Below are 144,179 nucleotides of genomic sequence, written 5' to 3'. Positions count from 1 at the left end.
GAGTGACTTCACTTTCACTTTTCACTTTCATGCACTGGAGAAGGAATTGGCAACCCACTCCAGTGTTGTTGCCTGGAGAACCCCAGGGATGTGGGAGCCTGATGGGCTGCTGTCTATGGGGTCGCACAGAGTGGGACATGATTGAGGTGACTTAGCAGCTGCAGCAGCTCCTGCATCTCCTGCATTGGCAGGCAGATTCTTTACTATTGAGCCCCCTGGGAAGCCATAACATTATACAAATAGGAAACAGTTATGCAATCAAAAATATCCAGGCATTGTCAGGAGTAGTCTTGATTGTTCCTCTGATCAAAATCCTTCAGTTGCTTCCAAACAGATTTTGAGATCATGTCACTTTATTTCAGTATATATAGGCCCTTCATCTAGCTTCTACTCCTCACTAGCTTACCTGCCCTCCTTATACCACACAGCTCCTTGACTCTAGGTTCATTAAAATGTTTGTAGTTAAACAAAGGTGTGGTAGTAATTTCCAGTCATCACTGCCTTTCTGCGTGCTGTTTATGTAAAACACCATTATCCAGTCCTGCATTTTCTCTGTTTAATTGCTTCCCAGAAACTCAACTCCAGGCTTGGCTTTCAAGATGCTGCAATCTATTCTATTTCCCCACTACCCCATGCACATATCTCTAATGTAGTATTTGTCTTGCTGTCCTGGAATTACAGGTGTATTTATCTTTTTATTCCATTCATTCAAGAATGAATTCCATTCATTCATCCTCCTTGAGGATGTGGACTATGTCTTGATCTTGGACTCTCATTTCTATCACAGTACCCAATGTATAGCAGATGTTATAAAATATTGATTGAAGCAAGTGATGTAAATCAGTAGATAAAGCGGTTGATGAGTTTTATTAGTGATCTTCAGGAAACATTTAGGAATTGTAGCAGATGCTATTAGTTGCTATTGAACAGCCATCCCTTCTTTTTTTGTTGTTGTTATCAATACTCAAGTTTTTGTGTGCCAGTGTACTGCAGGGTATGTATCTTGATAGCTGTAAGGCAGTCATGGCATCCTCTTGTCCCCTGTGCCAGTGATCCATCTGGGTTGGACGTGCTGGGAAATAGGGGGAAGCTGTGGAAGTTTCAGGGAGAAGCTTTCTTCCCTTATAGGAAACACATTTTTTCCCCCTCTTCTCTCTTCCTGCAGTGTTTACAGTTCTCTAAGGGATGTAAAGCCTGGAGCTGTCCTGTAACTATTAATGTAAGGTGGCAAAGTTCTAAATAATATGCTGAGAATTGTGGAAGGGGAAAGATGGAGAGTCAAGGTCTTTGAAGAGGTCATTGAGCCACATCAATCCTAAATTGGTTGTTATAAGCAAACTTCTTTTTATATAGCATGATTTAAGTGCCTTTGTTGATTGAGCCACTGTGTAGTTGAATGTTAGCCCTAATAAAAAGATAAATCTATGTCAGAACCCCCAGAATGTGTGCATGTGACCTTCCTTGGAAAAAAGGATCTTTGCGGATGTATTTAGTTAAGGAACTTAAGCTGAGATCATCCTGGATTATGTGGGTAGGCCCTAAATCCCATGACACGTATCCTGTAAGAGGTACTTATGCAGAGGAGAAGCGAAATGGACACTGAGAAGACAATGTGAATCAGATACAGGATTAGAATTCTGCAGTGACAATCCAAGGAACATCTGGAGCAACCTGAAGCTGGAAGAGGCAAGGAGGGGTTCTCTGTCGCCTCCAGAGGGAGAACGGCCCTGCTGACACCTTGCTTCTGACATCTAGAACTATGAGAAAATTTCCATTAGTTTAAACCATGTAGTTTGTGGTAATTAGTTAACAGCAATTTCAGGAAGTAATACAAACCATAAGTCAATTCTTCTGTTGGTTGCAGGCAAAAATATCTTACTATAAGGATTTTAAGAAAAAATTTCAAACTAAACATATGAAATGTTTGATAATAATTGGTAATAATTCAGGAAGAGATCCTAGAGTCCCTGAAAATTCTTTCTGTAAGACTTAAAAACTAAGATTGATACAACATTCAGGTATCCTGGGGGTGGGGTAATAAGACACTGTCGGCACCTTTACATAAAATCTGGGGCATACCTATTGAAACCAACTAAAACAGGGCAATTCCTCTAGGATTCCATTCCAAAAAAATAACCAAGTGCCCAAGGATAGACATAGATAGATGTAGATACAGTTGTAGTAAACATCTGTATAACAAAAATTTAGTGACTGCACTCGTTATTTATAGTAGATGTTCTCTTTTCTAATTTATATTAGTAGGAGACTGGATAAACAGTGATACTCTGTACCACAAAGTACTATGTGATCTTTTGTTTTCCAGCTTCATTCAGATATTATTGACATAATAACATATAAACTTAAGGTGTACAACATGATGATTTGATCATGTATGTATTGTGAAATGATTATCACAGTAAGGTTAGTTAACACTTCTGGCCTCATGTAATTAACTTTGTGTGTGTGTGTGTGTGTGTGTGTGTGTGTGTGAAGATAACTTTTAAGATCTACTTTCTTAACTTCCAAGTGTATGATGCAGTATTGTTAATTATAATCACCATGCTATACATTATTAGACTCCAGAACTTACTTATCTTGTGCTGGAAGATTATACCCTTTGACCAGCATCTATTTTCTCCCACCCCTAGTCCCAGGCAACCATCGTTCTACATGCTGTTTCTCTGAGTTCCCCTTTTTTAGGTTTCACATATAGGTGAGAACATACGGCACCCGTCTTCCTCAGCCTGGTTTACTTCACTAGTGTAACTCCCTCAAAGTCTGTCCATGTTACTGCAGAAGGCAAGATTTCTTTCTTTTTTACGGCTGAATAATATTCCTGTATGTATCTTGCATTTTTGAATCCCTTTATCCATCAATGGACACTTAGCTTGTTTCCATGTTTAGTTCTATGTGATCTTTTAAAAGTGGAAAATCAGTGTGGAATTATCTATAATTTATTTTTGAGAGAAAAAGCAAGATGCAGAATAGAACATGTACCATGACCTTTATGTATAAAAACAAACCTAACATTTGTATATGCACAGGATGAAAAGTCAAGAAGGCCTAAAAATGTTAACATTTCTAGAAAGTGGGAGTGCAAAGGAAGACACTTGGCTTTCTACACTTTCGTATTTGCACTTTGCTTTTTTTTTAAAAAACATTGCCTTTAAGTAAAACCATTGAGTATCAACACCTAGAACAGTGTGAGTGATCTCCAATTTAGGAGGGACTCCAGGGAATAACTAGAATTAAGGCTTGGAGAAAAATAATTAGAAGAACAATAAGGCAAGAAAAGCAGCTTCACAATGAACAGCCTGAGGGCCTTCAGCCAGGACAGATGTGAACCCAGTCTCAAAATTATGAACACTATGATAGTAAATATCAAACTTACTAAATGCCAAAATACTGGAATAAAAGGAATGTGTTTTGAGGGAAAATACAATATGGGTTCTGTTTGGGAAGTACTACTTGGCCCAATGAAAAATTACCTTATATAATTAATTTAGATCTGGTTGACAACAAAGAGACTCAACCAAGATTTTAGCAAATTGACAGATGACAGGTCCTTCAATAGCAACCAAGAAAGAATGCCATATGTGTAATATATGCTGATGATTGTAAGTAACTATCTGCTGGATACTTACTTATTTGAACATTTTATATGTTACTTATGTAGTCTTCATAATTCCCTGTAAAGTAGATGTTGTCACCACTAAGAGGAAAGTGGTTAAGCTCGTTAAGTAACTTGTCCCAGGTCATACTGGTAGGAAGTGGCACATCTGGAATTTAAGGCTATCTCTACCTAACTTCACTTTCCCAACAGCATCTTCAGGGAGTAATGGCCGATAGCAAAATTATGCCTTCCTTTAAGACCACTTTTGATAATGATATCCAAGGTCAAGCTCATTATGGGAATTTTTTGTTCCTGTTTTAAAATATAGTCAAAAGTGATTGGGATTTGAGATAGCTTCAGAAATACATATACTTAGAAAAATATATATAAAAATTTAAATATCTGAAAAAGAATGATAAAACCAAGAGCAGTAAGAATTTCAGAATGAAGATATGGAAGTTATCAGATCTTAAATAATTAAAGTTGCAAATTTGAAATTATTAGGGACCAAACAAAAGATGGATCACAACAAACTAGAAAATTCTTAAAGAGATGGGAATATCAGACCACCTTACCTGCCTTCTCAGAAACCCTTATGTAGCGCAAGAAGCAACAGTTAGAACCGGACATGAAACAACAGACTGGTTCAAAATTGGGAAAGAAGTACATCAAAGCTGTATATTGTCACCCTGCTTATTTAACTTATATGCAGAGTACATCATGCAAAATGCTGGGCTGGATGAAGCACACGCTAGAATCAAGATTGCCGGGAGAAATATCAATAACCTCAGATATGCAGATGACATCAGCCTTACGGCAGAAAGCAAAGAGAAAAGAGGAACTAAAGAGCTTCTTGTTGAAGGTGAAAGAGGAGAGTAAAAAGACTGGCTTAAAACTCAACTTTCAAAAAACTAAGATCATGGCATCCAGTCCCATCACTTCATGGCAAATAGATGGGAAAACAGTGGAAACAGTGACTAGACTTTATTTTCTTGGGCTCCAAAATCACTGCAGATGGTGACTGCAGCCATGAAATTAAAAGATGCTTGCTCCTTGGAAGAAAAGCTATGACCCACCTAGACAGCATATTAAAAAGCAGAGACATCACTGAGCGACCAAACAACAACAAATAGGCATTGGTTGTGTTTCCAAGCAATTAGACAATTAAAAAAATCTTTAAAAGATGTTATTTTTAGGTTTTCCTATTTTAAAATATCTTGCCTTTTTTTCAGTTGAAGACAAGCTGTTTCCTGTTTATCTATTTTGTCTATTTCTGAGTTAATCAGAAGAGACTAGATTTTGCTTCAGTAGTATCCTCAAAATTAGTGGCTTAGAACAGTAGTGTACTCCTCACTCATGCTATTGTCCGTGGGCTCTGCTCCATGTTGTTCTCACTGAAAGATGCCGGTTGGCAGAGGCTTCACTCTCTGAAACATCACAGAACTACAGCCAGGGGAGGGAGAAGGTCAGACTATGCAACAACTCTTATAAGGCTTCCTCCTGGAAGTGACACGCTTCAATTCTATTCAGTTTTATTGACCAAAACAAATCACATGGCCACTACTAGCTTCGAGCAGGCAAGCAAGTGTAGTCGCACTGTGTGCCTGGAAGGAAGAAAATCAGAAATACTAGGGAATAGCAATATTTGCTTCCACTCTTCTTCTAATCTCCCTTCTTGCTTGCAAAATACATCTATCTCCTTCCCAGGGTAGACACACCAAACACATCATCTAGTCAGGACATCTAGTTCAAAACCCAGAATCTGAGAGTTACATGTAGTGATACATTAGGTACAGATGTGCCTCCTTTTCTGCGTAGATCAAACAATCAATACCTATTGTTTGATCACTCAGTGATGTCTCTGCTTTTTAATATGCTGTCTAGGTGGGTCATAGCTTTTCTTCCAAGGAGCAAGCATCTTTTAATTTCATGGCTGCAGTCACCATCTGCAGCCAGAAGACAAGTTATCTGTCCCTATGGATGAAATAGTCACAGCAAAGATTCCTGTTTGAAAGGAATAACGGAAGTAGAGGCTCATCTGTGGTAGTTGTGAAATCCTGTGGGCGGCTGTGTTGAGGACCCTTTATCACTGGGGAATGGGGAATGTTCCTTTATTAAGCCCTAGCTCTGCTCCTTGTAAGTGGCTCCTTTGTTCACTGTTCTCCACTACTCATGATTGTTTCTGTGACTGATTCTTCCTTTTCTGTTATCCTTTGTGGCTACTTCTGGAATAGGTTTTTGGGGGAAGTATGTCCTCCTTAGGGGCTGAGCAGCTTTCTTAGTCTGCTTTGGGCACATAGATGGAGTTCTAAAGGTGAAAAGACATTTAGGTTAGTGGTTATTTTGGAAGTACAACTCTCTCAGAGACATAACCAGGAGGGGGGAAAAGTCCAAACTAGTCATTTTCATCAGCTCCATACTCCCTTCAAGATGTAATTCTCATTTGGTATGTAATTTGTTTTCTAGCCCCGGTTCATCCTCCTGTCTCTCCCTCTCCCTCTTCTTCCCATCTCCCTCTCTCTCACAGTGATTACATAGGTTTACCAAACTTTGATGAAAGAGTTACTTTCCCTTAGTCTCTTTTCCCTAAGCCATTGTGTCCAAACGACTTTTATTGGTTGGATCTTTGATCTGGGACCTATTAGTCCACTCGTTAAAAGTTTTTTAAAAATGGGTGAAAAAGCCATTCTTTTAATTTGATGCATTGCCTCCAGGCCGAGCTTTAGGCGTCCTTTATCATTCCGAACATTTCTCAATTGTATCTTGAACTATTTAGGGTTGAGAAGTAGTTACCTATTTCAACTCTACAAGTTACAAACTGGTCAGCTCTCTTCCCACTTTATCTCTTTTTTGTAATATCTTGCCACATGTAGCCAACAGCGATGAACACACAACATTTTGTTTTCCAATCTTCCCCTTAAGCTATAGATTTATTACATGACCTGTCTTCCAAGTTAGCTGTGAACAACAGTTTTATGAAATGTTTCGCCACTGTAGATCCTAGATTACTCTCTCTCCATCCTCTGAAAATGGTTTCCTTCCTGCTTGCCATCTCTCTTAATTATTTTAGGTTCTTGTTATGGTAGCACCTCACTTCAGATAACAGTTTCTACCTTAAATGAAGATGATGTAGATTTTGCTGCAGTAACAACCTGAAATTCTCAGTGGCTCAAAACAATAAAAATTTATTTATCACTAATGCTACTTGTCTTCACAATATGGAGCAGAGCTCTTCAACTACCCCAAATAGACAGGGAACCTCCCTACCAATGTTCCCAAAGACAGAATGCTTACCCTGGGGGACACTCCAGACTCTTAGGGTTCACAGGAAGGATAATTCTTAAGGACTCAATATCTGGGTCCTCAATTAACATATACACTTAAAAAAATTGATCTGGCTTATTTTTAAAATCAATTTTTAAATCTCTTTGGCTGAAATAGAACTTTCTGATTCATATAGAAGTCTAATAGTTGGTAGGGAGATAGGTGCTTAGTTACTCAACATCTACCTGGTGGAAGAGGGAGGAAAGAGAGCAGCTTGCAGATCATGCATTGGTAATTGTTACAGACCAGACTGGGAAGCAACATAAATCGCTTCCATTCATATTCTGTTGTCCAGAATTCAGTTTACATGGCCATGTCTAACTTCAAGAGGTGCTTTGTGCCTATGAAGGAGAGGAGGTAGGTAGGTTGGGTAAACAGCTAATCAGTCTTTGATATAATGGTGGATATCAAATTATTAAACTATTCAGTTTCATTTTTTGCACACGTAAAAGAGAAAAGTCACAGTCTGTTTTTAAAGGCAGTATTTAAAATGCCATGGAAAATGTCCTTTACAACTATTTTAACTTATGATGAAAAAGTTTATATTTCCTTCAAAAGGAGCAAGGACCAGTAGCAGTAAGAACTGCCAATACCCAATCTTCATTTCTAAATACTGTTCTCTGGATCCTTGTATATGTATGGCTGAGTCCCTTCACTGTTCACCAGAAACTAGCACAATATTGTTAATTGGCTATACCTCTATACAAAATGTTTTTGGTGTTAAATAAGCAAATACCATTCTCTAACACACATTCTCTACTGAAACGAATCAGGACTCCTAGGAGAAATGGCTGATTCTCGGTTGGGGCAGGGAAACGCAAGATGAGCTTATAGCATCTTGTAGTACCAGGAAGTCTGAAAGTGCTAAAAAATTAATAATTGAGCATGTCAAAGAGACACAAGCATCAAACTGAAGGAAGTCTCAATGGCCAAAGCTGGAACAATTTGAGCAACAAAATAATGTGGTGTTAGGTTATAACCCAAAGTATAAAGTACTTGTCCGCAAGGCCATGGTGGTATAGATAAATGATTGAAATAAATGGGAGAGAAGAGAAAACATTCCTTACAGAAGAATTCCACATAATTTATGTAGATATTGCCCCCTCCTAAAGTAGACCTTAGTAACCACCTCTCTTGCTTTGGAATTAAGCTGGTCTTAGTGACTCTTTTCTAAAGAACAGAGTGTAGAATGGGGAAAAAATGGTAACTTCACAGAGGAGAAACCTGCAGGTACCATCTTAACCAAGTGACTAAGGTTAACATTACTGGTGGTGTCATGTAGATATCATGTATACCCTAATATGGTGTAATAAGAAAGGAATTTCAGTTCTGTGGCATTCTTCCCCCAAACCCATAATCCTAGTTTAATCATGAGAAAAATCTCAGACAAGTATAAATTGAGAGACATTCTACAGAAATATCTGAGCTCAGAATTGCCAAGGTCATTAAAAACAAGGAACATCTGAAAAACTAGAGAAGACTAAGAAGAAATGGCAGCTAAATGCAATGTGGTATTCTGGATTGGATGATGGAATAGAAAAATGTTTAAAAAAGCTAATGAAATCTGAATAAAACATGTAGTACAGTTAATAGTGATGTCCCAGTGTTGGATTCTTAGTTTTGACAAATGAGCCCAATGATGTAATATTAAGGGAAACTGCAACTGAGTATAAGAGGACTCTCTGTACTGTCCTTGCACTTTTCTTGAAATCTAAAATAGCATCAAACAACTGTTTAGTCTTCAAGATTTGTTTGGAAAGCATCTCCTCATTCTGTCCACCAATCTTAACCTATTATGTCATGAACTTGTCCACTCTGAACAATGTCCACTTGTCCACTCATGAACTTCGCACTCCTGCAATCAAAAGACCAACCTTAAACATGACTTCCCCAAACCCCCTATATATCCTGTCTTTGCCTTCCCTCCTCTGAAATGCACTTAAAACTTGATATTGGAAATGGTGATTTTTTTTTTTCCTTTACCACAGTATATAATAACCTCTGCTTTGCTTTCTCCATAGGTTCTTTTGATAGCTCTTCAGTAGGAGCCATTGTTTTAAAAGAGCAAACGTTAAAGACATCTTTTCTGGAAATTGTATGAATCAGGAATTAGATGATATCATAAATTTCTTAATTTTCTTTGGTGTGGTAGGGAGGTTATATATATAAATATCCTTTCTCCTAGAACATGCTTGCTGAATTATTTAGGGGTAAAATGTCTATTTAGCAGTAAACTAGGGATAAAGTGTCATGGCACCTGCAATTTATTTTTAAGTGGTTTAGGAAAAAAAATACACAAAAAATATGACAAAGTGTTGACAAATATTAAGTCTATTCTAGGGAGAAGGTAATGGAGGGTTTCAATTTTTTTTTTTTCATTTTTCTATACATGTGGAATTTTTCCTAGTAAAATGTTAATAAAAATGATTAATACTTATAAATTTCAAATTAAAGGCCATGTAGATCTGTATAATAGTTGTCTGCAGATTAAACAACACAATAGTTATGACAGTGGCAATTGCATGCCATTTGAATGGTAGGTAGTTCCACTATACATATTAAAATATTAATACTGGGATGCACATGTCTGGAATACAGAAATCCCAATCTTTGTTGAGCTGGTACAGTAATGGAAAGAATGCTAGGCTGGGAATAGGGAGCATAGAGTTTTCTAATCTTGGGTCTGTTCCTATTTAGCAATGAGACCTTAAAGAAATCACTTATCTTTTCTTGATCCTAGTTTCCCTATTATGAAAAGACAGAATTAGGTAAGTGCATAGTATTGGACGTTCTAGCTAGAGTCATTAGGCAAGAAGTAAAAAGCATCCAAATTGGAAAGGAAGAAGTAAAATGATCTCTTTTGAAGATGATGTGATCTATAGGTAGAAATCCCTAAAGATTCCACAAAAAAATACTGTTAGAACTAGTAAATTCAGCGAAGTAGCAGGATATAAGGTCTTTCCAGATGGTACAGTGGTAAAGAATCTGCCTGCCAATGCAGGAGATGCAAGAGACATGGGTTCAATCCCTATAGTTTTGTAGTGTTGTCTGAAGCCTGGTAGGGTTATATCTTCAGCTTTGTTCTTTTTTCTCAGGATTACTTTGGCAATTCTGGGTCCTTTATGATTCCATGTAAATTTTAGGATTGGCACTCTTGTAAAAAAAAAAAAAAGAAAACCACTTGAGCACATTCTTGAGGGCTTATTTCTTGATTTTCTATTCCATTGGTCTATATGTATGTCTTTATGCTGTTACTGTGCTGTTTTGATTATTGTAGCTTTGTAATAAGCTTAAAAAATCAGAAAACATGAGTCATCCATTTTTGTTCTTCTTTTTCAAGATTGTTTTGGCTATTTTGGTCCTCTTGTCATTCCATATGAATTTTAGGAGAGGTTTTCTATTTCTGCAAAAATGTCATTGAGATTTTGGTAGGGATTGCATTGAATCTGTAGATCACTTTGGGTAGTAGTAACAGCTTAACAACATTAAGTCTTCCAGTCCATTAAAAAGAGATGTGTTTTCATTTATGTATATCGTCTTTAAATTCCTTCAGCAATGATTTATAGTTTCCATTGTACAAGTCTTTAAACTCCTTGCTAAGTTAATTTGTATTTTGTTCTCATTGATGCTATTGTAAATGAAACTGTTTCCTTAATTTTCTCTTCAGATTGTTGTTAGTATACAGAGATTTACCTGATTTTTGTATATTAACTTTATATCCTGCCGTGTGCATGCTCAGTCACTCAGTCATGTGTGACTCTTTGTGACCCCATGGACTGTAGCCCACCAGGCTCCTCTGTCCATGGAATTTTCCAGGCAAGAGTACTGGAGCAGGTGGCCATTTCCTACTCCACCATCTTCCTGACTCAAGGATCAAACCCCCATCTTCTGGAGCTCCTGCACTATCAGGAAGATTCTTTACCACTAACGCCACCTGGGAAGCCCCAGTAGAAGATCACTCAGCCATAAAAAAGAATGCAAGAATGAAATAATGCCATCTGAAGCAACATGGATGGACCTAGATGTTATCATAGTAAGTGAAGTAAGTCAGACAAAGACAAATATCATATGCCATCACTTATATGTGGAATCTAAAAAAGATACAAATGAACTTATTTACAGAATAGAAACAGACTCACAGACATAGAAAACAAATTTATGGTTACCAAAGGGGAAACAAGGGGACGGATAAGTTAGGAGTTTGGGATTAACAGATACAAATGACTGTATCTAAAATAGATAAACAATGAGGTCCTACTGTATGGCACAAGGGATTATACTCAATATCTTATAATAAACTGTAATGGAAAAGAATCTGAAGAGAATATATATATATATATATATATATATATATATATATATATCTCCACAAAAAAATGGGTAAAAGACTTGAATAGACATTTCTCCAGAGAAGGTATTCAGTTCAGTTCAGTCACTCAGTCATGTCCAACTCTGACCGCATGGACTGCAGCACGCCAGGCTTCCCTGTCCATCACCAACTCCCAAAGTTTACCCAAACTCATATCCATTGAGTCGGTGATGCCATCCAACCATCTCATCCTCTATTTTCCCCTTCTCCTTCCGCCTTCAGTTTTTCCCAGCATCAGGGTCTTTTCCAACTAGTCGGTTCTTCACATCAGTTTGGCCAAAGTATTGGAGTTTCAGCTTCAGCATCAGTCCTTCCAATGAATATTCAGGACTGATTTCCTTTAGGATGGACTGGTTGGATCTCCTTGCAGTCCAAGGGACTCTCAAGAGTCTTCTCCAATACCACAGTTCAAAAGCATCAATTCTTCGGTGCTCAGCTTTCTTTGTAGTCCAACTCTCACATCCATACATGACCACTGGAAAAACCAATAGCTTTGACTAGACAGACGTTTGTTGGCAAAGTAACATCTCTTCTTTTTAATATGCTGTCTAGCTTGGTCATAGCTTTTCTTCCAAGGAGCAAGCATATTTTAATTTCATAGCTGCAGTCACCATCTGCAGTGATTTTGGAGCCCAAGAAAATAAAGTCTCTCACTGTTTCCATTGTTTCCCCATCTATTTGCCATGAAGTGTTGGGACCGGATGCCATGATCTTCATTTTCTGAATGTTGAGTTTTAAGCCAACATTTTCACTCTCCTCTTTCATCAAGAGGCTCTTTAGTTCATTGCTTTCTGCCATAAGGGTGGGTGTCATCTGCATATCCGAAGTTATTGATATTACTCCCAGCAACCTTGATTCCAGCTTATGTTTCATAAAGGCCAATAAGCACATGAAAAGACATTTAACATCAAGAATCATAATGGAAATGCAAATCAAAACTACCCTGAGATACCACTTCATATCGTTAGAATGGCAATCATCACAAAAACAGAAAATAACAAGGAGAGGATGTGGACGAATTAGAACATTTGATCACTGTTGATGGCTTGTAAAATGGTCCAACTGCTATGGAAAACAGTTATGGTGGTTCCTTAAGAAACTAAACATATACCCAAAATGACTAAAAGCAGGGATCATGATTAGCTATTTGTATACCCACAGTCATAGCAGCATTTTTCACAATAGCTAAAATGTAGGTGCAGTCCAAGTGCCAATATACAGATAAAGGGAAAGGTAAAATGTGGTGTATATATATACAATGGAATAGTCAGCTTTAGAAAGGAAGAGAATTCTAATTTCCTTCGTACCGTCAGGACATTATGCTAAGTGAAATAAGCCCATCACAAAAAGACATACTATATAATCCCCCTTATATAAGTTACTTGGAGTAATCAAAATCGTAGAGACAGAAAGCAGATTGAAACGGGAGTGGTTTAATGGGTATAGAATTTCAGTCTTTCAGGATAGAGTTATAGAAACAGATTATCATGGTTTCACAACATTATCAACATATTTTTTGATAATTCCCCATTTTCTCAATGTATTTAATACTACTTAACTGTACTCTTAAAATCGTTAAGATGGTAAATTTTTTAGGTTTATTTTACCAGAAGAAAAGAAAATTGTCCACAGGGAAACTCCAGACTAACAGAACATTTTCACATATTGACTCTACCTACTTATTTAGGGTGAGAGGAGGTAGTTCTTTCCTCCCAAGATGGGTAAAAGGTTGACTTGTGTAACTAAATTATGGGTCCAGGGAGAGAAAACCTCAACTCAGTAACCAATATAAATGTTTTAATTATTGTTCTTCCTGTTTGTCTCCTTTAAAGTCATCCCATAGATAAAACAAAAATGCTTACTTCCCTGCACCCCACACCCCCCGAATGTAACAAAAAAACTTCCGGGTCAGGAATGTTTTGACTACATGCTTGCTTTATACATTACAATTCTATTTGTTATATGTGTGCTTTAATACATAGTGAAGCTGAATATTCTGATAGTTTCATGCTCAGTTTTCTATTCTGGTTTTATATTTTTGGCTTCTCTTTGTTACCTTAGGGTTTTTCCTTATATACAAGTCCCTCAACACATTTCAATTTATCTGACCTTTGAGGAAGAGTTTTTACACATATTTAGTTTCTACCCGACTGGAATTGTTAGCTTGGATGGAAACAAAACAAAAAACAGAACTGACGGGGACTTTTGCTTCATGCCAAAAGTCACACTGTCACGTTAAACAAACAAAAATAGACAGAATGTATGAAAAAGAGGTGTATCCCTCTCCTTTGTATGCTGTAACAAATTACCACGAACTTTGTAGCTTAAAGTAACGCCAACTTATTTTGCATTTCTGACAGTCAGAGTCTGAAATGGATCTCACTGAGCTGAAACTGAAGTGTTTGCAGGAAGATTTAGGGGAGAATCTGTTTCCTTGATTTTTCTAGATTGTGAGGATGGAAAAGTGGCTTATGCATTCATTAACATAGCTCCCTTCCATCTTCAGACAGGTCTGCTGCTGTCTTCACATCTCCTTCTCTGACTCTTAACCCTCCTGCATCTTATTTCACTTATTAGGATGCTTGTTATGACCTTGTTAAATCAATATTTCCTAATTATAGCAAAAGGTGTGCAGTGATGAGCCACAGTTCAGCAACAGGCTACCAGAGAAGTTGAAATAGATCTATTACTTTTCTAGGAAGTACATGAAATCCCTTGAGAAGCTACATGTTGAAGTCGAAGTGAAGGTGGGGAAGGCTATAGGGCCCGGGGCACATGCCTCGATTTTAGGATCTGTGGATGGAATGCTTTGGGCTTTCTGGCTCAGACCAGAGTGGTCAATTCAAGCCAAAAAAAGCTGAGTTCTCATAATCTTTTTAGAGGTCTCATCTAAAGGGCATTCGAGACGGCCATGAGAGGTGGGGGAGAGGTTGGGGAAACTCATATCAAGGACTCATATTTGTTTGTGACTCTGCGGGGTCTTAAACTGATATTAGCCCCCCTCATGCAAGTGCATGCCCTGGATAACAGCCTGCAGCAGATTATTACATAGAGAAGAAGAAAGATGGAAAAACCCAAGAGATTTCTTTTTGGAAATTATACAAAGTAGAAGGTGGTGAAGTACTGTATGTGAAACACTAAAAGAAAAAAAAAATCCTGTCAACCTCGCCTTCTAATCTCATTGAAAATATCTTTCAAAAAGGAAGGCAAGATACTTTGCCATATATACAAAGCTGAAATAATTTAATGCCTGCAAAATTGTGCTGCAAGAAATACTAAAATAAATCCCCCAAGGAGAAGGAGACTGATAACAAGATGAAAACCTAAAACTACACAAAGGAATGAAGAGCACTGGAAATGGTGAAAATGTGGGTAAATATAAAATATTCTTTCCTTCTATTTAAGATATTAAAAAAATATATAATTGGCTGGCCAGTCTCAAGAGACTACTTATTATATGAGTCTGTTTATCTGAAATGGCCAGAAGAGGTATATCTGTAGAGAGAGAAAGATTAGTGGTTGTCAGGCACTGGCAGGGGGAGGGCAGGGGATAGGGAGATAATGGAGAGTGACTGCTAATGGGTATGGGGTTTCTTTTTGGGGTGATGAAAATGTTCTAAAGTCGACAGTGATAAAAACTGCACAACTCTATAAATATACTAAAGACCACATATATTGTGTTGCTACCTGATATTTGCTGTACTAAGTGGGCTGTAGTATGTAAGGACTCTAAAATATGGCCAAGAGAAAGAGTAAAAATTATATAGGGTGTTAACTTCTTACACAAAGAAATGGAAAATTCTGTTATATGTCAGACAACACTCCTAAATGAATGTCATATTTACCTCATGTCCTGATATATACATATCCTAATATTGCAGTTAATATTTACATCAAATGCAAACATTTATCTGATATTTGCTGATAAATTGTACAGAAGTAGCAGTCCTGAAAATTGTAGCCAAGATCAAGGTTCTTTTGCTCCCTGATTGTTCGGTTCTGTGTAGTGCAGCATTCTTGCCATTAGGTGGCAGTCGAAATCAAGACAATGATTAAACTGTTCCCTTGTGGCTCAGCTGGTAAAGAATCCGCCTGCAACGCAGGAGACCTGGGTTCGATGCCTGGGTTGGGAAGATCCCCTGGAGAAGGGAAAGGCTACCCACTCCGGTATTCTGGCCTGGAGAATTCCATGGACTATAGAGTCCATGGGATCACAAAGAGTCTGACATGACTGATTTGACTTTCACTTTCACATTAACGTATACTAATGACATTATTTATATTATTCAGTGGACATGTTTCTGAGAAGTCCTGTGAAAATTGAAAGACACTCTAAATAATACAACATTTTTGGGGACCAGAGTTATTTGACAAGGCAAATCAGCACCCATAAGAGATAAGTTCTCTTAAAGAAAGAAGCTTTCTAAAAACTGAAGTATCATATACACAAAATGCATAAAGCTAAGTACTGCCAATTGGAAGTAATCACTATAAAGTGAAAACACTTGTATAAGCATCACCCAGATAAAGTGAAAGAACACTACCAGCATCTCAGAGGACCCCCTTGAGTTCCCTCCCAATCATTACCCTCTTCTCCCTAGAGTTAAACATTATCTAGACCTCTAACATTATATTTAGTTCTCCTTGCTTTGAGAAAATATACAAATGTAATTGTGTATTATATATTCTTTGTGTCTGGCTTCTTTCATTCAATATTTTTGTTACTGTTACTTGATGTATTTCATTCTTTTTTTTGGTAATTTATTTCATTATGTTAATGTACTTCTATTTATCCATTCCATTACTGAAGGAAATTAGGGTTGTTTCTGGTTAGCTATTAGAAATAACTGCTGCTATGTACATACTTTGTAGATGCCTTTTGTTGCACATATGAATGAATTATTTTGAGCAGATATCTAGAAGTAGAATTATTGTGTCATATAGCGTGTGATAGCTCATTGTTCCACATTTTTACCCACATTTGGTATTATCAACCTTTTAAATTTTAACCATTCTGATATACGTGTAGCAATCTTTCATTGTGGGGTTTAATATGCATGTCTCTGGTGTCTAGTAAGGTTAAACACTTTTTAATGTATTTATAGACTATTTGAATATTTTCTTAAGTGAAGTGCTGATCCAGGTATTTTGCCATTTTTTTATTGTGTGGTCTATTTTTATTGTTTTATAGTTCCTTACATAGTCTAGATATGACTCTTTGGTTGGGCATATATATTGCTAATATATTCTTTCATTCTAGGCTTTTCATTGTCTTAGGAGAACTTTTTGATAAATTTTAATGTACTCTAATTTATCATTTTTTTCCTTTATGGTTAGTGCTTTTTGTATCCTATTTAAAAAATTTCCACCTATACTGTCATGAAGATGATCTTATATGGTATGTTCTAGAAGTTTCATTGTATTAATTTTCACAGATCAAAAGTCTACCTGGAATTGGATTTTGTATATATCATATGAAGTAGGGGTAAGATTTATTTTTTTTCCATGTGGCTATTTAGGTGATACAGCACCATTTGTGAAAGAGGCTATAGCTTTTCTACTCTGCAGTGCCAATTTGGATGTTTTATGTTCAGATTTTTTAAAGCTGTATCAAATTTGTGTAAAATAATGTTCATATTTTACAAAGTTCATCATTTGGTAGAGCTTTCTGGGGAAAAATGTCATTAAAATCCTTTAATATGTAGACAGGTGTACAACTTTGACAAAACGTGAGCACATTTGATTATAATAGGATATAGTTTCATCATTATCCAAAATGTATTGCATTTTCTGGGGAGTTTAAAACTCTCCTTTCTTGAGGAATTTAAAGTAAAGGATAAACAATTTTCCTGAAGTGAAGCAGATTATATAAACTTAGAGATGAACCTGTTGACACTCTAAAATCAATTAATTAACCTCAAAGCTTGCATTAAACTTTCTTGTTAACTGTTCTGATACAAACCTTTGAAGATTTTAATTACCATGAAGTTGGGGAAGTATGAACAGATTCAACCATTAGAAAACAAACATAATAACGTAAATAATATATATTAAAAGTAATATAGAATCAAATGTTTTCACTCCTACCTCTTCATAGTAGGCTTGGTAAAGAATGAAGAAAACAAACCATGAGTTTTGTCCCCAGATGTTTAAAAAACAAGATTGTGTGGTTTTAAACAAGAGGTATTATACTCTAAAATTATTTCTGTACTTTATATCTTTTATTATTTAATGTAGATTAACTCATTTACTATTTCTTGAAATTTATGATTATAAATTTTCATAGATGGCCATATCTGGCTGTCTTTCTATTTAAGCCTTGCCAAATTATCTCTTGTACTTAAATACATTTAAATATATATCTGCAAATATACTTCCTTAGAAAAGCAGCAATGGAAAAGATAACATGTTTAGATTAGAAATTTGGGATTCATAGTTGAATTGACTTTCTCTACACTTAAAAATAATCAACCTTAAGGTTGCTTCCTATTTTTTTTATTTTGTTTTGTTTTCTTCATGGTTAATAAGCACTTAACTCACCTCTGCTGAACTTTTGCCAGGAATGTGGAAGTCATTGTTGCTTTCATGGTCTTTCTGAATTCTTTTCATTAATTTTTAAACACTTTCTTTTAATCTGGATTTCTGAACAAGTTTTAAAATGGTAACAAACTGATGTCATTTTCACATGCTATTTAAAAAAACTTTCAAGTTTGACGGAATTTATTCATTTTTTAAAAATCTACAAACATTTCTGTGAATTTCACAAAGCTAAAATAATTAGCTCTTACCAATTCTTTTCCTGTACAGAAAAGTGCAATTAGGAACATTATGTCATAAATAACTTTCACTTTAAATTTTCTTTTAAATCATATTTTAATTTCAGTTTATTGGTAATTTGAAAGCAAACAAATTAAGAATGAGATAACAGTTGTTTGACATAAAATAATCTAAAAATCAATGCTGGAAATATGACTTACCTATATCTACAGGCAACTTTAAAGCTTATTTATTCTTTAATAATGGATTCTTATTTAATCCATTATTTAACTTAATCTTATTATTTAATCCATTATTATCTGGAACCTTTCATATCCATTTATTAATGTTAATTGAGTACCTATTCTGTGCCGAGAATAAATCTGTCCTCAAAGAAGACAGAGACGTAAGAAGACTGAGTTGTATTCTGCTTAAAGGACAGTAAGAACATACAAAGAAGCATCAAGTTCAAAGTCAGGAGAATAAAAGAAGAGGGCAAAGGAGATTCACGGAAGACTTCTCAGAGTCATCACACGTGAGATTTGCCCTTTAGATCTTGTAAGAGTTAACCAGATGGAGAGGGACACATGCACAGAGGCTTGATAGGGTACCCAGGCAGTTGTGCAATTACCCGCAGGTGGGATGGCTGGAGTTTAGGAATAAGGGCCAAGGAAAGAAGGAGATGGGCAGAGGGATAGTTAGAGGCCATATATATCATGAAATTTCTTGAATATTACCATTCTAGAGAAAATACAAAATTCACAGTTCTGTAAATTTTTTTTTCTTAAAAATGTGAACTTAAGGGTTTTAGTGTGACTATCCTTCCTGTGTCTTTTAACCAACAAAATATTTAGGATCCATCATGGGAAAGTTTGGATCACTGTCTTCCAAAGAATGAAGGAAATACTACCCATAATGACCTCAGAAAATTAAATATGAAGGCTGAAGGATAATTTGTAAGAATGCCCAGGACTACCGTCAATAGAAAAATACCAGACACTATTTTCTAGGGCACAGGTTCATAATAAGGTCCACAGTTGTTTTTGTAAATGAATCAAATGCATTGCATACACTGTGGTACAGTCATGTAATTTATGGCATTCCTTTCCTCTGGGCATAGAATGCTAAGAAAAGGGAATAAAAATTATTTTTTTTCCTGAGCATTTGTGTTTGCCAATTTTGCTGAAATGGAAAGAGCAGGGATAAAGAAGAGACACCATTTTTTAAGGCTGATTTCAGAAGAATGACCCAAGTAGCGCTCCAGCACACTCACCTGGGGGCAGTTTTCCCTTTGCAGATTTAATCCTGAAAACTGAAGTTGTTCCTTCAATATTGAAGAACATCTGCTATGTAGTGGGTAGGAGGAGGTTGTCAAAGGTTGAGAAATAACCAAAGAAAACCCATGAATCACTGAAGTAGTGATGAGTAAAAGGTTATTGTGCACATACCGAAAAGAACAGCCTGCAAAGTGGGAGCGCTCAAACCAAAACATGGAATGAGGCTCAGGGGTATGTTATCATAAAGTAGCTTACATAGTGAGAAAACAGGACCATTTATTCTTCGCAGTGGTTGGTTATCATATTAGAATTTTCAGTGGTTACATCATATCAACCTTGGATAACAGTACAAATTCTGCTTATGATTTCCAGAGGCATAAGCAAGAAATGACCCAGGTCAGGTAAGTCTCCCCCAAACAAGCTAAATTAAGCTTTATTTCTTTGTCAAAGGGATTTTGTCTGCTCGGAATTTTCAAGGCTGATCTCCCTTTTTTTAAACAAGATAAATTGTGAACAGGCGGGCTGTTGCTGATGCAGGTTCCTGATGTAGAGAATTCCTGTGATTCCAGAACACTAGCAAGGGTTTCAGGAATGGCAGATTTTGGTAATCCTGGCCACAGCCACTAGAACTGAAGAAAAGGCAAATTACTTAACAGAGGGGTAAGCAACTCCTCAGTTACTCCATGTACTCTAGTAGCCCAAAACATTAATTCAGAGTCTTAAATATTGAGCTGTTTCCTGTCTCACCATCCAGAGTGTGGACTGATTTGACTCACCTGTCAGTTCTACACAAGTACCCTTCAGCATAGCTAAAGTGAGTCATTCATTTTGGGGGTTTTTTCCTTGGAAATACAGGGGATGGTATGTGTGTGAGAGTGGAGTGTGTGTATTTGCATTTGTTATTTTTTAGCAAATGCCATAGAATAGTGTGTGTGTGTGCACGTGTGATTTCAATGTATGATCAAAATACATTGGGGAGTTAAAAAAAAGAACCACAGACAAACATTATGGCTCAACCGCTGGAAATTTAGAAATTCTGACAATAGGCCTAGTGTGAAGCCTTGGCACTGTTGTTATTTTTGCAGTTTTAGATAGATAACGTGGATAATACAGTAAAATTAAATAGTACAAAAAAGTAATAATGAAAAATAAAACATCTTTCACCAGAGTCTCCAAGTTCCCCTCTCCTTCAGTTTCTTGTGTGTCTTTCCAGAGGTATTCTCTGCATATAAATGCATATTTTAAAGTTCCTCCCTTTAAACAAAAATGATAGCATCCTTTTACCAATGCTCTCAACCTTGTCAGGCACAAAATTTTAAATAAAATCTCCAAGAGATTTTGAAACAAATTCTTCATTAAGAGCCACTGAAAAAAGCTATGCTTTTGTTCCTCAGAAAAAGCTATAGGCAGTTATTTAAAATCTTTTATGTCCCATTTCAAGTGTTTACCAACTCCCTCAAACCCATGGTCCAAATTCATCTGGTTGAGACTCCTCGACCTAGGTTGTTTAGGATCAGCCTGTGTACTTAGTATTGCCACCAGATAAAAAAGAGGATGTCCAGTTAACCTTGAATTTCAGATAGACAACAAATATTTTTTTGTTTTTTACTGTAAGTGTATCCCATGTAATAATTGCAATATCTGAAACAAATTTAACTGGGAGTCCTGTATTTTTGCTAAATATGGCAACTCTACAGAAAATTTTGATCTACTGGAAGCTATTTAAACTAATTCTCTGTAGATTTTCCTGTATTAGAGATGACCTAGATTATAACTACAGGACCAGCCTCTTCAGGCTAAAGCCAGTCCTCAGAATTTAACCAGAAATTGGATAGTTTTTGGTTTATTTTGAAATATGTGGCTTTAACTTGCTGTTTTTTCTAATGAGATAAAACTGTATTATACAACAAAGTGGTCACTAAAATAATTCTATAATTTATATATAGTAGATTATTTTTCTTTCAAAGAATTTAAAATATCTAAAGACTGAGATATTTTGGTATTTAAAATAAGCATTAAAATCTTAGCTAATTGGGTTTAGACAAGGATGAAGAGAACCAGCCTAGAGGTGTTTTTTTTTAAGTGTAACTGACAATGTTAGTTTCAGGTATACAGCCTAATGATTTGCATTTGTATACATCCTGAAATGATCACCACTGTAAGTCTACTGAGAAGTAACTTTTATTGATTAATTAAATAATCTTTATTATGAAAAAAAGTAATATTAAGTCAGTGCTTAATATTAAGCACTGACATAATATTATTTGATTAAGCATAAATTTGAGCATTCTTTGGCAATGCCTTTCTTCGGGACTGGAATGAAAACTGACATTTTCCAGTCCTGTGGCCACTGCTGAGTTTTCCAAATTTGCTGGTGTATTGAGTGCAGCACTTTCACAGCATCATCTTTCAGGATTTGAAACAGCTCAACTGGAATTCCATCCCCTCCACTAGCTTTGTTCATAGTGATGCTTTCTAAGGCCCACTTGACTTCACATTCCAGGATGTCTGGCTCTAGGTGAGTGATCATACCATTGTGATTATCTTGGTCGTGAAGATCTTTTTTGTACAGTTCTTCTCTGTATTCTTGCCACCTCTTCTTAATATCGTCTGCTTCTGTTGGGTCCACACCATTCTGTCCTTTATCGAGCCCATCTTTGCATGAAATGTTCCCTTGGTATCTCTAATTTCCATGAAAAGATCTCTAGTCTTTCCCATTCTGTTGTTTTCCTCTATTTCTTTGCATTGATCGCTGAGGAAGGCTTTCTTATCTCTTCTTGCTATTCTTTGGAACTCTGCATTCAGATGCTTATATCTTTCCTTTTCTCCATTGCTTTTCGCTTCTATTCTCTTCACAGCTATTTGTAAGGCCTCCCCAGACAGCCATTTTGCTTTTTTGCATTTCTTTTCCATGGGGATGGTCTTGATCCCTGTCTCCTCTACAATGCCATGAACCTCATTCCATAGTTCATCAGGCACTCTATCTATCAGACCTAGTCCCTTAAATCTATTTCTCACTTCCACTGTATAATCATAAGGGATTTGATTTAGGTCATTCCTGAATGGTCTAGTGGTTTTCCCCACTTTCTTCAATTTAAGTCTGAATTTGGCTATAAGGAGTTCATGATCTGAGCCACAGTCGGCTCCCGGTCTTGTTTTGGTTGACTGTATAGAGCTTCTCCATCTTTGGCTGCAAAGAATATAATCAGTCTGATTTCGGTGTTGACCATCTGGTGATGTCCATGTGTAGAGTCTTTTCTTGTGTTGTTGGAAGAGGGTGTTTGCTATGACCAGTGCGTTCTCTTGGCAAAACTCTATTAGCCTTTGCCCTGCTTCATTCCGCATTCCAAGGCCAAATTTGCCTGTTACCTCCAGGTGTTTTTAGAAAAGGCAGAGGAATCAGAGATCAAATTGCCAACATCCGCTGCAACATAGAAAAAGCAAGAGAGTTCCAGAAAAATATCTATTTCTGCTTTATTGACTATGCCAAAGCCTTTGACTGTGTGGATCACAATAAACTGTGGAAAATTCTTCAAGAGATGGGCATACCAGACCACCTGACCTGCCTCTTGAGAAACCTATATGCAGGTCAGAAAGCAACAGTTAGAACTGGACATAGAACAACAGACTGGTTCCAAATAGGAAAAGGAGTACGTCAAGGCTGTATATTGTCACCCTGCTTATTTAACTTATATGCAGAGTACATCATGAGAAATGCTGGGCTGGAAGAAGCACAAGCTGGATCAAGATTGCCGGGAGAAATATCAATAACCTCAGATAAGCAGATGACACCAGCCTTATGGCAAAAAGTGAAGGAAACTAAAAGGCCTCTTGATGAAATTGAAAGAGGAGAGTGAAAAAGTTGGCTTAAAGCTCAACATTCAGAAAACGAAGATCATGGCATCCAGTCCCATCACTTCATGGGAAATAGGTGGGGAAACAGTGGAAACAGTGTCAGACTTTTATTTTGGGGGCTCCAAAATCACTGCAGATGGTGACTGCAGCCATGAAATTAAAAGATGCTTACTCCTTGGAAGGAAAGTTATGACCAACCTAGATAGCATATTCAAAAGCAGAGACACTACTTTGGCAACAAAGGTCCGTCTAGTCAAGGCTATGGTTTTTTCAGTGGTCATGTATGGATGTGAGAGTTGGACTGTGAAGAAAGCTAAGCGCCGAAGAATTAGTGCTTTTGAACTGTGGTGTTGGAGAAGACTCTTGAGAGTCCCTTGGACTGCAAGGAGATCCAACCAGTCCATTCTAAAGGAGATCAGTCCTGGGTGTTCTTTGGAAGGAACGATGCTAAAGCTGAAACTCCAGTACTTTGGCCACCTCATGCGAAGAGTTGACTCATTGGAAAAGACTCTGATGCTGGGAGGGAATGGGGTCAGGAGGAGAAGGGGACGACAGAGGATGAGATGGCTGGCTGGTATCACCAACTCGATAGACGTGAGTCTGAGTGAACTCCGGGAGATGGTGATGGACAGGGAGGCCTGGCGTGCTGTAATTCATGGGGTTGCAAAGGGTCGGACACAACTGAATGACTGAACTGAACTGAACTGAAGCATAAGTAGTATAAAATCCTGAAATGGAAGGTGAAAAATTGTGATTTATAACTTCTAAAGTGAATCAATAACAAAATAATAATAAATATCAAATGAAAAAGACTTACAAATTTTAGAATCCTAATATGAGACAATAGAAACAAGGGTTACCATAGTGGGTATGATTCTGTTACATAGGAAATGAAGAAAAAATTATGATCTGGTTATATCCTGAGTATTCCAAATACGTTTGAATTGGACTCAGGAAAATTAACTTTTATTATTCCACTTAGTAGCTAATAGTTTATTTTCATTTCCTTCACTGTTAATCCACATTGGATTTAAACAGTGGTGTGCTGATGTTTAGTAATTAGTTCTCCAAGGGAAAAAAAACCCGTGATTTATAATATTTGCCAATTTCCGTGGCATAAAGACTCTTACCATGACAGATGCAAATCTAACATTTTAAACAACCTGTTTGCAAAATTCCTGAGAACTTAACAAGTGTCCCTTATGAGCATACAAAAGCTATTTCTATTAGTGCATATGATACATCTGATTGGATTTTATAAAAAGAAAATAGAGTTAACTGATGTGTATATCTTGTAATTTTGTCAACCAGCCCCCTCCCAAAAGAATCCTACAACAACAGCAAAAAGGGAATACTTTAAACATTTAATTAATGGAAATTTTGAATGGGCTTGCAAAGGTTTAATAAATGCCTGAAGAAATCTGTTACTTTTGTTCTATCAGGTTTCCCAACTCTAAGGAGAATTTAACTGAAATGAATACCTAAATGCTTTTTGTTCAGTTGCTAAGTGGTGTCTGACTCTGAGACCCCAGGGACTGCAGCACTCAGAGTTACACAGTTCTATAATGACCAGGAAGAAAGAACCAGTCACCACAGAAAACTGGAAATGAGTTACCTCTTTAAGCAAATCCATTCCATATGATTTATGTAGAAATTTCTTTTACTTTTTGCCAAGTTTCATTAAAGCAGTTCTATAAAATGATTTAACTGGATTCAATAATGGAGAGCAGAATACCCAAAGACAAAATAATTGGTGGTTTTCCCTCTTACTCTTCACCTTAAACTATGCTCTTGACATTTGAATTTCTTCCAATTTTTGTTTAGGAAAACTGTTAGTGTAGAAAAGTAGTGATTACTGTTAACTAGCCAGTACCATTATTCATTTGGCTGTGTGAATCAGTATTCTAATATGATCACATCTCTGGTGTGCTGCTACATTTGAAGCATTAAAACACAGGTGTCAAGTACATTGCCTTGATATTCTTCCTAATGGTAGTTTTAGCTTGATTGTTCTGGCCATCCTATGTAGGTAATAATTCTATTTCTGGACACTGCCTCTATATTTTTAGTTTTAAGACATAGTCTTAAGATATTTGAATGACAAGAAAGGAATTGCTACTGTTCATGCTAGAGATATATATGGATGTGAGAGTTGGACCATAAAGAAGGCTGAGTGCCAAATAATTGATGCTCTTGAACTGTGGTGTTGGAGAAGACTCTTGAGAGTCTTTTGGACAGCAAGGAGATCAAACCATCCAATCCTAAAGGAAATCAATCCTGAATATTCATTGGAAGAACTGTTGCTGAAGCTCCAATACTTTGGCCACCTGAGCAAAGAACTGACTCATTGGAAAGACCCTGATGCTGGGAAAGATTGAAGGCAGGAGGCGAAGGGGATGACAAGAGGATGAGGTGGTTGGATGGCATCACTTGCCTCAATTGACCTGAGTCTGAGTAAACTCTGGGAAATGGTGATAGACAGGGAAGCGGGGAGCGCTGCAGTCCATGGGGTTGCAAAGAGTCAGATATGACTGAATGACTGAACAACAACAATGCTAGAGACTGTTTGCTTTCAGTGGTGGAGCTTCTGTATGATTTGTTATCGTTTATGGATGGGATATTGATGCATGCATACTTGGAAAACTTTTCTATGCTCCAAATATTAAATTGGTCTAAAGTTTAATTTTATCTTTGGAAACACTTTTCAAAAAGTTTTTAAGACTTTTACTAACTTTACATCAATGGAATAAACTTTTGCAAAAATTTAATTTTGACAAGTGATTGATTTATGTTTGGAGGTTGCTACATTTGGACTAGTAAATTGTTCTATATTTCAGAATGTAGCAGTGAAATAACTATGTTTCACAATCTGACTTAATAAGGAAATTCATGCTGGGAATTTTTTAATTGAGGTATAGTTGATGCATGATATTATATAAGCTTTCAGTTCATTTCAGTTGCTCAGTTGTGTCCGACTCTGCAACCCCATGAATCTCAGCACGCCAGGCCTCCCTGTCCATCAACCAACTCCCAGAGTTCACTCAGACTCATGTCCATCGAGTCCGTGATGCCATCCAGCCATCTCATCCTCGGTCGTCCCCTTCTCCTCCTGCCTCCAATCCCTCCCAGCATCAGAGTCTTTTCCAATGAGTCAACTCTTCTCATGAGGTGGCCAAAGTACTGGAGTTTCAGCTTTAGCATCGTTCCTTCCAAAGAACACCCAGGACTGATCTCCTTTAGAATGGACTGGTTGGATCTCCTTGCAGTCCAAGGGACTCTCAAGAGTCTTCTCCAACACCACAGTTCAAAAGCATCAATTCTTCAGTACTCAGCTTTCTTCACAGTCCAACTCTCACATCCATACATGACCACTGGAAAAACCATAGCCGTATAAGCTTTAGGTGTCAGTTCAGTTCAGTTCAGTTGCTCAGTCGTGTCCGACTCTGTGACCCCATGAATCACAGCACGCCAGGCCTCCCTGTCCATCACCAACTCCCAGAGTTCACTCAGACTCACGCCCATCGAAGTCAGTGATGCCATCTAGCCATCTCATCCTCTGTCATCCCCTTTCCTCCTGCCCCCAATCCCTCCCAGCATCAGAGTCTTTTCCAATGAGTCAAATCTTCACATGAGGTGGCCAAAGTACTGGAGTTTCAGCTTTAGCACCATTTCTTCCAAAGAAATCCCAGGACTGATCTCCTTCAGAATGGACTGGTTGGATCTCCTTGCAGTCCAAGGGACTCTCAAGAGTCTTCTCCAACACCACAGCTAGTAATTCACAATTTAAAAGATTATATTCCATTTATAATTATTATAAATATTGACTATATTTTCTGTGTTTCACTATATATCCTTGTAGCTTATTTATTTTGTACATAGTAGTTTTTACCTCTTAATCCCCTATACCTACCTTGCTCCTCCCCCTTTCCCTGCTCCCCTGGTAACCACTAGTTTGTTTTCTATATCTGTAAGTCTTTCATTTTTTAAAATTTATTTTTAATTGGAGGGTAATTTCTTTACAATGTTATGTTAGTTTCTGCTGTATAACAATGAATGTTCTATAAGTATACATATAGCCCCTCTCTCGAGCCTCCCTCCCACACTTCCGTAAGTCTGTTTCTTTTTTGTTATATTCACTAGTCTATTTTTTAGATTTCACATATAAGTGATATAACAGCATTTGTCTCTTTCTGTATGATTTAACATAATACCCTATGAGGCCATCCATATTGTTGCAAATGGCAAAATTTCAATCTTTCTGTATGGCTGAGTAGTATTTCATTGTGATACACACATATAGATTTTGGTATGTATGTGCTCCGTCGCTTCAGTCGTGTCTTGACTCTGCGATGCCATGGACTGAAGTCTGCCAGGCTTCTCTGTCCATGGGATTTTCCTGGCAAGAATGCTGGAGTGGCTTGCCATGACCTCCTCCAGGGAATCTTCCTGACCCAGGGGTTGAACTCTTGTTTCCTGCATCGGCAGAAGGATTCTTTACTGCTGAGTCACCAAGGAAGCCCCCCCACCACATATCTATATCTATATGTATCTATATATCTGCTAGGAACCTTGGGGTGCATGTGTCTTTTCAAATTTGTGGGGGTTTTTTTTGGATTATTTACCCAGGATGGAGTTGCTGGGTCATATGGTAGTTCAATTTTTAGTTTTCTGAGACTTTCACACTGTTTTCCACAGTGGCTGCAGCCATTTACATTCCCACTAACAGTGTGTGAGGGGTCCCCTTTCTTCAGATCCTCATAAACATTTGTTATTTGTGTTCTTTTTGATGATAGCCATTCTGACAGATGTGAAATGATATTTCACTGTGGTTTTAATTTACATTTCTCTGATGATGTTGAGCACCTTTTCATGTACCTGTTAGCCATCTGTATGCCTTTTACACCTGGAAAGTTTGACACTGAAAAGAGCATTAGCTAAATGTTTATAACATAAAGAATTATAAAGGGGACTTACATTTTAATTAATACATGATAAAAATATGCAAAAGAAAATGCAACAGTTCAATGACATCATGGAGTAGAGTTCAAATATATACCTGAGGATACAATGCATTAAATGACAATTACTTTTCATAATAAATAGGAAGACAGTATAATATTTTTTAAAATTGCTAATAAGCTTGTGTAATTTGAGCCCCTTCAAGTTTAACCGGTAGATTGGCTCCACTGTAAAAATATATAGAGAAATTAGGATATTATTCCCTTAATTCCTTCTTAGTGTTGATTACCTCAAAAAAATATGTAGTTTCTGTTTTACAGAAACTACCTGGTGATGAATTACCAAAGTAGGTCAAGCAGCAAAAAGATATAATTGGTGTGACAGATTTTATCACTTAATGATGCAAAACATGATTTGGGGGTAATATCTGGAATATATTAATAATAGATTGCTCTTATACGAAAGACTTTGCTTTCAAGATGCTAAAAGTTATGTTTTACCTTTTTTAGAGATAAAATGATGTGTTTGAACCACTCACAAATTATCTGGTCATGGGTCCATAAAAATTAAATCTTGTATACAAGAATAATTTAGTACCCAATGTATTTTGATTATGGGAAAGATCAACAGCCTTATAAGCTGCCATGCTGCTAATATATATTTGTGTGTGATTATATATGTGTGTGTAAAACACCTCTGGGTGTTTGTTAGCCAAAATGTTCCTATAGTATTTTATGATAATGTAGACTAACAAAATTTTTTTCTGAATTTGATGGTCCCAAACCTAACTTTTTGAAGAGAAATTAATTGTTCTAAGTGTGGAGTTCTGTTCAGAAATTTTGGAAGAAGAAAAATGCTCATTTAGTACATAAGACTTTACGTACAGTTGGAGAATTGTGTAAACAGTATGGTTGAGGATAATCTCTATTGTGAACGGTAGATTATTTTACTTTTGAAGGGAAAGCACACCATTTTTTTTAAGGGAGAGGAGAGGTGGATAGCAATGTTAGGTGATATAAATAGAAAAATGTTGGAAAGAGAAAAGTGTTTAGTCAATGCTTAACAGCCTTTTCACTGCATAGCACACTTCAGCATGTAAATATTGGCCATAACCCACTTGGAAGAGGGTATTTGTATGCTCCAGCTGGACTCCGAGAACTGCGGCAAACAATTTAGCAAGAGTGGTGGCTGGACACTCAGAAAGGCTCAGGATATTTACCTCAAACCCAGAAGGAAGTACAGCTAGGCAGGAACAAAGATAAAAGCGGAAGAGACTGGGACACCTGAGCAGGCCCTATAATAGGGGAGGAGTTTCAAATGCTGACTAATCAGTTGGGAGAACTTAAACACACTCAGCTGTCAAGACATCTGAGGAGTGCTCTACTACTAGTGACTGGATTGAACTGTGTGTGTGTGTGTGTGTGTGTGTATGATTAGGAGACAAGTAATTAATGATCAAGCATTCGTGAGGAAGTTGCTAAGCGTATTTTGATGTCTAATAGCAAGTCAAACTTGGTGACTGCGGTTAATGATTACTCAGAAAGGCCGGGAAGTAACTCCACAGAGAAAAAAGGAAATGGTGGCCCTGCATCCAAGGTTGCGATATTCTGAGTGAAAGATATCCGAAGTTCGGAATATGTTCTTTGAGCTACCGGTTAGGAATCTGCCTCCCATCCAACCCCCCATGCGCGAGGTACCCATTCCAGAAAAGGGGCAAGCTCAGTTCTCTTTTCCTGCAGGTGACACACCTCAGGTCACATTTTCCATTATCTTCCATCTCCTGTCCCGGGTCTCCTGCATTGCAGGTGGATTCTTTACTAACCAAGCTACCAGGGAAGACCCCTGTCATCACCACTATCCCAAATGAATGCTGAAAGATCTACTTCTTTTTATGATTTCCTGGCAGAACTTACATAAATATTTTATTAAAAACAGAATCAGAGGCAGTTTGCATTTATATTTGACGTTCTGCACGTTTTAGTGATTCCCAAGATCACCTTAACCATTAAGACTTTTTTTCCTTATAAATAAAATACAACTCTCCACAATCTAAACCCAAGGATTTGGATGAGGTTTCCTTGTCTGGGTTTCTCCCAAGCGGAGGAGCCAAGTGGCAGTAAAGAGCCGCCTCATTTAAGGTGACACGGGGCAGAGAAGGGCGGTGGGCGACTTTTCCTTCTCTCCCTTTCCTTTTTGGAGACAGATATTCAAGTGGCTCCGGCGGCGGTGGGACAGTCCAAGCCCGGAGGTAGGGGAAACAGACTGGGCGGGAAGGAAGAGTTGTGGGAACGGTAGACCCTCCAGTAAGAGCGAAGCCGGCTCGCCTCGGCGGGCAAGCACGGGTCCGCCCAGATCCCAGGGTGCATCGCGCCCCGCCCCCTCCCCTCTCCGCGTCCCGCCTTCCCTCGGCCCTGGCCCCCTCCCAGCCGGCTCCGGGAGGCGGGGACACGGCGTCGGCGGCGGCTCCTCCAGTCGCGTCTTTCTCACTCACTGGGGAACCCGGCGGTGGCGGCACCTTTGGAGGCTGAGCAGCCGAGCCGCGAGCCCGCCAGTGGGAGGTCGGGCAGACTGACGGCAGAGCCGACGGACGGACGGACAGCGGGGCAGCCAGGCGGTTCGAGTCGCCTAAGGATCCACCATGAGCTGGGGCACGGAGCTGTGGGTGAGTCGGGGAGAGGGGCGCCCCGCGCGGACCCTGGCCCCGGAGGGACTCGGGCTGAGCAGGCGTCGGCGGCCGGAGCGCGTCGGGCGGTCCCCGGCGCTGGCAGAGGGTGGGGGTACTGCTGTTCTTTGTGTGCGAACCCCGCTTCCTTCTAGGCAGGGCTTGAGAGGCTGCTGGTCCGCGCTCCCGCCCCTGCCGCGGCGGTGGGGCTGAGGGCAGCGAATTGGACGGCCGGGGGAGCTGCCCGCCGGTTGCCGCGTCCGCCGCCATCCTCTGGGTTTCTCTCTCTTCTCCTCCGCCTTTACTTTCCGGACGCCTGGCTCCGTGCCGGGCCGCGCTTCTCTGCCTTTGTACCTCCCCTCGCAGAGGCGGGGGAGGGGGCCCATTGTCCCACAGGGGCGCTGTTCGCGGGCGGGGAGGGGGCTCGCCGCGGCCCAGAGCCCGGGCGAAGGTCCCTGGGGCGAGGGCGTCTCCGGACCCGGGCGACGCGGGGAGCCGCGAGGCACCGCCCGCCGCCGTCGCCCCAGGTAGGGGGAGCCGGGCGGCTTTGTTCGGAGTCCGGCCTCTGGCCAGCCAGGCCCAGCCCACACGCCCATTTCCCTCTCCGTGTCTCGTTGCTCTGACCGGAGTGGCTTCGGGGACGCTAGCTGGGCCACGTCTGGCTGCTGTCTTGAGCCAGGGGGGTGGCTTTTGTGATCTGAATTAAATTGAGTGATCGATGGGGAAGCCAGTTTTCCCAAAATCGTGCGGCTTCCCGATTGCTTTACTTCCCTTCCGTTGTTCTTTATTCTCACTCCTTCTCTCGCTTTTCTTTCTTTTTCCTACTTGCCTTTCTTGGGCGCTGAAGGTTCTAGACAATGCCCAGTGTCGGTCCAGGTGAGGGTGGACTGTAATAGGTCAGAGAATTGGCTCGTGACGCCTACACGGGAAGGGTGGAGGTGTGGCGGGCAGTGATTTCTCAGGTGCCGCGGAGGGACGGAGAAAGTGGGGGCGCTGTCCCTAGATCCTCCTGATTTCAGCCATTCCGCCTTTTTATCCCACCTGTGCATGTTTTCCTTGCCTTTTGTTAACCAGAATCTCCTGAAATCACTGCAGGAGAAAGAAGTTTTTTGTCTCCATGCATCCAGTTAGGGTGGCAGTGAAGGCAGATCGGTTAATTGAAGGGCACAGTGTTTTTATGTTTCACGTTTTACTCACAGATTGGGAATCTTAGAATTGAACTTTAGAGTTCATCTAGTTGATGAATTTCTCCCCAGAAATCTGCAACATTCTAGGCAAATGTTTGTCCATTCTGTAAACACACCGCCCAAGAGAAAATATCCTAGGGTCCCCTCCATTTACGTTCTTAGATAGCTTTAATTATACCTGTTTGGGGGAGGATTGTGTAGTAAATTATGTGAGCTTTAATTTTTTACTTGGTTAGATTCTCAGGCGTTATTGATCTTTTCCATTGACATAGGACGTTCTGTAATTGATTATAGTTTGTCCTAATTAAAGGAGATGAACGTTTTATTTTCCAATTTTATAATTAGAAAATATTTTTGTTTTTACATGCTTATATGATCCACGTTTCAGAGGAAGGAAGAATATAAGCAGAATACTTTAAAAAGTATAACTCGTAAAACAGTGGAGGAATATTGTTTAGATTTAACTTAATTTAGACTGGAAAATTGCTGTCTATAACACTGTTGAAAAGCAATTTTAAGGAGAACCAAAATATTTTAGTGAAGACTAAAATGTGATCTTTAAGAATATTTTAATTTAAAAATATAATACAGTCAGAAGCAGTTACCTGTCTCCTAATTCAGTGATTTACGTTCAGCGTTTTTGAGTAGTTTTTCAGCAATTTAAAAAGGTAAATCATAGAAGAGGTGGGAATTTCTGTTATAACTAAAAATTATTTTGTATCCTTTTGGGATAAAATTTAATTTTTCTCTTAAAATTTCATATATCTCCAGGTTTTAACTTGTTTTTTTAGTGGTTTGAGGGAAATATTAGGAATTAAATAACGTGGAATCAACTAATATCAATGGGATGCTTACACCTTAAGTAAGTAGAAATTGGTATAGAGAACTGTTTGCACCAGAAGAGGCCTTAGAAAAATTTGAGTAGATTTCCTGGGTTTTTACAGTTACTTATTTATTTAAGTTTGGCTGTGCCGGGTCTGTGTTGCTGTTTCTAGTTGCGAAGAGCAGGGGCTTCTCTTTGCAGTGGCTTCACTTGTGGAGCTCTGGTTCTAGGGCATGTGGGCTTCAATAGTTCCGGCGTGCCTGTTGAAGTCGTAGGAATCTTTTCGACCCCACGGACTGTAGCCTGCCAGGCTCCTCTGTCCATAGGATTTCCCAGCAAGAATACTGGAGTGGGTTGCCATTTCCTTTTACAGGGCTTCTTCCGACCCAGGGATCGAACCTGTTTCTATACCAGTGACTCACCTGGGAAGCCCCAGGTTCGAGCAAAATTAATGTTAGGGAAACATTAATAAAAGAATGTAATTCCATGGTTGACCCATAGTCACAATGATTTGATGATAAAGAAGCTATTTGAAGCATTCGTACTTGAATTCCTAGTCTGGTTAAGAAATTTGGATTCCTTCTGTCACCAGTGACCGCACCCTAATCCCTACTCTGCCAATCCTGTGTGCTTGGCAAAGCATGCACCAGATTGACTTAGACTCTAGTACCTCAGAATTAGGCACAAATGGTTTTAGTTGTGGCAGGTGGGCTCAGTATTGCTGTTCTCTGGCTGTTATGGAGCATGGGCTTAGTTGCTCTGCCGCATGTGTGATCTTGGCGAATCAGGGATTGAACCTGTGTCCTGCATTGGCAAGGCGTAGATTTCTTGTTGTTGTTTTTATTTATTTATTTTTACAAATCTCAGTTTTGAATAAGGATATTGTGGTTCGATATGATTGTAACAAACACCTGCTCTTGCCATTGAGGAATTTGAGGCTGGGAAAATTCTATTGAAAATTTGAATTTAGAAACCAGTTCTTAATATTATTTTCATCTGTGAAAGTGAAAGTGAAGTCGCTCAGTCGTGTCAGACTCTTTGTGACCCCATGGACTGTAGCCTACCAGGCTCCTCTGTCCACGGGATTTTCCAGGCAATAGTACTGGAGTGGATTGCCGTTTCCTTCCCCAGGGGATCTTCCTGACCCAGGGATCGAACCCGGATCTCCCGCATTGTAAGCAGATGCTTTACCGTCTGAGCCACATCTGTAGGATCACGTTATTGTCTCAAAGTTAAACCTCACTGAGAACATATTGTTAACAAAAGAAAATATGATAAAGCAGTTATGCACTCAAACTTGTTTATTTCTTATAATAGTCATTGGAGTTTATTGCTATCTTAAGTCTTAAGTTAAACTTGAGAATAAAGTTATAAAATTAAACCATTAATACTGACTCTGGGGTACAGAACTAATAGTAATAGGCTAAATTGGTTGTCAGATTTTTGTTTGGGGATATACATTAACTGGTAATAAATTGTGCTTTAGGAGATTTCTTGTGTTCCAAACGGGCATTTAAGTTAGGTAGTGAATATATGCTAGGGACTCAGTTCTGGGTTCTGTGTTCTGGGTGGTATCACTCAAAGAGGTGACATTCATTTCTTCAGGATGCATTGTTTATTATGTTGATTTCTTTATTACCATAGGAAGAATGGTAGATAGAGAAGTCTAAATATGAATTAATAATTTTGCAAAGCATAGATTTTGTAATGATTAGCCCTTTTTACAAATAAGGAAATTAGAAATTGGAGAAGTTCTATCTTTTATTTATTAGGAGATAGCTTTTTAGTCTTTTGAGGAGCAAGTTAAAGGTCAACGAGAAAAAAAAATCAGTTTATGTATGAATTGTGAGTGTATATATAGATAGTAAAAAATGTTTGCATAGGTCACGCTCATATCCTGATTTATTAAAAAATTTGCTCCCTCCTCACTGGGGAAATGAGGGAACTAGTCTGGAAATTAGGAAGTAGGTTCAAATGTCTGACTTAATTTATAGGGATACATAAACCTTTCTTGTGCCTTAGTTTCCTGGTCTATGATTTTTGGCCCTTAGTTTTCAGAGTGTATAATTTGAAAGCCATTATTTTCATCATATTTCTAGCTAGGTGCATATGACAAAGCTCATGATATCTTTTTGGAAGAAATTTTAAAATGTGCATTGGTTGATAGATTCAGTGAATTCTTTATTTTACACTTCTAGTCTTTACCCTTTAATACTTCCTATCTTTGACAGCACTTCTGTATTAACACTTTACATTGTAAACGTGTAAAACTAAGCTTTTGAGCCCTTGAGTGTAGGGACTGGGTTAATGTTTTTGTTTTCACTACTACAGTGACTGTTGGTGATCATACATGTTTGCCCACTTGAATTAATAGTTCATTACATTACCCAGAGTATTGATTACTGATTAACAATTGGATTCTTGAGGAAGTTTTTATGGTTCCGAAAGCCTTAGTAGGTGATGATAAATTTAGGTGGTCTGCTGCTACTGTTGCTTCTAAGTCGCTTCAGTCGTGTCTGACTCTGTGCGACCCTATAGACGGCAGCCCACCAGTCTCCGCCATCCCTGGGATTCTCCAGGCAAGAACACTGGAGTGGGTTGCCATTTCCTTCTCCAATGCATGAAAGTGAAGTCACTGAGTCGTGTCCAACTCTCAGCGACCCCATGGACTGCAGCCTACCAGGCTCCTCTGTCCATGGGAGTTTCCAGGCAAGAGTACTGGAGTGGGGTGCCATTGCCATCTCTGTTAGGTGGTCTAGTTATTAACAATTGAAGAAGGTCTAAATGATCTGAAGCCAAAATGATGAACTCAAGTTGTAGTATTTCGGTTAATAGTTTTTACAGATTGGGAAAAAACTGACCTCTAAAGGTAGTTTTTGTAAATTCACCTGATGTGACTGCCAAAATAGCCAATGAAATGGTAACTCGACTTGCTGTGGTGATCATTTTGAAATGTTTAGAAATACTGAAATCACTATGTTATATAACAGGAACTAACATAGTGTTGTAGATAAGTTAAACTTAGAAAAACGAACTCACAGAGAGCTTTGTGGTGAGAGTAGGGGAGGAGAGGAAGGAAACTGGATGAAGACAGTCCAGAGGTATAAACTAGTTTTAAGTACTAGGGATATAATGTACAATGTGGTAAATATAATTAACAGTATTGTATATTATATATGAAGGTATCTCTAGTGGCTCAGTGGTAAAGAATCTGCCTGCCAATGCAGGAAACGTGGGTTCAGTCCCTAGGTTGGGAAGATCCCCCAGAGAAGGAAATGGCAACCTACTCCAGTATTCTTGCCTGGGAAATCCCATGGACAAAAATGCCTGGAGAGCTACAGTCCTTGGGGTTGCAAAAGAGTCGGACACGACTTAACAACTAAACAACAATGTTATATAGGAAGGTTGTCAAGAGCATAAATCCTAGGGGTTAAATTTTTTTAGTTCTTTAATTTTGTATCTGTATGGGATGATGTTCATTGAACTTATTGTGGTAATCATTTTATGATGTATGTAAGTCAAATCATTATGCTGTACCTTAAACTTATATAGTGATGCATGTCAGTTATATCACAGAAAAACTGGAAGAGAGGGAGAAAAACCCAAATAGCTGATGAAATCGTAGGCCACATGTAGATTTTTATAGCTCAAAGGAGTTTGGTCCCATTGTAGTCTATAGTGTTTAGACCAAATCTTGGTTTTGCTTAAGGTTTTTTTTAGAATATACTTATTTAGAGGAGGCTGACAAAAAAAAGTCCTAATCTTGTGAGCGGCTTTGTTTTTTCAAAGGTCATGAAAGTACTGTAGAAATTTGGCTTAAAAAATGAAATAATTATTGAGTGTCTATTATGGGGAAACACTGTGTGATGTGTGTGCTTAGTTGCTCAGTTGTGTCCGACTCTTTGCGACCCCATGGACTGTAGCACGCCAGGCTCCTCTGTCCATAGGGATTCTCCAGGCAAGAATATTGGAGTGGGTTACCGTGCCCTCCTCCAGGGGATCTTTCCAGCCTAGGGACTGAATCCAGGTCTCCAGCATTGCAGGCGGATTTTTACTGTCTGAGCCACCAGGGAAATGCGATGTATGGTAAGATTTATTAAGGCTTGTAATGTCAGACTTATGAATTAGAGTCATTTTGAGGTGATACTACTTTCCTAACTCTAGAATATTCCCATATATTGATATCACTGTTCAGAATAGCCTCTGTTGACCAGTTCCTCCTAACCCCCTCCCTCTAGAGTATACATTCTGGATATTACCTTTCTTATGGGACTACCCCCTTATATTTATTTCTTGCATATTCAAGTCTTTGGAAAATAGTAATGGTATAAATATGTTTTACATTACCTTTTTTTGGGTAGAAATTGTTGTGTTCAACATTGTATTATTGTCGTTACTCATTAAGGAGGGCGACAGTCAATCAAGACACTTATTTATGCTGCTGTTCTCTCCTAACAAAAATAAGGTGGGGGCTGGAGAGGAAGCCAGTCTCCTCTTCATTCTACTTCCATAAACCACTCATTTCCACTCCCCTCCCTTTTATCTTAAAAAAAAAAAAAAAAAGAAAAGCACTCTCTTCTTCCCGCAATCTATAAAATATAGGTTTGGCTGGAAACTTAAAAGCCTGTTCTGCCTATTTTTTCTTATCAGCCCCTGTGTGCAGGCAGAAAATAGGACAAGAGAACAATAATGCTTTCTAATAATGGAGCATCTTCTGTATACACTCACAAATAGTACCTTATTTCATAATCTTCGGCTTTAAACATTTGCGTCTCACTAGCAAAAAACAAAAAATCCTCTTTTGGGGAACATAGTCATATTTGCTGTATATTAAAAACTAGTAGGAAATATTATATAAAATGTTTTTGTTTTACAGGAAACAAATTTGTTCCATATATTAGCAATGTTCATATAAGTTCTTGATAGAGAACTAGTCAGACTTTTAACAGTACCTTGTGAAATATGTGCAATATATGTGCAGTATATATTTGTTACATGTTGAAAATAAAAATGTATGGAATCAGATTTTCCTATTTTTGGCACACCATTATTTTGTTGTTTCTGGACCGTAAAAGTCATCTGGTTTGTTCCTTTTGTATTCTTGCTGTATTGCTGAATTTGTAGAAAAGGAATAGGTATGTAATAAGCACTGAAATATTTGTTGAATGACAGAATTAGTGAATTGCTAGAACTCTATCATCAAATCATGTCAAAACGAAGGTTATTTTAGTGCTTTTTTCCCCTGCCATGTATATTTCTCGTATTTTTGTTTAATATTAGGGGCCCATTTTATAATTTGAAATTTAATTACTTCTGTTTTCTCATATGAAGTTTCTCAGTTTAGTTAGGTGTTGAATTCTCATTTCCTTGATTATTTGAGTGCAAATGATTATCTTATATATAGCCTATTTGACGGCCCTTTGGATTCTAAAAATGAGAACAATGTCTGTTACATGCTTTGACTATTAATGGGTCATTATGTATGAATAATGTGAATGTAAGTGGTCTGAGAGGTAAATGAATTAGGAAAACATAAAAGATTGATTTTCAGAGTACAGAAATTATAAGGTGATTCTGATTTTTTAAAAAAAAATGTTAATGGTGACTAGTTGCGATTTTTTTCCATTATAAATAATAAAAATAAAAATCATTGAAACTGCTATGGTAAGTAGCTTTTAAATAAAGAAACCATTGCTTTTGAATAATTTTCTGGACTTAGACCATCTAAGATGTTAGATGTTGACTTAGACCAACATTCTTTACTATTAACATTTACTAGTAACGTTCTTTACTATTTGCTGCTGCTGCTGCTAAGTCGCTTCAGTCGTGTCCGACTCTGTGTGACCCCATAGATGGCAGCCCACCAGGCTCCCCCGTCCCTGGGATTCTCCAGGCAAGAACACTGGAGTGGGTTGCCATTTCCTTCTCCAGTGCATGGAATTGAAAAATGAAAGTGAAGTTGCTCAGTTGTGTCTGACTCTTGGCAACCCCATGGACTGTAGCCTACCAGGCTCCTCCATCCATGGGATTTTCCAGGCAGGAGTACTGGAGTGGGTTGCCATTGCCTTCTCCATTACTATTTGAAAAGACTGAATACAGTGAATATTTGTTAACATTTTTTAATATAGAAATTTTATTTCATTTTCATTTAAACACTTCATTACAATATAACATTCATAAAGTATACAGTTTTTACATGTATCTTAAGATTTAAAAAAACAGAATGAATGCACTCTTTCATGTCACTCCCACCAACAGCAAGATACAAAAGTCTCACTTATGCCATCCCCACTAAATATCCCCCAAAGGCAGTCATTATTCTGACTTGCATTGCCATTGATTAGTTTTGTAGATTTTTTTAACCTCACAAAAATGATATATGTACTGTTTTCCATCTGACTTCTTCCATTTAACATGGACTCTGTGAGAATCCTTTTCTGATTAGTTTGTAGTGTCCCATTGTATGTATAAGCTTTGTATTTTCTTCTGGCCTGTGCTTTTGTTGTTCAGTCGCTCGTTCATATCCAACTGTTTGCGACCCCATGGACTGTAGCACGCCAGGCTTCCCTGTCATTCATCATCTCCTATAGCTTGCTCAGACTCATGTCCATTGAATCAGAAATGCCATCCAACCACCTGGTCCTCTGTCATCCCCTTCTCCTGCCTTCAATCTTTCCCAGCATCAGGGTCTTTTCTAATGAGTCGGCTCTTCTCATCAGCTGGCCAAAGTATTGGAGCTTCAGTTTTAGCATCAGTCCTTACAGTAAATAAGTAAGAGTTGGTTTCATTTAGGATTGACTGGTTTGATCTTGCAGTTCAAGGGACTTTCAAGAGTCTTCTCCAACATCACAGTTCAACAGCATCAATTCTTTGGCACTCAGCCTTCTTGAATGTCTTCCCTGGTGGCTCAGAGGGTAAAGCGTCAGCTTGCAATGCGGGAGACCTGGGTTCGATCCCTGGGTAGGGAAGATCCCCTGGAGAAGGAAATGGCAACCCACTCCAGTACTGTTGCCAGGAAAATCCCATGGACAGAGAAGCCTGGTAGGCTACAGTCATGGGGTCGCAAAGAGTCGGACACGACTGAGCGACTTCACTTCACTTTAGCCTTCTTGATGGTCCACCTCTCACATCCATACATCACTACTGGAAAAACCATAGCTTTGACTATAGGGACCTTTGTTGGAAAGTAATGTCTCTGCTTCTTAATACTCTGGGACCACCTTAAACCAAGTTCAAGGCTTGAAATTCCTTTGTGTTGCTGTCGGATTTTGATTTTCGTCTCCATACCTCTTGTAATGTTCAGTTCAGTTTAGTCGCATAGTCGTGTCCGACTCTTTGTGACCCCATGAATCGCAGCACACCAGGCCTCCCTGTTCATCACCAACTCCTGGAGTTCTCTCAGACTCATGTCCATCGAGTCAGTGATGCCATCTAGCCATCTCATCCTCTGTCGTCCCCTTCTCCTCCTGCCCCCAATCCCTCCCAGCATCAGAGTAGTAGATGCTTCAAATAACCAAGCCTGCCACTATGGGAAACTGGAAATTCTTAGGTTGAGTTTTTAATTTTGCTCTTATGTTTTTAATTTCTAAGAGCTACTTTTTGTTTGTTTTTTGCTTGTTTTCTGAATTTTTTTTTTTTTTTTTGCCACACTGTGCAGCTTGTGGGATTTTAGGTTCCAAATCAGGGTTTGAACTTAGGCCATGGCAGTGAAAGCACCAAATCCTAACCGCTAGCCGACCAGGGGGCTCCCCTGAATGTACTTTTAAAATAGCATCTTCTCCTTGCATCTTGGCGCAATATCTTAACTTAGTTATTTGTGTAATTAAAAATAGGTTTTTGTTCTGTTGTGTTTAGTTTTATTATCCTTGCACAATATCCAAAGCTTCCATATTGCTTTTTTCCCCTTTTTTTGGTTGCTGCCTGCGGGCTTTCTCTAGTTGCAGAGAGCAGGGGCTACTCTCTAGTTGGAGTGTGTCGGCTTCTCATTGCGGTGGCTTCTCTTTTTGCAGAGTATGGGCTCTAGGGCCTGTGGCCGTCGGTAGCCGTGGCATGTGGGCTCGATAGTTGCAGTTGCTGGCTTCAAAGCACAGACTCAGTAGTTGTGGCACATGGGCATAGTTGCCCTGTGGTGTGTGAGATCTTATTGGATCAGAGATCTAACTGGTGTCCCCTGCATTGCAAGGCGGATTCTTAACCAGTTGACCACCATGAAAGCCAGGGTTCCTTGAACAGAGTTACGTATTTTGTGATCTTAGGACCCTGGAAAGATGTCTGTTAAGATTGGGACATACTGAGCTCTGATAATGCCCTAAGTTTAGGGTTTGGGCTGTTAAAAGTCTTTTAAGGGATTTTGTTTTATAGTTTACCTTGGGCTTGTTCAGATCCTCTGTCTCTTTTCCAGTCCTATTGTGACAGTGCAGGAGGTTAACTATAGTCTTTCTTTTGATGTCATATTTATCATTGCTGTTGATGGTGTTGGGAGCCACAGCTTGATTTAATTCCTTTTTTTACTGGTAGGTGCTTAAATAGTTTGTCTTATATGACAAGAAATTTGGAGGTAGGCAGTCACTGGCCTGGGTTTATAAACTTAGCACTATCAGCATCTGTGCAGCTGCTTTGGACTTTTCCTCAGGATTGCAATGTACTGGTTGTAGCTCCAACCATCATGTCTGCTATTAAGACCAAAAGAAAAAAAAGGAAAAATAGAAAAAGAAACAGAAACATCAGCTATGTCTGCCTCTTTATCAGGAAGGCAAATACTTTCAGAAACCCTACAGCAAACTTCCCCTTACGTTTCACTGTCCAAAGCTGGGTAAATTTCCACCTGGACAAAATTAGGATTCTGTTAGAAAGAAAGAGTATAAGGCAACCCAAAACACAGAATTGATAGTCTCTGTCCCCAAGGAGTTAATGATGGCTTCATGGATACACATCTATATCCAGCTATGTATATATATTTGTAGATACATAGTTGAATAATAGCATGGGAGTTAATAAAAGGCAGCTGTGTAAGTGACAACAGATATTTTAGAGGTGAATTCTTAAGGGGTCTAACACAGCCCACCATCATTTTAAGAGACCTGGTGGGTGAAGGACTTAAATGTCTTCATTGCAGTCTAGTGGCTGCTTCTTGATTGGCACACTGTGCCATGCTGACATCACTTGCTAGAACAGATGAATGTTTTGAGCAAGTATCCACAATCGATGGGCAGGGCATAATGAAATGACCTGTTCTCAGACTGGGTAAAGGCACTGAGGGACTGAAGAAAGGGTGCTGAAGTAGGAGTCTATAAGTTTATTTGTGAGTGAAAAGTTTTCCTGGATCTTGGAAATAGTGAAGATATCTGGTAATTTCCCAGGTCTCTTGGTCACCTGGATATAATGCCAAACTATAAAATTGTTTGCAGAGAGTAAGAGGCCATCAGCCAGTGGGGTTAGTGGCACTTATTTAAAAAAATTTTTTTTCTTGAAATTCATATATTAGAATGGTACATTTGTTACAGTTAATGAACCAATATTGATGCATTATTATTAACTAAAGTGCTTAGTTTATTCAAATTTCTTTAGTTTGTGAAAGTGAAAGTGAAGTCACCTCAGTCGTGTCCAACCCTTAGCGACCCCATGGACTGCAGCCTACCAGGCTCCTGCGTCCATGGGATTCTCCAGGCAAGAGTACTGGAGTGGGTTCCCATTTCCTTCTCCAGGGCATCTTCTCCACCCAGGAATCTTCTTCCTTCTTTAGTTTTTACCTACTTTATTTTTCTGGTCCACGTTACATTTAGTTGCCATGTCTCCTTAGGCATTTCTTGTCTGTGACATTTTCTTGGACTTCCCTGTTTTTGGTCCACTTGAGAGTTTAGAGGAGTACTGAAAGTGAAAGTTGTCAGCTGAGTCTGAATCTTTGGGACCCCATGATTTGTAGCCTGACAGACTCCTCTTTGGAGGGAGTTGCCATTCTCTTCTCCAGGACATCCAGGAATCTGGGTGGAGTCTCCTGCATTGCAGGCAGCTTCTTTACCATCTGAGCTACCATTTTAGTCAGGTAAAATTGTAGGATGCCTTTCTTTGGGAATTTGCTTTTTTAGTAATGGTCAGACTGGGATTACTGGTTTTGGGGAGGATGATCATGTGCCATTTTCATAGGATGAAAGGGTATATATTAGCAACAAGATTTATCATTGTTGATATTGATCTCAGTCACCTGGCTGAAGTAGTGTTTGTCAGGTTTCTCCACTGTAAAGTGATTCCTCCCACCTTCCTTGTTGTACTCCTTGAAAGCAAGTCACTATGGATCAGTTCAGTTGCTCAGTTGTGTCCGACTCTTTGCGAATCGCAGGACGCCAGGCCTCCCTGTCCATCACCAACTCCCGGAGTTCACCCAAACTCAGGTCCATCAAGTCGGTGATGCCATCCAGCCATCACATCCTCTGTCGTCCCCTTCTCCCCCTGACCTCAATCCCTCCCAGCATGAGGATCTTTTCCAATGAGTCAACTCTTCGCATGAGGTGGCCAAAGTACTGGAGTTTCAGCTTTAGCATCAGTCCTTCCAAAGAACACCCAGGACCACTCTCCTTTAGGATGGACTGGTTGGATCTCCTTGCAGTCCAAGGGACTCTCAAGAGTCTTCTCCAACACCACAGTTCAAAAGCATCAATTCTTCAGCACTTAGCTTTCTTTATAGTTCAACTCTCACATCCATACATGACTACTGGAAAAACCATATCCTTGACTAGACGGACCTTTGTTGGCAAAGTAATGTCTCTACTTTTCAATATGCTGTCTAGGTTGGTCATACCTTTCCTTCCAAGTAGTAAGCGTCTTTTAATTTCATGGCTTCAGTCACCATCTGCAGTAATTTTGGAGCCCCCCCCAAATTAAAGCCTGACACTATTTCCACTGTTTCTGCATCTATTTCCCATGAAGTGATGGGACCGGATGCCATGATCTTTGTTTTCTGAATGTTGAGCTTTAAGCCAACTTTTTCACTCTCCTCTTTCACTTTTATCAAGAGGCTTTTTAGTTCCTCTTGACTTTCTGCCATAAGGGTAGCCCACCCTTAGAGAGAAGTTAGGCTCCCCCTTTTTAGGGTGGAGTGTCTACGTAATTTATTTGGAATTCTTCTGCATGAACCATTTCATCCCTATGAAGAAGGCTGCTATTAAAACAACAAAATAATAAGTGTTGGTGAGGATGTGAAAAAATTAGAACCCTTGTGCTCTGTTGGTAGGAATGTAAAATGGTGCAGCCACTGTGAAAAACAGTATGCCAGTTCCTCAGAAATTAAGCGTAGAATTACCATATAATTCAGCAATTCCATTTTTGGATATATACCCAAAAGAATTGAAAGCAGGGTCTTGAAGAGATATGCATATATCTGTTCACAGTAGCCAGGAGGTAGAAGGAACCCAAGTATTCATCAGCAGATGAATGTAAAAGCAAAATGGGGTATACATACAATGAAATATTATTAAGCCTCAAAAAAGAAGGTAATGCTGACATAGCTACAAAACATTGATTAACCTTGAACATGTTATGCTATCAGTGAAATATTTGTGTGGGCTCAGTTGGAAATCCAAGTGAAGTAAACCAGTCATAAAAAGACAAATACTGAAAAAAAAAAAAAAAAGACAAATACTATATGATTCCATATATTTGAGGTTCCTAGTCAAATTTATAGAGAAAAAGTAGAATGGTGGTTGCTGTTTAATGGGTGTAGAGTTTCAGTTTTGAAGATGAGAATTCTGGTGATGGTTGTACAACAGTATAAATGTACTTAGTATCACTGAATTGTATATTTTTAAGATGCTAATTTAAGATGATGTTTTGAGTATTTTACTACAGTAAAAAATAATTTCTTCATCCCCTTGCCAATGACAACAACAAACCTCTCCAGCTCCCACCCCTTGTGCTGTTACCTGTTCATCCTTCCCTATCCCAACCACTGATTTTTTTAATAGATGACTTTTTAAAGAGCAGTTTTAGGTTCACAGCCAAATTGAGAGATCTCCCATATGCTACCTACCCCTACATATGCCTAGCCTCCCCCATTTTCAACATCTTCCATCAGAGTGGTACATTTGTTAAAACTGATGAACCTACACTGACTTATCATTAATACCCAAAGTTCATAGTTTACATTAGGGTTCACACTTGGTGTTGTGCATTCTGTGGGTTTAGGAAAATGTATAATAACATGTAGCCAACATTATTATATGCAGAGTAATATCACTGCCCTAAAAATCATCTGTGCTACTCTTCATATCTCCTTCCTCCCTAACTGGTGACCACTGATCTTTTCTTCTGTGACTTCTCAGTTGCTCTAAGAAGAAAGTCAGTACCCTTTAGGAATCACTCTCTGTATCTCCCTCTCCCCTATCACCAGCTTTAGGAAACCAGTAATATACTTTCTTTCTCTAAAAATTTGCTTATATACCACATTTTATTTACCCATTCTTCAGTTAATGGATATTTGGGTTGTTTCTGTTTTTGGCTATTGTGAATACTGCTGCTTTGAAATTTGTGGCTAAGTTTTTGTGTGGATGTATACTTTCTCTTGGGCATATACTTAAGAGTGGAATCTCTGGGTTATATGGTAACTGTGTTTAACTGTTTGAGGCATCTCAGACTGTTTTGTATTTTATGTTCCCACAAGCTGTATTCTTCATATCCTTATCCTTGCCAAAACGTACCAGCTGACCTATTGATTTTGGATATGAAGTGGTATCTCTTTGTGGTTTTGTCTTTACCTTATGGCATGGTATCAAGGAACTTTTCATGTGCTTATTGTGCATTTGTATATTTTTAAAGAAATGTCTGTTAAACTCGGTTAAATTTTAAATTTAATGTTCATTTTAGTTTGCTATGGTAGTATTAGTAAAAATATAAACAAAACCCAGTATTGATGGCATTAGTACTATATTGAGAAAAGAATTTTGTTGTGATGCTGGGAAGATACTGTTCCTCGGTGGCTCAGACGGTAAAGTGTCTGCCTGCAATGTGGGAGACCTGGGTTCGATCCCTGCGTTGGGAAGATCCGCTGGAGAAGGAAATGGCAACCCACTCCAATGCTCTGCCTAGAAAATTCCATGGATGGAGGAGCCTGGTGGGCTACAGTCCATGAAATTACAAAGAGTCAGACACGACTGAGCGACTTCACTTTCTTTTCTTTTTTTCATATATTTGAGGCAGTGTGTCTCTTGGGGACTCAGAGGTTAAGGTGTTCTGTCCAAAGAATAAAATACTTAGGAATATATCTACCTAAAGAAACTAAAGACCTATATATGGAAAACTATAAAACACTGGTGAAAGAATTCAAAGAGGACACTAATAGATGGAGAAATATACCATGTTCATGGATCGGAAGAATCAATATAATGAAAATGAGTATATTACCCAAAGCAATCTATAGATTCAGTGCAATTCCTATAAAGCTACCAACGGTATTTTTCACAGAGCTAGAACAAATAATTTCACAATTTGTATGGAAATACAAAAAACCTCAAATAGCCAAAGCAATCTTGAGAAGAATGGAACTGGAGGAATCAACCTATCTGACTTCAGGCTCTACTACAAAGCCACAGTCTTAAGACAGTATGGTACTGGCACAAAGACAAATATAGATCAATGGAACAAAATAGAAAGCCCAGAGATAAATTCACACACCTATGGACACCTTATCTTTGACAAAGGAGGCAAGAATATACAATGGAGAAAAGACAATCTCTTTAACAAGTGGTGCTGGGAAAAGTGGTCAACCACTTGTAAAAGAATGAAACTAGATCACTTTCTAACACCATACACAAAAATAAACTCAAAATGGATTAAAGATCTAAACATAAGACCAGAAACTATAAAACTCCTAGAGGAGAACATAGGGAAAACACTCTCTGACATAAATCACAGCAGGATCCTCTGTGACCCACCTTCCAGAATATTGGAAATAAAAGCAAGAATAAACAAATGGGATCTAATTAAAATGAAAAGCTTCTGCACAGCAAAGGAAACTGTAAGCAAGGTGAAAAGACAGGCTTCAGAATGGGAGAAAATAATAGCAAATGAAGCAACTGACAACTAATCTCAAAAATATACAAGCAACTCCTGCAGCTCAATTCCAGAAAAATAAACGACCCAATCAAAAAATGAGCCAAAGAACTAAACAGACATTTCTCCAAAGAAGACATATGGATGGCTAACAAACACATGAAAAGATGCTCAACATCACTCATTATCAGAGAAATGCAAATCAAAACCACAGTGAGGTACCATTTCACACCAGTCAGAATGGCTGCGATCCAAAAGTCTACAACAGTAAATTCTGGAGAGGGTGTGGAGAAAAGGGAACCCTCTTACACTGTTGGTGGGAATGCAAACTAGTACAGCCACTATGGAGAACAGTGTGGATATCTCTTAAAAAACTGGAATTAGAACTGCCTTATGACCCAGCAATCCCACTGCTGGGCATACACACTGAGGAAACCAGAATTGAAAGAGACACGTGTACCCCAATGTTCATCACAGCACTGTTTATAATAGCCAGGACATGGAAGCAACCTAGATGTCCATCAGCAAACAAATGGATAAGAAAGCTGTGGTACATATACACAATGGAGTATTACTCAACCATTAAAAAGAATACATTTAATCAGTTCTAATGAGGTGGATGAAACTGGAGCCTATTATACAGAGTGAAGTAAGCCAGAAAGAAAAACACCAATACAGTATACTATTGCATATATATGGGATTTAGAAAGATGGTAATGATAACCCTGTATGCGAGACAGCAAAAGAGACACAAATGTATAGAACAGTCTTTTGGACTCTGTGGGAGAGGAAGAGGGTAGGATGATTTGGGAGAATGGCATTGAAACATGTATAATATCATATAAGAAACGAATTGCCAGTCTATGTTCAATGCAGGATACAGGATGCTTGGGGCTGGTGCACTGGGATGACCCAGAGGGATGGTATGGGGAGGGAGGTGGGAGGGGGGTTCAGGATGGAGAACATGTGTATACCTGTGGCGGATTCATGTTGATGTATGGCAAATCCAATACAACATTGTAAAGTAATTAGCCTCCAATTAAATAAATTTAAATTAAACAAAATAAAACTAAAGAAAAAAGTTCAAAATAAATAGAAGAAACAATGTTTCCATATAGGAAAACTCTATGTTTAAATATGACAATTTTCTTTTACTTTATTGATTTAATACAATTTAATAAAAATTCCAATAAAAAATAAAACCACTTTATAGTAAATGGCAGAACTAGGATATTTATTCTGGTATTTGTATTTACAATCTTCATTCTTTACCATCAATGCTGTACTCACTGTCTTTATCAAATTGCTTTGTTGAGAAGCCAGCCATCAGTGTATATGCAGAGAGGTTATTTTTTGTAGGTCCTAATAATTTGCTTTCAAAAATTTGGGCTTCCCTGATAGCTCAGTTTTTAAAGAATCCGCCTGCAGTGCAGGCGACCCCAGTTTGATTCCTGGGTTGGAAAGATCTGCTGGAGAAGGGATAGGCTACACACTCTAGAATTCTTGGGCTTCCCTGGTGGGTCAGCTGGTAAAGAATCCACCTACAATGCAGGAGACCTGGGTTTGATCCCTGGGTTGGGAAGTTCTGCTGGAGAAGGGAAAGGCTACCCACTCCAGTGTTGGTCTGGAGAATTCCATGGACTGTCCATGGGGTCGCAAAGAGTCAGATATGACTGACCGACTTTCACTTTCAGTAATTTGGCAGTTTCCCGTAAGGACTTTTACAATATCGCCCACTGCTTTATAGTGCATCCTTAATGAGGCTTAATGGGAGAAATTTCTCTCAAGTTTTTTATTGTATAGAAACTTTTTCCTATGACTTCCACATTTCCCACTTTGAACTTATGGCTAGCAAACTGACCGTCAGATTTCTGGTTTATTGTTAGCAAATATGTAGAGTTTTTTGTTTGCATTCTGTTTACAAATTCATTCCTGTTATCTTGTCTTCATTTTTTTCATCTATTAAAATTATTTTATCTTGCTCTATTATTTTCACAAGTCATTTTAAAGGAAAGTGTTAAGTAATAAATTAGTAAGAGATTTTAAGCCATTTTGTGTAATTCTGGCCAGATGACTTTTTAAAAGAGTTGACCTTGGGAGAGAGAGGACCTTAAAATTTGGAACATGTCTGTGTGCCAGGCATTCTGATACTCTTTTATTTTCATGCCAGCTCAGTGAAGTAAGTGGTAGTATTTTCATTTTATAGAAGTTGAAACTAGTATAAGAAAGGTTAACCTTTGTCATGCAAAGCTAAGGGTTTGTGTGATTCCAAAGCCCCCTTCCCCTTTTCATAGTGCTTCTCGTGGACTGGCGTGCTGCGATTCATGGGGTCGCAAGGAGTCGGACGCAACTGAGCGACTGAACTGAACTAAACTGCATTCTAAAGCTTGGCAGTTGGAGGATAGAGCTGAGGCCATTTCGAGTTTTCTCAAGTTGCAGAATCTGATGTGACCTCTACCTGTTTTAAACTTTTCTTGATATCTAGAATCATGATACATATTAAAAACCACAAAACTGTAACATTTGTAAAATAATACCTGCCATCAGGTGAGGTTAAATGAATGGTACAGGTGTCGGTTATTATTCATTTATTTAATTCAACTACTTGATTGATTGTTGAGCTGAGCCCTAAGGATATAATGTGGGCAAAAACAGGCATGGTGGAAAGGATAGCTGTTAGTCAAGCTATCCTTTGGTGACTACCCAAAGCAGTAAGTACTGTGACTGAGAGAAACACATTCTTTTAAGGTGATAGTGACATAAAAACCCAACCTAGCACTAGGAAGGGTCTCCCGGTGGAAAAGCTGTTGACAGAGATCTGAAAAATGATGAGGAGCCAATAGGCAACAAGTGTATGGGAGAGAGCAGAAGGGTGAGTTCAGATAGGGTGTAGCATGTGCAAAGGCCCTCAAACTTAGGGTATGTGGCCCTTTTCTCAAATGGGAAAAACAAAACAAAAAGCTTCCAAAATGGCTAGAGCAATAAAATAGAGATAAAGATGTGGTTGAGGTTGATGAAGTAGACTGCCATTCACAGAACACTTGACATAGTTTATATAATCATTTAAGATACACATGTTGTCCATCTTACATATCAGGAAACTGAGAAGTTAAGGTGGTTTGTCAGAGGTAACACAGGTTATAAATGGCAGACTCTAGATTTGAATCTAGGTATTGGGCCCCAGATTCAGTGCTCTTAACAATTGTAGCCTGACATGATCACTCTTAGATTTGAAAAGATCACTCTAGTTACAGTTGAAAAATAAATTCAAGGATGACTAAAAACCTGCAAAGACCAGTTAAGAAACTACTGAAGTATTCCAAGAAAAGTTTCATGTAGTGATGATAGGGAAGTTACAGAGAGGTAGGTGCTGTGCTATTTTACAAGGTGAATGAATGAAAAATTAATGGAAAATGAGTCTGAACCACATGTATAAATATGGCAATATACTGCCTCACTAAATGTTTTTTATAAGCAATAATTGCTGAACTATCTGTTGGAATAAAAACTGGGGCAGATATAAATAATTTAATTTATTTATGCTACTACCAAGCAAGATTTTTATCTTAAATACATGAAAGAAAAAGATGTTAATCTACAAAATAACAGGTTGTATATATCCATTTTATAACCTTGGTACACTTGATGCTATAAAGCTCTTCTAGTTCTTATTAGACCTTTAAATGTTCTTAATCAAAAACAATTACAGTACAAAGCTATTATTGCTTCTCAGATATGGGAGTAAAGGAAAAATGCTGTAAATATAAATATAGGTGAATTGAAAGGGAGAGATCATTCATTGTAAAATTGAGAATCATAGCCTTCACAAGCAATAAAGGCAGATGGGCAGAAAAGATATACTTTGGTATAGTTTGAAAAATTCATATTTCTGTTTCAGATATCTAACTGTACTCATAGACTGCATTAATGCATTTTGTGGTTAAAACATTTTTATCCTAGTAAGCTAGAAAGTATAATAAGACATTAACATCTATTTTTAATACCCTACCTTTTATTTCTTATTCTCATCCTTTCTATAATTCTGAGTACCATATAGACACAGATTACCTAATTATTTAATTGTGAGGAACTTTATTTTTTAAAAAAGCTGGCTGTAAAATATTCAAATTCACTTTGGTTTTATAATAAGCAAACTAAATGAAGAATCCTTTATTTAGGGATAAGTAGGGAAGTGATAGATGAAGGATATAAAATAGAATCTGAGGTGAATGGCAGGATATTTCCCTTCTACCTTCTGAGCACCTCAGCTGAGGTTGAGCAAGGTTGGTTTCCTCACAGAAAATCAAGGTTGGAAGCTGTGATGGTCTGGAGCAGGGTGTCAGAACCTTGAATATCAGAGTCTTAAGGAGGGCTTGTGTACTGGAGGGTGACCTGTAATGTTAAGTCAGGGCTTAGTGGGGTGAGGATAGCCCCCAAATTAGGGGATGGTGTGCTCAGAGAGTGGTGTGAGAGTATGAGTAAGATGAAGAGTATGGCCATGTGAGAGGGCTGGGGGAGTGGTATTTACATTGGTGAAAAAGTAATTGCAGTTTCAGATTGTGAATTTCAAATCATTATAACTAGGCTCAAACACATTTTTATTAACCAAAATAGGAACCATTACAGTTAACTCAGTTTTGCTGACGAGAAATAAGTTTGTTTATTCCTGTAGCATAAAAATCTGTGCTTTAGGATTCAACGAACTCTTGGAAAACATTTTCTGCATCCTGCTAGTTGTGGAAGCATTTTCCTTGCAAAAAGTTGTTGAGATGCTTGAAGAAGTGGTAGTTGACTGGGGAGAGGTCAGGTGAATGTGGCGGATGAGGCAAAACTTCATAGCCCAGTTTGTTCAACTTATGAAGGATTGGTTGTATGAAATGCGGGCAGGCGGTGTTGTGGAGAAGAATAGGGCCCTTGCTATTGATCAGTGCCCAGCTGTAGGTGTTGCAGTTTTCAGTGAATCTCATTGATTGACTGAGTATACTTCTCAGATATAATGGTTTTGCTGGGATTCAGAAAGCTGTAGTGACCATGACCTCTTTTTGGTTCAAGTTTGGCTTTGGGAAGTGCTTTGTGTGGATCACAAAAAACTGTGGAAAATTCTGAAAGAGATGGGAATACCAGACCACCTGACCTGCCTCTTGAGAAATCTGTATGCAGGTCAGGAAGCAACAGTTAGAACTGGACATGGAACAACAGACTGGTTCCAAATAGGAAAAGGGGTACATCAAGGCTGTATATTGTCACCCTGCTTATTTAACTTATATGCAGAGTACATCATGAGAAATGCTGGACTGGAAGAAACACAAGCTGGAATCAAGATTGCCGGGAGAAATATCAGTAACCTCAGATATGCAGATGACACCACCCTTATGGCAGAAAGTGAAGAGGAACTAAAAAGCCTCTTGGTGAAAGTGAAAGAGGAGAGTGAAAAAGTTGGCTTAAAGCTCAGCATTCAGAAAACGAAGATCATGGCATCTGGTCCCATCACTTCATGGGAAATAGATGGGGAAACAGTGTCAGACTTTATTTTGGGGGGCTCCAAAATCACTGCAGATGGTGATTGCAGCCATGAAATTAAGACGCTTACTCCTTGGAAGAAAAAGTATGACCAACCTAGATAGCATATTCAAAAGCAGAGACATTACTTTGCCAACTAAGGTCTGTCTAGTCAAGGCTATGATTTTTCCTGTGGTCATGTATGGATGTGAGAGTTGGACTGTGAAGAAGGCTGAGCGCCAAGGAATTGATACTTTTGAACTGTGGTGTTGGAGAAGACTCTTGAGAGTCCCTTGGACTGCAAGGAGATTCAACCAGTCCATTCTGAAGGAGATCAGCCCTGGGATTTGTTTGGAAGGAATGATGCTGAAGCTGAAACTCCAGCACTTTGGCCACCTCATGCGAAGAGTTGACTCATTGGAAAAGACTCTGATGCTGGGAGGGATTGGGGGCAGGAGGAGAAGGGGACGACAGAGGATGGGATGGCTGGATGGCATTACGGACTCGATGGACGTGAGTCTGAGTGAACTCTGGGAGTTGGTGATGGACAGGGAGGCCTGGCTTGCTGCGATTCATGGGGTCGCAAAGAGTCGGACACGACTGAGTGACTGAACTGAACTTGGAGCTGCTTCTTGGTCCAGCCATCAAACTAGTTGTCACTGATTGTCATATAAAATCCACATTTCATCACGTCATGATTCGAGAAATGGTTTGTTGTTGTTGCATAGAATAATAGAAGATGACACTTCAAAGTGACAGTTTCTCTGATTTTCAGTCAGCTCATGAGGCACCCACTTATCGAGCTTTTTCACCTTTTCAGTTTGCTTCAAATGCCAAACGACTGTAGAATGGACAGCGTTGAGTTCTTGGGCAACTTTTTGTGTAGTTGTAGGAGGATCAACTTCAGCTATGTTCTCGGTTATTGTTGACTTCTGATGGCTGACTGCTATGCTCCACATCTTCAAAGCTCTCGGCTCCTTTGTGAAACTTCTTGACCTCCCCAACTGCTCTGTACTTTTGTTACCAGTTCCTGGGCCAAATGTTGATGATTCCAGTTGTCTCTGCTGCTTTACAACTCATTTTGAACTCAAATAAGAAAATCACTCGAGTTTTCTTTTTGTCTAACATCATTTCTCTAGTCTAAAATGAATATAAAATAAACAGCAAGTAGTGTCATTAATAAAAAAACATGAAGTGACAAATGCGCATTAAAATGATGTATAACATAACCACATTTATTTAAAAATGTATTCCAGTGTCAAATGGCAAATTTCAGCAATGTAAAACTGCAGTTACTTTTGCACCAACCTAATAGCTATAACCCATTGTAGTGATTGGGTTATACTGAGTGGAAGACATCTGTGCAGGAGGGCAGCCAGGCTCAGGGTAGCGGAGCCCAGGTGGAGCGAGAAGGGGAATCCGGTGATGGTTGAGCACCAGTGGCGTCAGCCTAATACAGAGTGTCAGAAGAGAACAGTGGCAGCAGTCTAACAATGATTGAAGACTGAGTTCAGCCAGGAAGATACCTAATGGGGAGTAGTGGCAATAGCAAAGGGGAGATTGGTTACATATTAGGGATCATTTAAGTGTGAGTCAACGAATATATTAAGGATAAAAGGAGTCAGGTTTTTCAGTTTGGAGAAGGGAATTACAAATATTGAAAGGGTGTTTGTGGTGTTATATTGGAATTGGAAATATTGATGTGAACTCAAGGTTTTCAGTATATTAAGTAGATAAAGAGGTAAATGTGTGTCTGTCTCTATCTACCTGTGTGTATGTACATGCACTCAAGGTCTGTTCATTGAGAGGGACTTGGAGTAGTGATACACCTATAGCAGTCAATGAGAGTATCTGTTATCCAACTTCTGACTTCTGAATGTCTTTCTCCACTAAAAGGAACAGAGTTCCTTGGGGAAATAGCTGATTCCAGGGCTGGGGCGGGGAAAAGAGCTGAAGTATTTTGTGTTAGGAAGTGAGGAAGTGTTCAGAGAATGTTGAGAATATCTGAAAAACAGGTGTCAGCCTAAAGGGGCTCCCACTGGCCAAATGTGGGACAGTTTGAGCATCAAAATAAATAATGATGGTTATGAATGATAGTACATGGAATACAATAGGAGCCCATGACTTCATGCTGATGTAAATAAATTAAGTTGAAAGTCTGAGGAAAAAAACAGTATTTGATAGTTTTAAAGTTAATTGCAAAGGGAAAAAGTATACTGGAAAGCTCTGGTAGTTATTCCCTTAATCAAGTGATCAATTAGCATCACCAGTAGTGAGACTTATTGAGGTCATTTGTTACCTGATTGGATGCAGTGAGAAGGATGCCCCGTTTGCTGCCAAAGACGCATAATCTGAATCGTGGGGACAGATTAGACAAACTCAAATCAGTGGTCATTTGACAAAATAACTGGCTTTAAATCTTCAGAAGTGTCACAGTCGTGATAGATAAGGAAAGACTGAAGAACTATTGCAGATAGAAAGAGACTAAAGAAAAGTGGCAATAATTGAAACATTGTTCTAGACCTGGGTCTGTTGTAAAGGACATAGTTGGACCAATTCAGAAAACCTGAATGGGGTCTGAGGGTTAGGTGATAGTGTTGTATCAGTGTTAATTTCCTGATTTTGATGGTGACATTTTTGTTATGTTGGAGAATGTTCTTGTTTGTAAAAAATACACATTAAGAGGTGAGAAAAAATGGTAAATGTGAGAAGAAGAAACAGCAAGTACATGAAACAACTATTTGGAAGAATCAGGATGCTTGGAGCTGGTGCACTGGGATGACCCAGAGAGATGGTATGGGGAGGGCGGTGGGAGGGGGGTTCAGGATGGGGAACTCATGTACACCTGTGGTAGATTCATGTTGATGTATGGCAAAACCAATACAGTATTGTAAAGTAACATAAAAAAAATAAAAATTAAAGAAAAAAAAAAAAGGAAGCAGAGTAGGAGAGCTATATGAGGGCATGGTCTTAGTTTTTGTCTTTTTTTTTTACACATGAATAATGTTGCAGGATGTATGTTTGTGAATGAGAAAGATGTAGAGGAAAGAGAAAATGATAATGCAGGAGAGGATATAATTTCAGAAGCAATGTACTTAACTAAGAAATGGCATGAGATCAATGCACAAATGAAGAACCTTATCTTAGGAGCAAGGACCAGTGCAACAGAGAAGGCAGAGTACAGGCTGATAGTTTAATGATGCAAAGATGAGATAATTATAGGTAATTATCGATTTTCCCAGTGAAATTATCGAATTTCCTAGCTGAGAATGTGGAAAGGAAAGATGGTACTGGAGGTTTCATGAGAAAGAGGAAGTGAGAAATAGTCATTGTTAAGAGTAGGGGAATGAATAGAGCAGGAAAATGTAATGGGATCAAAAGGTAACCTGAAGGCCCTCATGAGGTTTGTGATCAAAAGCTTGAAGGTGAGACCAAGCAGTGCAAATGGCACAACCTGCTTTTCCTACCTTCTCTTCCCACACAGGTCAGGTCTTCAAAGCATTTCTGTCCTTTTAAGTAGTTTTGAAATAATGTCTGGGCTTCTAGTCTCTCGGCTACTTCTTTGTTTAGGTAGAGTGGGAGCTCTGTATTACAAGAGGATTAGCAGCATCTTTGGCCTCTGTCCACTAGATACTGGTAGCAGTTCCCCCATGCCCCCCAACAGTTGTGACATCCAAAAATGTCTCCAAACATTGTCAAATGTCCCTTGGGTGAGGATGGGTCAAAATTGACACCAGTTGAGAATCATGTTGTAGAGTAATTGTTTTTTAATTAGTAAAAGTTGTATATCTATCTTTACATTTTGGCATATGTCTACTTGTATATAAACAAACTTATCTTTAAATCTTAGTGAAATTTTGGCTATAAGCTTAATTGATTTTTATAAATTTAAATTGTTTTAAGTAAGCTGTCATACTCTAATATGATAGCCCCTAGAAAGATTTTTACTGACTTGAAATGAGTGTGTGAATGCTTAGTCTCTTCAGTCGTGACTCTTTGTGACCCCATGGACTGTAGCCCTTCAGGCTCCTCTGTCCATGGGATTCTCCAGGTAGAGATACTGGAGTGGGTCTCCATGCCCTCTCCCAGGGATCTTCTGAACCAGGGATCTAACCCTGGTCTCCTGCAGTGCATATGTGATATGTTTATGAGAATGAAAAAAATCCTTAAATTCAGTTAAAGTCTAAAGGTTCTGTAAAACTATAGTCAGTATTGGTCATTCCAAATTAGTAAAAGTAACTAATTGAACACTTATATGTATAGTTACATATGTTCATTTATTGTTGTTGTTTAGCTGCTAAGTCATGTCCGACTGTTTTGTGACCTCCATGGGCTATAGCTGCCAGGCTTCTCTGTCCATGGGATTTCCCAAGCAAGAATACTGGAGTAGGGTGCCATTATCTTCTCCAGAGTATCTTCCCAACCCAGGGATTGAACCTGTGTCTCCTGCATTGGCAGGCAGATTCTTTACCACTGAGTCACCAGGGAAGCCCTGTGTTCTATTACTTTCCATAAAAACTCCTATCAGATAGGTGGTATTTTCCCTTACTTTACAGATGAGTTCAGTTCAGTCGCTCAGTTGTGTCTGACTCTGTGACTCCATGGACTGCAGCACACCAGGCTTCCCTGTCCATCACCAACTCCTGGAGTTTCCTCAAACTCAGGTCCATCAAGTCGGTGATGCCATTCAACCATCTCATCCTCTGTCGTCCCCTTCTCCTCCTGCCTTCAATCTTTCCCAGCATCAGGGTCTTTTCCAGTGAGTCAGCTCTTCGCATCAGGTAGCCAAAGTATTGGAGTTTCAGCTTCAACATCAGTCCTTCCAATGAACACTCAGGACCACTCTCCTTTAGGATGGACTGGTTGGATCTCCTTGCAGTCCAAGGGACTCTCAAGAGTCTTCTCCAACACCACAGTTCCAAAGCATCAATTCTTCAGTGCTCAGCTTTCTTTATAGTCCAACTCTCACACCCGTTCATGACCACTGGAAAAACCATAGCTTTGATTAGATGGACCTTTGTTGGACACAAAGATTAAGTAGTTTAGGCAAGATCCAAGAGTCAGTAAGAGGTGGGATTGAGATTCCAACCCAGATGTTCTGTCTTCAGGATCTGAACTCTAGACTAGTCTGTTATTCTGTCTTCAAACACTGCTGGTGGCAAATGTTCAATCCTGGATTAACCTCCATCTGCCAACAAGGTCTAAAATAAGCAGGTATATATAACTAGAAAAAATATACACTACGATATATCAGCTGAACAAAGTATTTGGAAAGTAAATCTACCATAAAAACTTAATGTTAACTGTGTTCCAGAGTCAGATATTAGGGAGTTAAAAAAATCATAAACAATACTGTTCTCTTGTACAGCTCTTGATAGCTGAGAAAGAGCTGTGTGTTATTTGCTTTTGTTCTGAATGTTTCTTTCAACAAGGAAAAGGTTGCAGTGCTGAAATCATGTGTGCTATATTAAACCTATTACCCTATCCTAGTTTTAGTTGTGTACATTTCCCAGAACCTCAAAATCTTTTCTAGGCATGGAGAAAGAATAGTTTTTTTAAAAAAAGTTTAAAAATTAAAAACTTAGTTTATTCAACACATATTTATTGAGCATTTACTATGCACAAACACTGTGAGCTTTAAAATCACAGGGGTTAGAATAAATCACATTCTCCAAACCTAGGACTTACTATGATAGTAACTCTAAGTAACAGCACTCTGTGTCATGGCGGTTCCAGTTAAAAGCCTAGGTTTTTGCCTTAGTTTCTTGCCAGTATCTTACTTGTATTCAGTATCTTAATCTCCCTGAAGAATTGTCGCCTTATTACCCTTTCCAGGTTGCTGCCAACATTCCACTTCTGGCATCCTCCTACTCTTAGACTACCTCACTCCTTGAAGTGAGATGTTCTGGTCTTAGTAAATCTGCCAAGTAAACAGGTTCCTGAACCCCATGGACCCCTCTGCTTGATTTCTCAAGAAGATTTCTATCTGGAACTTTTATGCCCAGATTGACTAGATTGGACATTCCTGTTACCAGGAATTCCTAAGTCATGCTTAAATTTATGTGTACTGTGGACCATTGTCACCAAACCCAACTGTCCATCAAAATTCCTGGACACCTTACCCCATAGATTGATTCAGTAGGTCTTGGGTGAGACCTAGAATTCATTACCTTTAAAGCCCCACAGGTACTTCTTGTCTGAGAACCAGTATTTGGGAATCTTTGCTTTGAACTATTGATTCTCAAATGCTGGTCGCATAACAAATTTTTCAGTAATACTGCAAAAAATGAGAGAAATAAGTACTACTTGGTGAGTAAAAAAATAAGCTATTAATTATCCTAATTTAAAGGACTGTCTTATTCTCAGATTATTTCTTTTCTTTTTATTTAGTTGCTCAGTCATGTCCCACTCTTTTGTGACCCCATGGACTGTAGCCTCAGACTCCTGTGTCCTTGGGGTTTCCCATACTAGAATGTCTTCTCTTGCAAGTGAAACTGTTAATCGCTCAGTTGTGTCCAACTCTTTGCCACCCCATGAACTGTAGCCTACCAGGCTTCTCTGTCCATGGAATTCTCCAGGCAAGAATACTGGAGTGGGTAGCCATTTCCTTCTCCAGGGGATCTCCCTGACCCAGGGATTGAGCTTGGATCTCTTGCATTGCAGGCAGATTCTTTACCATCTGAGCCATCAAGGAAGCCCATATGGGGGCTGTATAACAGTTTCTTTGATAAAATGATGGTGAGTAGAGGCAGTAATTTACATATTTTATTTGTTAAATGTGTTGAAACAAACACAAAGTTGATAATTGTTTGTTATCCCCAGTATCTAATTTGAAATTACACTGGTCGTGAAATTCAAAAGTTCAGGAGCCCCTTGTCTTCAAGTGACACACCAGTGAAGTTTCCCCAAGGGCCAGTTTCTCCACTTTCACTTCGCTGTTCACTCTTCCTGCTTTCTACCCCAGATATCCTCAGAATTATGCCCTGTACTTTGTAACCTGGATACTTGGTAAGTGCCTGTACTTTGGGGCATTCAAGGTCGTCTAGCTGTGAGAACATCATGTTAAAAAATTGTATACAGGTTGTTAATTTTTTATTGATAATAATAAACATTAGACTGTTAAGTCAAATGAGTTTTTAGTAATTTAAAAATGCAGTAATAAATAACCAATGAGGATTTACTGGGTTAAAAAACAAAAACAACCCCCCCACCAGAAACAATAGTAACAAAGAAAAAAAAGGTGGAAAGAATGCTATCAACTGGATTCATAGAAAAATGAGAGACTCAATACTGTTCAATGCTGTTTCAAGAATTAATGTTATGTTTAAGGCCCAAATCCATGCTAAGATTTAGATATTGCATCTTTCAGCTTTTATTTTAGCAATTTTATGAAACAGTCTGCCTTTTCCAAGCCAAGTGGACACAAATATTACATTCAGAATTTTCTTAGAATACTTAGATTTATGTAGCCATTTCCAAAAATTTCAAAAGTAATATTTCTTCCAAGGGGAAGTTTAATTTTGACTCAGGTTTTCTTAATTTATGCAGTCACGATGACAGGAAAGATGCTTAGTGGTGATTCAGACAATCCTGAGGTTTGCTTTCCAAAAGTCAGCTGTTGATTCAAAAATCAAAATTTGTAACTTTGCAAAATCTTACTTTTTCTCCAGAGCACTGCAGTTCTTCACAGTTTGATTTTACTGAACTCAGGACAGTTTAACAAGGAGAAATGAGTAAACCTCTAGTAGCCACTTGCTGCATGCACATTACCAACCTGAGTTTAGATACTTTGGACACATCAGTAATGCCTTTGTCTTTTTCCTGCAGTGTCAAATGGAAAGACTCCCAACTCTGTACCCTTCATAAATCACTTAACCTCTGAGAACTCATATTTCTCTATATAAGATAAGGATAATACCACCAGTTTCATTGAGTTGTGGATGAGATAATGCGTATAAAGTTCCTTCACACTTTGGACACTGGAGTGTACTCCTTTCAGATGTCTTTATACTTTCTTAGATGACCCTAGGGACACTTTATAGTTTGGGTCTCCAGAATCTTTTAATTCTAAAACCTGCTAATTGAAAGAAACAGCTTATTAAATGTCTTTAACAGGTTTATGCCTAATTAAGTTTCCAGACTGTGTTTCAGATCTTCCAATTAGCACAAGAGCAAATAATGCCTGTGGTAGAATTGGAGGGTGGGGAAACCCCCATAATCTTTATCACTTCTTCCAATGCATGGTATTATTAATCCTGTGTTACCATGGAAGCCCTTCAGATAAACGCCACAGTGGAAGAAGTGCATAACTAACAAACAGCTGAAACTTTCCTCCTTTAGTTGTAGGTATCCCTCCATTTGTGAAACAAATGTCTTAATTTCTTTATAAGCACTTAGATAGGTCTCAGAGGTCAGTGTTGCTGTTTTTTTTTCCTTTTGGCTAAAAAATCTCAGGGAACTATTTGTTGGGTTCTATTCCAGAATATTTTCACCAAAAAAACGCTTCAGACCCATCTTTATTATCACAACCAGCCAATCAGTAGTCGTTTGGTATTAACAGCATCGAAAAAGCAAGAGAGTTCCAGAAAAACATTTATTTCTGCTTTATTGACTATGCCAAAGCCTTTTAAAGCAGAAGTAGATGTTTTTCTGGAACTCTCTTGCTTTTTCGATGATCCAGTAGATGTTGGCAATTTGATCTCTGGTTCTTCTGCCTTTTCTAAATCCAGCTTGAACATTTGGAAGTTCATGGTTCATGAACTGTTGAAGCCTGGCTTGGAGAATTTTGAACATTATTTTGCTAGCGTGTGAGATGAGTGCAATTGTGCGGTAGTTTGAGCTTTCTTTTGCATTGCCTTTCTTTGGGATTGGAATGAAAACTGACCTTTTCCAGTCCTGTGGCCACTGCTGAGTTTTCCAAATTTACTGGCATATTGAGTGCAGCAGTTTCACAGCATCATCTTTTAGGATTTGAAGTAGGTCAACTGAAATTCCATCACCTCTGCTAACTTTGTTCGTAGTGATGCTTCCTAGAATTGTGTATTCATGCAAAGTACTGTGCACAGTACTAGTAGCAGTAACCCTACCTGCTCACAAGCTAGTTTTTGAGGGTGAAATAAGAATCACATAGAATTGATATGAAAAGGACAAAGTTAGCCATGTAAAATTAAAATAGTATTGTTAACAGGGCTTCCCTGGTGGCTCAGATGGTAGTGTCTGCTTGCAACGCGGAAGACCCGGGTTCAATCCGTGGATTGGGAAGATACCTCGGAGAAGGAAGTGGCAAGCCACTCCAGTACTGTTGCCTGGAAAATCCTATGGATGGAGGAGCCTGGTAGGCTACAGCCCATGGGGTCGCCAAGAGTCAAACACGGCTGAGCGACTTCACTTTACTTTACTTTTACTTTATTAATAGTGCCTAGTTTACGTTAATGTGCGAGAGAATTTACTTACTTGACCATTTCCCCTTTACTCAGTGCCTCTCATCAACTTTATAATCACATTACATAGAAGAAAGAATGAAGAACAGCTAAGTTATGTACATACTTTATGAATATTCTTCTTTTGCATCTTAGAGACTCTTCTGATTAGATTAATGTGGAGTATTTTCCTATCTCATATATAAAAATCTTATTTTGATACTAATGTTAGTTCTAAATATTAACATTTTCCAATCTCATTATGAAAATAAACTCAGGAAATTTCTTTCTGGGCCAGCTCAGCTTCTTCCAAAATATACTAGAGCATATAAAGATATAACTACATTAAATCAGTATTTTGACCATAGTAATACTAAGAGTGGGTTTCCTTGGTGGCTCAGATGGTAAAGAATCTGCCTTCAGTGCGAGAGACCCAGATTTGATCCCTGGGTCAGGAAGATCCCCTGGAGATAGTAAGAGTAGTATGAGGTCACTCTTTGCAGTTATTCCTATAAATACGCCAACAAATAATTATCTCTTCAGAGAGATTTGGGCTTCCCTTGTGGCTCAGCTGGTAAAGAATCCGCCTGCAATGCGGGAGACCTGGGTTCAATCCCTGGGTTGGTAAGATCCCTTGGAAAAGGGAAAGGCTACCCACTCCAGTATTCTGGCCTGGAGAGTTCCATGGACTGTATAGTCCATGGGGTCGCAAAGAGTCGGATACGACTGAGCAACTTTTACTTCACTTCACTTTAGATAGATTAAAGCCAGGAAGTCCATTTGCTCTCTAGATAATAAATAAATATAGTCTTAGAGCATTTACTTAACTGTACTGATGTGAAGGAGCATAACAGGAAAAAGTAATTAAGACATTTGGATCCTTTATTCAACTCTGCTACTCAGCTCTGTTACGTTGGGCAAATAGTTTAATCTCTCGGATATATTTTCCTCATATGTAAATAAAGAGGTTGATTTTTTAAGTCCCTGCTAGCCAGGAGGGCCTGTGATTAGATTTCAATTTACATTGCATTCATGGGGTAGATTAAAAGGAATACGAAAGAGATTAGAGTGAACAGGAAAATGAGCCTGAGGGGAAGAAAGCCAAGAAGTCAAAGAGAGAAAGTATAAATGGATACTTAGCACTGTTCTAGCGAATTTTCATGTTAAAAATATGAATTTGTTGTTATTCAGTTGCCTAGTCGTGTCCTACTTTTTGCAACGGCATGGATTGCAGCCCACCAGGCTGCCCTGCCTTCACTATCTCCCAAACTTTGCTCAAACTCATATCCATGCTAGCTAACCATCTCATCCTTTGTTGCCCTCTTCTCCTTTTGGTTTCAGTCTTTCCCAGCATCAGGCTCTTTTCCAGTGAGTCATCTCTTCGCATCAGGTGGCCAAAGTATTGCAGCTTCATCATCAGTCCTTCCTATGAATATTCAGGGTTGATTTCCTTTAGGATTAACTAGTTTGATCTCCTTGCTATCCAAGGGACACTCAAGAGTCATCTCCACCACCACAGTTCCAAAGCGTCAGTTCTTTGCTCTCAGTCTTCTTTTTGGTGCAACTCTCAAATCTGTACATCAGTCAGTTCAGTTGCTCAGTTGTGTCTGACTCTTTGCGACCGCATGGACTGCAGCACGCCAGGCCTCCCTGTCCATCATCAACTCGCGGAGTTTATTCCTGTCCATTGAGTCAGTAATGCCTGTACATGACTACTGGAAAAACCATAACTTTTGACTATATGGACCTTTGTTGGCAAAGGGATGTCTCTGCTTTTTAATATGCTGTCTAGGCTTATCATAGCTTTTCTTCCAAGAAGCATCTTTTTAATTTCATGGCTGCAGTCACTGTCCACAATAATTCTGGAGCCCAAGAAAATAAAATCTGTCATCCTTCTACTTTTTCCCCATCTATTTGCCATGAAGTGATGGGAGCACATGCCATGATCCTCATTCTTTGAATGTTGAGTTTTATGCCAGCTCTTTGACTCTTCTTTCACCGTAATCAACATTTTCTTTTTTACTTTCTGCCATTAGAGAGCTATCATCTGCATATTTGAGGTTGTTGATATTTCTCCTGGCAACTTTGATTCCAGCTTGTGATTCATCCAGCCCAGCTTTTCACATGATGTACTCTGTGTATAAGTTAAATAAGAAGGTTGACGATATACAGCCTTGATGGACTCTTCACCCAGTTTTGAACCGGTCAGTTTTCCATGTCCGGTTCTAACTGTTGCTTCTTGCCCTGCATACAGGTTTGTCAGGAAACAGTTAAGGTGGTCTTCTATTCCCATCTGTTTAAGAATTTTCCACAGTTTGTTGTGATCCACACAGTCGGAGGCTTTAGTGTCGTCAGTGAAACAGAAGTAGGTGTTTTTCTGGAATGCCCTCACTTTCTTTGTAATCCAGTGAATGTTGACAATTTGATCTCTGTCTCCTCAGACTTTTCTAACTCCACCTTGTACATCTAGAAGTTCTTGGTTTATGTATTGATAAAGCTTACCTTGAAGGATTTTGAACATTACCTTTTTGAGTATGTGAAATGAGTGCAATTGTATGATTGTCTGAACATTCTTTGGCATTGTCTTTCTTTGGGTTTGGAATGAAAACTGACCTTTTTCAGTCCTGAAGTTACTGCTGAGTTTTCCAAATTTGCTGACATATTGAGTGCAGAACTTTAATAGCATCATCTTGTAGGATTTGAAATAGCTCAGCTGGACTTCCATCACCTCCACTAGCTTTGTTCATAGTTCAGTTCAGTCGCTTAGACGTGTCTGACTCTTTGTGACCCCATGAATCACAGCACGCCAGGCCTCCCTGTCCATCACCAACTCCCAGAGTTCACTCAGACTCATGTCCATTGAGTTGTTATGCCATCCAGCCATCTCATCCTCTGTCGTCCCCTTCTCCTCCTGCCCTCAATCTTTCCCAGCATCAGGATCTTTTCCAATGACTCAACTCTTCGCATGAGGTGGCCAAAGTATTGGAGTTTCAGCTTTAGCATCAGTCCTTCCAATGAACACCCAGGACTGATCTCCTTTAGGATGGACTGGTTGGATCTCCTTGCAGTTCAAGGGACTCTCAAGAGTCTTCTCCAACACCACAGTTCAAAAGCATCAATTCTTCGGTGCTCAGCTTTCTTTATAGTCCAACTCTCACGTCCATACATGACCACTGTTAAAACCATAGCCTTGACTAGACGGACCTTTGTTGGCAAAGTAATATCTCTGCTTTTCAATATACCATCTAGGTTGTTCATAGTAATGCTTCCTAAGGCTCACTTGACTTCACACTCCAGGAAAAATATGAATATATGTACATAAACACTGTCTCTATTTTTTTAATTTTCAAATTGAGTGGTGCCTTTTTTTAGTTTCTATTTTTAACATTTGGATCTTCCCAACCCAGGGATCGAACCCAGGTCTCCTGCATTGCAGGTGGATTCTTTACCAGCTGAGCCACAAGGGAAGCCCAAGAACACTGGAGTGGACAGCCTGTCCTTTCTTCAGCCGGTTTTCCCAACTCAGGAATTCAACCAGGGTCTCCTGCATTGCAGGCAGATTCCTTACCAACTGAGCTATCAGGGAAGTCCCTTAATTTTTATTTTTAACACTTTATTGAAGTATAACCAAATTACAGTGTTGTGTTAATTTCTCCTGTATAGGACAGTGGTTTATATATATGTGTACTTATGACTGAAAGATCCCAGGAAAGTGAAAGTGTTAGTTGCTTAGTTGTATCCAACTCTTTGGGACCCCTGGACCATAGCCCACCAGGCTCCTCTGTCCATGGGGATTCTCCGGGCAAGAATACTGGAGTAGATTGCCGTTCTCTTCTCCAGGGATCTTCCTGACCCAGGGACTGAATGTGGGTCTCCTGCGTTGCAGGAGGGTTCTTTACCGTCTGAGCCACCAGGGAAGCCCTTGTGGAATATATGTAAATATATATACACACACACAGATACATATATATATGTGTATATATATTTCTTACCATTACAGTTTATCACAGGATATTGAATATAATTCCATGTGCTATATGCAGCAGGTCCTTATTGTTTATTTATCCTATTATATAATAGTTTGCAAGACTATTTCTGCTCTTGATTCTCTGTTTTGCTAATCGTATCCACTGGTCTCAGTACAAAGGATGAATTGTCAGCTTCAGGGGTAAGATACTGCATTATTGGTGTGAGGGCAGAGGGAAAGTGGCAGGAAGTGGCCAGGATAGTAGGTAGCAAGGACAACAATGAAAGTAAATCACGGGAGAATCTGAACCAGGGCAAAAGAGTATGACTAAATAAAACTAGATTTAAAGTTGTTTATCCCAAACTGTAGTCTGTGCTTCACCGTTAAGTAGCCACTGAATTACCCTGGGCTCAAGTTTGAGATTTAGAAAGCAGTACTGAACATATAGAGGCTAATGTGATACAGAAATGAAAATCTGTAGGATCCCCAAAGTACAAATGAAATGGACAGGAATGTGGAATGAAGGGATGGGTAGGAAATTGGCTCATCAATATGGATGCTATTGTAATATCAGAAATTATATAATTAAACAGGGAATATGTTAGCTAATATACAGGTATAAAGTTTGTGTCAGACCTTGAGTCACAGAACAGATCCATTCTAATGTAACTTTATTTTGGATCTGTGAAATCGGTTTAATTGTGCTAAGAATGCATACTGTTTTAAAGGACTCCTTACAGAGAGCAATTGTACTGTAATTAATTTTTTAATAAATACAATATTCTTTATTGAGTTTACTTGAAGACATAAAGTTCAGATACACGAATATGACCACAGTTGTTAACATCATTACTGTATTTAATATTATTGTGGGAACACTAGCCAGTGAAATCAAAGAGAAATTGTGATTACTTGAGTAATAACTCTTCTTCCCACTAAGTATATTTTTACTCACGTTGTACCTCTAGTTCCAAGCTCAACATTGCTCAGTTAGTGAGTTAAATGAATGAATAATGATAGCCACCAGTTCTGAGCACTATGTTGAATGTTTTATTTACATTTTGTTTCATGTTCTCAGTTCAGAGTCGTGTAATTACTTCAGAGTCATGTAATTACTCAGAGATCAAAGCTAGTCAATGATACTGGGCTAGGTGGGAGATACAGAGATTTATAAAAAGATCCTGCACTTAGTCTTCTAAAAGCTGAATAAATGCTTTAACCAAACATAGAAAACATTGACATACTATTTGTGCATAGTTAATAGCAGTAGTGATGTTTGGGGTGATATATCATATGCTGTTTTAATGCAATGATATAGCACTTTTTATTGATATAATGCAAGTCTTTTTTTTTTTTTTGAGTTTAAAAAAATCTGAGTCATTTGCATTGTGAAATGTTCCCATTGCTAAGTTGCTTCAGTCGTGTCCGACTCTGTGTGACCCCATAGATGGCAGCCCACCAGGCTCCACCATCCCTGGGATTCTCCAGGCAAGAATACTGGAGTGGGTTGCCATTTCCTTCTCCAATGCATGAAAGTGAAAAGTGAAAGTGAAGTCGCTCAGTCGTGTCCGACTCTTAGCAACCCCATGGACTGCAGCCTACCAGGCTCCTCCGTCCATGAGATTTTCCAGGCAAGAGTACTGGAGTGGGGTGCCATTGTTCCCATTAGTTGTACCCTTTACATTGGAATTTCAGGTTGAGCAAGGGTCACTCTTCTGAAAACTCCACAATTTTCAAGAGGAAGAGGAAAATAATTGATAAAGCATAGCTCTGTGGCAAGAATAATTCTAATTTAATTCAAAGACTTTCTAAATAAATAGAATAGTTCATGTGGTTGCAAAGAGTCGGACACAGCAACTAAGTACTGAAAATGATGTCATAGCTTTTGGAACTTCCATCTCTACATGATGAAATTAAGGAGATAAAACCATACCAAAGTGCTTTTTATAAGTAAAAACTGTGGCTCTCTGTAAGTAAAAAATATTTTAGTCCTTTAAAAAAAAAAAGACTGTTCAAAAGGTTTTCTCATAAGTTATGCAGGAGATGAGATAATTTGAAGAATAAAACATCAGGAGAAAATATGTAGTGTTAGCATGTAGCTTTCTCCTCACCACTCTTCAGATAGAAAATATATCAGCACCTGGAAAACTTCACAGAAGTTTATGCACAATAAAATGATGCCATTGGATCTTTCACTGAAAGATCATGTTAAAAAAGGTCAAATTTTGTTTTCATTTTTATAATTACTGGTCACTAGTGTATGTACTGTTTATTTTGTTTTAGAGTATTTTTATTATGTATGCTGAATGGTCTCAATGGACATGAGTTTGAGCAAGCTCTGGAAGATGGTGAAGGACAGGGTAGCCTGGTGTGCTGCAGTCCATGAAGTTGCAAAGAGTCAGAAACAATTGAGCGACTGAACCACAACAAAATGCTAGTTTATGTTAAAATAACCATGTATGTTTTGCATTTTATAAATTTATGTTTGTAGTTGCCGTTTTGTAGTAAATTTTATATTTATAGAAATGTATTTATGATCTATATTTTAAATGATTTAGTTTCACTTTTTTCTTTTTAAAGAAATTGCTGGATTCCAAACACTTAAAAATACTGTAATTAAAACTGTTATTTTAATATTAAATGAAGTAGATGCAGAAATAAAGACTGGTATTAAAATTAGTATTTTAGTACTGAATCAAGTAAATACCAAAAATAAATACTTCTGTAGTAAAAACTGCACATATTCATTGCATATACTCTTTGCATGTATGGTTGTAGTGGTTCAGTTGCTAAGTTGTGTTTGACTCTTTGCGACCCCATGGACTGCAGCACACCAGGTTTCCCTGCTCTTTACTGTCTCTTGGAGTTTGTTCAAACTCATGTTGGTTCAGTTGGTGATGCCATCCAACCATTTCATCCTCTGTTGCCCGCTTCTCCTCCTTCCCTCATCACAGCATCAGGGTCTTTTCCAGTGACTCTGCTCTTCGCATCAGGTGGTCAAAGTATTGCAGCTTCGGCATCAGTGCTTCCAGTGACTATTCAGGGTTGATTTCCTTTGGGATTGACTGGTTTAATTTCCTTGCTGTCCAAGGGAGACTCGAGTCTTCTCCAGCACCACAGGTTGAAAGCATCAGTTCTTTCACACTCAGCCTTCTTTATGGTCCAGCTCTCAAATGTGTACAAAACTGCTGGATAAACAAGAGCTTTGACTATACGGAACTTGGTTGGCAAAGTGATGTCTCTGCTTTTTAATTTGCTTTCTAGGTTTGTCATAGTTTTTCTTCCAAGGAGCAGGTGTCTCTTAATTTCATGACTGCAGTCGTGTCTGCAGTGATTTTTGAGCCCAAGAAAATAAAACCTGCCACTGTTTTCACTTTTTCCCCATCTATTTGCCATGAAGTGATAGAAAAGATGCCATGATCTTCTGTTTTTGAATGTTGAGTTTTAAGCCAGTTTTTCCATTGTCCTCTTTCACATTCATCAAGAGGCTCTTTTGTTCCTCGTTACTTTTTGCCATTAGAGTGTTGTCAATCTGCATATCTGAGGTTATTGATGTTTCTTCCGGCATTCTTGATTACAGCTTGTTACTCACCCAGCCCGGCATTTTGCATGATATACTCTGCATGGAATTTGAATAAGCAGGGTGACAGTACATAGCCTTCATGTTGTTGTTCCATGTCCAGTTCTAACTGTTGCTTCTTGACTTGCATACAGGCTTCTCAGGAGATAGGTCAGGTGGTCTGGTATTCCCATCTCTTCAAGAATTCTCCACAGTTTGTTGTGATCCCCACACTCAAAGGCTTTGGTGTAGTCAGTGAAACAGAATAGATGTTTATCTGGAATTTTCTTGCTTTTTCTATGATCCAGCAGATGTTGGCAATTTAATCTCTGGTTCCTCTGCCTTTTCTAAACCCAGCTGTACATCTAGAAGTTCTCTGTTTAATACTGCTGAAGCCTAAGTTGAAGGATTTTGAGCATTATCTTGCTAGCATGTGAAAAGAGTATAATTGTATGGTAGTTTGAACATTCTTTGGCATTGCCCTTCTTTGGGATTGGAATGAAAACTGACCTTTTCCAGTCCTGTGGCCACTGCTGAGTTTTCCAGATTTTCTGACGTATTGAGTGCAGAACTTAACAGCATCATTTTAGGATTTGAAATATCTAAGCTGGACTTCAGTCACCTCCACTAGCTTTTTTCATAGTTCTGTTTCCTAAGGCTCAGTTGACTTCATACTTCAGGATTTCTGGCTCTAGGTAAGTGACCACACCATCATGGTTATCCAAGTCATTAAGATCTTTTTTTGTATATGTATGACATACATATACATGCACCTTTTTGTGTATGTATCATATGTTTTGTAAAAAACAAAAAGAACAACACATCACGGAAAATGTACACTTCATAAACTATGCTTTATATTTGAGTGTTCAGAGAAAAGAGCATTCTAGTGAATTCAGTTATTTTAGAAGCATATGGAATAATACTTTAAAAATTTGTCACCTTTCTGAAAATATTTTATATAAAAGTTTTTATGTGATCTGTCATTTCGAAATTTGTAGCTTGAAAATAAAAACCCTCCAAGTGACTTGTCAAAGAACCGTATCACTTGCTTTCTGTGTGCATACAGTAAAACTATTTCAGAAATTAATCAGAGGGTCTTTGTTCTAATAAGCTGGTTATTTTTAAGAAAGGTACTCTAAGTATTGAACTGAAAAAGGGCATTTGCTCAGAATAGGAAGAGTTCATGCTGCTGCATCCTGCATGGTTTTATATCTAGTTACTAATCCATTCTGTTCAGTAGAATTTGTAGGTTGTCCACATACGATTTCTGTGTCATATATTTGGTTAACAAGTATAGAGGGAATTTGGACAATAGCATACTTAGTTTTGGTAGCCACTTGTGTTATTTCTTAGAAAATGAACCGTGTAGACTTAGGTGATACCTTTCATTTTGATAGTAGCTGATTTTAACAGAAGTTTTCAGAATTACTTCATTTTCTTTCTTCCTGCTTTTGATTATATAGTTTCTTCTCCTTGGAATGCTGTCTTCTCTTGTTTCTAGGTATTCATATCCTACCTGTTTTTCAGGACTTAGAGTTTATCTTTTTACCCATAGCATCTTGCCCAGTGGTGAAAGATTTGAAAATTTTCCTTCTAAGAATAGGAACAACACAAGTATACCTTCTTTCATTACTTTTGTTCAGTGTAGTACTGGGAGTTTGTGCCAGAGAAATTATGCAAGAAAGGAAATGAAAGATACCCAAATCTGTCTGATCAACATAAGCAAAATTATCTCTGTTCACAGGTGACATGATCTTATATATAAGAATCACTAAATATTCAGAAAAAACTTTAAAAACGAATAGAAACAAACTCAGCAAAATTATAGGGTACAAAATCAGCACTCCCAACTCGGTTGGATTTCTACACACTAACAATGAACAATTTGAAAGAAAATTAAGAAAATAATTCCAGTTATAATTGCATCAGGAAGACTACTTAGGAATGAATAACTGAGGAGGTGGAAGAGTTATCCATTGAAAACAATAAAACATTGCTGAAAGAAATTAACAAGATACAAATAAATAGATGTCCATACTAGCCAAAGGGCAACCCAAACCATTGCTCTTGCCTGGAAAATCTCATGGACAGAGGAGCCTGATAGGCCACAGTCCATAGAGTCGCAGAGTTGGACACAACTGAGTGACTTCACTCACTATACTAGCCAAAGCATTTTATAGATTCAGTGCAATCTCTATCAAAATCCCCATGAAGCTTTTTTGCAGAATAGAAACATCAATTCTAAAATTCATATAAATTCTCAAGGGATACCAAGGAGCCAAGACAATGCTGAAAAGAAGAATGTACTTTGAGAGCTGACATTTACTGATTTCAAGACTTACTACAAAGGTACAGTATGGTACTGGAATACAGACAGACATTAAAGACTGATGGAATAGCATAGAAAGCCCAGAATAAACCCTCACCTGCATGATTAAATTATTTTCAATAAAGGTGCCAACTACTCTCAGTGGGACCTCTTCAGCTGGGAAAGCTGAATAGCCACGTGCGAAAGAATGAATATGAATCTGCCTTACAACATGTAAAAAATAATTGAGTCAGTGTTCACATGAATCAAGATCTAAATGTAGAAGCTAAAATTATAAAAAGCCTTCGAAGAAAACATGGGAAAGTTTCATGACATTAGATTTGGCACTGATTTCTTGGATGTGATACCAAAAACAGATATCAAAAGAGAAAATAGGTAAATTGGACTTCAAAATTGGACTTGATAAAAATTGAAAGTTTCTGTGCATTAAAGAATGCTATCAACATAGTAAAAAGGTCCAGAGAATGGGAGAAAATACTTGCAAAAAATATATATGAATAGGGATTAACATGCAGCATATGTATCTCTTACAACTCAGCAACAACAAACCCAAACAACCCTATGAGAAATGGGTAAAGCATTTGAATAGACATTTCTTTAAAGAAGATATACAGTAAAAAATAATTAAAAAAAAAAAAAAGAAGATATACAGTTGACCTGTAAGCACATGACACGATATTCAGTGTCACTAATCATTAGGGAAATGCAATTCTAAATTACAGTTTGACCTTAAAGGGGGAAGAAGGGCAGAAGAAAGGAAGATTGAGTAAAAGCATCTTAGGCTACAGTGAAGTTCTAAAGAGAGTTTGACAAGGAGGAATTTATCAAGGAGTTTTTGGGCCAAATTCATCTGTTGGAAGATTCCTTGGTCTCCCTCAACCAGATCTTTCTTCATATACCTGCCTTCCTTGCTGTGTGGGAACAGTTGGTGGTGGAAAGCCTGGTAGCTGGGGCACTGGTCAGCTAGTTGCCTGTGGTTAGAAATCTTGAGAGCCATATTCTCATAACCACAGCACCATCTTCTTATAAATTATTTTTTACTTTTTGTGAAAAATTATGGCCTGCTAAATTATTGTCTTTAAAAGACATTGCTCTGTTAATTAAGGACTTGGTATTCATTTATAAACCATACTTGGAGAGATTGAAGAATTGTTATATTTTTGTGTTGTTATATATATGTTTTTATATATTTGAGGCTTATTGATTTAAATTATGTTTGCAAAAGAGGAAGAGATGCTCTTTTTTTCCTCTTCAAGTCTCTTTTAATACTGCTGCTGCTGCTTAGTCGCTCCAGTCATGTCACACTCTGTGCGACCCCATAGATGGCAGCCCACCAGGCTCCGCCTTCCCTGGAATTTTCCAGGCAAGAACACTGGAGTGGGTTGCATTTCCTTCTCCAGTGCATGAAAGTGAAAAGTGAAAGTGAAGTCGCTCAGTTGTGTCCGACTCTTAGCGAACCCATGGACTGCAGCCCACCAGGCTCCTCCATCTGTGGGATTATCCAGGCAAAAGTACTGGAGTGGGGTACCATTGCCTTCTCTGTCCTCTTAATACTACTGTATCCTTATTTTTAATTAATGACCTTGCCTCCTATTTTACTGAAAAGAATAGAAGTGATCACAAGAGAATTTTCCACAAGCTACTACCACCAGGGTGTCTAAACTTGTGTCCATTTACTCTGCCTTCTGTTCTGTTACTGAACTACCTGTAACAACTGCCTGTGGTTTTAGCAAAGATTAGTCCCTTCACTTAGGCGTGCATCTGCTGTTACCTACTCAGTGTTCATTGCTCCAGTTCTTCCTTCTATATTATCAGTTTTTCTTTTATTTGTATTATTTCTGTTAGCATATGATCATATTATTTCTTATATTTAAAACCCACCTACATTTAACCTCAGTTCTTTCTTTAGCTAATCATCCTGTATCTCTTCTCTCCTTAAAAGCAGAGTTCTTGAAAGTGGTGTCTGTATACACTTTCTAATTTCTTTCTTCCTAATCTTTAAAAAATCCATTGTAGTCAGACTTTTGCCCTTACTACTTCAATAAAACTCTGCTCTTGTTAAGGTTGTCAGTCATCTGCATAGTGCTAAATCCTGGTGGTCAGTTTTCAGTCCTCATATTACTTTGAGTAGCACTTGACTGGAAAAGGTCAATTTTCATGCCAATCCCAAAGAAAGGCAGTGCCAAAAAATGTTCAAACTACCACACAATTGAACTCATCTCACATGCTAGCAAAATAATGCTCAAAATTTTCCAAGTCAGGCTTCAACAGTATGTGAACTGTGAACTTCCAGATGTGCAAGATGTTCAAGCTGGATTTAGAAAAAGCAGAGGAACCAGAGATCAAATTGCCAACAGACACTGAATCATCGAAAAAGCAAGAGAGTTCCAGAAAAACGTCTACTGCTTTATTGACTATGCCAAAGCCTTTGACTGTGTGGATCACAATAAACTGGAAAATTCTTAAAGGGATGGGAATACCAGACCACCTGACCTGCCTCTTGAGAAACCTGTATGCAGATCAAGAAGCAACTGTTAGAACTGGAGTTGGATCAACAGTCTGTTTCCAAATCAGGAAAGGAATACGTCAAGGCTGTATATTGTCACCCTCCTAATTTAACTTATATGCAGAGTACATCATGCAAAATGCCTGGCTGGATGAAGCACAAGCTGGAATCAAGATTGCTGGGAGAAATACCAAAAACCTCAGGTAGGCAGATGACACCACCCATATGTCAGAAAGCGAAGAACTAAAGAGCCTCTTGACGAAAGTGAAAGAGGAAAGTGAAAAAGTTGGCTTAAGACTCAACATTCAGAAAACAAAGATCATGGCATCTGGTCCCATCGCTTCATGGGAAATAGATGGGGAAACAGTGGGAAGAGTGACAGACTTTATTTTTCTGGGCTCCAAAATCACTGCAGATGGTGACTGCAGCCATGAAATTAAAAGATGCTTACTCCTTGGAAGAAAAGCTATGACCAACCTTAGACAACCTATTAAAAAGGGGAGACATTACTTTACCAAGAGAGGTTTGTCTATTCAAAGCTATGGTTTTTCCAGTATTCATGTATGGATGTAAGAGTTGGACTATAAAGAAAGCTGAGTGCCAAACAATTGATGCTTTTGAACTGTGGTGTTGGAGAAGACTCTTGAGAGTCCCTTGGACTGCAAGGAGATCCAACCAGTCCATCCTAAAGATATCAGTCCTGAATATTCATTGGAAGGACTGATGCTGAAGCTGAAACTCCAGTATTTGGCCACCAGATGGGAAGAACCGATTCCTTGGAAAAGACCCTGATGCTGGGAAAGATTGAAGGCAGGAGAAGGGGACGACAGAGGATGAGATGGTTGGATGGCATCACCGATATGGTGGACGTGATTTGAGTAAGCTCCAGGAGATGGTGATGGACAGGGAAGCCTGGCGTACTGCAGTCCATGGGGTTGCAAAGAGTTGGACGCGACTGAGAGACTGAACTGACTGACAAAGTAGATCATTTTCTCCTTGAAATAATGCATTATTCATGTGGTTTCCAAGATACCAAACTCTTCTGGTTTTATATTTAACCTCACTGGTCATTCCTTCTCAATGTCTCTTGCTGGTTCCTCCTCAGTCCTTTGACCTCTAATTATTGTTATGCAACAGAGCTTAATTGAGATTGCATCCAGGATCATGTTTTACCATATGTCTTTGGGGAGACCACTTCTGTTGAATTTCAGGAATGTTATTTAAGCACCTATTCAACATGTCCACCTGGATGTCCAAGGATATCAAACATAACTGTAAAACCAAAATATTTGCTTTTACTTTGACCAAACTTGTTCATTTGTTCTCCCAGTTTAGTTCAAAGCACTATATCCCTCTAGATCATTTTGCTCAGAATTGATGTCTCTTTCACAGCGCATACACAAAACACTGTAAAATTTTATTGGCATGGCTTTCAGAACATATCCAAAATCTTACCAATTTATACCACTCTGCTGCTTCTACCCTGGACTAGCCAGCTTATCTCTGGTATGGGTTATTGCAGTAGCCTGTCTCAATGTCTCTCTTGCTTTGAAACATTTTTTATGAGCATAGATGCCAGAGTGATCTGTTTAAAAACCTGTGAGGCTATGCTCAGGACCATGCAGTGTGTTTTCATCTCACTCTGTCTTAAAGCCAAGTCCTTATAATGGAAAGTAAGGCATGTGTGATCTGCATTCTGACCCCCCACACCTACATTTCAGCTGTTACTACTCTTCTCTTTCTCCTCTTCATTCAGCAGAGGTTGCTTATTCTTGCTCTTCCTGGAATACATCAAGCATATGCAGGCTTAGAGTCTTGCATATTTTAACAACCAAACCGGAAACTGTATTAGTTCTTTAGGTAAGCAGAAGCAGTAAGGGTATGTATGGACTGTTACTCAAAGTAATAGGCAGGAAGGCAGAATAAAAACACAAAAATTTGGTTGGAGAATAATGAAATAGGTTCTGAGTGCTTCTCTTAAGTGAGGTAAGAAGCAAGATGACTAGCTGAGAGTGAGATAGATAGGATATGGTCTAACTTTAAGTGAAGAAGCAAGGTTTAAGATAGTTGGTTAGGGTAATGGCGGAGTGAATGGCTTCAGGCTAAGTAGCATTAAAACCTATTAAGTTAATAGGTACAGACTTAAAAGTATGACCTGTCAGCATAGTTATTTCTTTTTCTTTTTTTAAATGTTGCTTTAGTGGGGTGGGAAAGGGTTGATGAAGAATTAAATATAAAACTAGGGTTGAAATCTGACAAAGCAAGAGGGCAAGGACATTCAAACTCTTTGCAAGGAGTGATCATAGTGATGACTTAGAAATCCAAGCTGTAAAGATGGAGATGAAAACAGGAGTGGGGCGAGGAATAGTAATAATATGTGAGGATCCATGGATTGAGGTCACTTGAGGAGACAGAATTACAGACTTTGGGGTACTAGACATACTGAGTTGATAGGGCTAGCTATCTGAGAAATGAGATTCTTTAAATTTCTTGGGGAGAGAGGAGTGAGGCTAATGGCAGTGGAGATGACTATTGGATTGAGTTCCTATGGTAGTAGAGGAGAAAGTTCTATGAAGTAAAAAATATACAGAGGGATGTTGGAAGGATAAATAACCTGGATAGATTCAAAAGTCACTAAGAGCTTAATATGTGAGTTTCCCAAATAAACAAGTTTGCATCTGTCTTTTAAAAAATAAAACCACAAGAAAATCCAAATAAGTAAGGTAATTTTTAAAAACTTAGAATGTTCATCAGCTTACTTTGGAGGCAGATACTGTTGACCCTAAATTGTAAATTGATTTCTCAAATGAAGAAATTTCCACAGTCCCTTATGAATCAGAGAATGAGAAAAGTCAGTTCTGTTAGATCTTAAAAACGTTTTCAGTAGTACTTTGGTATGCAGAAGTGCTGGAAGCATGTTGGCAGAAAATTGGAGCCATAGAGTAAGCCCAAACTAGGACAGCAAAGTCATTATTCTGCTTTTTAGTGAAGAAAGTCTTTTTTTAAATAGTTGTGACCCTTGGTACTTTACTAAAAGCACTTTCCTGGAACTTCATTTGGATGCAAGGCTTTACCAAAGTAATTAGGAAAACAAGGATTGAATATTTAGTAGTAACTTCTAAAACTTTACCATATTTTGTGATACATAAGACAGTTCTTTTTATTTAGATTACATTAAATATATCACTATATAGATAACAAAATTGAGTAAATATAGTATTTATTACTACCTTATTTCTCCAAGTAGAATCTTGGAGCATCGTATAATTCATTTGATTTACGCTGAATGGTGTAGACATTTAAGTTGGTCTTGATGCCAGCCTTAATTTAGAATGTTTTCCTTGTGCTCCCAAATGAATAAGGGAAAATAACTTTAAACATTTTACAAAATTAAAAGACAGTGCCTGAAGGAAATAAGAACTTTCTTGGGTTTAAAAATGAAACGGTAAGATTTAATCACTGTACACCTCTGATGGAGATATACATTTCATAGAACCTATGGTAAGAGTAAATTAGAAAAGGAAGTAAGGTGATGACTAAGGCACAGAAATGGAAGAAGTTGGACTGGCTATAGTAATCTAGAATAAGTCCTAGAAATAAGAGCATTGCTAAAAGTGGAAACAATAAGGAGGTGAGAATAAGTTACCTATTTTGACAATATTTTTATTTCTTACCTGTAGGTGGTTTCAGAATGATGCTTAATTCTTTAGTTTGTCTTTCCACAACATTTTCTAGCAGGGAGACGTATGAAGGCTTTAGGAGGTATTACTTTTGAAGAACTGAAGTCTTAGGATTCTGATTGTAATTTTTTTATTTGAGCTTTGTACTTTATTTTGTGATAGTTAAGAGTCATTCCTCCATGTCCAGCCATATTCTCTCATGCTTCCAAATTGTTTTGCAGACTAATGCTAAGACTACTAAAGAAAGGGTAAATGACTTCTTATCAGAAATGTTGTAAAGAGTGGTTATGGCATTCAGTATGTGTTTGTATTAGGCAGTTTCTAACATTGAGATTTTTGATTTGTTCCTTTCATCAAAGTTTCCAGTGACCAAAAAATTTTTCCAGTCTTATATTTCTCTCCTGATAAAAGAAATGCATCATTTTAAGTAATACTATTCACAACTGTTACTCATTTAGATACTAAGAGTATGAAACTGGCAGTGATTTTAAAAGATAATCTCTCTAGCTAGTTACGTGTGAGCAAGTCAGGTAAGCATTCCGGGCATCAGCTTTGATATTTATAAAATGTAATTACTATATACTTATTTTATCAAATAATAGCATGTTTTGGTAGAAAGAAAATGAGATTGGAGCCAGAGGTTGAAGTCTTTAATTTCAGAAACTGAGTTTTCGCATTTGTAAAATGCTTTATCAGTAGAGTTTTGCAGGTCTTATCTGGTAATATATGTGAAACTTTGTAAGTTCAAAAGTATATATATTATAAATAGAATGGTTATTCAGTCAGGGAGTAAGTGCCTTGTATGTGCTGGGCTGTGTGATGAAGTTCACTTTGTTATCTTTTCTGATTTTAAAATTTATTAAGTCACTGAATTCCGTAAAAATATTAAAATCATTATGAATAAATGAATTTATTTGTTTTTGTTTGTTTCACTGCTTATTTTTTAATTTTTTGAAAATTTATTGAGTATAGTAGATTTATAATGTGTTTAATTTTTGCTATATAGCAAGGTGACTCAATTATACATAATTATTTTTTAAAATTTTCCATTATGGTTTATCACAGGATATTGAATATAGTTCCTTGTGTTGTACAGTAGGACCTTGTTGTTTATCCATCCTGTTTGCTTTTGCTAATCTAAAACTCCCTGCCCCTCTCTTCTTTGCAGCCACAAGTCTATTCTCTATACCTATGAGTCTGTTTTTGTTTCATAGATATATTTATTTATGTCATATTTTAGATTCCACACATTAGTCATATCCTATAGTATTTGTCTTTCCGACTTCTCTCAGTATGATAATCTCTAGGTCCATTCATATTACTGCAAATGGCATTATTTAATTTTTTTTTTTTAGTGGCCACATAGTATTCCATTTTGTGTGTGTACCATATCTTCTTATACATTCATCTGTTGATGGACATTTAGTTTGCTTCCATGTTTTGGCTATTTTGAATAGTGATTGGGGTGCATGTTTCCTTCTGAACCATGTTTTCCTCTGGATATATGCCCAGGAGTGGGATGGCTGGATCATACAGCAACTCTAACTCTAGTTTTTTCAGAAACCTCCATACTATTTTCCATAGTGAAGTGGAAGTCGCTCAGTCATGTCCGACTGTTTGCAACCCCATGGACTATATAGTCCGTAGAATTCTTCATGACAAAATACTAGAGTGAGTAGCTTTCATAAGGGACCTTCCCAAACCGGGGATCAAACCCAGGTCTCCCATGCTGCAGGTAGATTCTTCACCAGCTGAGCCACCAGGGAAGCCCTGTTTTGTAGTGGCTGTACTAATTTACATTTCCCCCAATAGTGTAGGAGTGTTCCCTTTTCTTTACACCTCATAATGGGCAAATTTGGCCTTGGAGTGCAGAATGAAGCAGGGAAAAGACTAATAAGAGTTTTGCCAAGAAAATGCACTGGTCATAGCAAACACCCTCTTCCAGCAACACAGGAGAAGACTCTACACATGGACATCACCAGATGGTCAACACCGAAATCAGATTGATTATATTCTTGCAGCCAAAGATGGAGAAGCTCTATACAGTCAACAAAAACAAGACCAGGAGCTGACTGTGGCTCAGATCATGAACTCCTTATTACCAAATTCAGACTTAAATTGAAGAAAGTGGGGAAAACCACTAAACCATTCAGGAATGACCTAAATAAAATCCCTTATGATTATACAGTGGAGGTGAGAAATAGATTTAAGGGCCTAGATCTGACAGATAGAGTGCCTGATGAACTATGGAATGAGGTTTGTGACATTGTACAGGAGACAGGGATCAAGACTATCCCCATGGAAAAGAAATGCAAAAAAGCAAAATGGCTGTCTGGGGAGGCCTTACAAATAGCTGTGAAAAGGAGAGAGGTGAAAAGCAAAGGAGAAAAGGAAAGATATAAGCATCTAAATGCAGAGTTCCAGAGAATAGCAAGAAGAGATAAGAAAGCCTTCTTCAGGGATGAATGCAAAGAAATCGAGGAAAAGAACAGAATGGGAAAGACTAGAGATCTTTTCAAGAAAATTAGAGATCCCAAGGGAACATTTCATGAAAAGATGGGCTCGATAAAGGACAGAAATGGTCTGGACCTAACAGAAGCAGAAGATATTAAGAAGAGGTGGCAAGAATACACAGAAGAACTGTACCAAAAAGATCTTCACGACCCAGATAATCACGATGGTGTGTTCACTCACCTAGAGCCAGACATCCTGGAATGTGAAGTCAAGTGGACCTTAGGAAGCATCACTACGAACAAAGCTAGTGGAGGTGATGGAATTCCAGTTGAGCTATTTCAAATCCTGAAAGGTGATGCTGTGGTAGTGCTGCACTCATATGCCAGCAAATTTGGAAAACTCAGCAGTGGCCACAGGACTGGAAAAGGTCAGTTTTCATGCCAATCCCAAAGAAAGGCAATGCCAAAGGATGCTCAAACTACCACACAATTGCACTCATCTCACATGCTAGTAAAGTAATGCTCAAAATTCTCCAAGCCAGGCTTCAGCAATACGTGAACCGTGAACTTCCTGATGTTCAAGCTGGTTTTAGAAAAGGCAGAGGAACCAGAGATCAAATTGCCAACACCCACTGAATCATGGAAACAGCAAGAGAATTCCAGAAAAAGATCTATTTCTGCTTTATTGACTATGCCAAAGCCTTTGACTGTGTCGATCACAATAAACTGTGGAAAATTCTTCAAGAGATGGGAATACAGGTCAGGAAGCAACAGTTATAACTGGACATGGACCAACAGACTGGTTCCAAATAGGAAAAGGTGTACGTCAAGGCTGTATATTATCACCCTGTTTATTTAACTTATATTCAGAGTACATCATGAGAAACGCTGGACTGGAAGAAACACAAGCTGGAATCAAGATTGCCGGGAGAAATATCAATAACCATAGATATGCAGATGACACCACCCTTACAGCAGAAAGTGAAGAGGAGCTAAAAAGCCTCTTGATGAAAGTGAAAGAGGAGAGTGAAAAAGTTGGCTTAAAGCTCAACATTCAGAAAACGAAGCTCATGGCATCTGGTCCCATCACTTCATGGCAAATAGATGGGGAAACAGTGGAAACAGTGTCAGACTTTATTTTTCTGGGCTCCAAAATCACCACAGATGGTGACTGCAGCCATGAAATTAAAAGACGCTTACTCCTTGGAAGAAAAACTACGACCAACCTAGATAGCACATTCAAAAGCAGGGACTTTACTTTGCCGACTAAGGTCCGTCTAGTCAAGGCTATTGTTTTTCCTGTGGTCATGTATGGATGTGAGATTTGGACTGTGAAGAAGGCTGAGCGCTGAAGAATTGATGCTTTTGAACTGTGGTGTTGGAGAAGACTCTTGAGAGTCCCTTGGACTGCAAGGAGATCCAACCAGTCCATTCTGAAGGAGATCAACCCTGGGATTTCTTTGGAAGGAATGATGCTAAAGCTGAAACTCCAGTACTTTGGCCACCTCATGTGAAGAGTTGACTCACTGGAAAAGACTGATGCTGGGAGGGATTGGGGTCAGGAGGAGAAGGGGACGACCTAGGATGGGATGGCTGGATGGCATTACGGACTCGATGGACGTGAGTCTAAGTGAACTCCGGGAGATGGTGATCGACAGGGAGGCCTGGCGTGCTGTGATTCATGGGGTCGCAAAGAGTCGGACATGACTGAGCAACTGAACTGAACTGAAGAACTATGGATAGAGGTTCGTAATATTGTACAGGAGGCATTGACCAAAACCATCCCAAAGGGAATGAAGTGCAAAAAGGCAAAGTGATGGTTTGAGGAGGCTTTATAGATAGCTTAGGAAATAAGAGAAGCAAAAAACAGGATGAAAGGGAAAGGTATACCTAAATGAATGCAGAGTTCCAGAGAATACCAAGGAAATACAACAAGGCCTTCTTCAGTAAACAATTCAGAAGGACATAGAGGAAAACAACAGAATGGGAAAGACTAGAGAGTCCTTCAAGCAAATTTGAGATATCAAAGGAGCATTTGATGGAAAGATGGGTAAAATAAGGACAGAAACAGTAAAGACCTAATAGAAACAGAAGAGATCAAGAGGAGATGGCAAGAATACACAGAAGAACTATACAAAAAAGGTCTTAATGATGCGGATAACCACGATGGTGTGGTCACTCACCTAGAGCCAGACATCCTGGAGTGTGAAGTCAAGTGGACCTCAGGAAGCACTGCTGCCAAGAAAGCTCGTTGAAATGATAGAATTCCAGCAGAACTATTTAAAATCCTAAAAGATGATGCTATTAAAGTGCTGCACTCCATATGTCAGCAAATTTGGAAAATCCAGCAGTGGCCACACGACTGGAAACGGTCAGTCTTCATCTCAGTTCTGAAGAAGGGCAGTACTAAAAGAATGTTCAAACTATCAGACAGAGTTGTACTCATTTCCCATGCTAATAAGGTTATACTCAAAATTGTTTAAGCTAGGCTTCAGCAGTATGTGAACCAAGAACTTCCAGATGTACAAGCTGGGTTTAGACAAGGCAGAGGAACTGAGATCAAATTGATAGCATTCACTGGATCATAGAAAAAGCAAGGGAATTCCAGAAAAACATCTACTTCTGTTTCATTGACTACCCCAAAAACTTTGTGGCTAATAACAAAATGTGGAAAACTCTTATTAAAGAGATGGAAATATCAGACCATCTTACCTGTCTCCTAAGAAACCTGTATACAGGTCAAGAAGCAACAGTTACGACCTTACATGGAGGAACTGGTTCAAAATTGAGAAAGGAGTACGACAGGGCTCTATACTGCTACCCTGTTTATTTAACTTATATGCAGAGCACATCATATGAAATGCTGAGCTGGGTGAGTTACAGCTTGGAATCAAGATTGCTGGGAGAAATATAAACAACCTCAGATATGCAGATAATAGATAGCCTTCTAATGGCAGAAAGCGAAGAGGAACTAAAGAACATCTTGTTGAGGGTGAAAACTGGCTTAAAACTCAGCATTAAGAAACCAAGATCATGGCATCTGGTCCTGTCACTTCATGACAGAAGTGGAAACAGTGATGATTTCCTCTTTTTGGGCTCTAAAATCTCTGTGGATGGTGACTGCAGCCATGAAATTAGAAGACGATTGCTTCTTGGCAGGAAAGCTATGACAAACCTAAACCGTGTATTAAAAAGCAAAAACATCACTTTGATGACAAAGGTTCATATAATCAAGGCTGTGGTCTTTCCATTAGTTATGTATGGATGTGCGAGTTGGACCATAAAGAAGGCAAAGTGCCATATAATTGATGCTTTTGAATTGTGGTGCTATAGAATACTCTTGAGAGACTCTTGGGCTGCAAGGAGATCAAAGGAAATCAACCCTGAATATTCATTAGAAGGACTGATGCTGAAGTTGAAGTTCCAGTATTTGGCCGTCTAATGCGAACAGCTGACACTGGAAAAGACCTTGGTGCTGGGAAGGATTGAGGACAAAAGGAGAGGAGGGCAGCAGAGAATGAGATGGTTGGATGGCATCACTGATTCAGTGGATATGAACTTGGGCAAACTCTGAGATGGTGAGGAACAGAGAGGCCTGGCATGCTGCAGTCCATGAGTCACAAAGAGTTGGACACGGCTTGGCTATTAACAACAAAAAGGAAAGATGTGAAGATTATTCTCAACAGGAAGAAGAGTGTTTTATGAAAAAACCGTGTAATAACCCCTGATAAAGCACTGTAGTAATAATTTCCTTTAGAAAGAATATTGAGATATGGTTGTAATTTATTCACTTCATTTCTAGGTAAGTAAAGGAAATTAAAGCGAGAAGTCTGCAGAATATTACAGTATATATTTACTTTGATTAATTTTATAAAAACAGTATCTTTGAAATATAGTTGATAGACTTTTTACAGTATTTCCAAATAAAATGGGGAGGGACTGTTGAAAAGCTTTGTTTCACTCAGGTTTTCTGTTTTTCTTCTGTTGTTTTTGTTTACCTTTAATAAGTGGCTGTTAGCAATATGCTTTCCTAGCAGGTGTTTTCAAGAAAATATAATGTTTCTTTAAGATAAAAGGGAAACTTTAATGAATAGCTGCTTTTCCAAAGAAACTTGAGCTATGGAAAAAACATTTTGATGATGAATGTTTGGAAATGCATCCATCAGTATAGAATTTTGTTGCTGAAAGTGATATATGTCACCTACAACTATTATATCTTGGAAAACATTTTGAAACAAATTTATTGCTTGTTTTAAAGTCAGTGTGAAGAAGGAGATGTGTGTGCTGGGGGAGGGAAAGAGGGAGACTTATTTATAAGCAGTTGGGTCACATGATTTTGGAGGTTTGGCAAGTCCAAACTGCAAGGTAGGGCCAGGGAAGGGTTGCAGTTCTAGCCAAAGGCACTCTGCTCGCAGCCTGCTTGAAAGCCTACCAGCATCATTTCTTCTTGAAGGAAGGTCAGTTTTTGTTCTATTAAGTCCTTCTACTGATTGATGAAGCCCACCCATATTATGAAGGGTATTGTGCTTTACATATTCCAAACTAAGCAATTTACATATTAATATTTTATCCAAAAATAGCTTCACAGAAACATCCAAGATAATATTTGACTGACTATCTGGGCACTGTTGCTCAGCTAAATTGACACAAAATCATATTACAGTCATTTTCAGTGGAGTTTGAAACTCTTTGTTAAAAATATAGAGTATTTTCTGATTAGTTTGTTAAAATAACACTGACATTTAACCAAATTTTGACATAAAATGGAATTGGAAGTTATAGTCAACAGTTGACTTTTTCCATTTAGATCTTTTTATATCTTTGTGAGGTGTCATTTATTTCCCCAGCTGTGACAGCCACTGAATTTAGTCTAAATGTTTCAGTTTATAACCTAGACATTCAGATTGCTTTGCCATTAAATATTAAACCAAGATTTTAGAAGTAAGCATGTCAAATTCACTGCTTTTATTAAAATTGTTGTTTCATACTGATATTTTAATAAGTTATGGCCCCAAGGCTTTTGCTTTTTCATTAAAGAAGTAAAAAAAGAACTATTTAAAATAATGCTTATCTCCACTAGGGACAAGAGAACAGAGCTAATGGGGGGGATCATTAAGTTGAGCTATGCTACATAAACCCTTGATGACTTAGGCTCTGACTCCCATGGCAAGTTGTGTGGAAGCTGCAGGCATCATCGGCAAAGTCAGTGTTACGACAGGAGGGTGAGCCCCCAGCAAGGCGAGCTGTCCTACCTGCTGGCTGGCTGGACTGTATGCTCATGGAGGGCAGGGCTGGGGCTGAGTGTTCCTCTTTGTCCCCAAGGAACTTGGCAGATGGCACGTGCTCAGTAAATATTGTAAGTTAATAAACAGGTTAAAAAATGTTTATTTCACTTCTGTTTCTTTTTAAAATTTCTATTTTTGTGGGTTTCATAATTATGTAATACAGTGGCATAGTATATATAATTATAGGTAATATACATACAGGAATATTCAGAAATTTTACTGATTGGGGTATATAATATATAATAAAACATTTTTGGAGATTTCATCTAGAAGATAAGGAAGTTTAATGTAAAATTTGATGAAGAGGATGATGGGAAGAAGTCTTAAAGCACTTTGGGAAATGAAGGGTAATTGTTTTCAGCTTGGACTTTTCTTTTTCTGGAATGTTTTGTTGTTATTGGGAGTTTTTCAGTTTGAAATAGAATTCACATTTATAGTGGGAAATATTAACTAACATACCAATTAAATTTACTGAGCAGTGCATTCTCTTGCTGTTTTCAAATCTGCTTTGGTAGCCAAATAATAATGGAAAAGTGCATGAAAGAATAGAATTAGAGTAGTAATACCAGACTATGAAAGCTGGGTGAATTCTGTCTCTGCTGTTTAGTTAGACTTTACTTTTATAAATAGAATTTTATAATGATTTAAAGTAGGGAAAGAAGGGACTTCCATGGTGGTCCAGTGATTAAGACTCCATGCTTCAGGGGTGTGGGTTTGATTCCTGGTCAGGGAACTAAGATTCCTCATGCCACTTGATGTGCTCAAAATTATATTTTTTTTACATAGGGAAAGAAAAGGCAGATATTTTGAAATGATTTATTTGTAAATAACACATGTGATTAAACCATGGGTGATTTGGAAAGATAAAACAACTAGAGAGATAGAAAGGGAAGGTACCTGAATGTTCTGAATATTGAAATTTAGCATTCTGATCTCTGAATATCTTTAATATGGGAGATGTAGAGAGCACCAAGTTATTAGCCAATTTGGAAATTATTCTTGAAGAATAGGAAATGATGCTTTTTCAGGCAACAGGTAGATGGGAATATCTTTTGAAGACTGCAAGAGCCTTGCAGAACAGTGATCTTTATGTGTTAATATCTTGTTTCCTGTACTGTGTAACACTTTATGAATGACCATAGTCCTATTGAGATGGTTGATGGGACTCCCGTTTTATGGAAAAAGTATGAAGTGCCTTGGTAACTTGCCCAAGGTCAAAACGTACTACAAATGCAGAGCCCAGAATTTGAACCCAGGTTTATGTGATTATGGTCAAACACTTCTTCACTGAGAGTCTGCTGTGGTGCTAGGAATAGTGCTTGTACCTTAGGAGTTCAGAGTAGAGTAATACATGGCTCCTGCCCTCAACATGGTGTTGCAAGTGAATAAGATAGTAATCTGTAGGGAGCCTTGGGGAGCCAGAGAAAGACCCTTTAGCTCAGTCTTAAATTTTAGGGGCATTTTCTGTCTGAACTGGATCTCAAGGAAGGTGTAAGAGTTAATTGCAAAGAGATGATCTGTGGAGGGTGTTGCTTGCAGCCTGGGGGAACCACATGTGATATTTAGGCATAAAAGATATTTAGGCATAAAAATAGCATGATCTATGCTGAAGAACATATTTCTGTCTGGGTCTTAAAGGATGAGATTGGTGGTGACTAGCATAAAGAAGAGCCTGAGTTTTTCTTTTCATACATGATTACCTGGACAAATAACAGAAACTGGTTAAAATATTTGTGGATAAAATTTCAGACTTTTCAGTGTGGTTTTATCTTCCTTTTCTAGGATCAGTTCGACAGCTTAGACAAGCATACACAATGGGGAATTGACTTCTTGGAAAGATATGCCAAATTTGTTAAAGAGAGGATAGAAATTGAACAGAACTATGCGAAACAATTGAGGTAAGTTACATTTTTTTTTCAGTTCTCAGAAATGAAATTACATGTTTAAATAGTTAGCTTTAGATAAATGTGATACAGTAGGAGTTGAATTCTGTGTTTTTCATCAGAGTTAGATTGAGTTAGGTAACTGGTTTGTTTTAGTGACTGGTTTAATTAAATCATTGCCTAGTATCACAAGGAATATTGGCTGGCTAGATCATGAGCAGCTTTCATTCCAGAAAGATACTTCAAATTATACAATCAAGAAGCAAAATTCCAGGAAAAAGAAGTAACTTGGTAATATTAATAATTTTGTGCTTTACAGTTTTATTCCCGAACTTTTTGTGTTAGTAATCTTTCCAAAATATTGAAGATTTCTCCAGTTTCTCATTTCTTCATAGTTTCTAAGACTTAGAAAGTGAGTGTGATGAGCTGTGTTTCTTTCTGTCAAAAAGTAGATGTATATTACTAATAAAAGATTCTGGAATATGTGTTAGGAGATGAAAATTTTAAAGGGAAAATTTTAATCTTAAAACAAATGGAACTTATCCTAAGATTTTATTCAAACAGAAAATCATTGTTGGACCACAACCTGATAAATAGTTTTGCTGCAACTTACTCAATAAAAATAATGTTTGAAGCCTGAAGACTAGAAAACAATGTAAGGTTCTAGGTAAAGGGGTTAGGATTCTTTATGTTATATAGTGACAGAAAAGTCCAGCCCACAAGGCACACATGAGTTAGAGTCCAAGCATAATTTGATTTGTGAGTCAGATGTGTTCAGGCTCCTGTTTCTTGGCTCTTCTTCCCATTGTTGCCTTTATACTCAAGTTTTATTCAGTACCATCCTTTTTACCCGGTAGCCCTAGATTTCATATCTTCATACTCCCATATCCTGGGGAAGAATGATGATCTTTGTTGTGCATTTGAGGGGAGGAGATAAGGAAGGGAAAGGGGGAAGGAAGAAAGTAAAAGAAAGGAGAGGGAGGAGATGGAAGGAGAGCAGAGTGCAAGCCTGTATCAGCTTCTCTTTTCCAGAAATCCCAGCAAAAGTCTCCTTTTGCTGACCCTGGTTAGATTATATGCTATCCTGAACAGTTCACTGAAGTGAGAATGTTAGATTGATTTATAGCTAATTAATTGCCCAAAAGAAATATAAGGTAGTGGATCACAGGAGGAAGGGAGATTTTGAGTGATAAAGTACGTATGCCCACCATTTGTAGCAGTTTATTCAAGGAGCAGACTGGTTGTGGTCATGAGATAGACTAGTAAGGTGAATAGGTTATTTATAATGATACACATACTACTATTTTGACATGTATTAAAATTGTAGCATCATGCTAATTTCTTGATCCATTTGTGTCCTGTGTTTTTTTAAACAAAGTAATTTCCGTATGGAAATATAAGCAAGGAAGCTACAAGTATATTAATAATAATTGTGATGATATTTTATCTGCCCCAAAGTTTTGGCTTGGGAACTTTACTGTGCAAGAATCTGGAAGCATTAAAGGACCTCTGAAAAGTTAAAATAGCAGTAAAAAGAATGTAATGTGTGAACAATGAAAAATTTCCCTCATTTAATTTTTAATTTGATCTCAACTCGAGCACATTGTTTTCTGGTTTTTAAGTATGCCAGTAAAAGTGAAGAGAAGAAATGCTACAGAAAATAGTACAGTGATGTGATGGCACTGTGAAGTGACAAATAGCAAAGATTAAAATACTGCAAAAAACAAGATACGATGTTTCCAGCTTAAAGGTGCCTGTCAGTAAGGACATGATGAAAAATACTGTGGAGTATACAGTTTAAACAGGTCAGATACAGCAGCATATTTAAACTTAAAAGGGTGTTCAGTCTGTCAGTGTGAAAAGCAAGTTGTAGAACTGAAGGTATAGCAAGATGTCCTTGCTTTCTTGAGGTTGAGTATATAGCTATGTATAAAATTTGTATGTATTCTGAAGAGATCCAAATAGGATATACCCCAAATTGTTTTACCCTGGTTACCCCTGGGGAACAAGAGTAGGGGTTGGGAAGGGATGGAACTTATACATATTACTTGTACTTTTAAATTATTAAAGTTTTTCGAGTGATTATGTAATCTTAAGCAAAAAGGTGATATATTTCAAAGAATATCACCACAAATTTTAAAAGAGAAATTGGTAATTTATAAGGTAAACCATCAGCAGTATGCTGTATTTAGTTGTCCAGAATAACTGGGGTCTCAAGGGTTTCAGGGTGGCCAAGATTTTAGCAGAGTAAAAGACTGTAATCAAACAGCAGACTTGTCTGCCCTTCTATTTTTGACTGATAATAATGGTTATAATTTTCACTTACTTGCAAAGAGAGATTTTGACACCACTTCTTTGGAGCAGGAGTGGTTAGAACCCACAATTACATGGTATGAAAATACACTTTTGTAGTGAGAAAATAAATGCTCTAGTTAGTGATTTGCATCTTTTTTCTGTCCCAGCAGGCTAAAGAAATTTATTACATGTTCATCCTAACAGTGGCTTTCACTTGCAGTGATTCTCAACAAGAACAGGATTATTGGAAGGTGTTGAGGAATTCCAATAAAGAAGAGTTGGGAGGAGGCTTGTGTAACTTGGAAACCGCAACTCCCTTTCCTTTGTCCACATTGATATTTGCTGCTTTGGATGAATACTTAGTAAATGATTGAATTATCAGCTGCTTTTTATAGTATCTGTTTTGTCCAAAGGAAGAAGTGTGCCTTGTTTATTTCCTTTTCTTTAATGAGAAAAATTCTTTTGGTTGACTCCCTCCTGTTTTGCTACTGCAAAACAACTTCTTTTCATAGTGAGAACTCTTTTTTCTCCTAAATAATAATTGTATTCATAATGTTAAATATTTTAAATATACTGCAGGATTAAATTTTGCAATATACTTTTGTAAATATACTTTTTACTTGCATAAATTTTCACATAATTTTGGCGCTCCCTAGTTTATTTTATTCTGTCTTCTATTGTCTGTTTTGATGGCTTTGGTTTAACTTTATTGAAGTTTTGGTATTCACTTTTGGTAGTGATTTGAGGACGAGAATAAATAGAAAATAAAGCATCTAATTATGTTTGGAGACAGTTATAAACAGTCCAACAATGTCCATTTTGATGGATAATAAGTGGTGACTTTGAATTACTTGGTAGAACTTTTCTTTGTAGACATAAAAAGTGGAAGTTACTCTAATAAATTTATGCTACTGTATATGTATGACAGAGATTGAATTTTCTTACGTGAAAAAAGCTCTATGCATAATGGTATGTATTATCGTTGTCTAGTAAAAATAATTACAGCAGTAAGTTCTATCATAGAGATTGCTATATGAAATTATATTTCTCTATTTCGCTTCAGATCATTCCTTTTTTGCTCAAATATGACAGTGTGGTACTGAAAGAAAAATAGATTGGATGACTAAAAATTACTCTTACCTTAACCAGAACAGAAATCTCTCCAGATTTCTTGGATATTATTTCTATTTCTGTACCTTGACAACCATGGTGACATAACTGGTACCTCTAGAGCTGAGTGAATATAAGTTGAATGCATAAATGATCGAATGATCTGTGCTTCAGTTTAGTTTAGAAATTAGGATCTCAGTATGCTGACCTTTGAACCATGTACTGCTTTCTATCCATACTAGAGTTTATGTCATATATTATACATCAGTGTGAAGAGATTGCTCTACTAAGAGCTGTCCCCAATATTTAGGATAGGCTTAGATATAGAATAATGTAAATAAAACCAGTTTCTATTTTCTATTTAGTTTTTTTATTTTCTCATGCTTCTTTATCAGAATTTTCTCTTTCTGTGTTCCTGTTTAGTATCAGAAGAACCTAGGGAGCTCATCTTTTGTGCTGACCTATGGAAAGGCGAGACTACTGTTTGTTTTTGGTCGGCCATTGTTTAACTTTTGACGCTTTTGACTTCCCTGAGTTTTTTTTTTTTTTTTTTAATTAGAGGATAATTGCTTTACAATGTTGTGTTAGTTTCTGCTGTACAACAGAAAGGCTCATCACCTTAACAAGAATTACAGTCTATTCCTGATTTTTGTTTTAAGATGTGTTGTTAAATGATGAAGCCAAACCTAACAAATAAAGCATAAAGCTCCTAAGAAAGAAAATAGAGACTTTCTTGGTGGTCCAGTGGCTAAGACTCAGCACTCCTGGCAGAGGATACAGGTTTGATCCCTGGTCAGGGAACCTAATTGCATATGCTACAGCTAAAAGGCCCCACATGTGACAACGAAGGGCCCACATGCACCACAACTAAGATCAGGTGCAACCAAATAATATTTTAAAAAAAGAAAATAAGTTCAAACCAGTTGTTAAACATTTTGATAGTGAGCTTTCCAATGAAAAGGGTTTAAAGATCTTTGAACAACTATAAAGAATAAGAAGGTTGTTAATGGCTGTATAGATCACTTAATCTCTTAGCTTTTTCATAATACCTTTAATATTTTTATTTCTAAGTTATTTGTAGCCATTTGAATTGTGTGGCAGTGTCTAAAATGAGATATAATGTTTATTTTATCATCCTAATGTTTAAAATATGGACAAATCAGATTAATTAAGCTATTTATTTGAATCTAGGACTATGTTGTATAGTTCTTCAAGAATCTAATATTTAGAGGGAAAACAAGTTATCAACTTGCAGAAGAAAATTTCTCTGAAAAGTGTAAACTTAAATATGGGGCAGTCTGTTCCTTCCTCAGTCTAAATTGAGCAAATAAAATAATTTTTTTCTGTCTTCAACATACCAGAAAATACTCTTCTGTAAGATTTGCAGTTGCCTAGAAATCACATTGTTATGCCTATTGCATCCTAAATAGTAATGAATTGTTGAATATGTTCTTTGAGTATAGAGTATGAAGCTGATACTATAGATATAGAATACAGAGCCCCATTCACATCTTAGGGACTGTGTATCCTTGACATGGTAAAGGTAAAGCAAAAGTAGGAACTGGCATTTTTAAGAAATAAGATACTTTGTTCACTTTCATATCCATTGAAACTTGTTTGAATTTCTTCTCCTAGGGCCTTCAGGCATAAATTCTTAAGTCCTCTTATTTTTTCTTAATTTATTTTACGATCTGCCACCAGTAGAGGTATATTGAGAATGAAGCATGTCCTTTAAAAAAACAAATGCAGTATTCAGAATTTGTCTAATATCACTTGTACCTAATGTGAAATTTACTGTCTTAATCATTTCTAAGTGTATATTTCAGCAGTGTTAAGTATATTCATCCTTCTGTGACCAATCCGTAGAACTTAATCATTTTGAGAAAGTGAAACTCTGTGTATTAAACAACTCTCCATTTTCCCCTTCTTCTAGGCCCTGGCAATTCTACTTTCTGTGAAATTGACTGCTCTAGGTACTGTATAAGTAAAATTATACAGTATTTGTTCTTTGGGGGATGGGTTTATTTCACTTTTATTGTTCAGTCGCTAAGTCGTGTACATCTCTTTGCGACCTCATGGACTGCAGCACGCTAGGCTTCCCTTCCTTCCCTCATGGACTGCAGCACGCCAGGGAAAGATGGATAGAGATCCATCACTATCTCTTGGAGTTTGCTCAAACTCATGTCCATTGAGTCAGTGATGACATACAATCATCTCATCCTCTGTCACTCCCTTCTCCTCCTGCCCTCAGTCTTTCCCAGCATCAGGGTCTTTTCCAGTGAGTTGGCTCTTCGTGTCAGGTGGCCAAAGTATTTGAGCTTCGGCATCAGTCCTTCTAATGAGTATTCAGGGTTGCTTTACTTTAGGATTGACTGGTTTAATCTCCTTGCTGTCCAGGGAACTCTCAAGAGTCTTCTCTAGCACCACAGTTCAAAAGCATCAGTGCTTTGGCACTCAGCCTTCTTTGTGGTCCAAGTCTCACATCTGTACATGACTACTGGAAAAACCGTAACTTTGTACGGACCTTTGTTGGCAAAGTGATGTCTCTGCTGCTTTTTAATATGCTGTCTAGGCTTATCATAACTTTCTTCCAAGGAGCAAGTGTCTTTTAATTTCATGGCTGCAGTCACCATCCACAGTGATTCTGGAGCCCAAGAAAATAAAATCTATCACTGTTTCCACTTTTTCCCCATCTATTTGCCATGAAGTGATGGGACCAGATGCCATGATCTTAGTTTTTGGAATGTTGAGTTTTAAGCCAGCTTTTTCACTCTCCTCTTTCACTTTCATTAAGAGGCTCTTTAGTTCCTCTTCACATTCTGCCATTAGAGTGGTGTCATCTGTATATCTGAGGTTGTTGATATTTTTCCTGACAGCCTTGATTCCAACTTGTGATTCATCCAGCCTGGCATTTCAAATGATGTACTCTGTGTGGAAGTTAAATAAGCAGGGTGACAGTATACAGCCTTGACATACTCCTTTCCTGATTTTCAACCAGTCTGTGCTTCTATGTCTGGTTCTAACTGTTGCTTCTTGACCTACATACAGGTTTCTCAGGAGGCAGGTAAGGTGGTCTAGTATTCCCATCTCTTTAAGAATTTCCCATAGTTTATTTCACTTAGCACAATGTTTTAAAGGTTTTTAAAGGTTTTTCCGTGTTGGGAAGTATATCAGAATTTCCTTCCTTTTTAAGATTGAATATTATTCCACTGTATGGATAGTACCACATTCTGTTTATCCATTCATCTGTTGATAAGCATTTGGGTTTTTTCCACCTTTTTGGTATTGTGAATAGTGATTCTACAAGCATAGTGTCCAAATACCTGTTTCTCTGGTTTGAATTCTTCATGTGTATACCCAGAAGAGGAATTACTAGATCATATAGTAATTGTATGTTTAATTTTTGAGGAGTTCCATACTGTTTTTTGCAGTGGCTGATCTAGTTTGCATCCCTACTAGTATTATGCAAGGGTTCTAATTTCTCTACATCCTTACCAGTGCTTATTATTTTCTGGATGATTCCTTCCTTACTACCTTCCTATACTCCTTCCAGCCTTCCTTCCTCCCTTTTTCCCTTTCTCCCTCCCCGTCTTTTTCTCCATCCACCTGCCCTTTTTGGCTTCTTTTTGTGTGTTGGCTTCATTCTTTCAGTGCAGACTGACTTTTTTGCTGCACATGACAAGAAACATACTCACCAATTAAGTTTTATGTTTGAGAGATTCAGATCTCATCCTGGCCTCAAAGTTCTGGTACAAAACGTTTTCCATCTCTGGATCACTTAACTGAGACCCTCAAATAAGGTCATCTTTGTTAATCTGGCAACTCTTAAGCATGATAACTGTTAGATAGAGGGAGGGAAATTAAGACAAAAGATACTAGTCAGTCTCAGATAATCTAATACTTCCCTTTTGCCAGAAGAAGTACGAAATTGGTACAAAAGTTGTTGCAGTTTTACATTGTTGAACTTTGCTATTTGATACTAGAATACATTCTTAAATAAATGTTTGTATGTTATACATCATTTTAATACACTTTTCTTGCATTATGTTTTTTTGCTAATGACTTATTACTTGCTGTTTTATATTTATTTTAGATTAGGGAAATGATGTTAGACAAAAAGCAAATTCAAGAGGTTTTTTTTTTTTTTTTTAGTTCAAAATGGGTTATAAAGCAGTGGAGACAATTTGCAACATCAATAGCACATTTGGCCCAGGAACTGCTAACAAACGTTTATACAGGAAAGTGGTGGTTCAAGACGTTTGGCAAAGGAGATGAGAGCTTTTAAGATGAGGAGTGCTATGGCCAGCCATCAGAAGTTGACAGTGACCAATTGAAAGCAATCATCAAAGCTGATCCTCTCACAACTACATGAGAAGTTGCCAAAGAACTCAGTGTTGACCATGCTATGGTCATTTGGCATTTGAAGCAAATTGGAATAGTGATAAAGTTCAGTAACCAGATGCTTCATGAGCTGACCACAAATGAAAAAGATCGTCATTTTGAAGTGTCATCTTCTCTTATTCTGTGTAACAACAACAATCCGTTTCTCAATTGGATTGTGATGTGCAACAGAGTGGATTTTCTATGGCAACTGGTGATGACAAACTCGAGGTTGGAGTGAGAAGAAGCTCCAAAGCACCTCCCAAAGCCAGACTTGCTCAAAAAAAGATCATGATCACTGGTGGTCTGCTGCCAGTCTGATCCATTACAACTTTCTGAATCCTGGGGGAACCATTATATCTGAGAAGAATGCTCAGCAGATTGATGAGATGCACTGAAAATTGCAACGCCTGCAGTTGGCATTGGCCAATAGAATGGGCCCAGTTCTTCTCCATGACAACGCCTGACTGCATGTCACAGAACCAACTCTTAAAAAGTTGAGCAAATTTGGTTATGAAGTCTTGCCTCATCCACCATGTTCACCTGACCTCTCGCAAACCAACTACCACTTCTTCAAGCATCTCGACACTTTTTGCAGGCAAAACACTTCCATAACCAGAAGGAGGCAGAAAGTGCTTCCCAAGAGTTCACTGAGTCTTGATGCATGGATTTTTATGCTACAGGAATAAACAAACTTCTTTCTCATTGGCAAAAATGTGTTGATTGTAATGGCTCCTATTTTGATTAATAAAGATGTGTTTGAGCCTGAAAAAGAGAAAGTCGCTCAGTCGTGTCCGACTGTTTGCAACCCCATGGACTGTACAGTTCATGGAATTATCTAGGCCAGAATACTGGAGTGGGTAGCCTTTCCCTTCTCCAGGGAATCTTCCCAACCCAGGGATCAAACCTGGGTCTTCCGCATTGCAGGCAGATTCTTTGCCTCAAGGGAAGCCCAAGAATACCGGAGTGGGTAGCCTACCCTCGCCAGCAGATCTTCCTGACCCAGGAATTGAACTGGGGTATCCTGCATTGCAGACGGATTCTTTACCAACTGAGCTAACAGGGAAGCTCAGTTTGAGTATTTGAGCCTAGTTACAATGATTTAAAATTCACAGTCTGAAGCTGCAGTTACTTTTGTACCAACCCGATAATATGATTTGTTCACACTTTACAAATGATATGGTATTTATCACCTGTTAAACAGTAATTGGAACTTGTTTTTGTTTAGTTGCTCAGTCCTGTCTGACCCTTTGCAACCCCATGGACTGCAGCATGCCAGGCTTCCCTGTCCCTCACTATCTCCCAGAGTTTGCTCAAGCTCATGTTCATTGAATCAGTGATGCCTTCCAGCCATATCATCCTCTGTCATCCTCTACTGCCTTCAGTCTTTCCCAGCATCAGGGTCTTTTCTAATAAGTCAACTCTTTGCATCAGGAAGCCAAAGAATTGGAGCTTCAGCTTCAGCATCTGTCCTTCCAGTGGATATTCAGGATTGATTTCCTTTAGGATTGACTTGTTTGATCTTGTTCTCTAAGGGACTCTCAAGAATCTTCTCCAGCACCACAACTGAAAGCATCAATTCTTCGGTGCTGAGCCTTCTTTATGGTCCAACTCTCACATCTGTACATGACTGCTGGAAAAACCATAGCTTTGACTATATGCACCTTTGTCGGCAAAGTGATGTCTCTGCTTTTTAATACGCCATCTAGGTTTGTCATAGATTTTCTTCCAAGGAGCAAGTGTTGTTTAATTTCATGGCTGCAGTCACCATCTGCAGTGATTCTGTAGCCCATGTAAATAAAGTCTGTCACTGTTTCCATTTTTCGCCATCTGTTTGCCATGAAGTGATGAGAACGAATACCATGGTCTAAGTTTTTTGAATGTTGAGTTTTAAGCCAGCTTTTTCACTCTTCTCTTTCACTTTCATCGAGTCTCTTTAGTTCCTCTTTGCTTTCTGCCATTAGGATGGTGTCATGGGCATGTCTGAGGTTATTGATACTTCTCCCAGCAATCTTGATTCCAGCTTGAGCTTTATCCAGCCCCACATTTTGCATGACGTACTCTGCATATAAGTTAAAATAAGCGTGGTGACAATATACAGTCTTGATGTACTCCTTTCCCAATTTGGAACTAGTCCCTTGTTCCATATCTGGTTCTAACTGTTGCTTCTTGACCTGCGTCAGGTTTTGCAGGAGGCAGATACGGTGGTCTGATAGTCCTATATTCAAGAATTCTCCACAGTTTGTTTTGATCCACATAGTCAAGACTTTAGCTTAGTCTATGAAGCAGAAGTAGATTCTTTTCTGGAATTCCCTTGCTTTTTCTATGATCCAACAGATGTTGGCAATTTGATTTCTGGTTCCTCTGCCTTTTCTTAATCCAAGTTGTACATCTGGAAGTTCTCAGTTCACATACTGTTGAAGCCTGCCTTGAAGGATTTTGAGCATTACCTTCCTAGAATGTGAAATGAGTGTAGTTGTGTGGTAGTTTGAATATTGTTTGGCATTGCCCTTCTTTGGGATTGGAATGAAAACTGACCTTTTCCAGTCCTGTGGCCACTGCTGAGTTTTCCAAATTTGCTGGCATATTGAGTGCAGCACTTTCACAGCATCATCTTTTAGGATTTGAAATCGCTCAGCAGGAATTCCATCACCTCCATTAGCTTTGTTTGTAGTGATGCTTCCTAAGACCCACTTGACTTCACACTCCAGGGTGTCTGGTTCTAGGTGAATGATCACACCATTGTCGTTATCCAGGTCATTAAGACCTTTTTGTACAGTTTTATGTATTCTTGCCTCCTCCTCTTAATCTCTTCTGTTCTGTTAGGTCCTTACCATTTCTGTCCTTTATTGCGCCCATCTTTGCATGAAATGTTCCCTTGGTATCTCAATTTTCTTGAAGAGGTCTCTGGTCTTTCCCACTCTGTTGTTTTCCTCTGTTTCTTTGCATGGTACACTTAGGAAGGCTTTCTTATCTCTCTTTGCTATTCCTTGGAACTCTGCATTCAGATGGGTATATTTTTCCTTTTCTCTTTACCCTTCGCTTTTCTTCTTTTCTCAGCTATTTGTAAGGCCTCCTCAGACAGCCATTTTGCTTTTTTGCATTTCTTTTTCTTGGGGATGGTTTTGATTACCCCCTTCTGTACAGTGTTACAAACTTCCCTCATAGTGCTTCAGGCACTCTGTCTCAGATCTAATCCTTTGAATCTATTTGTCACTTCCACTGTAAAATCATAAAGGATTTGATTTAGGTCATACCTGAGTGGCCTAGTGGTTTTCCCTACTTTCTTCAATTTAAGTATGAATTTTGCGATAAGGAGCTGATCTGAGCCACAGTCAGCTCCAGGTCTTGTTTTTGCTGACTGTATAGCTTATCCATCTTCAGCTGCAAAGAATATAATCAGTCTGATTTTGGTATTGACCTTCTGGTGATGTCCATGTGTAGAGTCATCTCTTGTGTTGTTGGAAGAGAATGTTTGCTGTGACCAGTGTGTTCTCTTGGCAAAATTTTGTAGCTTTTGCACCGCTTCATTTTATCCCAGGGCCATACTTTCCTGTTACTCGAGATATCTCTTGACTTCCTACTTTTGCATTCCAGACCCCTGTGATGAAAAGGACATCTTTGTTTGGTGTTAGTTCTAGAAGGTCTTTTAGGTCTTCATAGAACTGTTCAACTTCAGCTTCTTCTGCATCAGTGGTTGGAACATAGACTTGGATTACTGGATAGTGAATGGTTTGCCTTGGAAATGAACTGAGATCATTCTGTCCTTTTTGAGATTGCATCCAAGTACTGCATATCAGACTCTCTTGTTGAGTATGAGGGCTACTCCATTTCTTCTAAGGGATTCTTGCCCACAGTAGTAGATATAGTGGTCATCTGAATTAAATTCACCCATTCCAGTCAGTTTTAGTTCACTGATTCCTAAAATGTTTACCTTGATTAATGGACCTAACATTCCAGGTTCCTGTGAAATATTGAATTAGAACTCAGAACTTCTCAGATGTTGAAACATTAAAAATGTAATGTTTATGTGCCTTAATTTTTTTTTTACGTTTTACTTCATTTAGAACTGTGAAATGCAGTTTAAATAAAAGTGAATTAATGTTTTTAGAAATTATTTGGAAAGCTTATAATTTTCACTGAAGTTCAACTCTAAACATGACAAAACTAGAATGGATAAATATTGAAATCAGGAATTTAAATATAAGTTAAGTAGGATGATATATTTAATACCATATAGTTAGAATATATAGGGAATACTGTAGTTTTTAGAGAAGCCCATTAAATTTAGAAGCCTTCTCAGACTACTGAAGAATATTAGTTCTTCTGTATCCGTGATGCATGATCCTAAGGTACTGAGAAAACGTGAATGAAAGACACATGCATCAAAGCAAAGTAGTAACTTATCTATGACATCTATTATAATTTCTATAATATGTATCTGTAACACAATACTCAAAACGTGTTACATATAAGAACTACTTTTCATAACTGGTTGCTTGGAGAGTCTCTGAATTTAGAAGAGTGGGAAATTTTTTTCATAAACAGTAGCCTAGGGAAACTGACACTAAGGGCAGATTTTTAGAAAATTTTTATTTTATATTGGAGTATAGTTGATTAACAATGTTGTATTAGTTTCAAGTGTACAGCACAATGATTCAGTTACACACATAAATGTACCCATTCTTTTCCTTTTCCACTTAGTTTATTACAGAGTATTGAGCTGAGTTCCCTGTACTGTAAAGTAGGTACTTATTGGCTATCTATTTTCTTTTCTTTTCTTTTTAAACTTTTTATTTTTTTTTATTTTTTAAATTTTAAAATCTTTAATTCTTACATGTGTTCCCAAACATGAACCCCCCTCCCACCTCCCTCCCCATAACATCTCTGTGGGTCATCCCCATGCACCAGCCCCAAGCATGCTGTATCCTGCGTCAGACATAAACTGGCGATTCAATTCTTACATGATAGTATACATGATAGAATGCCATTCTCCCAAATCATCCCACCCTCTCCCTCTCCCTCTGAGTCCAGAAGTCCATTATACACAGCTGTGTCTTTTTTCCTGTCTTGCATACAGGGTTGTCATTGCCATCTTTCTAAATTCCATATATATGTGTTAGTATACTGTATTGGTGTTTTTCTTTCTGGCTTACTTCACTCTGTATAATCGGCTCCAGTTTCATCCATCTCATCAGAACTGATTCAAATGAATTCTTTTTAACGGCTGAGTAATACTCCATTGTGTATATGTACCACAGCTTTCTTATCCATTCATCTGCTGATGGACATCTAGGTTGTTTCCATGTCCTGGCTATTATAAACAGTGCTGCGATGAACATTGGGGTACATGTGTCTCTTTCAATTCTGGTTTCCTCAGTGTGTATGCCCAGCAGTGGGATTGCTGGGTCATAAGGTAGTTCTGTTTGCAATTTTTTAAGGAATCTCCACACTGTTCTCCATAGTGGCTGTACTAGTTTGCATTCCCACCAACAGTGTAGGAGGGTTCCCTTTTCTCCACACCCTCTCCAGCATTTATTGCTTGCAGATTTTTGGATCGCAGCCATTCTGACTGGTGTGAACTGGTACCTCATTGTGGTTTTGATTTGCATTTCTCTGATAATGAGTGATGTTGAGCATCTTTTCATGTGTTTGTTAGCCATCCGTATGCCTTCTTTGGAGAAATGTCTGTTTAGTTCTTTGGCCCATTTTTTGATTGGGTCGTTTATTTGTCTGGAATTGAGCTGCATAAGTTGCTTGTATATTTTTGAGATTAGTTGTTTGTCAGTTGCTTCATTTGCTATTATTTTCTCCCATTCAGAAGGCTGTCTTTTCACCTTGCTGATATTTTCCTTTGTTGTGCAGAAGCTTTTAATTTTAATTAGATCCCATTTGTTTATTTTTGCTTTTATTTCCAGAATTCTGGGAGGTGGATCATAGAGGATCCTGCTGTGATTTATGTCTGAGAGTGTTTTGCCTATGTTCTCCTCTAGGAGTTTTATAGTTTCTGGTCTTACATTTAGATCTTTAATCCATTTTGAGTTTATTTTTGTGTGCGGTGTTAGAAAAAGCTATATATGACAAACCCACAGCAAACATTATCCTCAGTGGTGAAAAATTGAAAGCATTTCCCCTAAAGTCAGGAACAAGACAAGGGTGTCCACTTTCACCGCTACTATTCAACATAGTTCTGGAAGTTTTGGCCACAGCAATCAGAGCAGAAAAAGAAATAAAAGGAATCCAAATTGGAAAAGAAGAAGTAAAACTCTCACTGTTTGCAGATGACATGATCCTCTACATGGAAAACCCTAAAGACTCCACCAGAAAATTACTAGAGCTCATCAATGAATATAGTAAAGATGCAGGATATAAAATCAACACACAGAAATCCCTTGCATACCTATACACTAATAATGAGAAAGTAGAAAAAGAAATTAAGGAAACAATTCCATTCACCATTGCAACGAAAACAATAAAATACTTAGGAATATATCTACCCAAAGAAACTAAAGACCTATATATAGAAAACTATAAAACACTGATGAAAGAAATCAAAGAGGACACTAATAGATGGAGAAATATACCATGTTCATGGATCGGAAGAATCAATATAGTGAAAATGAGTATACTACCCAAAGCAATTTACAAATTCAATGCAATCCCTATCAAGCTACCAGCGGTATTTTTCACAGAACTAGAACAAATAATTTCAAGATTTGTATGGAAATACAAAAAACCTCGAATTGCCAAAGCAATCTTGAGAAAGAAGAATGGAACTGGAGGAATCAACTTGCCTGACTTCAGGCTCTACTACAAAGCCACAGTCATCAAAACAGTATGGTACTGGCACAAAGACAGAAATATAGATCAATGGAACAAAATAGAAAGCCCAGAGATAAATCCACACACCTGTGGACACCTTATCTTTGACAAAAGAGGCAAGAATATACAATGGAGTAAAGACAATCTCTTCAACAAGTGGTGCTGGGAAAACTGGTCAACCACTTGTTAAAGAATGAAACTAGATCACTGGCTATCTATTTTAAATATAGCATTGTGTACCTGTCAATCTCAAATTCCCAATCTGTCCCACCCCCTCCCTTTTCTCTCCTGGTAACTATAAGTTTTTCTCTTAAGTCTGTGACTCTGTGTCTGTTTTGTAAATAAGTCTTTTGTAATAAGTGATATCATATGATATATGTCTTTGACCTACTTTTAGTATGATAATCTTCAGGGCTATCCATGTTGCTACAACTGGCATTATTTCATTGTTTTTAATGGCTGAGTAATATTCTGGGGTGTGTGTGTGTATGTATGTATAAACTTTATCCATTCATCTGTCAGTGGATATTTAGGTTGCTTCCATTCCTTAGCTATTGTAAACATGCTGCAGAGAACATTGAGGTGCATGTATTCGTTCAAACCATGTTCTTTGGATATATGCTCAGGAGTGGGATTGTCATATCATATGGTAGCTCAGTTTTGAGTTTCTTAAGGAACCATACTGTTCTCCATAGTAACTGCACCAATTTACATTCTCACTAACAGTGTCGGAGAGTTCTAAGGGCAGATTTCTTGAGAGAGATTAATTGCCTATTTTTAGTTTAGGAGCAATGTGCATGTTTTACCCTTACGTACTTAACGTAAGCCAGATTTATTTTACCTCATAAGGGTATTATGTTAAAAATTCAAAGCAGGGATTTGTGGGACTTAGTAACCAATCACACCTTGGAATGAATTTTTGTTGACTTTAGACTGTTTTCTTAGAAAGCCCAACTGAGATCAGATGCTTTGAGGAACATCCTTTTTTTTGAGAGGATAAAATCTCTTGGTATGCTTTTATCATAATTTTTTTAAATTAGAAAAATTGCAATACATTTAAATATGAATCACTTCTCAGTCCCCCTCCCTAGAAATATTAATAATTTCTTGTGTCCTCATCTCCTAGCAGCAGTTTTGATTTAGTGGACTACAAGAACATATTGGACTATGCTGTAGTTTCTCTAATGGCAGGGTTCACTTGGATAGAGTCTTTAGTGTCTTATATATGGTTTCTAAGGGCTTTACTGGTCCTTGGGAAGAGTTGCCTGTAGCTGGGTAACTTTTACAGAAGAGATACAAGAGCAGTTTTTAAAAATTGCTGAGTTTTAAGCTGGCATGCTCAAAAGGTAAACATATTATTACTTTCTTCTTCCCCTTCCCTCTTGTATAGGTGCTCTTCCTCCCAGAAGCTGGAGATGAAATTAGTGTTGTTTAGGCTATGTTTAAAGTATGAGTGTCTTAAGACTTCAGTGTTAATGTCTGTGGCAGTAGCCATAGTCTTTCAAGTATCAGAAGCCCAAATTATATTGGTTTAAGCAAAGAAAAAAATGTATGGCTTATGTGACTGAAAAGTTTAGGTATCTGGGTACTCAGAAAAGTAAGAATTTCTTTTTCTCCTGATTTTGCTATCCTCTCTGTTGATGTAATTCCCAAGTAGCCTCTTTAGGGTTGTGTCCTCTCAATTTAACTTTAGAATAAAGAGAACATATTGATAAACAATAAGGACCTACTTACTGTGTAGCATAGGGAACTCAGCGCAATATTCTGTGATAATCCAAATGGTAAAAGAATTTGAATAAGAATAGATACATTTAAAGTTATAACTGGGCTTCCCTGGTGGCTCAGATGGAAAAGACTCTGCCTGTAGTGTCAGAGACCTGGGTTCGATCCCTGGGTCAGGAAGATCCCCTGAAGAAAGAAATGGTAACTGATTCACTTTGCTATGCACCTGAAACTAAAACAACATTGTTAATCAACTGCACTGCAATATAAAGTAAAAATTGAAAAAGAGAACATCTCTTACCAAGAATTTCTAGAGAAATTTTAGGATTGACTTTGGCATGGATTTATGGGTCTGAAAGTGTTCCTGTGGGACTTCCCTCATGGTCCAGTGGTTAAGACTGTGCTTCCACTGCAGCAGGCCCAGGTTCAATCCCTGGTGGGGGGAACTAAGATCCCACGTGCCATAGGATGTGGCCAAAAAAAGAAAAAGGTGTTCCTCAACTGTTACATGTGGCCAACACGCCACAACTACATGGGCATGACAATAGAGGAGCTGTAGTTTAGGATATACTCAGTTGTACTAGAATAATAACTCCCAGATCTCAAGGGCTAAGCAGAAAAAGCTTATTTCTTGCTTACGCAAAGTCAGCCACAAGGCTAGGTGATAATGCTCTAGTAGTCCATATGGCAACTCAAGAGTTCATATTATTTTCATCTTTATCTTAACATGAAACTTCCATAGTTGCTTCAGCAGAGAATGAAGAAGCCCGAGGTTTATGTATGAGCTGTAAAGCTTTAGCTTGGTATTTACACAAAAGTTACAGCCCATTATACAGAATTAGCCACAACTGGAAGTGGGCTGGAAAATGTATGAAATAACAAGATTTTTTTTGGTGAGCAGAAATATGTCTGCTACAAGCTGTTACAGAATAAAATAGCATAGTAAGTGATGTAGGTATGCAAAGACAGCATGTTGATTATAACCTGTAACTCTAAATAATGCTTAAAATGCTGATTTGTTCAGAATTTGTCACTACTTGCTCTTTGGGATGTTCTTTGCCCAAGTTTGACTTGTTTTTGTTTAATTTATGGATTCGTGGTTTAAAATCACTACTTTAAAAGTAATTTCTGGAATTCAATCAGTTTATAGGTTGGAGACTGTAGTTATAACCATAATCCATAAGTTAATCAATTACCTCATAATTGCTAATTTCCATGAATATTATAGTTTAGTATATCTCAAATTATTTGTGATGATGGACTAGATTCTTTTAAAGTGTCTACTGATGCTTTTATAAATTACAAAAAGTTTTGAATACTTGAAAAATGATGTAAAAAGAGACATGAAATACCCTACATTTTTTGTGGTTAGATTCAACATTTATAAAATTACTCTCAACTTCTGTACTTAGCTTGTTGTGGATCGATAATGAAGAGTAAGTGGACTTTTACTTAGTCCATGGATCATGTTTTGAGGAGCATGCTATAAAGGACTGTGGTTAATGCTTTGCAAATAACTGTCTGCTTTAATTCTCATATATGGGGTAGAGGTTACTGTTACCATCATTTATAGAAAACGGGGCATAGAGAGGGGTCTTATGTGACAAATGTCACATAAAATCCCATGTAGTCCAGTTTGACTCCAGAGTCTGTGTGCTGGTCTGCCTCTGATTTTGCAGAGATGAAATGATAGATCATCATGTTACTGTGTTAATTACTTTACATCATTAAGCTCTTGGTTTTGTGAAATTGGAGACTTTTAGAATGTAAGTCAATTTCAACAACAGCATTTTTAACAAATTTTTAAAAATCTTCCTATAGAAATCTGGTTAAGAAGTACTGTCCCAAACGTTCCTCCAAAGATGAAGAGCCAAGGTAAATTATATACCTATTTATTATTGCTTATGAAGATTTAAAAGAGTATATTTTTGTTATTTAGTAAAATAAATACTATACCATTAACTTTATAAATATTTTAACAAGATTTGTATTATGATAAAAAATTATGTTTATGAAAGAGGAAAGTACTATTTTTTCTTATGAGAACGCATACTTCAGTGGGCTTGATGATAGCTTTTTAGAATAGTTGATGTGTGAGTTCTAAGTAATAGGTGGATTGGGACTCCACTTGAATGATGTAGTCTCCAGAAGAAAAGGGTATTTTTTTCCATACTTTATTTTGTAGTTGTCAGCTTGTTAGATTCTTGATTTTTCTTTTACAAATAGTGAAACAATTTAGCTGGTTGGATTAAAGGGGTAATGAAAAGGAATAGGTTTTCAGAGTAATTTTGGAACTCTGAATAAATGGTTAGGGATTGTCTACGAGCTTTCTGGCATTCTTACACAGGGGAATACGTGGATGGTTGTAAAATTGAGAAACAAAAAGAAACTGGATGATCGTAAAATGCAGAAACAAAAACTGGATGGTTATAAAATGCAGAAACGAAAGAGACTAAACTTAAAATAACTTTGTGTATGATTGTCAGTTATTTAGAGGATTCTTTGGTTTAGTGTTAATGGAGTCCTGTCTGAGCTGTGTGCCTTCAGCTTACGTAAGAACGTTCTGGCAGTGTATTCAAGTAGATCTATACATTTTAATACAGTTATTTTCTTTGTCTCTCTCCTTCCCTCCACACACATTTTTTTTACCCTTATTTCTGCCCCTCTTACCCTCTGTGGTGCCAACCAAAGTGGCACTTCACTTCCATTCAGGATGTGGGCAGGCATACAGGCAGCTGTGTCCAGAGCTGATAGCAAAATTGTTCTGTAGATCACCCATCGAGATGCATTTGAGTGGTATGATTGGCAGGTTCTGTCCTGGAGAGCAAGCACATCATCTCTGCAACAGGCTCAGCTGCCAAGCCTAGGAATCCAACCAAGTTCATTCCCAAGCTCAGGCCAGTCAGTTGGCAACGTAAGAGATTCCAGTATGCCAAAAGAGCCTGCAGGTAGTATTCTTATTATTTTTTGACCCCCAAATCCTTTTATTTATGAATTATGACTACCTGGAAATATATAAACATGTACAACTTGAGCTTAATGCAGAGCTTAATTTAGAGCTAGTAGCTGAGATTTAGGATGAATATGTTAAAATTGGTTAAGTGTCAGGTTTGATCTGTATCTCACAAAAACATTTGTAATGAGAATAAAAATAAATTTTGCCATTTTTAATGTTTTTGTCAGGTTTACTTCGTGTATAGCCTTTTTTAACATCCTTAACGAGTTAAATGACTATGCAGGACAGCGAGAAGTAGTAGCAGAAGAAATGGCCCACAGAGTTTATGGTGAATTAATGAGATATGCTCATGATCTGAAAACTGAAAGAAAAATGGTAATTTTTAAATCATTTTTATACAGTTATAATAGCATATACAATATTTTCACAGAAATGAAGTAATTACTTTGCCTTTTAAAATTACATATGTTCATTCAGCATGAACTGGTTTTCTATTTCACTACATTTCTTCTAGCTTAAATTATCTCAAGACATTCTTGCTAATTTGTGATCATTTTGGATTTAAGACTGAGGTTTGGTAAACTCTAGCCAGCAGGCCAACTCTAGCTTACTGCCTGTTTTTGTTTCCTAGATACCATGAGCTCAGAATGGTTTTTACATTTTTAGATAGTTACTTATATATTGCAGGTGGCCACTTTTGCATTACATTAGCAGGGTCGAATATTTGCAAGAGACCACGTGGTTTCCAACACCTAAAATATTTATCTGACCCATTATAAAAAACTTTTTCTACCCCTATTCTCTATAATCATGTATTTTTCTAGAGATTATATGTCTTAAAGATTATATTTGAAGTATTTAAATAATATTCTAGGAAATGCATTTTAGAGAGTTTTTCTCTTCCTGAGTCTTGATAAAGTTACAATAATTAGTACCTTGAAAAAAAATTAAGTGAAAAGTCTTTTGGGAGAGGCCTTTAGACTTTAATTGGTGTTTAAATGTAATTTTAAAATTTGTTTGTTTTTTTTGGTTGTTATCACTTTAGCATCTTCAAGAGGGACGAAAAGCTCAGCAATACCTCGACATGTGTTGGAAACAGATGGATAATGTGAGTTATAATGTTTTCATGTTTGACATAAATTTTCGTAGGCTGATTTAACCCTGAATTCTCTTATGTGTGTGCGTGCTTAGTTGCTCGTTGGTGTCCAACTCTTTGCAACCCATGGACTGGAGCCCGTCAGGCTCCTCTGCCCTTGAAATTTTTCATGCAGGAATACTCGAGTGGGTTGCCATTTCGTACTCGAGGAAATCTTCCTGCCCCAAGAAACAAACCATGTCTCCTGTCATTGGCAGGCAGATTCTTTACTACTCTGCCACCTGGGAAGCCAAGTTCTCTTGTTTCTTATCTATTTGAGTTTAATATTTCTCATTGTGGTATTATTCTTAATTTGACACTGATGTAAATAGAGTGTGAGATCATTGTATCCATTTTCCTTTTTTTTCTGTGTGGTTCTGTACTTTGTTCCAACTCTGTAATCTTCAGGTATCTGTTGATATTTAGGAAGATTCTTTTTGTCTTTGCAGTTATTGTAAAGTATTGGTAGAGGATAGAAATAATAAGGAAATAGTGATATATCTTAGAAGACCATTTGACTGAGACAAAGAGAGCCTGGGTTCTAGTTCTGCCTTTCCCTTAGCATCTGATTTTTTTCATGACTTCATCTTTAGTAAATGAAAAATGAAGACAGCGGACTAGATTATATAAAATGTTTCTTCCAGTTCACTGGATCTCTAATAATGTAAATGTAAGATTCTAATCAGTGCTGATTGAGAATTCTTAGGTATATTAATAGTCTGTTTTCATTTTTGTTTTGATTTTTATTTCTGATTGGTTTCAGCAAGACTTTAAGGGAGTGTTTACATTTATTAAATTTAAAATTGCCTTAACTAGCATCCTTAGTATTGCCACCTAATGAGTGTGTATATGTGTGTGTGTTTCATTTGCACAAAATAACAAACTCCTACACTAGGAGTTATTGGTTCCTTTAAAGACTGGAGTTGACACAAATCATTCCTGTTGATATGTGCTGACTTACCTTTAGAATAATTATTACTAAGCAAAAGTTGTAAGAGTCATAAGAAAGCATCAAAAAATGTAGGAGAGATTTAAGACATTAACAGTATTGTGAAATAAAGGTGAGTTCAGCTCAACTCAGGTATATTGAAAATACCCACAATATGTATTGAGTTTGGTACAAAAGCAGATATGATAATGATCTTGTTTTTGTGGAGCCTGCAGTCTATTGAGAGACACACAAATACAATTTTTGTGTAATATGGAGAAATATATGCAGGATTCCTTTTCTAGTTCCATGTCTTCATGTCTAATCAAGGAAATAAAATCGTAAAATGTCTAACACATTTGAAATAATTGACAGGAGATTTAAAGAACTAGCAGGGATAGGTTGAATTAGTGATGGAGTATTGAAGGAAAAAAATTGACAGCTGTTAACCTAGGAAAAACAAAAGAAGGCCCCAGGGACATTTAAGATGAGGGCAGAAGACAGTAGCCTGTGAAGTAGATTCTGAAGGAATGATCAGAGATTGAGAAGAGTGAAGCATCAGAGATTCCAGGTCTCTCAGATGACTGCTTCCAAGTAACAAAGCGTATGACTTTATAAGATCAGGGCTCAAAAACAGATTAGTTCCAGAGTTGGTCAGTAGCTCAGTGATGTCACCAAGGATGATCTTTCTGTCTTTGTTGCTGTCTTGACCGTGATTTTTTCCCTCAGGCTTCTCCCTTTTAGTCAGCAGTTGACTTAAGCAGCCAAACACCACATCCTCATTCAATTCATGCAGAAGCTTGAAGGGAAGCATTTCTTTTTTGTTTTGTTCTACCTGGGAAGAAAAGCTTTCCAGAAAACCCCCAGCAGAATTCTTCAGTGTATGCCTTTGACAGGATTAGATTCCTTGACCATGCCTTGGCTCTGGGGTGGCTGGTAAAGCAAGTTATCATCTATTTTCAGCCTCCATACAGGGAGGTATGCTCTTCTAAGAAAGAATAGGGAGTAGAAGTAGCTATTGATTAGTCTACGGCACAAAGGATAAAGAAGGGAGAATCTTTTCTGTATCATATCATATAATGGTATAATATCTTTCAGGGAAGGTGTATTTTTAATATTATTGTATTCATGATTCTTTTGCTGTTGCTAGGGAATTATTAGGTAGTTTTTTTCACAAACAGTAAGACACTTACTATAAAAGTACTTTTGTATATGTGCATTGCCTCAGATTATACCAAAATTAGTAGCTATAGCTATTCAATTTGAAAACACAGCTCTGAACTGAGTTTCAGAGAATTCAGTGTGAAATGTAATCTTCACAGGAAAGTGACATTCTACATTTTATGCATATTCAGATATATGTATGCTTTGAATAAATTTTAAGTATCATTTGATGTCTCATACTAATCAAAATAGAAAGTACATTTTAAAGTTTTTATAAGAAATTTCTTACATCAAATTTTTAAATTTGATGTAATTTACAGGTATTCCTGGTACTAGGTATAAGGTCAGCTGAGCTAACTCAGACATCGTTTGGGTCCAGAGGCATGCATGCTCATTCGCTTCAGTAATGCCCATCTCTTTGCGATGCTATGGACTGCTGTGGCCTGATAGACTCCTCTGTCCATGGGGATTCTTTAGGCAAGAATATTGGAGTGGGTTGCCATTCCCTCCTCCTTCCTGAGCTAGGGATTGAACCTGTGTCTCTTGGCGGGTGGGTTCTTTACCACTAGTGCCACCTGGGAAGCCTAGATATAACAGCTAAAATATTTTTTATTGTATTTTAAGCTCAGCAGAAAGCTCTTACCTGAAGGAAAGGGAAATCTCTTTACTGCTGGAAGCTAAGGACAATCTAAAAGCCAGAGCAATAGGTGTAAGAGGTGATACAATGGCGCTTGAAAAGTGATTCCAGAGGTGTCGGGGCATGGTTTACAGGACCTTGCTAAGGGCTTGGGATTTAGTACTCAGACAAGTACAGAGTTTAGGTTTTAGCTCTGTGTGAAGAGTTGGAACTGAAATCCCTGTATAAAGTTTGAATCTTTGAAGGGTTAAACCTTTAGCGAAAAGTGGCAGGAACTCTGGACAGGCCAAGGGAGACAACAGAGAACCTTGTCTCTATCTGAAGGTCAAGGAGTGGGAGGTATCCTGTGAGAAGGTTAAACCTTTTGACCTTGTTGTTAATGAGGTTTGCACTATCTGAATAGTTTTGTAATGCCCAAGACAAAAAATTGACCTTGTAACTGGTTAGGTAAACAGAAAATGTTGACATCCTGTGCTTTCTTCTTAGTAATTCTCAGAATACAGGTATCAAGGTATATATTTTCCAGACAAGAAGTTGGAAGAGTTTCCTCTGTGGAATTTAATTAGCTTCAGAGGAAAAGACTTAAAGATACAGGCACCATGGTTTCTCCAAGGAAACTGCCAGTTAGCTTTTAAAATAAGAAGAGCAGATTGGCAGAAATCTTCAGACATAAACAGCAAAGTATACAGGGGAAAAAAAAGCAACTTTGAAGAAATAGTGACTATGAAAGGAAATAGAAATTAAAAATGAAAAGCAAACAAGCAAAACACCCAGAACTATTATTAGCATTTTCATAGGAAATAGAGAAATGATTACATCCATGAAATAGGAACAAGATACTATTAAGAAAGGAACATACAAAGAACAAAAAAGAACTTTATGAAAAGCTCACTGGAAAGAATGAAATTGAAGAAGTCTTAAAGTAGAGCAAAATGACAGAGATTGAAAATATAGAAAAAATATAAGAGAGTTAGAGTACTGGAGAATCCCATGGACGGAGCAGCCTGGTGGGCTACAGTCCCTGGGGTTGCAAAGAGTCGGTCGCGACTGAGCGACTTCACTTTCACTTTCAAAGGACTCATCCTATAGATTGATTTTCAAGATAAGAATCATCTTTAAAAATAGAAAGCATAGAAAATGGATAGGGAAAATTAATTCAGGAAGAAAATTTTCCCAGAATAGAAAGACATGAGTTTCTAGATGGAAAGGATTTTCCAGGTGCTCAGCACAGTTACAAGACATAGCTTAATGAAATTTCAGAACAGTTAGAGGGAGACGATCCTACCAAACTCCAGAGAGGAAAAAACAAAATATAAAATAAATGTGTTTTATGCAAACGATCAGGGAACAGAAAGCCAGAAGACAATGAAGTAGTACTTTCACATGTCTGAAAGACAACAGTTTCCTACTCAAGAGTTTCATACCCAGTTAAACTTTATTAAAAGAGATGGAAAGGCTTGGGGTCTTGGAGACTCAAAAAATTATCTCCCACAAACCTTCTTTTAGGAAGCTACTGCTGAATGTGTTCTAGCAAAACAGAGAAATGAACCAGGAAAGGGGAAGGTGTAGGGCTAGAGATGAATTCAAATTAAGGGAGAGTTGAAAGGAATCCCCAGGAAATGGTGAAGGGAAATCCCAAGGTAACAGTAGGCCTAGTTTGGTAATCAGTCCAAATTTTAGCAGGTTAAAAACCTCTTGAGTTCTTGATTTCATTAAGAAAATAAAATTAATAGAATTGTGAAGGTAGTTGAATTAACTGAGGAGCGGTTTAAAGAACTGGGGACACCAGGGTTAAATTAGAGAAGAGTACATTGGAAACTAAAGCAATTTTTTAAGAAAGAGACATTAATTTCAGGATAAAAAATGTACACAGGAAAGTAAATATATCACATGTTCAGTTCTGAATAGCTTTTGCAAAGTCATGGTAATTTGAATTAAATTTTAAAAAATTTAGGAGCCATTTTGTGCAGATGGTATTTCTTGGGACACATGGAAGAAACAACTCAAAACCAGTTTGGAGGGATGTTCCCATATTCTAAGCTACATTGGGATCCCATGAAAAAAACAAGCAAACAGAAAACAATCAACAAAACACGTAAAAACCAAACAAAAACACCGAACAATCCAAAAGTCCTGCTTAAAATGAACTTAAATACATGTGATTATTTTTATTATAAAGAGATTGAGATGTATAATAAATATTAACTCAGTTATGCCTATAATTTGTTTCTTTACAGTCTTATGATATCTGATGTTTGAAGTGCATGGTTTGATTGTGATAGTAAAATTTCTTTTCTAATTTAGAAAAATTTTACTTTTAGTATGCAATTTTACACATTTCACAGTACTAACACCTTAAAGTTACTCTTTTTAAAATTGAGGTAGAGTTGGTTTTTAATATTGTGTTGGTTTCAAGTGTACAGCAAAGTGATTCAGTTTTTTATATATCTACATGAATTTTTTTCAGATTATTTTCCATTATAGGTTATTACAAGATATTGAATATAGTTCCTTGTAAATCTGTTTTATGTATAGTAGTTTGTATCTGTTAACCCTGTACTCCTAGTTTAACCCTCTTTGCCCCTTTCCCTTTTGGTAATGATTAAGTATGTTTTCTATATCTTGAGTCTGTTTCTGTTCTGCATATATGGTCATTTGTATTGTTTTTTTAGATTGATTTTAGGTTGTTTTTTTAGATGTTTGTCTGACTTACTTTGCTTAGTATGATATTCTCTAGGTCCATCCATGTTGCTGCATATGATAATATTTCATTCCTTGTGGCCGAGTAACATCTATTGTGTGTGTGTGTGTGTATGTATATATATATATATAGCACATTTTCTTAAACCAGTTGTCTTGATGGGCATTTGAGTTGTTTCCATGGCTTAGCTATTAATATTATAAATGGTGCTGCTGTGAATATTGCAATGCATGTACTTTTTCATCTCTTCTGGATCTATGCCCAGGAGTGCATTGCTCGATCATACGGTAGTTCTGTGTTTAGTTTCTTGAGAAAACTGCATGCTGGTTTCCACAGTGGCTACACCCATTCACATTCCTACTGTGTAGAACAGTTCCTTTTTCTCCATACCCTCTTCAGCATTCATTATTTGTAGACTTTTTGATGATAGTCATTCTGAACAGTGTGAGGTGATACTTCTTTGTGGCTTTGATTTGCATTTCTCTAATAATTACCTATGTTAGCACCTTTTCATGTGTCTGTTCACCATCTGTATGTCTTCTTTGGAGAAATTCTAGATCTTCCCACTTTTTGATTTTTTTTTGTTGTTGTTTTTAAATACTGAGTTGTGTTTGTATATTTTGAATGTTAACCCCTTGTCAGTCACATCATTTGCAAACATTTTTTCCTGTTCCATAGGTCTTTTCATTTTGTTGATGCTTTTCTTTGCAAAGGCTTTTAAAAGTTTGATTAGGTCCCATTTGTTTAATTTTTGCTTTTACTTCTTTTGCCTCGGGAGACTGATCTAAGAAAATATTGCTGTGATTTATATCCGAGAATGTTTTGCTTTTAGGAGTTTAATGGTGCTCTGTTTTATGTTTCTGTCTTTAGCGTTTTGAATTTATTCTTACATATGTGAGGGGGTGTCCTAATTTCATTGATTTACACATAGCTGTCTAGCTTTCCCAACACCACTTGCTAAAGAGATTGTCTTTTCTCCATTTACTGTTCTTGGCTTCTTTGTCAAAGAGGTGTGTTGCAGGTATGTGGGCTCATTTCTGGGTTCTCTGTTCCTGCTCCACTGACCTGATGTCTTTTCTGTGCCAGTATCATGCTGTTTTGATAACTGTAGCTTCATAGTACTGTCTTATATCTAGAAGGATTATGCCTCCAGCTTTTTTACTTTTTTCTCAGGATTGCTTTGGCAGTTCTGGTCTTTTGTGGTTCCATGTATTGTTTATTAGTATTAGTATTGTTTATTAACTTTTAAATGAGATAACTCTAATTTCATTTTTCAGTATTTTAATTTTTTTTAACAGAGTAAAAAGAAATTTGAAAGAGAATGTAGAGAGGCAGAGAAGGCACAACAGAGTTACGAAAGATTGGATAATGACACTAATGCAACCAAGGCAGATGTTGAAAAGGTAAGAAATAATTCAAGCTGACTTTAATATCAAAATATTATTACTTGCATATGGATCATACTTATAATATTCATGTTGGTATTAGAGTTTCTGCAAGAGATACTCTACATCTAATCTAAAATACACAAATATTTGTGTACTTTAAATTACAATACTGGTCTGAGAAAGTAAACAAAATTAATAATGTCAACTGCATTCAGAGTGCATAGGAAAGACGTAATTGCTCGTAGGAATGAGGTTCTATCCTATTCCAAAATAAGATAGAAAGTCTAAGGTATGTTGATAGGGTATGCAGATAGAGGCTGCATAGTGTGCTTCCCAACTTTACAGAAAGGAAAACATGATAAAACTGTCAGAAATGTGAGAATGTGATTTATCGCTATTTGTTTATTAGCTCATTCATTCATTCACTCATTTTGGAAGGCTGAATTCTCTCTTGTCATTCACTGAGTCTGCGCCAGAAGTTCTATAACATAACTGTTGGTAGGGTCAGTCCTATAACTGTGGTGGCTTAGCTTTTCCTTCTCCCTTGCTGTATGCTCTTTATCTTGGGATATTTGACACAGTGATAGTGTTGAAATGTTGGAGTTTTGAAATACAGACAAACCTTACTCCGTTCTTTTGTATATACAGAGGTCCACCGTTAGTATATTTTCTCCTTAGAATTTTATTTTATTCTATAGCATCAGAAGAAGAAAAAGTAAGGAGAAAGGAATACTTTATTTTCTATATTCCATTTGCTTTACCAATTTTTTAAAAACCCTAAAATCATAAACATTTTAGGTTACAATTACCTTAAAGATCTTCTGCTGTAACTTATGCTTTTATCTTGTCTACCCTATTTTTAATAACCTACACCTCTTATGATAGTAAGTTCCCTGTCATTGGAAATATAGAATCTTAAAATAGCCTGTTCATTTAAAAAAAAAAAATTACCATTTCCTTATATTAACCCCACTCATCTCCCTGTTCACTTTCAGTTTGTAAAAAAACTAAAATAACAAATCTATTTTTCTCATAAATAGGTATTTAGATATTGTTAGCAGATTCTCTACCCATAGATGAACTGTTTGTTTCTTCAACTATTCTACATATGAAATATCTTCAAGTTACCATTCACTGTGACTACTTCCATTTAGATATCATTTAATTAACCAATATTCCACTTAAAGTATGTTATATCAAATGGGGTATAGTTCATTTGATCAGTTCTGAGTGTGATTACCTTGCTTGCTTTGAAAACTAAATTTATATTAATTACACCCTAAATGTATATTGTTTTTTTGGCAGTTATACCTTAAATGTATACTGTGTATTTGGGGTTTTTTTTGTAGAGTATACATTATACCCTAAATGTATATTGGTTGTTTGGATTGACTTTCAGTGAGTTCATGGTTAACTGAAATCCCCATGTCTTTTCATATATGAGGAGTTACAAGTTTATGTGTCTCAGACAGAACTTGTACTGTTGGCATTTTAAATGCATATGCCAAATCTATGTCAATTACTAGATTTGATCCCTGCTGTTAAGGTTTTTGGATCCCTGATTTTGATCACCCACTATATTAATTTCCTTCTAGGCATCATGTAATACACATAATGTGTCAGCATTACTTGATAAAAATGTTGACCACAACACTTGCAAACAAACTGTTTTATATGTGAGAGTCGGGAGTCTTCCTTGCTGGTTGACACTGACTACTTAAGAACTCTTCTGATATATCAATTTAATACATAGTTTGTGTACTAAACAAATTAGGTTTAACTGGACTCTCATTTTTAGCTTATTCATTTCCGTCTATAAAGATATCTTTAGAGACTGTTCATACATCTTGAAGTCTAGATATAACATGTCTGCTAGTTAGTTTGACCTAACTAGTTCAGAACTTTAATGTTTATATCTTCCTTTTTTTTTTTTTTTCTTGTTTGCAGCCCCTTTAATTATTAGAGAATTGGGAAAACTTTGAGGATTTACTTTAGAATCTAGAGAGTAGAGGAATTCTGTTTTCAGTGTCTAGGAAGGGAAGGGAACATAGATTTAAGTAAGTACTGATAAAATTAAAAAACAAAAACAAAAGGTGAAGAGGAAGCAGGCCAATTAGTGTATCTTCCTAAAGAAAAGGAAGGCAGTTGCACAATACTGAATATACACAATACTATCAAACTATACACTTAAAAAAATTAAGATGGGTAAATTTTATGTGTATTGTGTATTTTGCCACAATTAAAATTTTTTTTTAATTTAGTAAAATATAGAAAAAGAAAGCAAAGGCATTAGATGTGAAAACCAGAATATGTCAGGGAAGGTGTCCGTTTTCTTAGTTTCTAGTCTTACACTTTTTCATAACCTGTTGGAGTCTTTCATCTAGGCTTTAGGTATCATAGCCAGTGACTTGAAATAGGACACGCCTCCCCTGAAAGAAAGAACCATTGTGGGTAGGGAATGCTTGGAATCCTTCATTTCATCATAGTTTGTAAGAGGAGGGAGAAAAGGGAGTGAATGAAGGTGTTCTTAGAGTCTCAGATTAGAACTTGAAGTGTATTTTTCTTTAGAAATACTTTAGGCAATGGTGTTTAGTTTCCATAGTACTTATTATTTTAATCTTCAAGAACACCATGAATTAAATGGGTATTTGTGGACTTATTTGAGATCTTGACTACCATGTATATCTGTGTGTCAGTTTGTTTCTGAGTTCAGACGAACTAACTTGTAGATCTGCTGTTAGACGGTTAGGGATTACAATTATAAAAACTAGGATTAGAATAATGAAGTGTATTCGCAAAGTGCTCTTATTATTTTCAGAGAAGTCTCATGTAACAATTTATAGCTTGGAATACTGAGAAACTGTATTTGGAGTTTGGAATATTGAGTATTAACTGAGTTTGGAATACTGAGTGTTGGAATATTGAGAAAAGAGTTCAATTCTTATTTTTTTTCTATTAATTTATAAGCAATTGAGAAAATTGTTTAGATTACCTCCAGTAAACCTGGAATTAATGATTTGTGTTGTTTGTATGCAGATGTTCTCATTAATATAGATGGCATTAATGTGACTCATTGGAAAAGCATTTCTGTAAGAGCTTGAGATGAAGAGAACTATATTCTAATTAAGCATTCCTTTAAGTATCAGTATCTGTTGTTTTGTATAGAGGTAGAAAGTATTGTTAAGCATTACATTATCCCCAAATTACATTTTTACTGTTAACCTGGATTCATTGTGGTTCTGAATTGAATGTAATTGGATTATGTTTGAAGAGAAGTTTTACTGATAACTTTGTAACTGTCTAAATTACTCCTGATGTTTTTTTTTCCTTTTCTGATTAAATGCTCACTGTTTAAATGCTTACTGACAAACCACAATGTTTTCATTTATTTAATTAGAAAAACCCATTCATTAAGAAGAAATTTTATTCGAATGGTTTATTGCAAGGGAGAGGATTTATTATTGTAGTAAGAGAAAGGGAATATTGCAACAGGGCAACTGGCCATAGGGAGGGGACATATGTACACCTATGGCTGATTCATGTTGATATTTGACAGAAAACAACAAAATTCTGGAAAGCAGTTCTCCTTCAATTAAAAAATAAAGATCTGTAAGCATCTTCTTTACTTTTAAATGATATCAGAAAAAAAAATGATATCAGTAGTTAGAAAAAGCCTAGTTTTAGTATAACTTCTAAAAAGTGAACTGTGATTTTGTTGCACCTCTTCTCATTGGTAATGATTTGGACCAATTTGCCTCTAGGCTAAACAGCAGTTGAATCTACGTACGCATATGGCTGATGAAAATAAGAACGAATATGCTGCACAATTACAAAACTTTAATGGAGAACAGCACAAACATTTCTACGTAGTGATTCCTCAGATTTACAAGGTAAAATTTAGAGATATGAAATTAACCTTATTTTAGATCTGAGAAACCTAGTCTTGAAATGTAAAACTTTAAAATGCCAGGCATCAGTCAGAATGTTTCTAGATTCACTAGTCATAAAAATTGGTAATAAGAAATTTATGATTGATTATAGATGTGAAAAGTAATTTTTTTTTTACTTTGAAATCACAAATTTTTTTTACTTTGAAATCACAAATTTTACACAGATTTCATAGTAGTATATTAAATAATTCACTAAAACAGTGACATTTTCTAGATAAATTTTCATGCTACATTAAGTATTGTGAGATGGGAGACTTCATTGGAATTTTGTATTATAGTCTGCTTATCTAGTATTTGGATGTAGCCTTTGACACTATTAACAGGATCATTGGCGTTAGTCCAGATGGCAGAAATAAATCTTAAGAAATGCATTTGCTACCCAGGTTTTTGCCTGCTTGTCTTCCTAGCTGTTAGATCATAAATGTAATTCAGGGTTATAAACCCCATCCATCATCATTTAGCAGTTGCCAGACAGTCCTCAGGTAAAGACCCTGGAATTTACATGAAGGTGAAATTATGTTACTGCCTATTCTAGAAAGAAGAGAAATTAGAAAAAAGGGATTTAGTGAAACAGTGTTGAAAGAAGTGGTACCTGGGAGAGCTGAGCTTATGTGAAAAGTGTACACTTTTCAGTCCAGCATGTACACCCGTGGCTAATTCATGGCAGTGTATGGCAGAAACCACCACAATATTGTAAAGTAATTAGCCTCTAATTAAAATAAATAAATAAATATTTTTAAAAAGTGTCAGTCCAAATACACCCCCCGCATGCCCCCGCCCCCAGCCAGGCTATTAATAGAACTACAAAGGAAGCATAGTGAGAGGTAGTGGACTAGAGAAAGTATCAGATATTGGTGGTTTAATCCAGAGCATCTAGTCAGCCAGTCCTCACTCTGTAAACTTAATAGCTAAGCCTTCATATTCCGGGGAGACCTTAATTTGTAGATTCACTGCTTTGTTGTGTTTGGGGGCTTGCTCTTTTTGTCTGGACCTTGCTATAGATCAGTCTTGCCACTTTGTGATACTGGGTTCAATCCTTCTGTGAAAATGCTGGTCTCAAAATAAATTCCCAGGCTTTGGGAAGTAATTAAAGAGGAAAAAATTGTATGAAGGCTATAGGAGTTAGGGGACTTAAGCAGTGTAATTGCTTCCTAAAAAGAAGAAAGGTCATTGTTGTTGACAAATAAGAAGTGTCAAAAATTGCCTTTAAGTTATTTGGCTTCATGTGCCCTGGCATAATTCTTGATAGCAGATGCCAGTGAATTTTTTGAATTGTAGGGATCTCATACATGTACCACTTTGACCTTTTAGCTTCTTGTTTTTCCTCTTGTGTCCCCAACCTTTTGACAGTCACTTTGAGCTGTAGACTGTAGTAGGTTTGGGTGCCTGTTAGTATGTGGTTGACTGTGGATTCTTAGTCCAGCCAGATCTTAGCAAGTGTTCTGAACTAACTTAAGGGTTTAGAAGTCTCACACTTGTATATGTTATATGCCAGCTGCTTGAAAAAGAAAAAAATCAAAATTTCTGTTTTCAAATGAAACTTTACTGAAGAAAAAGCAGAGGTTGTATGAAGTAGGGAGCTGGTAAGCTGTAGAGAGTCCCTTATAAGGCTTGAAAACCGGTGTCACCTGGTTTTTAGCATATACTAAGCCTTGAATTTTTATTCTTTTGCTATTTCACAGGCCTCAAGTTTTAAGTGCTTTCACTCTATAGCACTTGTTAAAAGGTACTTACAACAGTGTAACTGTTAGGGGATATCTTTGTGGGATTTTTGTTGCTGTTTTTGTTTTGGAAGAGAGTTTCTTCAGAATGAAAAGAAAAGTCAATTTTCTTTTTTTAAAAATTCCTAATTATTAGCAACTGCAAGAAATGGATGAACGAAGGACTGTTAAACTTAGTGAGTGTTACAGAGGATTTGCAGACTCAGAACGGAAAGTTATTCCTATCATTTCAAAGTGTTTGGAAGGAATGATTCTTGCAGCAAAATCAGTTGACGAAAGAAGAGTAAGTGTTTTATAGTTTGAATAATGTATTTGATTTAAAATTAATGAAATGGATTGGGAGGGGGGAAGTAAGTGATGGATTATTGATTTTAAGTTATATTCTGTAGAAGTAAGTCTGGCTATACATTAGACTCTTTCAGGCTGTAAGGATCACTTGAAACACTAAAGTTCTAATCACTTAAAAGAGTTCTAATGCTTCTCTTTCTTTTCCCCACTAATTTTTCAGTTCTATTCCAAGAGTATAACTAACCTGTAAACTGTATGTTGCAAACTGTATTATACTATTATTATTTAAACTATTATTCTAGTGAAAGTGTAAAGAAGGAAATGGTCAGATCTAGAGTTAAAAGAGTTGCTTGTTGCCAGAAGAGTTGGCATTTGAGTTGCATTCTGAACCATGAGTAGTGTATGAATGATGGCCCATGAGGAAAGGAAGGGGAGCACTGTGAGTAGAAGTAACTGCCCTCGAGAAGCCCTTCTCATGGAGGGTGCAGTCATCAGGGTGTACACACTGAGCCTCAGCCAGCATCCTTGTTTTAGAATCATGTCAACCTGTGACCCTCAATCCATTTCATTACCCATTTCTTTTTATCACTCTTTTTTTTAAAAAAAAAATTGGAGTATGGTTGATTTACATTGTTGTGCCAGTCTCTGCTGTACAGCAAAATGACTCAGTTATGTACATGTATACATTCCTTTTTATATTCTTGTCCATTTTACTTTATCACAGGGTATAGAGTATAGTTCCCTGTGCTCTACGTCTACAGTAGGACCTTGTTTATCCATTCTAGATATAATAGTTTGCATCTACTACAAACTCCCAGACCATCCCTCTCTTTTCCCTTTCTTCTGTTCATTACCTATTTCTTTAATCTGGTTTAGGTTAAAAGAAATTGACTTTCTTTGTATTGTCTTTCTGGCAAAAAGTCTTAAGATATTTTAATTCTTCTTATCTGTTTCTAAAGATAATTTGAAGTTATTATTCCATCAAAAGAAAAAAGAATCCCTGTTCTTCTTGAAGAAATAAATTTAATTATCTTATTATATCTTGAGTAAGGTCTAGAAAAGGTCTCGTACCCGGTTATTTTTCAGTAAATATTGATTTAATGACTCAGAAACTGAGGATGTGAGAAAAGAGAAAGAGAAGGGAACCAATGTTTGGGGAGTGCAAAATAGGTACTACATATTTTAGTCTTCACAGCAGGTTGGTTTTGTATGAGTGAGGATCTTTCCTGTAACAGAATTCTGACTTTAAAAAAGAAAAGATTTGGGGGTTCTTTAATTGGTAATTCAGAGTTACATCTTGGTGTGATGGATCCAAGATTAGAAATATAGTTAGGTCCCTCCTCCTCTCAACCTGTTCTTACCCTTTAGCAAATGATTGGTGTGGGTGGCATTAGTGACAAAAAAAAAAAAGTAAGGTATAACTTAAGGATGACTTTTGACTTCAGTGATAGGCAAAGTGCACTATCAGCAGAAATAAGGAATAAAATAGGAGAGGTTGGTTGGAGTGCGGGAGGAGTTTGTAAAGAATTCTGATTGAAACTAATGAGTTTAAAGTGTCAGTAAAACATTCACGTAGAGGTATATATATGTCCAAAACTAGCATGTAATACTTACATGAGCTTTACAGTTTTGGGTAAATGGTGCTAAGGTTTACAATTTCAGAGTTACTTTTTGCCCTCTACTGTTTGTGAGATCTTCATTGCTCTGTTAATATTTTCAAGTATGTCTTTAATACATTTTATTTATCCTTTCCCCTGTTGGGTAAATGGAAGGCTTTCTGCTTGTCTCCTACCCTCTTTTACAGTTAGATACCCTTTCCTCTATTCTATAAAACAGAAAAACTTTTTCCTTTAAAACTTGGAATTTGTACTTGAGAGTAACCTCTTCCTATATCCTTTTTTGTCAGTTAGATGTTAAATATCAGCTAACTACTCAAGGTGAAATTCAGTGGGTTAAAGCTATGGAGTGAAAACATCCATGACTATTACAAATTAATAAAGTGGTCATTTGTTTGTGAATTATTTTTTTATAGGAATTAAAATATTTAGGGGTTATTTCATATTTATAGGAAGTAATTATTCATTTTGAACCTTTAATAAGTATTGTAGAATTATTTCTTTAAAGTTTTATTTGTTGTTTTCTGACACAGATTGAAGATTTTGAAAGCTAATATGGTACTATTCTTATGTGTAGGACTCTCAGATGGTAGTGGACTCCTTTAAGTCCGGATTTGAACCTCCCGGAGACTTTCCATTTGAAGATTATAGTCAGCATATTTATAGAACCATTTCTGATGGGACTATCAGTGCATCCAAACAGGAAAGTGGAAAGGTGGATGCCAAAACCACAGTAGGAAAGGCCAAGGGCAAGTTGTGGCTCTTTGGAAAGAAGCCAAAGGTAAAAGTCATTAAAAATTTTCTGTGCTGATGATTTTGTTCTAGTTTGTCATTTAAAATAATGTAGGTATTGGATGGATAATGGTTTACTACTAATAGACAATAAATATTTTTATTTGAATGATTCAATTAACTTTTCACTTAGTAGAAACATAGAATTTTGTACCTTAATAATAATTATTTCTGAATTTAACATTTAATAATAAGTAAAAATATTAAATAAGTTAGTATCTCTTAAATGATATACTTTTGAAATTTCATTTGTATGTAGTTTCAGTTCAAATTTTTTAGGAGTCATGATGTGACTGTGAGATCACTGAAATTGCAGTTCTCAATTGGAATGATATATCACAGCAAAAATAAATGTCAAATTAGGTCTTACAGATCATACTAACAGTTATTTTTATCATCCATGTGAATATTTTTATCATCCATGTGAATATTTAATGGGAAGGGGCTCAATGCGTGTAATTATTTGAAGTTTTTAAAAATCTCTAGTTTATTAAGAGAGTCTCTCTCTTAACTTCTTCTCTAAACCCATCTTTTGATGTGCTGTTTATTTTAGATAAATTTAGCTCAGCCAGTGAGCAAATGGAATAAATGAGTATTTAATCTTCTTATCAATTTAATGGCTATAAAGTGTCCTATCAGTAGGAGAATAGATAATCTGATGTTCTGTATTTGTTAAAGTATACTTGATTATTTTAATTCATTTTTCTGCTCTTGACATATGAATTTAGATAACATTTAACTCATTATAATATACCTATAAATATTTTTAAAAGCACAGTTATAATTAACTCAAGCTTTATTTATGCTTTTCATAACATTGTTCCATCGAGAAGTTGAGAGGTGAGACTTTTTTAAGTCAGATCGGAGTAGCTAGGAAAACTTAGATACACAGGGAATACTGAAAATTTTTTTTAAAAAAGAGGTGTTTTTTAAAAAACCAGGGATGAAATAGAAACAGAGAGGAAAGCCACAAATGTAATGAATCTTTTTTGCTTGTTTATGATAATAGTTACAGTTTTAATACTTTATTTTAATAGACATTGCCTGTTTAGATAACTGTTAACTATAGCTTCTGCCGTTATCTCTGACAAGTATAGGTTAAGTGTGACTAACTAGGTGATTTTAATAATCTAGATATCAGAAGATATTTTTTTATCTAGGTCATATTGCTCTCTCTAACCTTATAATTTGTATACTCTATATTTTCGGTCTGTTAGCTTGTAAAACAGTGATCAAATGAAATGGTACATTTTTAAAAGTACATTTGACTTTAAAATGACAGTTTTGGCAAAACTGTGTTAAGTTTCTTATATTATTTTTACAGAAAACTATCTGAGATATATTTTGTAAAAAGTATGTTGCCAAAAATAGAATTTTCATTTAGGAAAAAAAGCTATGCACATTTGGCTTATTGATTCCTTTCTTTATTTCCATATTAGCCACAATCCCCACCCTTAACCCCTACTAGTTTATTCACATCCAGTACTCCTAATGGGTCCCAGTTTCTCACATTCTCCATTGAGCCCGTGCATTATTGTATGAATGAAATAAAAACAGGGAAGCCCAGAATTCCTTCTTTCAGAAGTCTCAAAAGAGGGGTAAGTTTAATAATGGGTTAAAATGCATGATGGCCTATTGTGTGTGTAGTGTGGCTTTTAATACTCTCCACCCTCATTATAAGGCTCTCTCCTGTAAATATATAGTTTAAAACACCACAGAATTAAGTATAGCTGCCCTCAAGTTAAAAACAACTCCTCTTTATAACATTTGAAATGCTCAACCATAAAAGAATGGTATTATAAAGAGGGTGCTGGGTACAATCATATTAGCTATTTTTCTTTTTTTTTTGTTTATGTGAAGTCATATGTCCACCATTGTCTTGTAATGTATTTACATTTTTAAGACTTTCAGTAATTTGTCACTGAAATTATTCATGTAATAATCTGTCACTAATGATGACTTCTGTGAATTTTATAAAGTATTATTCTGTTGGCAAAAAAAATAAAGTTCTATTTTAATTTTAATTGCCCTACTATCAGAAACATAAAACACAATTGCCAATAGTTAAAAAAATCAAAGACAGGCATGTTAAATAATCAAGATTGTAGATCAAATTAAAATAATATATTGCAAAGTATATTGTATAAGTTATAAAGCCTATAAAAATACTAGATTTTATTGAGTAATGGATGGATACATGGAATTTGTTTTCTTAAACTAAAAAAAAAAGTATTTTTCACCAAATTTTTCATTTTTTTCCCCCATAAGCTAGCCTTTTTTATTTGCTTATAACTAAAGATTCCCTTGGAGAAGGAAATGGCAACCCACTCCAGTATTCTTGCCTAGAAAATCCCATGGATGGAGGAGCCTAGTGGAATACAGTCCATGGAGTTGGGAAGAGTCAGACATGACTGAAAGACTAACACAAAGATACTCTGCAAATGAAAAATTTTAGGATAGTGAAAAACAAATACTAAACTGTTTCTTAGCAACAACTGTTAAATACTACTGATAAATTAGTGTTAATTCATTATGTTAGACTAATTTCTGTTGTTTAAGATCTGATTTGAAGGGCATGGTTGTAATATTCATAGCTCGTAATTTAGATACATTTAGGAGATTTGGGGCTTCCCTTGTAGCTCAGTTGGTAAAGAATCTGCCTGCAGTGCAGGAGACCCGGCTTCGATCCCTGGGTTGGGAAGATCCCCTGGAGAAGGAAATGGCAACCCAATCCAGTATCCTTGCCTGGAAAATCTCATGGACAGAGGGGCCTGGAGGGCTGCAGTCCATGGGGTCACAAAGAGTCGGGCATGACTGAGCAACTAACACAGGAGATTTGTATGAGCATTTGTTTAGACATATAAAAATCTTGGGTGTAATAACCCACAGATGAGAACTCAAGAGTTTGTTAGTGTCATAAGAAGTCTAGTTGTTAACAGCATTGCACTCACTCTTGGACTGACTCTTTCAGTCCCTCTTCTCCTTTCCCTCTCCCTGCTGCTACTCCCTTCCTCCCCTTTCTTTTTCCTTCTCTGCCTAGCTTGTATGCTTCTCACTCTTCCGTAGCCCTTTCTATCTTTAAATTGCTTTAGTTGGGTTTCTCTTTTGGTCACATGCAGAACAAGATACATATCTCATAGGGCAATATTATATTATTATTTGCTTTTCTATTAAAACAGTATGACAAGCTAATTGGTGTTAACAAGGCAACAGAAATGTCCCGGTGTATTACATTCTTTTTGGGACTTCCTTTTTTTCCTGTAATGACCTGAACTTCTTTGCATTACCTTTCCTAACTCTGTATGTGAATGTTATTATAGGTTAATTCATGACATTCTGAAAAGTCCCTGTAAATGAGTCTGTGTTACGCTTATAGGCACTACAGGTGCCTGTAATCAGTTTTAAAAGCTCTTTTCACTTGTTTAAAAGACTTTAAGAAGTCATACTTGGGATTTTTGTTGCCTGAATTATGAGAGTAGAATTAATTCCCATCTTTCTTCTTTGTGATGACTTAGACTTCACTAAATATTATGCTCTTGCAGAAATCAATGGTAATCAAAAATTGCAGTTACTACTTGTAATTTCTACGAGCCATATTTTTGGAATCTCTCAGGTATCCTGCATATTGAGTCTACCAGGGCTAGTTACAGTACCCTGCACAGCATAGTCTTAGGGATATGAAGTACATACAATTCTGTGAAAAAAAGTTTAGTTATTTAGAACTGTGAGCCGTGGAGAAAGAAGCTTAAATAAGTGACATCTTTATTGTTACTGAATAAATTCACAGGTAGAATTTTATAACTGTCGAACTTAAAAGTGTCTGTGTGGTCATTATTTATTATATTTCCACATATTGCTTCAGCTTTAAATACTAGGACATTTGTTGGGGTAGGGAGGCTAATTCCAGTAGGCCAAAATGGTTGCACTTATTATTAGTTATCATGCCAAAGAAAAAAGCAGTATGCAAGATAGACAATATGATAGACAAACCAGCTGGAGACTGGGATAGAGCAAGAAGTAAAGTTCATTACCCTGGCATTGAGAAGTTTCTTTCTGCTTTGATTGATATTTGGTAGTTTAATTGACACTATTTCAAAATTATGTTCTCTTTCCACTTAAGAATTTTCTCAATATAGAAAAGGAAGATATGCTTTAACAAACCATTTATGTGTTTTTACGTGAATTTACATGTGAGTCCATAAAACTGAAAAAGTCTTATGGTTTATTAAAGCTGATGAGTTGTACCATTCAAATCAGAAACTCTTGTTTTGAGCTATATTTGTTTCATCATTTTTCTTAAATATCTGCTTTTGGATTTTATAAAAATTTATAATTTCTTTCATTCTTAAGAAAACCTGCAGTTTCCATTATCTTTAAGGACATGAGATATGTTATATTGGACCAGTGTTTTTTAGTTTGATGATGGTACTGGTAGACTTTTTCTGAGGGATGAGGGTCTATAATTTCCTTCTGTAACATCAAGATCTAACCTTAAATAGATATTTAGTGCACACTCAAAAGCTATTTAATACAGAAGTGAATAATTTTTATTCTGACTACTTCATTGGTACTTACTGGGTGCTCCTTTTTTTTTAGTATATTTATCTAGCAGTAGTGAGTCCATCTAGCAAGTCCATGTTTACTCTCTAAATTATTCATGATCTTATAGGCTTATAGAGTCATTTTTGTAAGCATTTATTATCTAGAATACTGTTCTCAGGATTTTCCTACCTTAAAGTTAAATACACATAATAATTTGAATTGCCTAACTGATTGCCTTTTTAGCTCCCTTATGTATTTATTAAGATATAGGAGGTATGTGAAATTTTCAGTATAGTATTTCTCTATTGAACATGAATTGCTTTAAAAAAGACAAAATATATTTCTAATATTTACGAAGAACTTGAGTTTTTATATCCCCAAATCTAATGAACTGTGATTTTATTGTCTAATTAATAGTAAAACTAAGTTAGCTAAAAACTGAAACATTTAATATTTTAGTTTTAACTGTATTACTCTTTTCTCTAAATTGTATTAATAAAGAAACTGGAAAAATAAGCTGCTTGAGATTATCATAAAAGAAATTCAAATAATTTACCTATTTTGTTTCTTATTGATATGATTTTGTTTTAATAATATTTATAGAAGACCATAAATATCGTATAAAAATTTAAAACTCTAATCTTCTTAACAGGAATTTTGTCATGGCAAAATAAGTTGTGGTTTTTGTTCCCTGAAACTACTGACAGTCTAAAGAATGTTAAGCTTAATTTGGAAAGATAATGGATAGCATATGTCATCTTTTCTTATCATTGTAACCATTAATATATATGGCCAGTTCATCAGCGATAAGGGGTAGATATTTTTCTCAGCTATTTATTAAAATCTGTATTTTTATGTGAAATTCTACCTGATGTCCTCCATATTCTCTAAAACACCTTGGCTTAGTAAACAGGGAAAAACAGAAATTTTAGAAACCGCTAAACAAATGCAATGAATGTGAAGATAAAGTTTGTAAGTTCTCCTGGGTATTATGAGTCACAGTGTGTGTGAGTATGTGGGTGTGCACACACACGTATGCATGTGTACATGTGTGTTTAGTTGGGATGCTTGACAGATGCAATGCCGGTTGCAGAACCCTGGGAGCCCACAGAACATGGATGATACATACATAAGCATTATATGTATATATTTACATATTCATAATATGAGAGGACTCTGCTCTGTCAGATTTTCAGAAAGAATAAATTTTAACCATTTCTCTAAAAATCTAAGGTATATTTTTAGTGTTGCTTTTTGAGTGTATGGATTTCAGAATGAAAACTGAAAAAGAGAAGCTATATCTTCAAAGCAAAATTCAACCCATGTATTGTATCTGTTAGCAAATATGTATGGGAAACATGAATCTAGGTGGCTCATTATTATTTTGATAATAGTGTGTTTTTTTAATGTGTCTGTACATTAAAAATAGCATCTTAAAATTAAAGTAGATACGTTACCCTTACCTGCCCTGACATATTCAAGTTCAAAACAATATTTTGAATTATAAAAATTCAGATAATGATGTTTAATGCATTGGGAAGAGTATTCCATTCTTTAATACTACATATAATATTTCTTTAAAATGGCTAATATTAGATCTTTATGTTCAACTTTTTGAGCATTAGGATTTTGAGAATGAAGAGCTGTATATGTGACATCCACTTATGTAAAAGTTCTCTTTTAAATAAGAAAATATATGATTGCTGATAAAATCATTACTATTTACTTTTGAGTTTTAGTTGCACTTAGAAAATATCTGCCCATTATCATCAGTGTATATATATATATTTTTTTTGCAAGTAATTTACTTTCCCCAAAATGTGGTTACAGTTGTTTTTCTGGCATAATTGTTTGGATTGTGAAGTGTACATGATTTATTTTAATATCATAAAAAAAACAGTATAAGTTATTGCATCTTCTGTATTACGGTTTCATGTGAATAATATACCATTTCTTTCTGTTTTCCATTGAACTATTCAGTGGTCGGTGAAGATGGTAAGCCTTATGTGCTGATCTGTATACTGTGCCAGTATTAAATAATCACAAAACATTGTTTTGTTTAATTTAAAGCAAAGTGGTAAGGTACATCCCCACATGTTACCTTGTGTGTCTTTTCTTTCTATAATCCATAGTCCAACACACGCCAGTACCTCTGATGTCATAAAATTTAATAATAATGTGGTTAACTGTAACTCATTAAGCTCTTAAATGTTATTGGGTGGAGTCTTTTCATGTTACAGAGAATAAAATTAAACATCATTTTAAAAGTTACGTGGTAGAACAAAAGTTTAGTTTTTACAAAAGGAAAATCAAAAATGATTTTTCTTAACTCTGTAAAAAGAAAGATCATGTAAGTTTGATATGTAGTTTATCACAGAAATCATTAGATTTTCCAGAAAGTAAGAAAGAAAGATTTCCTGCTAGTTTCATTAGTCAGTGCTTTCTTTTGTCTACTACTTGAATGGGGATAAAAGTACAGATAACCTAAATATCGTGTGTGTGTGTGCGTGTATGCGTGCATGTGTAGTATTCCTTTATACATATGTTTCAAACAAATTAATGAAATTGCATTGTGAAGACCTAAGATAAAAATTATTGGGTGTTTACATAGTTTCTCATTTTTGGAAAACAAACCAGTCTTTTTCAGACTCTTGCAGTTTGACCTTTTATGAATTACCATGTAGTAGAAGAGGTTTTTTAATGTCTCAGAGTCTTCTTTACAGCCATAGGAAATAGAGTGAGTTTAGTTCTCATATTCTATAAAGAAATATGTTATAATGTCAAAATGGGATATTAGAGATTCAAGTCCCTACCTATTGTTAATAAATTTGAGAACAGTTTCATTACAGATAGTGAAAAGAAATCTGGAAGATTGACTTCTGAAGTAATTGTGAATTTATTACAATACTGCCAGCAAAACCATATTGAAATACAATTTTTCATTTCATTATATTTTTATCTTTGGCACAATATAATAGTTTTCAAACTATTGTACCTCAAATTAGATTAAATTTGACAACTTACATTTGTAGTTGACCCCTAAATTTAAAGGTACTTTGTAGGAAAATTTGCCATTTGTTTATTTACATCAGATGTTTTTGTGATTGACAGATTTTTATTTCTGGGGACTGGTAGATTAAAAAGCAGAAGTCACTTGGGAAAGATGTCCTTTTTTTTCAAGGCAGGCTTATTGAATATCTGTAATGTTCAGGTCATTTGCAGAAAATTTTGTTATGAATTAAACGTTATATTTGATCATGTACTAAGCGAGTTTTATTTTTTAAAAGTAAGAGAAACACAGATGATGAAATAAAGCATATGTTATAGGCATAAATGGCTCAAAGAGCAAAGATGCATTTTTTGTGGGAGCTTATTCCAGCAATACTTAAAAAATTGAACTTATATGTTCTTAAAATTCCCATTTTTAAAATAAAAATGAAGAATAATAGTTGTCATCAATTTTTGAGTATGTAAAATCTTACATAAAGATGGGCTCATATTAAACAAAATCATTACTTGCTAACATTGGATATAGTTGTGTCATCTCTAAGAAGATAACTATGGTAACAATGACATGATTAACATTTAAGAGGAGAAAGACATCATTTGAATCAGAAGTTACATCTAAGTATTAGAATGTTTTCTTAAATGATATAGTTTTCTTGAATATAAAAACATTAAAAATTTTCAGACATTGAGGATCCTTCCTAAATAAGGATTTTGTCTTTGGATTTTATCTCTATTTCAAGAACTGAGGTATGGTTGTACAGAAGGATAATTGAAAATAAGTCCCTTATTGGAATATAATTTTGACTTAAATTTCACACAGTGGATAGTTCTACCTTTTATTTTTTAATGATCAGGTATGTTTTGGTCCTAATGAATGGTTTAATAAATGTAATCACTCAAAGACTGTGTAATATTAAAATATTTTTCATTAGTTTACCTTTATGAGGTAAGTTGCTTAATTGACTCAATTATATAAACTTTTAATATTTTCAGTCTGAACATTTGCAGTATCCTTACTGTCATGGCAATAGATTTGATTTGGGAAAGTGGTATAATATGTTATATATAAAATATTTTGTATAGGTGAGAAATGTTATGTGTTTCCATTTCGTTGTTGTTGCTGTAAGAAGGTTCATCTGTATTTATTTTAACTCTGCCAAGACCTGAATATAATGTTATACTGGTAATAACCAGTTTTCTGTATCTGGTGATATTTTTACCTATTCTATTTCATGATTTTATAAAGTGACTGGAATCTGAACTCTTTCTTCAGTATGATTGTTTTAATTAACATACATGTACATACATTTGTAGATTTCTTTTTCTTAAAAGGAGTCATTGGGCTAATTTGAAATTAAAATTGATATATATTCTTCCTTTATAATAGGTATATTTTAGAAATAAAATTTCATGAAAATATTTTTTATAATGATTTAGATTCTCTTTTCAGGGCCCAGCACTAGAAGATTTCAGTCATCTGCCACCAGAACAGAGACGTAAAAAACTACAGCAGCGCATTGATGAACTTAACAGAGAACTACAGAAAGAATCAGATCAAAAGTATTTTCCCATGAAGTCCTCTCTATTATTCCTTTCAGAGTCTAATATGAATGATATGTTTAAATGTGGGGTATAAAAAGCTTAAAAATTATACATCCTAACTGAAATACCTTTTTAGGGAAAAACACACTCCTAAATTTTGGAAAATTGTGTGATTGATCTGTGATGTTTTTAAACTGAAATATTAGAGAGTTTCTTAGGTTCAGATTACTTATTGGATGCTAATAGTGTATGTGTATGTCTTCCATAAAATTTCAAGATAGTTTTGATTTATTATCAAGGATATATACTTTGATAATTTTTGTTTTGCTTTGGTATGTAAATGGAGCTCAATAGAAATCTGAGGCTGAAGTTACTTTGTTTGCAGCAGAAATGTTGGAAAACAGTGTTTGATTACTTACAACTGCAGATTCATTCACTCATAGCTTTAATTTTTTTTCAACTTCATAAAGAGTTTCTTTTAGTTCAGTTTTATTTTAGTGAATATAGAAATTTGTATATGATGAATAAAGGGTTATTACAGTGATTGGTAACTTATATCTGCCGTTACACTGAAGATAAAATTGAAGCTTAAACTCTAACATGAGTGATTAAAGAATTCATATTTGAGAATCATCTGAAGATAGGTGATATTAAAGTAGTCAATTATGTCTCAGTGAAACTGGAAAAATCAAAGCAATGAGATCATCTTTAAAAAGAAGGACTGTAGGATGAGACGAGAAGAAATCTTTGATTTTATGAAATACACTTAAGGATGAACAGAAAAAAAGAAGGAGCCAGTGAGGGAAATAATGAGATAAAGGTGAAAGGAAAGAAAAAGAAAATATTACCTCCAGGAAATCAAGGAAGAAAAGAGTATTAGGGGATGTTAGTAATGTCAGATGTTAAGAGTCCAGGAGAGCTAACTGAGGCATAATCTACAGGGGTAAGATTGGAGAAGTGAAGAGTGATGTGAACTTAGAGGCGGTATAGATGAGTTGGGAGAATGACAATGCTGTGAAGTAAGATAAGGAACACTGGTGGAATAATATGTCTGGATGGGGGAATGTAGTGACTTTGATTTGGGACATGATGAGTTTAAGAATATTGGGGAATACTCTTCCAGCTCTTGATTAAATCTATATAATCTCATTTATAGAGCAAGAAATGAGACATGAAATCTTTTTTAAAAAAATTCTAAATGTTTTAAAAGACTCTCTATAAATTACTAATATTCAGTATATATGTGATCAACCTTGTGCAGATTATCTTTAGTCAGGTAATGTTTCATTAAAGTTAAAGAACTAGGACTCTTAAGATTAGGCTGCATGTGAGTCCCCAGAATCAAATGAAACTCTTTTACCTGGAAACATGTGAAGTGAATGTTTAATTTTGTGGCTTCCTTCTCATTTTCAGAGAAGCACTCAACAAAATGAAAGATGTATATGAGAAGAATCCACAAATGGGGGACCCAGGGAGTTTGCAGCCTAAATTAGCAGAGACCATGAATAATATTGATCGCCTGCGAATGGAAATCCACAAGAATGAGGTAGATTTGTTGTTTAGCAGTTTTGAAAGATAAGTTCATTTTTATAAACTTCTCTATGATAAATTGGTTCTTGCTAGAATTATCCTCAAATATTTTCTTGTAGGGTTAATAATCTAAAAGTAAGGCATCATTATGATGTACAAATAAGGTATCATCTTTAGAATTAGCCCCTCATTGAAGTTTTTTCCTATTTAAAACTTTATGTAAAACTAAATATTTATACTATTTTTAATCAGCTGTAACATTGATCACTGACCAGATTGAAATAGAGATTTCCCTTCTCTAAGAATTAGATAATAAAAAGGCTCAAATCACATTTTCAATGTAGAATATCTTATGAGCTTTAAAATGTATTTATTGAGCTCAGTTTTACTTGTTTTTCCCCCTAAGGCTTGGCTCTCTGAAGTTGAAGGCAAAACAGGTGGAAGAGGAGACAGAAGACATAGCAGTGACATAAATCATCTTGTAACACAGGGACGAGAAAGGTTATTTTTGCATTTTATTTGTATTTTTTGTCCCCCTACCCCCAGACTTTTCTCTTTTGTCCTAAATTTTGGACAATTCCCTTTTTTCCTAATTTGATAAGTTTGGCTTTTAATAACTTAGTCTTTGAACCTAAATAATTTTCTGTTCTTTACATTAGCTACAGGTGAATTATGAGATGTTATTTTGCTACTCATTTCTAGTTTGTAACGCATCTAAACACAGAGGTAGAAACTTGGAAAATTCTGGGAGTTGTAGTCTGGAGGCATGGCCTCCTCAGACCTAGGAAGATTGCCTGAAAGTTTAGATGGAGTTGGGTAGCTTATACCAAAGAAAAATTTAACTGTCAAATTACTCAAAGTGTTGTAAAGAAAAAAGTGCATATTGCTAGATTGGATCAGAGCTTCCAAAAGACATTTTATCAAGTTTCCATGTTTTCAGATCACTTGTGACATTTTCTCCCTTTGAGTAATATTTCCACCCCCCCTTGTAATAAAATTGAACAAATTTGGACTCAGAGAAGAATTTGAGAGATCTAGTATCAATAATTGGTTTATATCTAATTACATTGTAATTTGAGCAAATTGAGTTTTTAAAAAATTTTTTATTGGCTTATAGTTGATTTATGGTATTTGTTTCAGATGTACAACAAAGTGATTCAGTTATATGTATATTCATTTTCAAATTCTTTTCTCATATAGCTTATCACAGAATATTGAGTAGAGTTCCCTATGCTATACGGCAGATCCTTGTTGGTTATCTATCTTCTGCATAGTAGTGTTGTGTGTGTGTTAATCCTAAGATCCTGATTTATCGTTCCCCTTCACATTTAGCAAATTCATTTTCAGTGCTGAGTCTCAGTTTCCTAAAATACAAAATAAAGATGAAAATACCTGTCATTCAGGGTTATTAGTAATGAATGAAATGATGTACACAAAGCACCTAACAGTAAGATACCAGGTAGCAGGATGTTAATTCCTCTTCCTCTTCCTCTTCATTATCACTTTTTGAAAGAGTACATTTCCTTAAGAGATAGTCACAACACGAGTTTTTGTTATTAAATGATAGGATACTGAAAGGGGAACTCCTCGGGTTGGTAGGTGCCCAATATGCTACTGGAGATCAGTGGAGAAATAACTCCAGAAAGAATGAAGGGATGGAGCCAAAGCGAAAACAATACCCAGTTGTGGATGTGGCTGGTGATAGAAGCCAGGTCCGATGCTGTAAAGAGCAATATTGCATAGGAACCTGGAATGTCAGGGCCATGAATCAAGGCAAATTGGAAGTGATCAAACAGGAGATGGCAAGAGTGAATGTTGACATTCTAGGAATCAGCGAACTATAATGGACTGGAATGGGTGAATTTAACTTAGATGACCATTATATCTACTACTGTGGGCAGGAATCCCTTAGAAGAAGTAGAGTAGCCATCATGGGCAACAGAAGAGTCCGAAATGCAGTATTTGGTTGCAACCTCAAAAACAACAGAATGATCTCTGTTCATTTCCAAGGCAAACCATTCAATATCACAGTAACCCAAGCCTATGCCCCAACGAGTAACGCTGAAGAAGCTGAAGTTGAATGGTTCTGTGAAGACCTACAAGACCTTTTAGAACTAACACCCAAAAAAGATGTCCTTTTCATTATAGGGGACTGGAATGCAAAAGTAGGAAGTCAAGAAACACCTGGAGTAACAGGCAGATTTGGCCTAGGAGTACGGAATGAAGCAGGGCAAAGGCTAATAGAGTTTTCACAAGAGAACGCACTGGTCCTAGCAAATACCCTCTTCCAACAACACAAGAGAAGACTACACATGGACATCACCAGATGGTCGACACTGAAATCAGACTGATTATATTCGTTGCAGCGAAAGATGGAGAAGCTCTATACAGTCAGCAAAAACAAGACTGGGAGCCTACTGTGGCTCAGATCATCAACTCCTTATTGCCAAATTCAGACTGAAGTTGAAGAAAGTGGGGAAAACCACTAGGCCATTCAGGTATGACTTAAAGCAAATCCCTTATGATTATACAGTGGAAGTGAGAAATAGATTTAAGGGACTAGATCTGATAGATAGAGTGCCTGATGAACTATGGAATGAGGTTCGTGACATTGTACAGGAGACAGGGATCAAGACCATCCCCATGGAAAAGAAATGCAAAAAAGCAAAATGGCTGTCTGAGGAGGCCTTACAAATAGCTCTGAAAAGAACAGAAGAGAAAAGGAAAGATATAAGCATCTGAATGCAGAGTTCCAAAGAATAGCAAGGAGAGATAAGAAAGCCTTCCTCAGTGATCAATGCAAAGAAATAGAGGAAAAGAACAGAATGGGAAAGACTAGAGATCTCTTCAAGAAAATTAGAGATCCCAAGGGAACATTTCATGCAAAGATGGGCTCAATAAAGGACAGAAATGGTCTGGACCTAACAGAAGCAGAAGATATTAAGAAGAGGTGGCAAGAATACACAGAAGAACTGTACCAAAAAGATCTTCATGACCAAGATAATCACAATGGTGTGATCACTCACCTAGAGCCAGACATCCTGGAATGTGAAGTAAAGTGGGCCTTAGAAAGCATCACTATGAACAAAGCTAGTGGAGGGGATGGAATTCCAGTGGAGCTATTTCAAATCCTGAAAGATTTAACTTACATGCAGAGTACATCATGAGAAAGGCTCGGCTGGAAGAAGCACAAGCTGGAATCAAGACTGCCGGGAGAAATATCAATAACGTCAGATATGCAGATGACACTACCCTTATGGCAGAAAGTGAAGAAGAACTAAAGAGCCTCTTGATGAAAGTGAAAGTGGAGAGTGAAAAAGTTGGCTTAAAGCCCAACATTCAGAAAACTAAGATCATGGCATCTGGTCCCATCACTTCATGGCAAATAGATGGGCAAACCATGGAAACAGTGTCAGACTTTATTCTTTGGGGCTCCAAAATCACTGCAGATGGTGACTGCAGCCATGAAATTAAAAGATGCTTACTCCTTGGAAGGAAAGTTATAACCAACCTAGATAGCATATTGAAAAGCAGAGATATTACTTTGGCAACAAAGGTCCGTCTAGTCAAGGCTATGGTGTTTCCAGTAGTCATGTATGGATGTGAGAGTTGGACTGTGAAGAAAGCTGAGTGCTGAAGAATTGATGCTTTTGAACTGTGGTGTTGGAGAAGACTCTTGAGAGTCCCTGGGACTGCAGGGAGATCCAACCAGTCGATCCTAAAGGAGACCACTCCTGGCTGTTCATTGGAAGGACTGATGCTGAAGCTGAAACTCCAGTACTTTGGCTACCTCATGTGAAGAGTTGACTCATTTGAAAAGACCCTGATGCTAGGAAAGATTGAAGGCAAGAGGAGAAGGGGATGATAGAGGATGAGATGGTTGGATGGCATCACCAACTCGATGGATGTAAATTTGAATGAACTCCGGGAGTTGGTGATGGACAGGGAAGCCTTGCGTGCTGTGATTCATGGGGTCGCAAAGAGTCGGACACGACTGAGCGACTGAACTGAGATTAAAATAATCTAATCTCTCTGGTTTGTGTTATTAAGAATTTAGCTTCCAGACATACTGAAAATACTGCAAAATCTAATCAGGCAAATTTTACCATTATTAAAATCTCATTCAGTCATCTGATAATTTGGCAAAATTAACATTTTTCTCTTTTGAAGTAAAAATTTACCAACAAATTGTCTTTGGCTTACCTGCTTTTTTGGATTTTCTTAGTTACTAACTTTCCTGTTAATGTGATTGATTGGAAATCAATTTTCCTAGGAGTCTTTTGATTTTCAGTGACAGGATGAATCCTCTACCCATACTGACTTAAACAGAAAAGGGATTGTATTGACTGACTTTAGGGAGAGCTTAATCTAGGAACTCAGATGATATCTTCAGTTTTCCATTTCCACCTCACAGTTCTGCCCTCAACTGTATTAACTTCATTTTAAGGCTCTGTATCAGTTCAGTTCAGTCACTCAGTCGTGTCTGACTTGTTGCAACCCATGAACCGCACCACGCCAGGCCTCCCTGTCCGTCACCAACTCTCAGAGTTTACCCAAACCCATGTCCATTGAGTTACTGATGCCATCCAACCATCTCATCCTCTGATGTCCCCTTCTCCTGCCTTCAATCTTTCCCAGCATCAGGGTCTTTTCAAATGAGTAAACTCTTCGCATCAAGTGGCCAAAGTATTAGAGTTTCAGCTTCAACATCAGTCCTTCCAATGAACACCCAGGACTGATCTCTTTTAGGATGGACTGGTTGGATCTCCTTGCAGTCCAAGGAACTCTCAAGAGTCTTCTCCAACATCACAGTTCAGAAGCATCAATTCTTGGTGCTCAGCTTTCTTTATAGTCCAACTTTCTCATCCGTACGTAACTACTGGAAAAGCCATAGCCATGACTAAATGAACCTTTGTTGACAAAGTAATGTCTCTGCTTTTTAATATGCTGTCTAGGTTGGTCATAACTTTCCTTCCAGGAGTAAGCGTCTTTTAATTTCATGGCTGCAATCACCATCTGCAGTGATTTTGGAGCCCAAAAAAATAAAGTCAGCCACTGTTTCCCCATCTATTTGCCATGAAGTGATGGGACCAGATGCCATGATCTTAGTTTTCTGAATGTTGGGCTTTAAACCAACTTTTTCACTCTCCTCTTTCACTTTCATCAAGAGGCTCTTTAGTTCTTCTTCACTTTCTGCCATAAGGGTGGTATCATCTACATATCTGACGTTACTGGTATTTCTACCAGCAGTCTTGATTCCAGCTTGTGCTTCTTCCAGCCCAGCGTTTCTCATGATTCACTCTACATATAAGTTAAATAAGCAGGGTGACAATATACAGCCTTGACGTACTCCTTTTCCTATTTGGAACCAGTCTGTTGTTCCACGTCCAGTTCTTGTTGCTTCCTGACCTGCATACAGGTTTCTCAAGAGGCAGGTCAGGTGGTCTGGTATGCCCATCTCTTTCAGAATTTTCCATAGTTTATTGTGATCACACAGTCAAAGGCTTTGGCATAGTTAATAAAGCCGAAATAGTTATTTTTCTGGAACTCTCTTGCTTTTTTAATGATCCAACAGATGCTGGCAATTTGATCTCTGGTTCCTCTGCCTTTTCTAAATCCAGCTTGAACATCTGAAAGTTCACCGTTCACATATTGCTGACGCCTGGCTTGGAGAATTTTGAGCATTACTTTACTAGCATGTGAAATGAGCGCAGTTGTGCAGTAGTTGGAGCATTCTTTGGCATTGCCTTTCTTGGGATTGGAATGAAAACTGACCTTTTCCAGTTTTGTGACCACTGCTGAGTTTTCCAAATTTGCTGACATATTGAGTGCAGCACGTTCACAGCATTATCTTTTATGATTTGAAATAGCTCAACTGGAATTCCATCACCTCCACTAGCTTTGTCCATGGTGATGCTTTCTAAAGCCCACTTGACTTCACATTCCAGGATGTCTGGCTGTAGGTGAGTGAGCACACCATTGTGATTATCTGGCTCGTGAAGATCATTTTTGTACAGTCTCTATATGGTGATCTTCTAAATCTGTACGCTCCTATTTCTCCAGGTTCGGGTCCAGTGAAAAAGGAAGGGAGTTTCTCTTTCAGTAATCCCAAACAAGAGTCTGTTACACTTTACTGAGTTACATGCCTACCTGTGGGCTATTCACTCTGGTCATGCAAGTTCTCTGCTAAGATAGATCTTCTTGAGCCAGGGCAGAGCAACTCTACCTGAAGCCTGTGAACTGAACATAGGTCTGGGTGGGTCCTCTAAGAAATTTTAGTTTTCTTGCAAAAACGGTGGATGAATCCCTCCGTCGCTCTTGAATCTGGGGTGATAAAAACCAACTATTCGTGACATTTTTCCATTTTATCTCTGGACCCAGTGATAATGAGACATATTTACTAAGTACATGTTATGTGCCTAGAACATTATTATCTTTACTTTTTTTAATTTCAGAAAATCCAACAAAGCAGCATTTCGAATTAGAAGCCATGCATACACACAGACACACACATTTCAAAATTTAAGAAAATAAAGGCTTAATTGGGAACTGTATCATTGATTTTTGATTCTCTGAATTGATCTTGTGGAGATCAGTTTGTAGATGATATAAAAAGTTCCCATCTTTGTGATACTTGATGAGACATAATTTTGTTTCATAGTCCTGAGGGAAGTTACACCGATGATGCAAACCAGGAAGTTCGTGGACCGCCCCAACAGCATGGCCACCACAGTGAGTTTGATGATGAGTTTGAAGATGATGATCCCTTGCCTGCTATTGGACACTGCAAAGCTATCTACCCTTTTGATGGTATGATTTTCTTAATGCATTGTATTTGATAAAATTGTTTCCTTAAAGTCTACATGTGTACTGAGTCCCTGTCCGTATAGCTAAATACAATCACTAGAAAATTATCCAGGCTCGTGTGAATATTAACTACATTACAAATACAGAGATGTTCCTTCTATACATGGCATTGAAAGAAAATTGCCTATGTTACCAGTATGCTAATAAAGATTATTGTTTAATTATCAACTTTGGGTGATAACAGAATTTCCCAAAGAGACCTTACTAATGTACTCATCAGAGCTGAAGCTGGTGAGCGTATAGCTCAACCCAGAAGGGGGAAGGCTGGTAGATAACACTTCATGCTCTTCCTTGTAAGTTGCTATCATTGAGTGGCTGGTATAAGGCAAATGGCATAGCTGACTGCCGCTACCATATCCTGAGTCTGTCGGCCATATTTTCAAGTGTGGGAAGGAGAAAATGTACCTTCTGTATGTGCCTTCCTTCTCCTGTGATAGTTGGAGAACAAACTGTGAGGGAAGGAAGGTGTGGTCCTGTCACACATTTTTAATTACCCTTTTCTTTCTTGGACTTTGAAAAATTGTTTCCTTCATTTCACCGAGAAGCAGAGTAACACCTTCACAGAGAAGTTGATATAAAATGCTATACGATTTAAGGTCCTTCCCTACCCATCTATGGTTTTGGTTTTTAAATTGAGTAATTTTCAGTTATTCCTCACTCTGAGAAAATTGTGTTAAGTAAGATCTTGTTGTAATGTAGAGAGGAAGGGAAGAATTTAGCAAATGTTAAATAAAGATTCATTTGTGAAAATTGTTACTGTTAAGCAGCTTGGGAATGGCTAAGGGATTGGGAAGAAAGAGAGGCCTGAGGCTGATGAGTTTTGAAGGAGATTTGTGCTTTATAACTATGATCATTCTGCTTCTACAATTATATTCTTCCCTTATTTCTTCCAACCCTTTCACTGTCTTGTTACTCTTTTCTTGATCTAAACATGAATTTTCTAGATAGCACTGCCACTCAAATTTGAGGAAAGAGTTAGAGTAGTGAAATAAAACCCTGTCAAATCATACAATATTGTTGTAGCTCAGATATTTCATCTTTCATGGTGCTGCTGTTAATGCCAGCCTCACAGGGTTATTGTGCAGTTCAAACGAGATAAGTATATGAAAGTGTTGGGCAAACTACAAAGCATCATGGAGGCGTTGGTAATGAGAGTCAGTGTGCTCATAGTTCTATTATATTGAAATCTAGCAGGGTTTCACATTGTTTTGTATTTGTAACTTTTATTCAAAATTGTTGTTACGCTTAAATTATGGTTGTGCTATGAAAACTCTCATTTAGGACATAATGAAGGCACTCTGGCAATGAAAGAAGGCGAAGTTCTGTACATTATTGAGGAGGACAAGGGTGATGGATGGACAAGAGCTCGGAGACAGAACGGTGAAGAAGGCTACGTTCCCACATCATACATAGATGTAACTCTAGAGAAAAACAGTAAAGGTGCAGTAACTTACATCTAAACTAATTGGCAACTTTGTAACACATATGACATAGGAATGATAACAAAATGCAAACACAGTCAATGGGTGGGAAAACATAAGAAAGCTTAAAGGGCATCCAAGATTTATTGTTCACTATGTGAGCTGAGCGTAGACTCGATCTTAGAGATGTGAACATTACCACAAGAAGCTGTTCTTGTGACGCTTTACCATTTGAGTGATGTTGGTGTGAAGCTTAATTGATGCCTTTTGCTCTATGTTCTGCTTAAGTCTTTGTTAAGGATTTGTGCTTTTCTGCCATATAAATCATAGAATTTGATCTACTGGGCAGGAATCCATAGATAGAAAGCTCCCTACCAGCCGTTACACTTTGCTTCAGGAAACACAGTGATGGTAGTGAACTCAAGTGAAACTGCACTGAAATGCTTGCTGATGCCCAGAAGAGTGGTTTGGTATAGGAGTTTGAAATTGTAGCTCCAGTTTCTAGGAAAAAGTAATAATAATCCGCTAATGGATAAAATACGAATGTAATCATTTTTGGTTTTGTCCCTGTTCTTAATTTCGGTTTCCTAAAGGAAGAAAACAGGCATGTAGCACATAATCTATTTTGTAGTAGGCTAATTGAGAGATGCAAAATAAATGGGCCTGGTCTTGCTCTTAAGTGAACAAAATGGCTTTCTTTTGAGACCCAAGGATATTTTCAGGTTTTCTAGTAATTTTCAGTAATGTACAAGCTTTCTTCTGAATTAATGCTTGTATTTTTCATCTTGAACTGTCTTTTGAGAAATGTCACTTTAGTGATACTGCATTTAGCAGTTATACATAGGAAGTGAAGTGAAGTCGCTCAGTCATGTCCGACTCTTTGCGACCCCATGGACTGTAGCCTACCAGGCTCCATCCGTGGGATTTTCCAGGCAAGCATACTGGAGTGGGTTGCCATTTCCTTCTCCAGGGGATCTTCCCGACCCAGGGACTGAACCCGGGTCTCCCACATTGCAGGCAGATGCTTTACCCTCTGAGCCACCAGGGAAGCCCATACATAGGAAAGTGTATTCTAAATAAACTAAGATAGATGAAATCTTGCATGGTGGGGAAGTACTGGCAAATTTTGCCTGAAAGAAAAAATGACTTTTTTTCACTAACTGGGTTGGAGGAATATATCTGTACTGTCATCAACGGCATTTCCTCATTTTAACTGAATTGTCAGTTATTAGGATAGTTTTTTTTCCAACTAATTTTAATAAGCATTTGTGGGAAGCACTGTACAGTCAAGATAGGCAGTGCTAGTTGTCTAGGGAAGTAAAGTGAAGAAGCAGTTGAGAGTGGTCTTTAATTTTGCTCACGTTCCAGCATTTTTTGGTGTTTTTAATAGCTGACTATAAAATGATTTTAGAGACATTTGGGATGGACGCTTTAAACTGGACATCCCTTTTGGTCTTACCAAAGGTCTTCAGTAATTGTTCTTTTCTTTTTCCTCCTGGACTGCAGGTTCCTGAAGAGGGTTTCTGAGGAAATGGGCAAGATGTTGAAGGAGGTTACATGCAGCTGCTTTTGGGGGGGGAGGTGTTAGAATTGTCAGGCTCAGAGAGAGTGAGAGAAGCAAGTTGCATGAGTGCATGCAGACATGATTATTCTTTACTAACTTCATTAGCATTTCCATGTGTTGTTTTAAAAAATCATTGTAATACCAACCCTTAAATTTGTCATTTATAGTTATTCATATAAAGGAAAAAAAGCCAACAGTGGCTAACCTTTTTTTCCATCTGTTTTACTGATGTTCAAATTAAAAAGAATGCAGAGCTCTTATTAAATTTGACTGTCCTAACAGGACTATCCGTCCGAGCTCTGTTTTAATTGGCTTTTAGACCCATTGTCTGTCAGAATCCTTGCCATTTGTCAGTGTCTGCCTGCGCCACCTCTGTGCTTGCTTAACATCCTGTTGCATGTCTAGAGTGATCGGGTTTAGATTATTAGGCATGTCTTTATAATCCCTTGTTCTTGTCAAAGCCTTTGTTTTGTTTTACATTTGTAGTGCAAATCACTGTCAAACATCTCCAGCACTAATGTTTCCATCCTAGTATTTGTGTACGCTGCTATAATGTCCCCACTACAGAACATTCCAGTTTTGGCATTATGAAGAAGTAGTTTGTGAACCTGAAGTATTTATGATCAGAAAAAGAAAACATCTCTGCTCTAG

The 144,179-nt window shown here is 37.2% G+C and overlaps 1 protein-coding gene across 1 annotated transcript; it reads left to right on the top strand.

Moving 5' to 3' along the window:
• The first annotated feature begins 51,685 nt into the window (after positions 1 to 51,685).
• Positions 51,686 to 143,709, top strand: FNBP1L (formin binding protein 1 like). Its single transcript, XM_052638042.1, has 17 exons — positions 51,686 to 51,802; positions 87,348 to 87,463; positions 105,599 to 105,652; positions 106,961 to 107,108; positions 107,779 to 107,841; positions 114,597 to 114,701; positions 118,448 to 118,576; positions 120,494 to 120,640; positions 122,839 to 123,042; positions 124,493 to 124,651; positions 129,576 to 129,590; positions 132,055 to 132,164; positions 133,560 to 133,692; positions 134,083 to 134,177; positions 140,338 to 140,486; positions 141,825 to 141,983; positions 143,471 to 143,709. The coding sequence occupies exons 1-17, from the start codon at positions 51,686 to 51,688 to the stop codon at positions 143,476 to 143,478; spliced, it is 1,911 nt and encodes a 636-aa protein (XP_052494002.1). The 3' UTR covers positions 143,479 to 143,709.
• Positions 143,710 to 144,179: the final 470 nt, after the last annotated feature.

This window comes from Budorcas taxicolor, chromosome 3 (genome assembly GCF_023091745.1).
Source record: "Budorcas taxicolor isolate Tak-1 chromosome 3, Takin1.1, whole genome shotgun sequence".
NCBI lineage: Eukaryota > Metazoa > Chordata > Mammalia > Artiodactyla > Bovidae > Budorcas > Budorcas taxicolor.
Note: the sequence above shows the minus strand (reverse complement) of the source record. Positions and strands in the feature narration are given on the sequence as shown.

Bases quoted from the DNA above. Each gene is read 5' to 3' on its own strand.
- FNBP1L (XM_052638042.1), top strand. From the start codon at position 51,686: ATGAGGCAAAACTTCATAGCCCAGTTTGTTCAACTTATGAAGGATTGG. The intron at 107,109-107,778 runs GTAATTTTTAAA...TTATCACTTTAG, and splicing joins TGAAAACTGAAAGAAAAATG to CATCTTCAAGAGGGACGAAA. The intron at 140,487-141,824 runs GTATGATTTTCT...ACTCTCATTTAG, and splicing joins AGCTATCTACCCTTTTGATG to GACATAATGAAGGCACTCTG.